At 38.7% G+C, this 144,179-nt stretch overlaps 1 long non-coding RNA gene and 1 pseudogene across 1 annotated transcript; both read left to right on the forward strand.

The window, feature by feature from the left end:
• The first annotated feature begins 20,328 nt into the window (after positions 1 to 20,328).
• On the forward strand, positions 20,329 to 76,669 carry LOC103549096 (oocyte-expressed protein homolog pseudogene; annotated as a pseudogene).
• Positions 76,670 to 139,603: 62,934 nt separating this feature from the next.
• LOC139082647 (uncharacterized) lies at positions 139,604 to 141,147 on the forward strand. Its single transcript, XR_011538854.1, has 2 exons — positions 139,604 to 139,730; positions 140,902 to 141,147. It is a non-coding gene; the product is annotated as an uncharacterized lncRNA (long non-coding RNA).
• The last annotated feature ends 3,032 nt before the right edge of the window (positions 141,148 to 144,179 follow it).

Below are 144,179 nucleotides of genomic sequence, written 5' to 3' on the forward strand. Positions count from 1 at the left end.
TGTGAGCTTGGCTGTGTGTAGGATATTTCACTGGTCAGACTTGATCTAAATCTGTGAGTCTATATTTTTGACATTTTAAGACCAATCCCTTTACCTAGGCTATGATCTCCAATAGCTCCCACCTTCTTGGGAATCTCATACTATCAATTAGCTTTTTCCCTTCTGTTTCTTTATCTGTTCTGGATGATCCTATGCACATTCGTTTAAACTTTCTCCAATCTCTCCCATTTGAAAAACAAAACAGTACTACTCCATTCAACTCCTCCATCACCGTCTCTTCTTTTCCAGCCTAACCTCTCAAAAGAGTTATTTGTGTGTCTTATCTCCATTTCTTGGCCTACCCTTTCTATTTAACCCACTCCACTAACTCTACTCTGATGGCTTTCACCACATTACCAGTGACCTTCACGTTACTAAATCCAGTAGAAATTTTGGGATTCAGCTAACAGCAGCATTTGACGCCATTGATCATTCATTTCTTTTTATAACACCCTCTTCCCTCTTCCAAGAGTTTATAATACATCTTCTCTGTTTTATACACTCTTCTAGTTTTCTTCTTAGATTTTTGGATACTCTTTCTCATTCCCTTGCTTATTTTTCTTTACCCAGACTTTAATGGTTGGATTTCCTCAGATCTGTGCTGAGCCTTCTTCTGGCTCAAATCTCTTCACTTTCTTCTGTTGTAGCCATTACTACTCTAGTCCAAATTCACATTATTTCTTTCCAGGACAGCACTATTTTGTTCTGTCCTCTATCCATTTCTTAAAGTGATGCTTTTAAAAACAGCTAAGATCATGATCCTTTTCTGGTCATGACTTTCAGTTACTCTTAAAGTATAAAGATTCTTAAAATAAATAGTATGACCCACAAGGTTCTTCATGATCTGGACCATACCCATCTCTCTGGCTTCATCTCTCACTCACTCCTCTTTGCTTCTTGAGCTTCTCATTTCTAGAATCCACCTTACTTCTTCACACCTCTGGACGCTTATCCTTCCTGACTTTTTTCTTTTAGTCTGGAATACTCCCTTCCTTCAAGGAGTTGATTCGTACTTATCTTCACATCTAAGCTCAAACATCACTTTCTTAGAGAAGATACTCTTGATCCTGAGACCAGATCACATGCTCCAGCTAAAATCAAAGTTTCTAGCTTTTTTTCTTCATGGCTTGTATCACAGTTTGTAATCATATATTTATCTGCATGACTATTTGATTGATACCAGGCTCTCCCACTAGAATGTAAGCCCCTTGAGAAGAGAAGACCATGTTTATTTTTTTCATTACTTTATCTCTAGTGCCTGGCCTGGTACAGGAATTAATGTATATTTGTAGGAATTAATATATATTTGTCAAATAAATATTGACACAGAATTGTGTTTGTACGTTGGCAAATTTTAATCAAACAAAAAAAGAACTTATTGATTTCTTACTATGTATCCAGCACTGTGACAACTACAAATAGAAAGAGTACTAGTGAATTTGAGAAGACAGGATTTGCTAACCCTTTCTAAGGGAAAACTCAAAGAAATGCCTTTTGAAACTTTCTGATACTTGTCCCTCGTCACCATCAAATTCTGCTGGCCATGTCATCTGGAAAATTGGGGCTATTTAGCTCAAGAACTATATAGTCACAGTCAGAGAGATAGATCATACAACTCCTCTGAACCTCTCATAGTCCTTGCCTTTGGGCAATCTCCATGAAACCCATTATGCCCAATTTCCACATCTTATAAATTCTCACTCTGCTCATACACTTCTGTCCTTTCCAAAGCTGGAATTGATCCTCTAGCTTTTTAACCAAACCAATTACATGTCAACATGACAGCTGCAGACATGGCTTTAAGGAGACATGAGCAAATAAAACTGAAATAAACTCTTTCTGCTCTTTTCTGCTTGAGATTAATGCCTGGATGTCAAAAGAAAAGTCGAAACTAGATGAATAAATGAGCCTAATCTAGACCCCTGTACCATCCATTCATTCCAACCATCATTTATTCTTTGTGCTGAAGGTTCACCTTATCCCTCCAGAGTACATGAAGTGTGATCTGTTAGCCAAAATAGCGCTAACTGGTTAGAGAGACCCTTGAAAGAAGAGAATGAGTAAGGGATCCATTTTAAATGTACCAGGTATGCATATGTTTCCTGCTTCAGCATTTACACTTTCTTTTTTTAAAATTAAACCTTTTATTTTGAGATTATTTAATTAAATTAATTAATTAATGATATTTTTTATTGAGGTAACATTGATTTATAACTTTATATAAATTTCAAGTTTACATCATTATATTTCGATTTCTTTGTAGACAACATCATGTTCACCACTGAAAGGCTAATTTCCATCCATCACTGTACACATCAACTTTGTTTTTATAGCTTGTTCTTTTCTTTAGTCAGACCAGCTTCATCTTTATGAATGGTGCTGAAGCTTCTGTAAGAGGTTTTTCAGGGGTGCATTGGGCAGCAGGGGATAGATTTGATTGTAGTATGAGGAATGGTCATACAAATTGGTAGTATTGGGGCCGCCTAGTTCCTACTCATTCAGTGGCCCTGAGATCTTCCTGTGCCCCTCCAGGTCCACTCACCCAGCTCTCCTTTCCAGAAGCTGAGCCCTCTGACTTCCTTCAGATTCAGCCAATGAGAGGAGTGGATAGGGGATTGGAAGGAGGCAGGGAAGTGGGGTCCAGGTATTTATGCCTCTGACACTCTCCCGTGCGGTCTCAGGGGCTGGCAGTGTCTTAGTTAGAAGGATGTGGCTGCTAGTAAGTTTGTCCTTTCTACAGGACTCTCTCTTCTTCCATGTCTGGTAACTTATTCCTGCTCTTGTTTCTCAGGGCCAGGGAGTGGGGGGGCTCTGTTGCTGCGGGTCTGTGAGTGTCTCAAGGACATAGACTAAAAGGTCTTCAGCTCTTCCACATTGCTGTCCAGTTCTGCTTATTCATCGGAATTAAGTCCAAGAACACATTTTCCTCATCTTTTCCTCAACATTCAAAGAGGTGGCATTCCTATCAAGGTCTCAAGATAAGTCCAGAAGCTTACCAGGAGCTCTACTTCATCAGAATGAAATATTCAGGGGCCACCCCCATGGCCGAGTGGTTAAGTTCATGTGCTCCACCTAGGGTTTCGTTGGTTCAAATCCTGGGCGCGGACATGGCACCACTCATCAAGCCATGCTGAGGTGGCATCCCACATAGAACAACCAGAAGGACCTACAACTAGAGTATACAACTATGTACTGGGGGGGCTTTGGGGAGAAGAAGAAGAAAAGAAAAAGAAGATTGGCAACAGATGTTAACCTAGGTGCCAATCTTTAAAAAAAAGAATGAAACATGCAGATGATGCAGGTGGGTACTGCTCCCAGCCCTGCTAGGCTTTCTCTCTTGTGCCGGTTTTGTGACCTGCATTCAGACAGTGTCATTCTTACCATCCCTCTCCCTGAGTGTCTGTAGCAGGAGTTCCCAAATGCCAGTTCCAGGATGAACAGTCTGAGAGTGGCTGCTTAAGTTATAGACACAGATTCCTGAGTCTGGGGTACTAGGTTGTAATCTGGCAGGTCTGGCAGGTCTGGGGTGAGGCCCTGAGACCAGTGCTTTTATAAGTTCCCCTAAGTCTAGTCAAGTTTGGGGGCCCCTGCTCTACATCCCACTTCTTCAACCTCTTCCAGTTTCCTCTTTTGTTTCTTAAAGAGATTTATATAGATTACACTATCTCCATCTATCAGGTTTGTGGATTTCTATCTCATCTTTATCATCATATACAGTATGATAGTATAGTCATCAGTATAGTTCATAGTCCCCTTTGAATTTTATCAGGTTAGTTTCTTTTGGGGAGAGTAAATCTTTCCAATAACATGATATGTCATTTCTCTAAAACCTCCAAGCCGTGAAAATGCCTATAAGACCACATATACAATTTAAATCAAAATATCAAGTTCACTTCTAAATATTTGTGTAAAATCTATCCTTGCCTACACAGTAGATGTATGTGTGTGAGAACACAAGAATTCTCACCAAATTTGTTTCTTAATATTGTCTTCTGTCCTCTTGTCACAGTTGTTCTCCTTCCTGTCATATCTGCTGTCTTCCAACTGTCCAGTTTTGTCTGATCTTTATTCTCAAATTCAGTTTAACCTCTTGACCAGGTCAGCACATTTTTTTCTCCAACCTATTTTTTTATTTTCAGAGAAAACAATCCATCACTCCATTCTAGTATTCCTAAATCTTCCATTCTCTTCCAAAGTCAACTTTCCACTAAGGGAAACACTACTGTTTTCCAAGCTGTTCAGAGCTTCTTAACAGGCTTTTTCAAAAGGCATCTTTCATTTCCACAATTCATCAAAATTAGATAGCAATGTAACAAATCTCATCAGGTTTCTGTTAAGTCTCTGAGGCTTGTCCCCACTAGATGGCACATCCAACCAGCCACTCTTTTATTCTCTAATTCGTGAGTCTTGGTTGCAACTGCTTAACTACCCTACAAGCTGCCTCCTTCCACCAGGCTCCTGTCAGGGGAACAGAGGGTGCTGCTCAAGAACCCTGCTTTGAAGTCTGAACCCTCTCAGTGTTTGAGCCCTCTTATCCTCTCATCTATTCAATTGTAAGCAATTACGCTTATCTCCCAAAACCCAGCCTCATCTTTTTCTATGGCAATAGAACCTCTTATTTTTAGACAAGTATATGACTTCCCAAAATAAAGACTCCATTTGCTCCTGGGTATAGCCAGGTGAGTAAATTCTAGTGGTCTGTGCAGCTTTGGAGATGGGGCATGTCTTTCTTCATTTCCTCCCTGCTCCCTGTGGGACTTTGCTGAGAGTGGCAGCTGCTTAGATTGTGAATTTGATGCCAGAGAGTCTATCTTGGACCATGAGGAGAGGGCAATATCCTGGGGAAAACATCGTGGTTGGTTGCAAAGGATCTGGGCCTCTAAGGGCTTAGGAACAAAGCCACTGTGCTAGCGTGGACTGCTTGGTCTCAGGAATTGTTTATATGCGAGAAAACCATACCATGTTATTTAACACAGGGTTATTTTGTGATTTCTGTCACTCTCAACTAAACCTAATCCTAACTGATTCGGAATTTGGTATCTAAAAGTGGGTATTACAAGTAAACATATCCAAAATGAGTCACTGGCTTAGTGGATTGGGTAGGATAGTATGGGTTAATGAAATGTTGCAAAACATTTGGTTAAATCATTTCTGGCAAAAAACCGTGTGCTGATTGGGGCAGCAGGAAAATTCAGGATGTTGGGCTGTGTTGGCCACTTTGTGCCACATTCAGCAAAGGCCCAAAAGAGAAAGATAAACTCGAGCCAGAACTAGCTCACCTGCAAATAGAAGTAGAAAGGAATATTCTTGACTTGTGGCCTGAAAATTACTGAGCGTCCGATAATTTGGGGTTTTGCAGGGATAAAAAGCCTAACTGCATTTTTATCCTAAATAAATTGGTAAGAAGCAAGCATTGCCTAACCATAGATAGGACTCTGCCCCAACATGGTTTTCAAGCACGTTCTGATAATTGTTCTCTGCAAGACAATGGAGGCCAGCTCAGAGGCACATATCCATTCAGGGAGCTTGTCTTCAGATGGCTGCAAGGTAGGCCCTCTTTAGGTGAAAGAGAAAGGAGTGATCACAGAGGAAAGTAAAGATCAAGAGCTTCTACACTTAAAAACTGTATCAAGACCAGATCTTTGGGCAGCATTACCCACACATGGAACAGACTGGGAACAAACGGATCAGAAGCTCACTAAGTTTCTGAGGGCATTATATCACCAAAGAAACCACAAACTTGGTCTGTAAAAGTCTGTCCAACCCTTGGAATAATAAGGATTATCTAAAACCTGTGCCAGTGGGAAGCAGGATACAAAAACTGTGAAACCCCCAAATAAGGCATAGCTCCAGTGCCCACCTCAGATGGGGTTATGGCGGAAAATGGAAGACAAGAAAGCCCCAGCATGCAGAACCAGGGACCACAGAAGTCAAAGGTCAGAGGAGAGCTTCCCAGGGACCAGAAGGAAAGGCAGCCAGGTGGGTTAACCAAATTCTTCATGATTCTTGCCCAGGGGAATTTCATTGTTGCTGTGGGCTAGTGACTGTTGTGTTTCCCATTCTCTCTTTTCTAAATGGCCGTTTTTCACTGCGGTGATTTTGTTTCGATTTCACGATTGTATATTGAATGTGTGCGTTGAGGGGCTGGGGGTAAAACACTGGCATAGGTGTGATTATATTAGGTCCTCAATTTTTTAAACTTCTGATATCTTTTCAAATGAGAAATTTATAATACCAAACATTCCCATTGTTCTATCGTAAAGCACCAGTACAATCCCTGGATTCTTTTTTTTTTTGCTCCTTCCATAGATGGCAAGTTAATTATGCATGATAGAGTAAACTTACTACTGTAAAATGCAAAACAAAAAGAGAAGAAAAGCAAAGAGGTTCATAAAGTTAAAAGTTGTGTATTACATTATACTTTCGATGACCTCCTGCTGGTCCTGAAGGAAAACAGCTAACTTTATTCTATTCTCCCTTGGTATTAGCTTCAATTTCCTTTTCAAGCTTCTCAAACATACAATAAGCTTTTGATTATCAAGATTTCAAGTGTTCTACTTGACAGCCAATGTGTATTTATGAAGGGAATGACTAAAGAAGCAACTTGACTCCACCTAGGGAACGGTTTCAGCCAGCCCTCAGTGAGTCTCTGTGACCGTAGAGGAAACTGAAAAGAACTCTTTGGCCTTATTTTCACAATTGTTTTGGTCCCTCCAGGGAAATGCACAAAAGTGTTGCTGAGAAGCATGTATTATACATTTCTTATTTGTTTATTTATACCCCACCTTATTCCAGAAAGGATTTAAGATGGCTTATGTAAATACATATGGTAACACAAATAAATTCACAAGAGGTGAGAAAGTTGAGGCAAAATAAAAAGTGTAAGAAAGTAAGATGTTACCAGCAATAAATTGAGTGTAGAAAAAGTATGTCATGAAATTCCATGTATTTGCCAAAAATGGGCCACCATTTTGTCTGTTTAAAGAAGAAGATGGCCTTAGTTATGCTTTTTATAGTCTTTGAAAGATAAAAAACAACCAGTAGCTCCAAAGAAGCATAACTATTTCGGAGAGACACATGTCTCATGGATACGTCCTAGGGACATAAAATGGGTAATGTCCTTAATCTGCTTTATAGCAAAGACTTTTTTCATAAGATTATCTCTGATAGCATCCTTCATTATAAACTGATGAAATCATTCCAAGACACATTTAAGTTAATTATATGTTGGGTGGCGTTGGTGAGGCAGTATCTAGGGATCCAGGTATACATATTCCTTATTAACTAACTTTATCCACAGATAGACCCTAAAATATCTAGAAGAATGGAAGAGCCGCATATTCTTATGGCAATCATTTTTTCCTTCACATTAATTAATATTTATTGTGTGCAAAGACAATGCTAAGTTTAGGGGATAAAGTCCTTAAAGTATAGTCTTAGTATCTGTCTTTGTTTGGGGAGGAAGAGGACATGTTTATCAAATAATCTCAAAAATAGAAATAAATTATTAACTATGATAAGTAGGCTAATGGAAACATCTAGAAAGTCAGTGACAATTAAACTGAGACAAGGTGAGTAGCATTTACCCAGCATGGGTGGAGGTTGTGGTGTCAAGGAGAAAAATAGGATAACGGGACGGGAGGGATAAAAAGGCAGTCTGCAGAACAAACAGCACAGATGAAGGCCTAAGGTGGAAGCATTTGGGTTCACTTGACGAGATAGAGAGAAGGCCAGCATGGCTGGAGGCTGGAGGGCAGAACAAGAGCATTGTGAGAAGACTGGAGAGACAGACAGAGGCCAGACTATGCTGGATCTTGTAGAATAGATGAGGGTTTTAGATTTTAACCTAAGACTAGGGGGAAGTCATTGAAGGCTTTTAAACATGGAGTGGCTCAGGCAGATTTGTATTTTTTAGATAGCTCAGGGTGAGGTGTGGAGTGTGGAAAGGTTAGAATAGGGATAACTGTGGAGAGAAAAGTTAGAAGGCTCTTGTGATGTGAAAGACCATGGTGGCTAAGATTACAGTGTTGTCATAGAAAGACAAAGAATGAATTTGAGAGATATCTTCAAGTTCAACTCAACCGGACCAATATTTTTGTCCTCAAGAGACTTAAATAGCTATTGATTGGCAGTGATTTTGAGAATATATTTCCTAACAAGTCCTTGGAGCGCAGTTATTTTATGTGGCAAGTTAAGTGCAGAGCTGTGTGCTTTGAAAGCCAGCGGTGCTGGGGATAGAAGGAATAAAAGCTGAGCGGCCTTGGATAGAGGCCATCTCATCTCCCCCTGAAGATGAGCAGTCAGGACTCAAGGCAGGGCCAAGGTTCTCTTCAGGAAGTAATTCTTTAAATCTACCTGAACGCACAGAACCAATAATGAAGACATCCATGTCCTCTGCCATCGAGTGTAGGTGGTGAGAATTTTAACTGGACGGTTTACATAGCAGGTGTTTCCACCATGACCACTAAAAATCTCACTGGAGCACTCATGCCACATGAATTTCTGTTACACTTTTTGTGTATCTTCTTGTGCCTTCAATAAAATGAGCAACACAACTTTGCCTCACTTTTTTAAATGAAGTGAATTGCTACAAAGGATGATCAGAATGAAGCTGAGGTGAGTCTGCCAACAACAATGACTGGTTTTGGAGAAGTTGATCTTTAGCCCTTCTTTCTACCAATCACTAGATAACGTGGTCAGTTGTCGATTAAGACTACGCGTAGTTTGTAATCCTAAAGTTGTGTCATCACAATTTGCAATTTTTCATCACATGAAAACTGCTTATCGCTATAGCTTCTAGTAAGTAGTCTCTAGTCTCTAGGGCATCCATTCAGATCTTCCAATAGTGGTTTAAAAGGAGGCTGGTAAGAGGTAAGCCCCATTTTAGCCCACCGGGAAGCTCCCTCTTCTCAGTGTTATCACAGAGCAGGGGTTATGAGAGTCAGTTGTTAGGAGTCTTCATGGAGCTCCTAGAGCTTAGAATACAGTTGGTTCCTGTTCATGGAATCAAAGGTCGTAGCCTCGACTACACCTCTAGCCGTACCTGTGGCGCACATGGGAGTAACAGCTAACACTTATTCAGCATTTATGTGTAGGGCACTGTTCTGAGAGCTTTATCTAGTTTCAAAACCAACTTATTCTACAAATGCCCAAACCAAGGCACCAGCCAGGATGTATCCAAGGTCACCGAGCCAGGCCTGAACTGGGCAGTCTTCTCTGCTATCTGTGCTCTTGAATGCTCTACTCGGCTGCCTGGATGGCGTGCTCAAGAAACGGTCAGTCAGTTTAGATGGAAATCTGTAGTAGCATTTCCTATTTGGTTTTCTTTCTCTCTTATTTGTTTTTCCCAGGAAAATCGATGTTCACTTTGTTTCGGCAAAAGAAAATGCAGTGGCGCTGTGCAGGCTTCGTGGCTCTGAGCACACATGGAGCTTTCACACCACAACTCAAGTTCAAGCCAAAAAGCCAAGAAAGATGCGCCCCAGAACATGACACATTCTTTGTTGTGACTTCTCTTCTGTCATTTAGTTTGCTGAAATTTAATATGACAGCACAGTGGCAGGGAGCTTAATGATGTTTCTCATCTGTTTCAAAATTTGCTTTATTTAAACACCAAAGCAAATCACTCAGATGCTGTCATAGAGAACTGTCTCTCTTGTTTTGTATTGAGCAACTATAGATCTTACGGCAGACTGTAAAGAAAGACAGAACTCCAGTGCTTGATGGATTTGTGTTCAGAGAGGAATCTGCACACTCCATGTGCTTCCTGAAGGTGCCCCCAGAAAGGTCTGCTTGTACTTAGAAGTCAGTTTTGTGTCTCTGACCTAGCTTCCTATTTCTCAGGGAAAATGGAGACTAGCAGGCAGGAACTGTCTCCATGTACTTTCTCCAATGCATGAATCTGTCGGCACTTCCTGGCCTTCCAGTGTTAGAGGTGGGCTCTGTCGGAGGGCCTCTACAGGGCAGGCTGAGGAAGGAGGACCTGCTGGTGCAAGAATAAACAGATAAATGGGGCCGGAACAAAATCCACAAATATTCCTTAGAGAATAAAAAAATACTGCCATCTCATGCCTGTTAGAATGGCCGTCATCAAAAAACAAGAGATGACAAATGCTAGTATGGAGAAAAGGGTACCCTTGCACACTATTGGTGGGGCTGTAAATTGGTACAGCCACTATTGAAAACAGTATGAAGGTTCCTCAAAAAATTAAAAATAGCACCACCATATGATCCAGCAATTCCACTTCTGGGAATATATCCAAATGTAATGAAAACACTAACTGCAAAAGATATCTGCACCCCCATGTTCACAGCAGCATTGTTTACAATACCCAAGACATGGAAACAACCTACGTGACCACCGATGAATGAATAGATAAAGAAGCTGTGGTATATATACACAAAGGGAGATTATTAAGCCATAAAAAAATGAGGAAATCCTACAATTTGCAACAACATGAATAGAGCTCGAAGGCATTATGTTGTGTATGATCTCACCTATATAAGGAATCTTAAAAACAAATCCCAACTCATAGAAAAAAGAGATCAAATTTGTGATTACCAGAGGCAAGGCGGAGAAAGGGGCAGTTGGAGGAAGGTTATTGAAAGCTACAAACTTCCTGTTATCAGATAAATAAGTGCTAGGGATGTAATGCACAGCATGATGTCTATAGCTAACACTGCTGTATGATATGTAGGAAAGTTGTGAAGAGAGTAAATCCTAATCCTTTTCATCACAAGGAGAAATTATTTTTCTTTTCTTCTTTCTTTTCTTTTTATTGTATCTATAAGAGAAGATGGATGTTAGCTGACCCTATCGTGGTGATCATTTCACAATATATGTAAATCAAACCATCATGCTGTATGCCTTAAACTTATTTAGTGATATATGTCAATTATTTCTCAATAAAACTGGAAAAAAATAGTATACTATAAAGGTGGCATTTAAAATTAATAGGATAAATAGATATATTAAAATAAATGTTGCTAGATCTATCGGCTAACAACTTGTCATTTATGAGTAAATAAATAAAACATACATACATATAGCTAGGTCACTGTTGTACCAAACCCTGTTCTTGGTTCCTCATAATGGAAACTGACTCTGTGTAGCTTAAGCTGAAAAGAAATTTATTGGAAGGATTTTAGGTAGATCACACAATTCATGAGAACCTCATGAAACCATCCTGGGAAATAAGGCCACCCATTATGGTTAAGTAGTTCATTCACTGCCTAAATGCATTTGGCTGAGGGGATAATTAGGGGCTGAAATCCAGTCCACCTTCTGCTCACCAAGCCATGTGTCCTGGTGTGTGCCGCATCAACCCAAAGGAAAAGATGTTTCATGTCTCACGTGAAAGCTCCAGCTATTTGCCAGGCTGTGCATCCAAGGGCCTGTGTCCACCTGGAGGGATGCCTTTCTCTGATCTGTACAATGGCACTGTCTACACTAGCCATGGCCTGGTCTCAGAACTAACCTGGCTGGCCTCTAGCCTCTGACCTGAAATACTGAATGCCACAGCTGACACCCAAGGACCCAAGATAAAGGCACAACCACTGAACTGAATTTGAAGCTGCTCCTGTTTTTGACCTCACTAGTTCCAGGATCCGGGATGGGAGAGGCCAACTGGCCGAGCTTCGGCCTTATACTCATAACCTAATTGTTCGCAATATTGGAAAGCAAGTGCCTGGCTTTTTGACTTCCCAAAACACACAGTAGCATATTGCATCTTACAGAAAGCCAAAATTTAATACCAATTAGTTAAATGTTATATGGTAAAAAAAATCTATTTATTGGCTCTTAGAATAATGAAGGACTTTAGAAAGATCCAAGAAGAAACCACCAAGGCACAAATTGATACGTGCAGCATGGAATTAAAAATTTTATGTCAAAAAACACCAAAATTATAAGGTAAATGAGAAATTGGGAGAGAAAGGGAATAACATATAAGATAAATAAAGCTCTGATAAGCTGATCACATAAAAATTTCTCAAAAATCAATATGAAAAATATTCTGTTAAAAAAATGGCGCAAGGACACAAGTGGGTTGTTCACAGGAGAAATAAAGAAAGAATGTGAGAAATTCTGGGCCTTTCTAGTTGTCTGTCCCATCTCATGGGTGAGAACTTGCTGGGGCTGTAGAGCCAGGCCTGTGACTGGCAGTCTGTGAGCCCAGCCTGCTGCAAGATGAGGATGGTTCTGAAAAAACGGGGGAATTTGGAAGACAAACCCAAGAGAAATGACACTGAGCAAGTTTGAGATCTCTACTGAAAAATTAGCTAAGGAGAACAGTCCACACAAAGTTCAAGTGTTCAAGAGGCTCTCTCTTTGTATTATCTCATTTAAATCTCAGACAACAAATGTAGATTTTTTATAATTCCTCTTGTACAGCTGAGGAAATGAAAGCTCAGAAAGCTGAAGGTGATGCGGGGTCGGTGAGCCGAGGAGTCGAAAGAAAGATTTCTTAGACTCTCAAGATCTGGCAGTAGTGCTCTTTTATTTAGAAAATAGTGTGGAATAGCATGGGGACAGGACCCATGGGCAGTCAGAGCTTCTGCTGCCGCCGCTTCTGCTGCCCCCGCTGGCATGGGGACAGAGCCCATGGGCAGGCAGAGCCGCTGCTGCTGCCCCCGCTGGCATGGGGACAGGACCCATGGGCAGGCAGAGCTGGTGCGTGGGGACAGGACCCACGGGAGTCAGAGCTCCTGCTGCTGCTGCCCCGAGTTGAGGGTTAGGACTAAATTTAAGGCATAGGTATGTGAGTTATCTCTTTACAAGACAAAGAATATGTAAAAAAGTTAAAATGGTAGATAAGAATCAAACCGGATTGAGTAAATGGCAGAAGTCACTGCTTGAATTTTATCCTTGGCTAAAGACAAAGGAGGATCTGTGGGGGGGAGGGTCAGTTACATGAGGTTGCCAGACAGCAACCAACTTAAGTTCTTGCCTCTGGCATTGACCAAGAGCCTCTAGAGATAAGACCATCCCCCCCTCTTCCTGGCACAGAGAGGGAGGCATCTTCACAGATAGAGGTTTCCCTTAGAAATGTAAATGTTTCCCAACAAAGGGGCAAACAAATTCCATTCCTTGGAGCCTGAATCTCATCTGTAGTTTTAAAACTAACCAGCCTAAAAATCCTCATCATAAGCCATTTTAAAATTAAGCAGCCTAAAAATCCTCATCAAAGGGACTTGCCCAAGGTACAACAAGCACGTGGATGAGCCAGGATCTGAACCCATGGGTGTTCATTGTTTATTGCTGTTTTAGTTGCCAAAAATATTTATGATGTTTACACTGCCATCGAACAAATAGAACTGTGACTTATGATTCAGAGTCATCATAGCTGATTTCATGTACTATCACGTTTCAGACAATTACGCTTAATTTCGTCCTGGAACTTTGGAGAATGACATTGTCGCTTGGGTGGGGCCCTAGGAACCCTGGAGGTGGCTCTGTGGGTGTTATGATTTACTGCGCCCCTTGTTACATTCCCTGCTTCTGTCCTGCCAGCCTCACACTTGGCTCAACCTTTTTTCCTAAGGAACAACGGTGTAGACAAAAAGACTCCTCCCTGGGCAGAAGTGCTTCCATAGAGATGCTAAGTGAATTCATTGAGCTTCCTGCTCTTGCAGTCCCTCCCCTCAGGCCACCCGCCCCTCTTCCTCACTCTTTGCAGCTGCAGAATCACCACGACATCCCTGCTCATTGTAAGGGACCAGACTAGGCAAATAGGAAGACGGATGGTTAGTCAGGGAAATTTGGGCCACCGTGATGGGAAAGGTGCAGAGGAAAACATTATGGCCCGGGTCCCTTTGAAACCTGCTGACAGTTGACAGATGAGCATCCATAAAATGACAAAGGCCTCCCTGTGTAAAGCCCTTTGCCATCAGCGCTTCTCCCTGGGAAACTAACTGCCCTCAACTGTCAGTGAAAATATTATGATTTTTTTCTGGTAATTATTCTCCTCCCTGTTTCTCTAACCACAGACCGAGCCTGCACTTTGCATGTGTCGGTTTTCTCCGTCCTGGTGCCTGCAGCAACCCCTGCCCATCAATTTCTCAATAAGACATGAGGAGTTATCCTGCTGATTAAATGATTGTAGCTGGGACAGTAAACTGGAATGTGTAACTGTATGAGCTACTTATGGTTACAAGGGACACATATTGGGAGAATTCTAAAGAATTTTTAAAGTAGCGTTAGTAGTCCCTAAGGACCCATGAAAAAGATCTGCACGTATTTACAAAGCTTTGAGACTGCAGCAAACAATGAATCCTAAAATGATGCTTATCTCCTCGAAGAAGCCCTGCTGCCGGGCCTGTGCAGCTTCTCGTTCTGTCTATTTTGTCTGTCCCGTTGCTTTCTGCAACAGAGGCTACTAAAAGGGTGGGAGAGGAAAGAAGATGGAGGGAACCTGAGGGGGTCAGATGTTGTGACAACCTGTGGCAACGCTAAGAGAGAGGGAGGGATCTTCTTTCCTGCAGGATTCCTTTACCTTGGGCATCCTCCCAGAAATCCACAGGAGGCATTTTCCCCTCTCAGATGATAACTTTGGATTGGGGGCTTCTCTTGATCTCTTTTTCTCCAGAGCAGTCCTGTCCAATAGGATTTTCTGTGGTGTCCGATGGGTGATCTCGTGCGGCTGTTGAGCACTTGAAATATGGCTAGCAGGACTGAGAAACTGGATTTTAAGTTTTATTTGATTTAATTAATTTAAATTTGGATTTAAGTGAGCCTGAGGGACCAGCAGCATTGGGCAGTGCCACTCCAGAGGCCCCTTCGTGTGCACCTCAGTGCCATATGTGAAGTATTCAACCACTGTGAATGCTGGCTTTTGAGGAGGAATTAAAAATTAGACGTGCATCTCAAGTATGGTCTCCTACAAGATTCAGGCCATGTAACACAGGGTAAAGCAGCAATGGAGCCCTTCCAGGAATTCCCTGTAGTCACTTCCTGTTTCTGTCACAAGCCTTTCCTTTAGAGCCCAACTCTGGAATGTTCTACTTCTGTCCCAAGCTTGGGCTGGACTCTACTTTATGCCTTTGTCTTTGAAAAAGAGAGTGAATCCTTTGCCTTTTTGGACTTTAAGGCCATTTCCATTGGTTTCAAATGAGAAATTCTTCCGTGTCAGCCACCTGATCCACCAATTTGGTCAGTGTCTCCTGGGCTCTGAGCTCAGGAAATACCTGACCAGCTTTTCCTAGCTTCTCAGCTCAGCTTCCATCTTGATCAGCGATGCCTGCTGAGTTCCAGTCCCCTCAGCTCTGATCTTCCTGTGTTTTTTTCTCTCGGTCCTTCTTATCCTTGCTCTTCCAGTTTTGAACTTTCTTCTGCATCCTCTCTTCCTTATTCTACCATCTTTAGCTCGGCTCTTTGCATGCTCTGGAATCCCTGAGTCGTGCCCTTAGTGGGATCCGTCTCTTGAGTAGCTTTAGAGTTCAAGTACACATTTGGTTTGTGAAGGAAAACTTCCACATCACTTTCCAAATTCCTAGCATTGTTTACCCACAAATCTTTACAATTTCTAAGCTCTATAATTTACGTTTTACCGCATTTGCTTTCATTCATCAAGTTTGCTTTTCAGTCTGCTTCCCTTTCTGGGAAGATATCAGACATGTTTTTCTTTGTCTCTATTGCTGTTGCTTCAACTCCCCTCACATTCACACACATACACACACACACACACACACACACAGATATGTATTAGAATAATCCATTAAACCATAAGATAAACTCAATAGAGAGAGGCTGCTGTTTTAAATATGTGTACCAGTATTTAATTAGAGATATTTATGAATGTATATTATACTCTCCCCTCCCCCAGAAATGTTTTTTTCCATTATTATTAAACTAGCCTGACAAGGTATACAAAGGCATTTCACAGCTTCTACAACATCACGTGAGTGTGAATTTTTGTTGTTACTGTTTCAGCAGCACTCTTGCAGGGCCGACTTCAGGTTGACTGCTTCAGAGTCGGGTAATGGCTGTCTGCTTGCTGGAAATTGCCTGCTTGGCCTACAAGGATTGTCCTCAGCTGCCATTATCTGTACCTCACTCTGTCCCCGTTACTGACTGGGCCAGAGGTGGGGACTTGATCCATGTTAGAAAAATGACATTCTCCTTCCTAGGTATTTGGTTTGTGATGAAAAGACAGGCAGTCAGCTTGAGCTCATTACATTGGAGGAAAAGTAAATGTGGGAGCTTTGCAGGGAAAATCTTCTACCCTCCAGGTGGACTGAGAACATGCAAAAATAGGTCTGCAGGGAGAGACAGAGAGAAAGAGAGTATTGGACTCACAGAGAGAAGCAGAAATGGAGCATAAAGACCAAGTTTTGATGGCCCTTCTTGGCATCTGGTTGCTTTCTTACTCTTTATACCTCTGTATATTTATATGAATGCTTGTTTCTGTTCCTTACAACCAAAGAATTCAAAGGAATATAAGCATGGTGCTGAGAAAGTAAAAATCCTGGGAATAATCTAGTTAACTACATGTTCTTCTGTGTCGTAAGCTATAACCCTTGGTCGGCTTGGCCATTGTATAAAACCATGCTAGTCATCACAAAGGTGAGAAGTGCTGGAGAATCAATCTAAACTCATCATTACCTTTGGAATCACAATGCACCAAATATTCCATTGATGATTCAAGATTGGTAACTAGTGGGGAGAACATAAGTTGTGTGTGGCCGTGGCCATGGCCCTGTGACGTGCCTGTGCAGATTGCCTACTTTTGTAATGTCAGGGTCCAGGGAACCCTGGGGGCACCGCCATGAAATCCATTGCCAAGTTCCCTTTGTCAGGCACTATGGCTCTCATACGTGATAAAGAGCCACAGCAGCGCCGATCAAGTCATCTCAGCAAATTTTATTTGGGAGGCAGGTACATAGCTCCTACAGCATCTACCTCCAGTTCTTATCAAGTCTGTAGGCAGCTCCTCAGCCAACACACACCCCCAGTATGCATGAAATTGTGTGTTGTGGTGCATGAGGGTTGAGGGGAGGAAGGAATGAGTCGCAGAAGCCTAGAAGAGAGAATGCTTGTGATGACAGAGTTCTAGTTTTTTCAACCAATGTGACCATATCTTTGATGTCTCTAGCTTGAAGTGACAGCTATCTCCTGGTTATTGTTTTCATATTTCAGCTAGAAGACATTATCTTCTCTAATATATATTTTCACATTATCTATTAGGACCAAAATCTCTGCTTCTTTGTCTAATTTAGGCTACACAAATGTATACTGAGGTGATTTTTCGCCTGTTACTACTCATGAAAAAGACTTTTATTTCCTCTTCTAGAGCCTGATTCAATGAGGAGAAGTGAAAAGGCAAGAACAGATATCTGTCTTTTTCTAATGCAAGTCATGCTGCAAAGCCCAATTCGCCTTATGTAAGGGGCATCCACTGGCGCTTTAAAGAAAGGAGACGAGAGGTCTACTCATCTTTGAAAGGGGAATTGCCACTCACACAACAGGGAATGGTGGATACCATGGACAGGGCTGCAGAGAGGCAGTCATAGAACCTGAGTGTGGTTCTGATTTAACTACTCACTATAAGTCCCATTAATCATACTTCGGGCATTTCTCTTAGCTAACCACGAGAGTCCTCTTTTTTCATCTATTTAAAAAAATGGATCTAATAATACCCATCCTACATTTCTTACAGAGTTACTATAAAGGTCAAATAAGATAAGATATGAAAGTACAGTCAAATGTCACATTACAGCATTTTGGTCAATGATAGACTGTGTATATGATGGTGGTCCCATAAGCTGATAATGATTGAAACTGAAAAATTCCTGTCACCTAGTGACATCATAGCCATTGTAATGTCATACGTAATCCATTACTCACATGATTGTGGTAATGCTAGTATAAATAAACTTACTGCGCTGCCAGTCATATAAAAGTGTAACACATAAAATTATGTGCAGTACATAATACTTGATAATGATAGTAAATGACTATGTTACCAGTTTATGTATTCACTATACTATGCTTTTTATCATTATTTTAGAGTGTACTCTTTCTATCTTTCTATTAATAAAAAAATTGTTTACCGTAAAACTGTATGCCATGTTATGCTGACAGCAGCCTCATACATCTCACATTTACTGTGTCTCCTGATTGCATTGTTTTCTGTTGTGCTTGATTTAATCTTGTGTTGTTTTGATCATCATGGGCTTTAAGTGTACAAAATCCACTGCTAATATTGCCAGTAAGAGGCCACATGGAGCGACTGACCTGGAAACAAAATTAAAAGTGGTTAAAGTCTAAGAAGGTGGAAAATTAGTGATGGTTATTGCTCACCACTCAGGCATGTCCCATTCCACCACAGCTGTGACCTTGAAGAACAAGAACGGTGACAGAGCTGTTAAACAATCTGCTTCATTGAAGGCAATGAGACTAACGAAAATTCAAGAAGGGCCTCTATCAGACATGGAGAAACTTCTATGACCTGGATTGAAGACCAGACACAGAAGCATATCTCTCTTAGCACCGTGACAATCATGGCCAAAGCAAAAACTTTGTGATGTTGAAAGAAAAGGCTGGACCAGACTGCAATATTGAATTTACTGCTAGCTCTGAATGGTTTAAAGAATTCAAGAATCGTTATTCATTACATAATGTGAAAGTGAGTGGTCAGTCTGTGAGTGCTGATGTGAAGGCAGCTGAAGAATTTTTGGAAACTCTAGATAAGCTGATTGTGGAGGAAAATTTCCTGCCAGAGCAAATATTCCAAATGGATGGAATCTCCCTATTCTGGAAATGGATGCCTAAAAGGACTTTCATCCATAAGAAGGCCAAGTCAATGCCAGATGTCAAGGTTTTTAAGGACAGGATAACAGTCTTGCCTGGGGGCAATGTTTCAGGCTACAAATTGAAACCCATTGTGATCTGGCACAGCAAGAACTCCAGGGCCTTCAATAAGCACATGCTGCCAGTGTACCACAGAAGCAATAAGAAGTCATGAATGACCTAGCCCCTCTTCCAAGATGCCCACCTGAATGGCTGTGCCAGCAAAATGGAGAAGTACTGTTTAGAGAACAGTGTACCTTTCAAGATTTTGCTCATTGTTGATAATGCTCCCGGACATCCGCCTTTTACTGGTGATCTTCATCCCAATATCAAAGTGGTGTTTCTCCCTCCAACACCTCTTTGATCCAACCAATGGATCAAGGAGATATAGCAGCTTTTAAGGTCTGCTGCCTAGGTAGAACCTTTGCCCAGGCCATTGCTGTAGCTGAGGAAGACCCTGAGAAGACACTGATGCAATTCTGGAAGGATTACAACATCTATGACTGCATCAAGAACTTTGCTTGGGCTTGGGATGATGTCACCAACGAGCATATGAATGGCATCTGGAAGAAGACACCCAAGAGGTTCGACTATGACTTCAAGGGATTCGCCAAAGGTCAAGATGATGCAAAAATCAACAAGGCTGTGGTTGAGACGTCAAACAACTTTAACCTGGGAGTAGATGAGGACGACATTGGGGAGCTCCTAGAGGCGATTCCTGAAGAATTGACTAATGAGGAATTGTTGGAACTGGAAAAATAACACAGTTAAAGAAGAGGCAGGAGAAAAGGAAACTGCAGGAGAAGAAGACAAAGAAGAACCCCCAACAAAATTCACAGTGAAGGGTTTAGCAGAAGCTTTTGCAAACCTCAACAAGCTCCTTAAAAAATTTGAAAACATGGACTCCAACACAGAAAGGTTTTCATTAATAGGGAGGAATGTTCATGGTGCATTATCTGCTTACAAGCAAATCTATGATGAAAAAAGAAGCAAACCACCATGGACATATTTCTGACAAGAGTGAGACCTCCTCAAGAAGAGCCTCAGGCAGGTCCTTCAGGAGGCGTTCCAGAAGAAGGCATTGTTATCATAGGAGCTGACAGCTCCATGTGTTGTTGCCTCTGAAGACCTTCCAGTGGGACAAGATATGGAAGTGGAAGACAGTGATATTGGTGATCTTGACCCTCTGTAGGCCTCGGCTAATGCGTGCGTTTTCAACAAAAAAGTTTAAAAGGTAAAAAAATTTAAAAATAGAAAAAAGCTTACAGAATAAGGATATAAAGAAAAAGGAATGTTTTTGTACAGCTGTACAATGCGTTTGTGTTTTAAGCTAAGTGTTATTACAAAAGAGTCAAAAAGTTCAAAAAGTTTAAAAGTTTATAAAGTAAAAAGCTTACAGTAAGCTCAGGTTAATTTACTGCTGAAGAAAGAAAGATATTTTTTGATAAATTTAGTGTAGTCTAAGAGTACAGTGTGGATAAAGTCCACGATAGTGTCCAGGAATGTCCTCGGCCTTCACGTGTGCCCACCACACACTCACTGACTCGCCCAGAGCAACTTCCAGTCCTGCGAGCTCCATTCATGGTAAGTGCCCTATGGGGGTCTACCTTTTTTATCTTTTATATTGTATTTTTACTGTAACTTTTCTATGTTTAGGTACGTAAATACTTACAACTGCCCACAGTATTCAGTACAGTAACATGCCGTACAGGTTTGTAGCCTAGGAGCGATGGGCTGCACCATATATCCTAGGTGTGTAGTAGGCTGTGCCATCTAGGTTTGTGTAAGTGTTCTCTATGATGTTTGTATAATGACAAAATCATCTAGCGACACATTTCACAGAACATATCCGCATAGTTAAGTGATGCCTGACTGTATTTAGAAAGAACAAAGCTTGACAACAATGTAAGACATTTTTCTTTCTTAGTAACAAGTTTATATATATATATATCACATTTATGTGTGTGTGTTTCTTCAAGTCCGTTCAATGGTTTCTTTGACCTCACATTTAACTTTTAACCTCACATCTTCTTTCATAAAATACACTTCCAGTCATTTTATCTTTACAAAAAGAGAATATTTTACCGCAAGTTCAAGATAAAAAAGAAATTTGCAGCTAAAGGTCTACAGGGGAAGAAAATCTAAATGAGTCCATTAACGTAACTAAAAAGTCAGTCCATCACAAATGGAAAAGGCAAGTAAACAGTCACATTTAATGAAATGTAGTTAAGGAAATAAATCACTCTCTATTTCTCTTTTCCCCAATGCCAATGTTTCATGACTAGGTTTCTGAAACCAAGTGTTTGGAGATAAACTTAATTCTAAATGTGGTTTCTCAACTATTTAAATAGCAAGTCTTTCTCCCGTGTTTACTTAAATGCACACACAGAGCTTCATGAATCCAAACACTGAGTGCTTTATATACTAAGACTATGCAGTATCTGTGCAAATGAGAATGTACGTGATAAGAAACACCATGCTTATTCCCATTCTTTTCTGTCCGGAACAGACTTTTTAGAGATAAAAATGCTTGAAATTAAAGATTCAAAAAAGTTAACTTTTTAATATCACAATTAAAACAAAAGTTGACAATTAACCTTTTACACTACACATTGTGTGGTAGACATTCCTATTTAGGCCATCAGGAAGTCACTGTTTTTTTTTTTTGAGGAAGATCAGCACTGAGCTAACATCTGCTGCCAATCCTCCTCTTTTTGCTGAGGAAGACTGGCCCTGAGGTAACATCCATGCCCATCTTCCTCTACTTTTTCATATGTGGGACACCTAGCACAGCATGGCTTGCCAAGCAGTGCCATGTCCGCACCCGGGATCTGAACTGGTGAACCCCGGGCCACCGAAGTGGAACGTGTGCACTTAACTGCTGTGCCACCAGGCCAGTCCCAGGAAATCACTTTTTAAAAAATGTTTAACAAATATTCCACATTTTTGTTAAATAAATAAACATATAGAGAGCTTGTTATATGCCAGTTGATATTCTAGGCACTTGGAATACCTCTATAAGAAAAAAGAAATATATTAAACTTTGGAAGGGAACAGAAGGTGATAAATTGTTTTCTAATGAAGTAAAATTGAATGCATTTCTCTTGACTTATCTAAGTAGTACTGCCCTAAAAGTAGTTAAAATAGATAATAATACTAATTTCTCTGTTCCCTAATCTATAAAAGTAATAGTTATATTTCATAAACCAATGTTCTACTTCAACATATGAGCAGGAAGAAAGGATATTTTTTCTTTCCAAATTCTTTCAATCTCGCAAAGTACAGATAGTGATGCTATATTAACAAAAGAGTTTTTGTTCAAGAACGTCTCTATTGAATGAGAGCTCCACCCATGTAGGGACTTTCATCTGATTCATTTTTTGATGTATCTCTAGCATCTGGCACATAGAGGATGCTCAATAAATATTTGTTGAATGAAAATTGTTTTTAAAAAACCCTAAACTAAAGCATATAGTCTGCCAATAAGTAAGTTTAAAAGACTATCTCAGATCATCCACTATTCTGATGATGGAAAAAGTTGAGGAGAGGCCAAAATGGCATAAAACGGCAAAGGGTAGGGATGAAAAAAGGAAGAACCAGCATTGTCTAGTGATGTGAGTATCTGTGTCACATACGCCACTGTACTTCTGAGTTACAGTGGGCTCATCTTCACTCAGGTGAGTATGAATAAAACTCTTCACTGACTCTACAAAATCAAAACTATGAGTAAGGCCAGTGTATTAGTCTGCTAGGGGCTGCAGTAACAAAATATTACAGACTGGATGGCTTGAACAAGAGAAATTTACTTTCTCCCAGTTATGGAGGCTGGAGTCCAAGGTCAAGTTGCTGGCAGGTTTGATTTCCTCTGAGGCCTCTCTCCTAGGCTTGCAGACAGCCAACCGTTTGTTGCCTCTTCATGTGGTATTTGCTCAGTGCACGTGCATCCCTAGTATCTCTCTGTACGTCCTAATCTCCTCTTTGCAAAAGAACACCAGTCGGATTGGGTTAGGATCCACCCTAACAGCCTCATTTTAATTTAATCACCTCTTTAAAGGCTCTGTTTCCAAACACAGTCACGTTCTGAGGTACCAGGGGTTATAGCTTCAACATATGAATTTTGGAGGGACTCAATTCAGCCCGTAACAGCCACTGCGCTCAGTTTTGGCGGCCAACGCGCTCTGCTTCACAGGCGTGTAAAGCTAGTTCAGCGAGCTTTCTTAACCTCAGAGGGAGTCATGTGATTTTGTCCTCAGGAGTCTCTTTCACAGAGGAATTACTGTTGGGTGGTCAATGACTTGTGGTGATATGTGATCTTAAAATAAGCTATATCCCAAGGAGTGTAAATTTCTCTAAATCTCTTACAAATCTGATTCGAAACATTATGTTAAGTATGCAATGGAATCCAGAATGTTACAAAGTCACTGGCTATCACAAGAATGTAGGGATGTTAGGTCGTGTACAGCTAGATTGCTCTGAAAGTTTCTGAGACACAGACACGTAAACATATTTTATATGAAGATGATTAGAGGTATTTCTACCAGATCCTGTCTTACTTCTTCAAAAATAGACAGTAGAAATAAGGTAAAAGTATTTAATGAAAATAAATTGCACAGAGTGAAACTCTTACAGATGAAAGACATATGGGTTCTGCAACCAAGGATGGTATGTAAAAGAATGTAACACGTGTGGGCTAGAAGGAAATTAAATATCATTTTGCCAAGCACTTTTATTTTGTATATGGGGGAATTAATTCTTGAGAAAGACAATTGTCTTCTCCATGTGACAGAATGTAAATAGAATCCAGACCCACCTACTCCTCTTCATTCAGTGCCCTGGTTCCCATTTCCACACTCACTCTGATGAGTATATATGAGATCCAAGGTGAATGTCTTTCCCCAAGTTGTTTCTAATCTTGGTAGGATGTGATTCACAACTTAAGGAATAAGTGCCACCAACAAAATTTAGGTAGGAAATAAGAACCTAGTGGAAAGAGTGTAGAATCCAGAATCAAGAGACATGGGAACACAATTCACCATCTCTGTGACCTTACGCAAGACACTTCACTTCATTAAACCTAATTGTGTCATTTGCACACTGGGAATAACAATTCTTGCCCTATAAGCTTCACTAGGCTATTGATGAACAAAAAGGATAAAGGACCTGCAAATTCTTTGTAAATATTAAAGTGGTATTCAAACACTGTGATAATCATCGTTATATGCGAAGCATTAGTGTGCCAATGAGACCTAGCTTTTAGGCAGAGAGCTGATTTGGAAATGTAATACTAAGAATGAAAATGTCAGTTTTATTTACTTTCCTTTTAAAAGAAAATAGTGCCAGCTACGTGAACCAACTCAGAGTTCAAGTTTAAAGAACACTAGCTCCATTTTAATCAAAGGAGATAAACTATGGCCTGTAATGACAGCTACAACCAAGAGGACCTGGTATTAAAACCAGTGATTACTTAGCACCATTCCATCAGAACTAGGCTGTTTGGTAGAGAATTGTTCCAAAGCTCTAGAACTGAGTACTCTTCTTAGAATAGAACTCCCTGCTGGCAGGTCTCTGAAAATCCAATTAGCAACAACCATTAGGAATTAGTTATTGAAGATAACATCTACTTAAAACCTAAATGCACCTGTCCTTGCTAGTCTTTGCATACAAAATAAATTGATACTCATTTTCTCCTGGAGCCCGTACTTGTCTAATCTCCAGAAAATAGCCCCCGCTCTTTCTGAGTTTCCTGGAAGGCTATCTCAGGAACTGGTCCTTCATATTCTTCTGTTTCTGCCTCCCACACCTTCAGTGGCTGCCTCTGTTATTGATGAGCATCATGGGACCCTGATGTACTGTTCTCTGCTGGTGATAATCGCTGACATTCCATGGCATAATCTTTTGCTTGGCCCCTGGTCTTCCCCTACGTGGACACTCCAACTCACTTCCAGGACTGAGCATGCTCCAACCTTCTCCTGGCCTGAGAGTCCAGCCTCCTCTGATCTCCCATCCTCTCATCTCTGAGAAAAGAGAAAGACCTTCTTGCAGTCCTTCCCTCTGTAAGTCCAAGCCACTTCTTATGTCTTGCCCCAGGGCTGGCCTATTCACAACATGATTGACACTTTGCAGATACATTCCTTTCGGGAGAAAACCTCTATTTCCAGTCTGGGGTCTGGCTTCAGAGTAACACAATTAAAAGGGAATAACTTTCCCAAAGACTGGCTTGTTGAGTCTTAAAATTTTGACGTTTGGAATATGCAAAGTCTGGTTTAGTTTGTACTATTTTATGCTCAGTCCACACCTTTTTGCGTTATTTCGTTATTTCTTTTGTCGTGATGTAAAAAACTCAGGCCTGCCCCAGATTTCCCTGATGGTTTGTGCTTGGACTCTAGCTCTTGAAAACAAATAAACAAACAAATAAGAAAATACCCTGAGAAGAGAATTAAAAGACTCCTATAACCAGAAAGTCCTGGGATGGAGCTCCCTAAGGATGCCACATACTTGCCCCTTGTCACATCAGGATTCCCTCTTTCTCTACCTCTACCTTATACTTCTCTCTTCCTTGAGAAAGAATTCCTCCATGTAGCAGGTAGAAGGTTGAGGATTTCATGGCTGCAGACAAGTCTAGGCCAGTTGTCATCCTGCCCCATCTTAGCAACCCCAAAGGGAAGAACAGGAAGGATTCTGATCCACTATTGGTCACTTGCACATCCCTGGCCAATCATTACAGTCTAGAGGATATAGGTAGCTCCACTAGAACCAAATGGAGTGATGGATGAGGCCAAAGGAAAGCAGATGCCATTCCAAGAAGGAAAAGGTGAGCATGATGGACAAACAGAAGCAAGGGACTTGGATTGTCTAAATAAAACTTCAGAGACCTGAAAATGAATTTTCTGCCTCTTTAAAAATGGTTTACTAAAACCCTCAATATACATTACTAAACAAGACTCTTAATATCTTAGCCTGATAAACTGCAGTTAGGCACCTTCACTGAGTTAAAGACCATTTTGCTAGGTATTTGCCTCGTACCCCAAGTTCTGAAGTCCCCACCAAAGTGCTGCTTATTAAAGCAAAAGGCGTATCTGCTGCAAGCCCAGTGTCAGTCTCTTGCCTAGAAGGCAGAAATTGCTTGCGACCCTCTAAACTGGAGATTTTCCAGGTTTGAAATTAGTCCCACTGGAAAGACTGTTACATACGTAGTATTACTTAGTGATTATCCATCCAAAGCATGGATTTTAAAATCAGACAGATCTGGATTTGAACCTACCTACCACCTACTATATACACGACTTTGAACAAATTCTCAGTCTCAGCTTTCATGTGAATAAAATGGAGATAATAATCTCTACTCTACTGGGTTGTTCTGAGGATTAAGTTAAATAATGCTCTATAAGTGGTAGCTGTTATTACTGGTAGTAGTACAGTGGTTTTAGAACCAATTCAACTTTTACTTTCATTCGAATAGATTCTATATACTTTATTAAGAAGTGAGAGATCTTTCCAACTAAGTGACCATGCGGATCATCAATTCTAATCATTCAAGTGACTTAAAAAAGAAAATTGACAGCGACATCAGTTTTCAGACCCATCTCATCATTTTTTGCAGACAATGTGTTCACAATGGGATTTTGGAATGTATGCACTAAAAAGCAACAGAAGGAAAGAGAGTGAAAAGAGTGAGAAAGAATGAGCGGATGCTAGAGACAGTGAAATATGTGCTGGAGTCCTAATTCTAAAGGCAGGGGGTTCTCATACTAATTCCTAACTTAGAAACTCAGACTAAAGACCTCACAGTATTTGGAAATTTCAGTTCCACGGTCTGGGAGATTTGGGACTCAGATAACATTCATTATGCCTAAAGATATGCATGACCCTAAAGATATGCATGAGTCTGGGTCATATCCAATGTAAGTAGAAGGACCCCACTGAGAGAGATTCTTCCTAACTAAAACAAAACCATTGAAAATGTAAGACTCTTAAGGAAGCTTAATATCCCTGAGAAGGAGCGACCTGAATTCAGCATAATAAGGTCCCAGTCCTAGAAGAGTTTCATGTTTCAAAGAATTAAAGTTTGGAGAATTAAGAGTGTGGTGCATTAAGAACGTTGAGAGAATACATTAAAATCCAAAAGTTGGGACAAAGTCTGAAGAATCTTCAAAAATAACATCACTGAGGTTCAGTAGATTCTTTCCATGAAAATCTAAGATTCCACACTGAGATATGAGCAGGATATTCTGGAGAAAGGCAGATAGGGAGAGGAGAGAGAAGAAGGAAAGACAGAGGGGAAGGCGAGAGAGAGAGAAAAGAATGACCAGATGAGAAATGAGAATGTACTATATTGGGAACAGGAAATAAGAAAATGGTACCTGCCACAGATTTACCCATGAATCCAATAAAGTTTAAATTTTAGGGCCCCTCATTTGCTTAAGTCCCCTTTCAAGACCCAAAGGAGAAGCCTGAGATGTCTGTTCTCGAGGTATGTTCTATTAAATTTGCAAACCTAGGATCTTTTAACCCCCGACAGTCAAGACCACTGCTCTTTCCACTCCACCTTTCTCTCCAGTCAGGTGGCACTGGAGGGACTATGCATATTTTGGGATCAGACTAAGCGGAAGTGAAGTTAAGGATATCTTCAGTTTGAATTCAGTGGGATATATTTATGAAGTTCACAGTCACAGGGTCAGAGTTCATACTGCCATATGGCTATGTCCCATGGTACCAGTACCAGAAAGATGTGGCTGGTGGAGGAGAAAGAATGTTTAACATGGACAGAGCTAGAAGCTATCTTTGGAGAAATTCTTCAAAATGTTAGAACTTATATATGAGAGAAACTTGATACAGTTTTCCCTAAATTTGACAATTCTAAATTTTTGCATAAAATTACCAGTAACAAGCTAAGAGGCTCCATAAATTCTTCCAAACTGCCAGTAAATTAAAAATTCCTTGACTAACTATCTCAGAGGGTAGACTAAATCATTTTTCTATTCTTTTGTAGAAAATGATATTACTAGTGTCACCAGATAAAATACAAGATGCCTGCTTAAATTTGAATTTCAGATAAAGAACAAATAATCTTTAGCATAAGTATTCCCCATGTTTTATGGAATCTAAATTTAACTAAACATCCTAGATTTTTATTTGTTAAGTCTGGCAACCTTATAAATTTAAAAAAATCATTAGTATATGAAGAGATAACCAGAGAGTATACAACCAAAGAATGCAGGAAAGAAAGCATTATAGAGGTATGTCATGCAATTAATTAAGGAAGTCAATGCTATTTTTTATGATTTTGTGATATTTATAGTACTTGCCAGCTTTATCCTACAATAAATACATTTAAACTTAAATTTATAATTCTTCTTATAAGGCCGCCCACAGACCTGGATCTGCCCAAACCCCCACCTTTCCCCCATAAGACACAAAAATCTATCAGGACTCCCAGGAATGGAACGGGAAGGACAGCCAAAAGGAATAATGAGCTAATGCTGGCCAAATACATTAAAGGAGTAAGAAGGTGTTTTACAACTGTACCAGGGAAAAGAAATATTTGAGCATATGTAGAGCCATTAACAAATAAGGAAAGGAGTGAAATTAATAATGACTCTAAAACAGCTGAGATAATGAACTCCTTTTTCAACTCTGTCTTTGGCAAGATAAATAAGGAAATGGAATTTGCAGAATTAGGAAGTAATGAAGACCTTGTAAAAATATCTATTAATATAAGGTAGGTAAAAAATGCTTAGAAAACCTGAATAAATCAGAGTGACTTGGAAATATGCACCCTGGAGTCCAGAGGTGAGCACATAATGAAGTTACTAAACTACGACCATTGTTTTCAAGAATCGTGAGGTCTAAGAGAGGAAAGTGAGAGCAGAGAGAGGGAAATGGGAGGCTGCAAATATAAATGGACTCAAGGAAAGAATTTGAAAAGTTTAAAAAATTATTCTAGCCACTATAATGTACATCTGAATTATTTAATAACCCAAAGAAAACAGAACACTTTTTAAGGAAATCCAATAAAAACATTTATTAAAAGTGATAAGATTGCAAAATCAGAGAGGAGTCAATAATTTGTATGTAAACTAAGAAGGCTGCCAGATAATGAAATAAGCATGTATACTATTATGTTTCATGAACATTTGTTCTCCAAATTATTCTTTATTGGTTGGATGAAGAATATAGTTATGTAATTAAAATCAAGTAAAAAGTCATAAATAGCACTAAAATGTAATGCTGGGCAAAAAGTAATGGGAGACCACGGGAGTGGACTGAGCAGGAGCTATGCTCATTGCCAGTCAGACTCTTAAACTTGCTTTTAGAGATTCTTAAAAAAGAGATAAACCAAGTCTGTAACTGATAACAGTTTCTCACTAGGAAGATACTTCAACAGAGACCCCTTAAAAGCACAAGGTCAAAAACTGGAGTTCCTAACATAAGGCAGGCAAAACCAATTTTCACAAGACGAAAAATAAAATCCACAGAACTACAAATCAATGAAGAATTGGTTGAAGAATTAGCCAATTCATTCATTTTATAGATGGAAAAATTGAGGCCCAGAGAGACTAAAGAACTTGCTCAAGGGCAGCTAGAAGCAAAGCCAGAATTGGAAACCAGATCTTTCTGATTCTGTGTTTACTGGTCACACTTTACGTTTTGTTGTAAGCTCCATGAGGGCAGAGACCAAGTTTGTTTTAAATTGCTATACCTCAGCGCTTCATCCATGCCTGGCACACACTCAGTATTTGCTAAATTATTTAATAAGCGTGATACTATCATTCTCCATTTTTACTTTTAACTTAATAAAGAATTTCCCTCCATCCTCTCCTTTGGTTTCTAATGTCCTATAAGCAAAGGATTTTGGTACAGTTACTACTGAGGTGCCACAAGCAAATAAGTACTTATTCATTCTTGAAAATAGTGCTAGGGCCATTAAGGCCAACAGTGGCATTAAACCCCACACAAAGACATTAGAGTTAGCTCAACATTTTTGCACTTAAAGAAAATATTTGTGGATTCATCTTTGTGACAACTCTTTCAGGAATGCATGGGGTTGCATTCATTCAAAAAGAAAGTGATCTCTAGAGAACTGAGATTATGTATGTAAAGAACCTAGCCAACAACAAGCTTCATATATAGTGGAATAGTGGATGTTCAGCAAATGTTTGATTTCCTCTCTCATCTTTGAAACAGCAGGGGCATTCACAACCACGTCAGTCAGATCACTTCTTATGCATCCTGGAGACAATCCAGAATGCCAGTAGATGTTAATGTGAATGAAGAACAGTTTAGGAAAGGTGATGGAGGAGAGCCAAGAAGTCTCAATGAAGTACGTGGTCTCAATCTACTCTTAAGTGAGCCCTCCAACTATATCAATACCTGATTATATTGTCAACTAACCTTGTGACATTAGTGAAAGTGCCCTGTGTATCTGCAAATGAACCAGAAACCTCTGCTCAGTGAGGACTCCAGAATTTCTACAGAGGAAGGGTTAGGGGCAGCAGTGTTTCTAGATGCTAGGAAAATTGCGTACCAAACACAATATTTTAATTTAGATTGTGTATTTACTTATGGCGGCTGAAGGGGGTTGGTCTGGTCATAGAGATTATCAGTATTTCAATGTCCATCTCCCTCCCCAAGGAGGCCACATTTCGGCCTCTCACTGCCTCTGCCCTTAAAAATAATAAAGAAGCTAATCTTGGGCCCCTTGATGTGATGTAGGGAAGCGCTAAGCCTGGAAAGGATCTATCTACGATGTGATTAACAAATAATTTGTCTCTAGGAGAGGCTGCACATGGAGAAAAATACAGCAGCAGAAGACATGGGAATGACTTGTGCTGACTGCACCACCAGCCTGGGAGGCACATTAGAGGTGATCTTAAATCCTGAACAGCTAAGAAAGAGGCTCAACTCTAGAAGTAGGACAGATCACAAACCACATTTGTCTGTTGTGTTCCTAAGTGCTTGTCAGTTCTCAGAGACCAAGCTCACCACAGTTAAGGATGTTTGGAATGGAGTCCTTTGTTAAAACATTGGGTTAGCGGGCCTATTGTGATCTTTTTAACATGGAGATGCTAGATTTCTTGACTACAGATAACCACAAGGTTGTGTACCTCATTTGTCATTTAGGTGCAAGTGGACAGTTAAATTCATATCTAAATATTTTCAAATTACTCAGACATGTTTCCTTCCCTTGAGTATTTTCCCCCCAAATTATTATGGCATGCGAGTTCCTCTTGTATGTCTCCTTTTGGAAAACCAGAACTGGGTCACTTTGCATTGTTGCTCAGAAAGAGACTTACTAGGAAAACAGATGAGAGGAGCATTCTCTCAGCTGACTTAGAAACTAATTATAGAAAAATGCAAAGACAGGATTCTTAGAGACTCAGAGAGATCAAAGCTGAGTTCAGACATGTTTCTGAAAAAGCAGACGCATAAATTCCATTCTGTCATGGAGAAAATTCAGTCTTCTTTTCACTTTGTTTTTAACTCAAATTTAAATGTTCGACTCTTCTCTTAGCAGAACATTGTTTTAATAAATCCCTTTTTGATAATAATTCAAACAGACAAAAAAGTTCATTACTTAATAAAAGAGACAAAATTGTGTCATTGTTTTGGCTGTGGCTTTTTAAGGAAACAGACTTCAGAAAATCACCCCAAGCAACATTAGTTTGAAGGTACAGCATTTATTAAGCTCAACTACATGAAAGGTACTGTGTAGAGCAAAGAAATTACAGAGATAAATAACACATGTCTAAAGACATAATTAGGAGAAGGGAGAGACACGTTTACAAATAACCATGATCCAAAGCAACTATAATAAGTAATTGATTGTGAACTCAACATGTCAATAGATAAGGGCCAAGATAATACCTATAAAATCTTACACTATATTTGAAGTAGTAAAAAATATATTCAGAACCATGAGGGGCATAGTTTTTCTCTATTTGGTGGTAGTTGGATCATATGTGTATTATTGGGTTGAGCTCTGAGTTTTATACTTTAAGAGGGATATAGATAAACTGTGTACCTTGAAATGAGAGTGAAAGGCTGGTGAGGAAATGGACAAAGCATGCTCTAAAGAGGAGCTTTAGGAACCGGGGATGTTCAGCCCTGGGAAGGGCAGTAAAGTGGTAAATGATAAATGTCTTTAAAGAACTGAAGGGCTCTCATATGAAGAGGGAGTGGACTTCAGTGGGCAAAGCAAGTATCAGTGGACGGAAGTTAAAATAGACAGCTCTGGATATAAGGAGAATTTTCTAGCAATTGCAACTGCCTTTAATTGGAATGTGTTGCCTCTGAAAAGCATGAACTGCTTGCTTGTAAAATTGTTAAAGGAAAGGTTGCAAGATTACCTGTGGGGGTTGTTGAAGGAGGGGTTTGTACCACAATGAGGCTTGGGCTAAATGACTCTTCAAGACCCTCCGAGGTCTCTAGGATTCTAAGTGCTATATGAGAGGAGTAAAAACATACAATGGAAGAATGGACAGGCAGGATTAATGCTGACTACAACAGTCGGGAGGACCCTGTACAGAATGGAGGACTTGGACTGACGTTTGAAGAGCAGCTGGGATCTCAGAACACAGTGATGAAGAGAAAGTGCATTCCAAGTCTAAGAAACAGCACAAACAATTGTAAACGATGTTACCCTGGGAAATGGGAATATGGGTCATGGAAAGAGTGTGGGCTCTGGAGTTAGATCAACCTGCATTCAAGTTCTGGCTAACTTTCTTTCAGTGACAGCATCTTCACCCCTGATTTCGCCTGAAACGTACTCTCCCAGGTACCACATCCTTCTCCTAGCTCCAAACCAGTTCAAGAGACATCTTAATGGGTCTCACACGCTTCTTAAACCCAATGTGTTTCCAACTAAGCTGGCTGCCTTCCATTTGAAATCTGCTCCTATTTCAAATTCCCTATTTCAGTGAAAGCATCACTGCGTACCCTAGTTGTCTGGCCAAAAGATAGGAGTTGGCTTAGATTCATCCTTTTCCACGCTGCTCATACCCACTGCCAACCCCCACATCCGGCCACTTCATCTCCTAAGGAGGTTTAGATATATCCTCCTCCTTTCCAAGCCCACTACCTCCGCCTTTGTTCAGAGGTCTGTTGTTTCTAACTCTATCTATCCAACTCTATTCCCACCACAGTTTTGCTTTCAGCACATCCGCCAATGCAGGGTAAAAATGCCATATTAATTGCCAATTTTACCCCATATCTCTGCTGCTTAAAAGTGTCACCAAATTCTTATCATCTTCATGATAAAATTCAATTTATTTAGTGTGGCATGCAAGGCCCTTCACAGTAGAACCCCCGTTGAGTTGAACTCAACACAACCCTATTCTACTCTCAACTCCAGCCCTAGTGAATTTCTTGCAGCTACCCATTATACCACATTTCTCTAGGCCTCTAGTCCTTTTCTCATGGGAACTCTTGGGCTAGAAGCCCTCTCAGTTATCCTCTTGGTTCACCCATTGGTGAACCAAGCTCTGGTATGATCACCCTTGGAAGCCTTTCCTAAGCACATTTTCCTCCTCCCTCCTCGACTTTGTTACGAGCTCCCATAGCACCCTGTACACACCTTTATCGAGGCATTACCTGCACTCCACTGAGATTGTCTGCTTATTCCTCCATCTTCCACACCAGTTGGTGAGCTTCTTGAGGGCAAGAATTGAGTCCTCTGCCACTGGATCCCTGGCACCTGGTAGGTACACAGCAGGTACTCGTGGAATGGATGACAATTCTCCTTACTGATTGTATTATCTTGAACTTAACTTCTATGACTCTCAATTTAATAATCTGAAGTATAAATTATATTGCTGATTTCTCTGGGGTTTTGTGGGAATATGCGAGAAAATAAATTATTATTATTATTAGGACTATTTTGCGGCTGGAGCACAGATTGTTTGGAAAGATGTAGCACATAATGAAGTCGAAGCTAGTGAAGGAAAGGTGTTAGATGTCAGGCTGAAGATGCTTGGTTGAAATGCAGAGAGATGGAAATAGTCCTCATTGTTATTCTTGAAGTTCGACACCTACACCAGGAACACAACAGTTTCAATAAGAATTGGAGCTATGGTCTGATGACAGCATATCATGGGGGTTAAGTGTCAAAAAAACCTAGGTTCAAATCCTAACTATGCCACTTATTAGCTGTGAAATCCTAGACCAATTATTTACATGCGAGAAAACTGAGGAACAGAGAAGCTGAGGATGTTGACCAAGATCACAGAGCTCGTAAATGACAGCAATAAATGCTCCTTAGGAAATACTGAACAGGTGGTGACTATTATTAATCGTTTCTCATTACTCTTTACAGCCCATTTTCAGTGCTGTTGGTGAATGAGTATCTTGACAGATGCCACACTGCTTCTTTAAAGCATACATTTTCCAGTCAGGTGATCACTGGGGGAGCTTGACAAATCAAGAGGATGGCTCATTGTTTAGTCTCTGGGAAGGAGAAGAACATCTCAATTTTGAGGATACATTATTATCAACAAAGAGCTTGTTATCATAAGTAATATTGAGTGGTATCAGGATATGATCCAAAAGTAATAAACGACTTTACTCTTTTCATCTCTTTTCTTATCTTTCTTGTTTAATAATTTTTGTGTCGTTAGAATAAATTCATTTGTGTTCACCTCAAATTCTTTCTGAAACAAAGTAACACATTTAATCTGAATCTAAGTGTTTAAAATATCGCTTGAACTTACAATAACAACAAATGTAAATATAAAAAATTTGCAAAGCAGACTACATGCTAAAGGCCCGAGCTATAATGAAATTATGATGTTTCTGTTTCTGATCCTATTATGCTAGTGCTTTCCTTAGTCTGATGAAAAATGTAGTGATGAACCCAGCTCATAGCAAGCAAATCAAGTAGTGACACGACATGGTACTCAGGGCTCAGGCATTCTACACAATTAGCTAAACTCAAAGCACACTTAGAAGTAAGATGATTGTGAGTCCAAGGAACAGGCTAAAGCTTTGTTTTCGTCCCCACCCTCTCCCCTAAACTCCAGCACCCAGAGGGTCACTAATGCCTCCTCTGCAAGATTCAGTCCCCCTTGATAACACTGAGGGCTGCTATTGGGAAATGAAACCCTTGTGATTCATTTATTGGATTTCTTAGAATACCTGTTTCATTTTGTAACATACTTGCCAAAGTCAACCGATGGCAAATTCTAAGGTCCTCTTCATTTAGCTGCCATTTATTGAACACTCACTAAGTGCTGAACACTGTTTGAGAGGTGGGGATGCAAAGGAAAGAGGCACAGCTCACAGGCACCAGGAAGTTCGAGTTGAGGAGAGGAACTCTATGTAAAAGCAGAACTGCAAAATAATATGAAATGTGCTAAATGGTGACACACAGGATCTGCAGAGGATGTACAGATAAGTGATAACTTGGGAGGTCTGGGCTTCTTATGGTGACAAGGATGGGGTTAAAGGGCAAGGTGAAAAGTTAATCTTGACTCCAATAGGGGCTCAATAAATATTTGTTGAGTGAAGCAGCCAACAGGGATCTTAAAATTCACAAGCCAAGGGTTGTGAATTACAGATGATATCTACTGTATTTAATCACTTGACATCTACAGTTACTGCACTTGGCCAGCTTTGGGCATGAAGGAGAAACAGGAGATACTGGGGATGACCTGCCCAGGTATGGATACGGAGGGGAGCCCCATGGCTCTTATCCTCCACCCTAAGGATAGATACAAAATTTCACTACCAGCTGAGTGGGTCCTGTTGGGGACAGTGAAGACTCCAGCCCAGCTGCAATTTTCACACAAGTCAGTTTCTTCCTACTGTCTATCTACACTGTCTTCACAAGGGCTTCCTCCGCCTCTGTCTGTCTTTTTGTTTACTTTGCTTTTAAACATCAACTGTACTGTTTAGGACCCTGTTTCTATTTCACTAGAAATGTATTAGCTTCATTTCCGAAGTCCTCTTGTCTCATAAATAAAAGCTGGAAAAAAGATGGACCAGGGGAATACCTGAGGCCAGGAATATCACCCACTTCCCTTCAGGATGCCACTCCACCCCCATTCATTCTCTCATCCTCTCAAAGAGTCCAAAGAAGCTGCTTGCAGATAGCTTGAGAAAGTTGTTGTTTGCTGTCAGTGTGGAAACAAGATGGTGACAGCTCAAGAACCAACTAAGGCACTTAGCCACATGGAGCTCAGATGGTGCATAAAATCATTCAGTGTGAAGGACTCGGTGGCTGGGCCTCTGTTCATGCCAAAGTTTAACCACGGAGAACAACCAAAGAGAAGAGAGATGGCTGAGACCTGCCGAGTCAGACGTCTGACCTTTTTATGATAAGCTCACCCCTACACAGTTTGAGTGAGTGACATACTACATTCAAATGCAATATTCTCATTTTAACCTTTCAAAGGGGAAAACTACTGACAGAGTCAGAGATTGGAGGAATTCTAAACCACTGCCCAAGTAAGTCTACTGTGCCAGGAGAGGTGGTAGTTTTCTCTCTTGTGACCAAAAAGCTAAAGAGGTCAACCCTGTCAAAAAGAACATAAATAACCTGTCTTGAATTGATAGTGTATGTTTGGTGTGTGGGGGAGGGAGTCATAAAAATATCCATTTCTCCTTAAGGAGTGTCACTGATCCTAATTGTAATAATGATAAACAAAGGTTACCATATTGTTCCGGGAAGCCTTCTAGGCACTTTCCATGTTTTAACACACTTAACCCTCACCAATATCTTATGGGATTGACACTGTTATTATTCTTATTCTACAAATGAGGAAATTGAGGCACAGAGAGGTCATACAATTTTGCAAAGACACACAGCTGGCAAGAAATGGAACAGTGTTTATACTTATGCAGTCTGGCTCCAGGATATAGTCTTTTAATGACTACAATAGTTTAGTTTAGCAAGATATCCAGCTATCTAAAAAGATTCTGTGTTTACATAAATATGTTATTAATAAAATCCAAGTTCCAAAATTAGGCCAGAAATGAAGATAAAAGAGAAGATTAATGTGAAGTTTATAGGCATAGTGAAGAGAACATTGGAATAAGAATTTGTTACAAATGACGAAATTTATACTGATGATTTTCATTCAACCCTACGATTTACTACCTGAGGGTATTTTCATTCCCTCATCTGTAATATAAAGATAATGACACCTGCCTCACAGCATTATAAAATTAAATAAAACTTTGCAGGTAAATATCTAGTGCACAAGTGTAAATAAATGGTATCATGGGACACGTTCAGCATCTGTTGGGAATTTATCCATTTTGTCTCATTCTACACTTACTTCTTTGACCTCATAATTGCATTGGGGGCACCAAGATAATCCAAGATAACCTTCCAAACAAAACATCCTAAACTTGGGGCCAGCCCAGTGGCATTGTGGTTAAAGTTTGGCACGCACCACTTTGACGGCCCTGGGTTCATGGCTTTGGATCCCAGGCATAGACCTACACCACTCATCAAGTCATGCTGTGGCAGTCAACCCACATACAAAATAGAGGAAGACTGGCACAGATGTTAGCTTGGGGCCAATCTTCCTCAAGCAAAAAGAGGAGGATTGACAACAGATGTTAGCTCAGGTCCAATCTTCCTCAGCAAAAAAATCCTAAGCTTAATCACATCTGCAAAGTCCTTTTTGCCATGTAAGGTAACATAGTCACAGGTTGTGGACATCAGGATGCGGATACCTTTGTGGTGGGGAGCATTATTCTGTTTGCAGAGACCATGGTCAGATTCTGACTGAAGTGATCACTAGTGGAAAATGCAAGAGTATTTGATCAGAAGAAATGCAAGAAGAAAAGATTAATAAAGATCAATAAATCCTAGGTTTCTCTTTTTATAGGATCATGAGCAATGCATATCATATGCTTATGATGACAATATTAACCTCAGTCTTGCCATTAAGTTAAATCTCTAACTTTTCTACTTTGTGACAATAGACCATCAATCGGTGATCACATAAGACAGGGATTGCCAACTCAAATGCCCACAGAGACTAGGTGGATAACGTAAATGAATGAAGTGTTTCGGGTATTGGATTAGGCAGAGATGGCTTATGTGACTTGTCTAGAAGGGGCAGCTTCTACTCAGTTGCAGCCAATTGTTGCCATACAAATGCCAACAATTATTCAACAGAATTTAGGAATCTGGATTTTTATGTGAAGACCCTTTCTTTTTAATAATTACTCAGATTTTAAAAAATCCTTCTGCTGGTCAAACAAAACACTTTGGCCTTTGGTAATCTGCTTGCCAATCATCAATTTGTCACCTCTGGAGTCAGAGAGACCTGAGTTCAAATTTTGATCTTGACACCTACTAGCTACCTGATCAACTTAGGCATGTTGCTTTCCCTTTCTGAATCTCAATTTTCCCAAATACATACCTCACATTGGTCGAAATAAAGGATGTAACATGTAAAGTTTTTAGCATAATGCTCAGAGCACTCCATGTGTGCACACACACTTGGGTTTACTTTGAAGTTTCCAAAAACTTCTTTTATATGCATAACATTCCTAAACAACTTTATGAGAGAAACTTGTAAGCAGATCTTCCTTCAACCAAGCAGGAAGATTGGAAAATTCCAGCAGAATTCCATGAACGTTCCTAGGAATCATGAAGGATCCTTTTTCAGGAGATTCTTATGCTTTCTCCACCCAAGTCTTCCTTTCGGTCATTATCATGTTACCTAAGAGAACCAAAACCAAAAAAATGGAGACACAAAGAGAGATCAAGTATGTTGATAATCTCATTAGACCCATTTCCCTGAAATCTTTCTGTCCAGCCTGTACTTGTTTTCCTATTGACAACAGCAAAGGTCAGTTCCTGGACTGTATGGAATATTTCAAGGAGATGCGTGATTCTGACCTCTGAATGAAGGCTGACTCCCATAACTCATAGGCTAGCTTCGGGAAAGCCGCCTTTGATCATCTCAGCTGGGGGGGATTCTATTAGGAGTGCTTACTGAAGACCGTGCACACACTGCCATTTTTGCCCACCCACTGTCTACCCACGACAAGGTAGTGGTACATGGTTTCTTCTGACTCCCACAAGTGGTACTTAAGGTTTAGTTTATTTCTTTTAAAGTTCAGCTCCCTTCATAATGACTTGTCAGGGGCCAGTCCCCATCACTTAATTGTCAAAGGAGCACCATACCAAGATCAAAGTAGCTGTGGAGATGGAAGGGAAATATTAGGATAACAGAAAAGAAGAAAAAGAAAGAAAAGGAAAGAAGGAAGAAGGGAGGGAAGAGTGTAGAGTCAGATGGGATGCTAGCATCACTCCTGGGCATCCCCTTCTGCTTGTTTGTGTCTATTAAGGCTTCACAGACATGCGTCTTATGCTATACCTAGGATCTACAGGCAATCTGGGGCTCTGGGGCAAGCTAAGCTGCACATTCCTAAAAAGAGGCCAGTAAACTTTCAGGGACTCAGCCATGACCACCATCTCTGAGCTTTGAATACACATTTCACACTGGGTTCTGTTTGGCCTCTGCCTGGCTTCACAGCTGTGCTGATTGCTCAGTGGGGAACACCATGTCTGTTCTCCAAAGGAATTTAACAAATTAACTATGAACAAAGTTGCTTGGACATAACATAGATTCACACATGCTGTGTGATGCCAGAGAGAAGCTGGTCAGCTTGCTGTTTTCACAGATATGAAAAGAAAATTCCCAGGACCCACCAAATGGATGGAAGTACAACAATGTTTAGAAAAGAAGGCAGGAGACGAGGTGAGGGCACAGGGCAGCACCACAGGCCAAGATGAAAATCCCTAGAAATACCCACATTAACAGGATCACAAAGGCAGTTAATTAGTAATCAAAAAAAATCTCATCTTAAGCAAATCCTCACAAATTAGTACAATATCTATACACATGCAGAGATATATGCAATGATTTAAAACTAACAGTCAAAGAGAAACAACTTGATAGCCTGCATGGCTCCAGGGTTTGTGTGTGGTATTTTATGTACATGATCTCATTTTAGTTCACACGATGACCCAGTAAGGTGCATGTTAAGTCTGGAAGACAGTGGGGGAGACCAAAGCTCAGAAAGAAGTTAAATGGGCAGAGAAGGTCACAGATGGTATGATTCCATTTACATGAAGTATCTAGAATCGGTAAATCCATTGAGACAGGAAGCAGATTAGTGGTTTCCAAGGGCTGGGAGGAAGGGGGAATGAGGGGTGATAGCTTAATGGGTGTAGATTTCCTTTTGGGGTGGTGAAAATGTTTGGGAACTAGACAGAGGAAATGGTTGCACAACATTGTGAATGTTCTAAATGTCACTGAATTGTACATTTTAATATGGGTAATTTTATGTTATGTAAACTTTACCCCAATTTAAAAAAGAAGTTAAATAAATTTGTCTAGAGTTACACAGCTAGTGAGTGGTAGAGCCTAGATTGGAACCCATGTTTGGCTAACTCAGGTCCATAACAAAAGATGACCAGTCAGTAAATTCATTAGTGGTTCGTATATAGAACTAACTGTATTTGCAAACGTACAGTGTTCTCGTTTTAACTCTGGCCCTTGGTACACTCTACTTCTTCATATCCTTTTTCCTCAGTTCACCTGCCCTAGACTTTTGCCTGACTAACTTCTGGCTCTTTAGGATTCCTTCTCCCTCGCTATGACCATACCAGATGCTTGAATACATTATTTATTATGCTGTATTTTAGCCCTGATTTATTTATGAGACAGAGAAGTTTTGTCATGATGATTAGATACAAGAATAGTGTTGGTGAGGCACTTTTATCAAAGAAAGGCAAAATTAATTGTATTGATTAGTTTAAATCAAGAACCAAGGCAGAGGGGTTCATAATGAATCTCTCCGACTGGTAGAAGATCATTTTTATATGCTTTGGTATGTTTATCTTTATTTTTTCTCTATACCAAATATGAATAAATAAGCATTAGATTCAGAAAAAAAGTCTTTCTTACACCCTGCTATCAACTTCAATAAATTTATAGTGTACAGAAATATTATTTAATTTTTTCATTAACCTCTATCCTCATTGCCTTTTCGTTGTTATTCTAAACATCATCACCAAAAACACAACAGGACAAAACCTATCACGTTTTAGTGCATTTTTCTTTAAGTTAATATCTAGTACTTCAACAATATTTCTGGATATTTTTTACCTTAAAGGTAAAAATACTTAATTCATTAATCTTGAGTTCATAGAAAAATATCTTCTTTTTATCTGATTTACGGGTTTAAAAAGCTCTGTGAACTGGATTGAAATCCAACCACCACTTAGAAATTCCTTGTGTGGATGGCTATATCCCCAAATCCCAATCCACGTGGAAAGAAAATCTCTGAATACAAACCCTCTCGAGCTGGGAACTGCCTGTCCTGCTCTTCTCTCAAAGAGCCACCGATGCTAATTCACTCATCCACGCCAAGTCCTTGACAGCCAGTGGCAGGCACTATTTCCTCCATGTTCTGGATGGGGAAACCAAGGTCAGAGGGGTTAAATGATGTAGGGAAGACTCACAGTTAATCATTGACAAGTTTAACTCTCAATCAGTCAGAAGTGCTGATTTCTAATCAAAAATTTAAAACACAGCCAATGTTGAGAAGCGACATTTCTTTTGTTTTCAAGAAGAACCAGAGCATCTTCCACACACTAATATCCCAGAAGCCTTGTCCCCTGGAACTGTTGACAGTCTGCCACTTTCTAGTCATCATATTTAAGTTGGGCCCAGTCAGCTTCACTGATACTACAGAACGCTGATAGCCTAAAAGCCAGGAATGATTTTCCATGAAGCATACAATGGGGGTAAATTACAGATAAACTGGTGAGAGACCATAGATGGCATTGGATTGTTCGTGGAGAAACTGCACAGCCACAGTTAATCTGCTACATAAATCCCTTGATTCGGCACAAATAAAATTTTGATTTATGACATTAAACTTTTAAATGAAAAAGCAGTATGTTTTTGTTTGACTTAATGTGAAGCATACTGAAATTGTACTCTATTTCTACAAGGAGTGGAGAGCAAGAATGTTCAAGGGGCTCAGCTTATTTTTTAAGCTGTCATTAGAAATGATTAATATTTAAGAGAAATCAATAAAAATTGAATTTGAAAAAATCAATATTTAAGCAAAAGCATTACAAATCACATGACTAACATTGACACCCTTCATATATTAAAAAGGTTTGTTTTCCTATGGCATGTGGGTAATGCTACAGCTGTATGAAGCAAAATTTTAAAGTGGTGATGTATTAGTATGAGCCATAGGGATAAATCATTTTGAAAATCAACCTCAGTCCTTTAAGACAAAGAAAAACATCGGAGTAAATGCCAGCAAATATTAAATCTCACTGTCAAATATATATTAAATGTAAGTACGTATGGATTTGTATATATATCTATTTCTAGCAATCTTTCTTCTACTCCTTCTTGCTTGTACAGTAGCTGTATGTCAAAAAAGAAGACATGGATATTTAAAATGGTAAATATAATTGTGCGTCATTTAAGTTGTGACAGAGGTAAAGAATAACAGTATCCTTAACTTCAGAAGCATGTTATAATCCCAATCCCAAGGGATTTTCCAAACACATAGACACTCTTTGTAGCTAGTTATACCCTTATCCCCAATTCTCTGTAGGATTTTCTATCCTGGTGACCAAAACCAGACTACGCATGAGCTTCACAGGCTCTTCTTGTCCCTTCAAGCACTAGTGTCCCCAAAACTGAGCCCCTCTCTAGTTTCTGCTTGGCTTTTCAAGGACAGCCTAGTCTCATTCCAAGAGAGATGCTCCCTTAACCATGTCACACTGTGCTGCGTGTGACCCAAGAAAAACAATGGAAGAGAACATTCATCTAAGTCTTCTTCTATTTAGAATTGTTTTACTACACCCCCAAATTTATAAATCATTCCTATCCTTTCATTCGGATACTCTTTCAACCTCTCGTCCTTCCACACTTCTCCATGTTCACTTTGTTTTAGCTAAACTGGCCTTGACATACAAAGAAACGGTGCCCTGTAGCTTGTTCAAAGGATGATCAGTCTACCTCCTTTGTTGTACTTGGTCCCAGCTCTGAGGTCTACTAAGAGGATTAGAAACCCAAATCCCTCAAGCACTAGTAGTACATACAGTTTCTACTGTTCCGATCCATGGGTGTTTCTGCTAATTAAATGTTATCTCTACTAGCAAGTAGGCTAGATCTTGACCAAAAACAAGTACTGAAATATTCACTCAATTTAAAGAACATAAAAAGATACCTCCAACATCATAGAGATTTTACTATAAATGAATAGTTATACAGGAAGAATTTTAAAAGATTCAAGCCAATTTTATTATGATGATTAAAATCATAAATTGTTTCACATTTCTTTAAGGTGCTTTCTAGAACGGGAATTTATAACTTGTTAAATTTTTTTTAAATTCTGAAGCTAGTTAACTTCCTGCCAAGTATTAAACACAATTGGGTTAACTCAATTTCCTTTTAGTCAGAAATTAATCTTTGAGCCACTCAAATGGTTCATTCAAATTGACTAATTTTCTAAGAACTTGTATAATTTGTCTAACGTATAATGTGACAAAATGTAAAGTTGGTTGAATGATTTCCTTTGTCAGGAATAATATGATCAATGTCTATCTCCTAAAATATTGTTAAATCAATGCTGCTTACAGTCGACTGAGAACAATTGTAAACTGGAATTTTTTTCCCTCAAGACAAAGGCCACCATCTCGAAGTCTCCATATGTATAGGTGTGGGAGGCAGAGATACCTATTCAGCCAGCAAAATCAGGTGAATCAAATATTTTGGATAGCAGAGGTTCTAGAGGTTCTTTCCAGCTCGTCTCATATCCAGAGTTAAATAAAATTTATTTCTATTATGTCCCTGTTCCATGCACTGTTAGTGCACTCATTAATACATTAATTAATTCACACATTCATTAAACATATTTATTAAGGGCCTACTATGTGTCTTAATAAGAAGACATATTTAATCAGATTAGTAAAACAATATGATGAGCAAAATGGGAGAAAAATCATGAGATATTTTCGGAGCAGAGGGCAGAGGTAATTAATTCACCCTGGAGAGTGATGTCAGGCAAGCCTTTTAAAAGGGGAGGCACCTGATACTAGTTTTAAAGGCTGACGAGGAAGAAGAGGCGGAGGAAGTATTAGCGAAGGCATGACGCTCAGCATACTGTGTGCTAGAGCAGTTTTGTGTCAGCAGAACACCAATTTGAAGGCACAGAACTGCAGCAGATGAGGTGGGAGTGCTAAGCCAGGACCAAGCACCAGGGGCTTGGCCACCCTGAGGAACGTGGATTATATCCCGTAGTGAGGCAAAGTCATTGAAAGGCTTTAAATAAGGGAGCATCATAGTCAGATTTGAAACGTAGGTTATCCCCTATGGTGCCTGCATGGAGGAAAGCAATTTGAGGCGGACAAAACTGGAGCACTAAAGTGATTCGAAAGTTATGGTAGTAACCCAAGTAGAGACATAGGAGGAGTCAGAAACTGGACAGAGGCAATAGGCTTGAAGGACACGGTGCGGATTCAACAAATGTTTAAGTTCTAAAATTTGCAAGACTTAGTGAGTAATGAAAAATGGGTGTTGCGTTGGAGGGTGAGGAGAAGGGCCATCGAGACTGACAGATTTGTAACCTTGGTGACTGCTTATGTTACTCAAATAGAGAATCCACAAGGGGAGACAGGTTTAGGGAGAAGGTGCTCTTCTCCATCAGTTTGAAATCTGAACAGTATGAATTACATATGGAGTCTCTCACTACCAGAAAGATAGCAGAGTATCTCACATGTTGACTACTGGAAATTAAAACAGAATGTCTGGGCTAGAGATAAAATTGTGGAATCAATCCACATTATATAACAGTTTAAAATACAAAAGCAGATGAGATCTGATCTTTTACCTCACTTTGACAATGAGAATATAGTTTTGGTACCATAAACATGGCCACTTGTGGTTGTTATTTTAGCTGATCTTGTAGAAAACTCCTTGTGCTCTAGAAATTATCAGGGACATTTCTCCTCCCTTCAGATGAGAATATTTTAGTGAGTGACTGTTTTCTAAACTGTGTATCATAACCTCTTAGTAGATTGTGAAGTCAATTTCGTTGATTCAATAAATATTCATTCTGAACTAAATAAAAGGGAACAAAATAGACCAGGATAGAAGAGGCAAGAAAACAGAATGCATCTCGTATAGTAAGTGTATGTACTGTTTGTGTGTGTGTCTGTACTGGGTTGCAGTGTTTGGATTGTGGTAAACAACCATTTGAAATCTCTTCCCCAGACTGAGAGAAATTCAAAGTGGTCTCTTTTAGATAGGAGAGAAAAGAGAAAATAAAGAGAACTCTAAAAATAGCAAGTTAATATTTAACAGTCGGTTCACACTTGTATTTAGGGGAACAGCTAGAATTAGGCAGAGGCCAACAAATCATGGGTTAAGAGAAGATCCAGGAACTTTACAGGAAGGTAAAATAAAGAATGATATGCCAACTTGTGTAGAACTTGGCTTTAAATAAATTGTTTATTGTAATTAAAAAAAAAGTAGATGAGATCGATTAAAAATATGGTATAAAAGGAAAAGAGTATTGGATTAACGATAAAGCACTGAGGCACATAAAAATAAATACTGGTGAAGCAAGGCTGGCCCAGTGGCGTAGTGATTAAGTTCGCAGACTCAGCCTCAGCAGCCCAGTGGTCACCATTTCAGATCCTGGGCGCAGACCTATACACCGCTGATCGAGCCACGCTGCGGCAGCATCCCACACAGAAGAACTAGGAGGACTTACAACTAGGATAGACAACTATGCACAGGGCTTTGGGGAGAAAAAAAAGTGCATAACAAAAATATTGGTGAAGCAAGAAGTGTCCACAAAGGAATTTGAGAAGGAATAACTTGAGAGTTACAAGGAGAGTGGGCTGTCATTGAAGACTAGGATGGCAAAAAGTTTCAAAACTTCCCCAAACTCTACAAAACACCCACCTCCAAAATCTCATGGAAGAGGTTGCTACAAAAACACCAAAAAAGTGAATGCCTGTTTGATTTCCTCTGCCTTTGTGAAATCTCCCTTTGACTTGTGTTTTACACTTTAAACTAAAGTAAATTAAAATTAACTTTAAATTTAGAACTTTGCAACTCTGGGGACAAAAAAAATTGCGAAACTAAGACGAAGAATCATGGTCTCAGGTCTGGGTTTTCCTCTGTCCGTGACAGAGTTGAGAAAATCATCTCTCTTGTTAAAATTTGTTACTACCTTATCAGAGAATTTGATTCAGCTCTGGGTAACAGGAAAACCTCAAATAACACAGCTTTACAAATACAGAAATTTAGTTCTCTCTCTCAATCCATAAGTACAGAGGTCAACAACCCAGGGCTAATATAGCACTCCACAGTGAGAATGACATGGGTCCCACTGGATATAACTTTCCTCCCCAAGATCATCTCATTATCCAATATGGTGGCACCTGTCACCAGGGAAAGGAGAAATGGGGCTCATCCCTTCCCTTTAAAGACACTTCCCAGAAGTTCCATTTGTTACTTACACTCGTGTACCATTGTCCAGTCCTTAGTCACATGACCACACCTAGATGGAAAGTAGGCTAAAAGATATAATCTTTATTCTGGGCTGTTATGTGCCAAGCTATAAATTCTATATACCTTAATAGAGCCAAGAGATTCTAAGATCACCATTATCCAAATAAAAATAGTCCCCTTTCTAGGGCGGTCTATCTTTTCAGTTTTCCTGGGACTGAGAGGTTCCCTAGGATGCAAGACTTTCAGTACTAAAAATGAGAATGTTCTGGGTAAACCAGGGTTACATATCACCCTACCTTTGACATAGCCAAAAAGATTATACACTTATTTTCAACAATACTGCCAATCCTAAAATCATGTTTGGAATGTCTTGTTAAAATATAACCTTTAGAACCTGAAGTTGATTTACGAAAATGTACTCTGTAGTAGAAAATCTTCATCTCTGAGGGAGGATTTCATTTCTGCAAATAATTAAGACTCTTTTGGAGACAAGTCTGATAAAGAAGGTCAAGTAGGAAAACACTCTGACAATAAACCCAAAATATATGTCAGGAAATATTTTAAGCATTAATGACATTGTTGAAACAAGACTTGAATCCTCTCATAGGACTACTTTGAAAGGAAATAACTGTAAAGGAAAACGACTTGCTAATTTACAAGCAAAACCCGATATATTTTCAAAAGACAATATAGGTTAATTAACGTTAATTAACAAAAGGCCCCAAATATTAATAAAATTATATTTAATTCCTTTGAAAGTAAGATTGTCTCAAGCATATCTGTATTTGATGTTTTTCAGTCACTTAAATTTCCAGTAAACCTGCATTATTTTTTAATTGTGATTCAGAACCAACATTGTCCAAGAGATCATTTCCCATTACAGTGTTTGGAATTGACCTTACCTGTTTTCATAACAAGTGATACAATCCAGAGAGAGCTCCCCAGGTGGGGATATCATTCTGATGGCTTCTCTAATAACCACACCTGCACGACCTGCAGTGCTGCAGGCTTTTCGTCAGCCAGGAAGGGAGGGGATGCCAAGGACCCACTCCAACTTAATGTTTACTTGTCAAATCTGGACTATATTTTATTTCACAGAATCAGAAGTAATGTCTCAAAACACTTGCTGTGGGGGAGGACTTCTAGATTTGAGCAGTATAGGGCAATTTCATTGGACATTTCAATCAGGTGGCGGATTTGTGTACTATTAATGGAGAAAGTTAATGAAAACAAGTCTCCAGAAAAAAGAAGCAGCTGCAAGTCAGCATTTTAGACCTTTTGGCACCAAAGAGTTTGTTCTCATTGACAGGTAGGCACAGAAAAATCATTCTACTATTGAGAAAAAAAATGCGTTTTATCACCCTCATCATATGTGAATACAAATTTCTTGTAGAATGAAAACACAGGAAACTAATAAGCCACTATTTGGCAAAGGAAGAGGAGGCAACATTTAGGCCTTGAAAGATTTTGCTCCCAAATTATTATTATTATTTTTATTGCAGTAACATTGGATTATAACATTATGCAGCTTTCAGATGCACACTGGAATATATTTCGAATTCTGTGTAGATTACATCATGTGCACCACCAAAAATCTAATTATAGTCCATTCCCTCACATGTGAACCAAATCATCCCTTTTGCCCTCCCCCACCTTCCACTATGGTAACCATCAATCCAATCTCCAATGCTATTTGTTTGTTTGTCATTGTTTTTGTCTTCTACTTATGAGTGAGATCATATGGTATTTGACTTTCTCCCTCTGACTAATTTCACTCAGCATAATACCCTCAAGGTCCATCCACGTTGTCACAAATGGCCTGATTTCATCATTTCTTATGGCCCAGTAGTATTCCACTGTGTATATAGCTCATCTTCTTTATGCATTCGTCCCTTGATGGGCACCTAGGTTGCTTCCAAGTCTTGACTATTGCAAATAATGCTGCAGTGAACAAAGGGGTGCATGTATCTTTATGCTTTTGTCTTTTCAAGTTCTTTGGATAAATACCCAGCAGTGGAATAGCTGGATCACATGGTAGAACTATTCTTAATTTTCTGAGGATACTCTATACTGCTTTCCATAGTGGCTGCACCAGTTTGCACTCCCACCAGCAGTGTACAAGGGTTCCCTTCTCTCCACATCCTCTCCAACACTTGTTGATTCCTGTCTTGTTAATTATAGCCATTCTGACCGGAGTGAGGTGATATTTCATTGTAGTTTTGATTTGCATTTCCCTGATAGCTAATGATGTTGAGCATCTTTTCATATGCCTGTTGGCCATCTGTATATCTTCTTTGGAGAAATCTCTGTTCAGATCTTTTGCCCATTTTTTAATTGGGTTGTTGGGTTTTTTGTTGTTGAGATGCATGAATTCTTTGTATATTTTGGATATTAACCCCTTATCTGATATATGGTTTGCAAATATCTTCTCCCAATTTTTAGGTTGTCTTTTCGTTTTGTTGATGGTTTCCTTTGCTGTGCAGAAGTTTTTAGTTTGATGTAGTCCTATTTCTTCATTTTTTCTTTTGTTTCCCTTGCCCAGTCAGACATGGGACTTGAAAATATGCTGCTAAGACTGATGTCAAAGAGCATACTGCCTATGTTTCCTTCTAGAAGTTTCATGGTTTCAGGTCTTACATTCAAGTCTTTAATCCATTTTGAGTTGATTTTTGTGCATGATGTAAGGGAATGGTCTACTTTCATTCTTTTGCATGTGGCTGTCCAGTTTTCCCAACACTATTTATTGAAGAGACCCTCCTTTCTCCATCATATGCTCTTGGTTCCCTTGTCGAATATTAGCTGTCCATAAATGTGTGGGTTTATTTCTGGGCTCTCAATTCTGTTCCATTGATCTGTGTGTCTGCTTTTGTGGCAGTACCATGCTGTTTTGGTTACTATGGCTTTGCAGTATAATTTGAAATCGGGGAGTGTGATACCTCCAGCTTTGTTCTTCTTTCTCAAGAATCCTTTGGCTATTCGGGGTCTTTTGTTGTTCCATATAAATTTTAGGATTCTTTGTTCTATTTCTGTGAAAAATGTTGTTGGAACTTTCATAGGGATTGCATTGAATGTATAGTTTGCTTTATGAAGTATGGACATTTTAACGATGTTAATTCTTCCAATCCAAGAGCATGGGATATCTTTCCATTTCTTAGTGTCTTCTTCGATTTCTTTCAACAATGTTTTATAGTTTTCGGTGTACAGATATTTCACCTTTTTGGTTAAGTTTATTACTAGGTATTTTATTCTTTTTGTTGCAATTGTAGATGGGATTGTATTCTTAATTTCTCTTTATGCTACTTCGTTGTTAGTGTATAGAAACACAACCAATTTTTGTATGTTGATTTTGTTTCCTGCAACTTGACTGTATTCCTTTATTATTTCTAAAAGCTTTTTAGTGGATTCTTTAGGATTTTCTATATATAAAATTATGTTGTCTGCAAAGAGTGGCAGTTTCACTTCTTCTTTTCCAATATGGATCCTTTTTATTTCTTTTTCTTGCTTTATTGCTCTGGCTAGGACTTCCAATAATATTTTAAATAAGAGTGATGACAGTGGGCATCCTTGTCTGGTTCCTGTTCTTCAAGGGATAGCTTTCAGTTTTTATCCATTGAGAATGATATTTGTTGTGGGTTTGTCATATATGGCCTTTATTATGTTGAGGTATTTTCCTTCTATATGCATTTTATTTAGAGTTTTTATCATAAATGGATGCTGTATCTTGTCAAATGCTTTCTCTGCATCTATGGAGATGATCATGTGATTTTTATTCTTCATTTTGTTAATGTGGTGTATCACATTGATAGATTTGTGGATGTTGAACTATCCCTGCATCCCTGGAATGAAACCCACTTGATCATGATGTGTGATCTTTTTAATGTATTGTATTCGATTTGCTAGTATTTTGTTGAGGATTTTTGCATCGATGTTCATCAGTGATATTGACCTGTAATTTTCTTTTTTTGTGTTGTACTTGTCTGGCTTGGGTATCAAGATAATGTTGGCTTCATAGAATGAGTTAGGAAGTCTCCCCGCCTCTTCAATTTTTTGGAAGAGTATGAGAAGGATAGGTATTAAGTCTTCTTTGAGAGTTTGGTAGAATTCACCAGGGAAGCCATCTGGTCCTGGATTTTTATTTTTTGAGAGGTTTTTGATTGCTGTTTCGATCTCCTTCCTGGTGATTTGTCTATTCAAATTGTCTACTTCTTCTTGGTCCACTTTTGGAAGGTTGTAATGTTTCTAAGAATTTATCCATTTCTTCTAGATTATCCAGTTTGTTGGCGTATAGCTTTTCATAGTATTCTCTTACTATCTTTTGTATTTCTGAGGTGTCCATTGTAATTTCTCCTTTCATTTCTGACTTTATTTATTTGAGCCTTCTCTTTTTTTTTTCTTGGTGAGTCTAGCTAAGAGTTTGTCCATTTTGTTTATCTTTTCAAAGAACCAGCTCTTGGTTTCATTAATTTTTTTCTATTTTTCTTTTTTTTAAAAGATTTTATTTTTCCTTTTTCTCCTCACAGCCCCCTGGTACATAGTTGTATATTCTTAGTTCTGGGTCCTTCTAGCTGTGGCATGTGGGATGCCGCCTCAGCAAGGCTTGATGAGTGATGCCATGTATGCACCCAGGATCCAAACCAGCAAAACCTGGGCCACCGAAGCAGAGCACGTGAACTTAACCACTCGGCCATGGGGCCAGCCCCTTCTCTTCTTTTTTAGTCTCTATTTCATTTATTTCTGCTCTGATTTTTATTATTTCCTTCCTTCTGCTGACTTTGGGCTTTGTTTGTTCTTCTTTTTCCAATACCTTTAGATACGCTGTTAGATTGTTTATTTGGGATTTTTTCTTGTTCATTGAAGTAGGCCTGAATTGCTATAAACTTCCCTCTTAGAACTGCTTTTTCTGTATCCCATAAGTTTTGTCATGTTGTATTTTCATTTTCATTTGTCTCCAGGAATTTTTTGATTTGTTCTTTGATTTCTTCATTGACCCAATCGTTGTTCAGTATTATTTTGCTTAATCTCCACATTTTTGTGGCTTTTCTAATTTTCTTTCTGTAGTTGATTTCTAGTTTCGTACCTTTGTGGTCAAAAAAGATGCATGGTATTATTTTGATCTTCTTAAATTTATTGGGACATTTTTTTCTGCCTAATATGTGACCAATCCTGAAGAATGTTCCATGTGCATTTGAAAAGAATGTGTATTCTGTGGTTTTTGGGTGGAATGCTCTATATATATCTATTAACTCTATCTGGTCAAATGTGTCATTTAAGGCAAGTGTTTCATTCTTGATCTTCTGTTTGGATGATCTATCTATTGGCGTAAGTGGAGTGTTAAAGTCCCCTACTATTATTGTGTTACTATTTCTCCTTTTATGTCTGTTAATAATTGCTTTATATATTTAGGTGCTCCTATGTTGGGTGCATAGATATTTATAAGTGTTATATCTTCTTGTTGGATTGTTCCCTTTATCATTATGTAGTGCCCTTCTTTGTCTCTTGTTACAGTTTTTGTTTTAAAGTCTATTTTGTCTGACATAAGTATTGCTACCCCCACTTTCTTTTCTTTGCCATTTGAATGGAACATCTTTTTCCATCCTTTCACTTTCAGTTTGTGAGTGTCTTTAGGTCTGAAGTATGTCTCTTTTATGCAGCACCTATATGGGTCTTGTTTTTTTTATCCACTTGGCCACCCTATACCTTTTGGTTGGAGCATTTAGTCCATTGACATTTATAGTAGCTATTAATAAATATATATTTATTGCCATTTTGTTACTTTTTTCTGGGTGTTTTATTAGTTCTTCTCTGTTCCTTTCTTTTTCTCTTGCTCTCTTCCCTTGTGGTTTGATGACTTTCTTTAGTAATATTTTGATTTCTCTTGTCTTACTTATTTGCATACTTATTATAGGTTTCTGATTTGTGATTACCATGAGGATTACTACATAATATTCTATGTATAGCAGTCTATACTGAGTTAATAGACTCTTTAACTTGACCTCTTTCTAAAAGCTCTACTTTTTCACACCTCTCCTCCCACAGTTTATGTTTTTGAAGTAATATCTAACCTCTTGTTTTATGTATCTATCCATTACACTTTTATCATTGAAATAAGTAATTTTATTACCTTTATCTTTTAACCTTCATATTATCTTCACAGGTGATTGATCTGCTACCTTTACTATATTTTTACCTTTACCAGTGATATTATTGCCTGGTTTTGGGGGGAGCAGGTGATAATTTTCTTATCCCTATTTGTGGTCATCATTTTCCCACTTAAATGAGTCCCTTCAGCATTTCTTGTAGAACTGGTTTCTTGGTGATAAACTCCTTTAATTTTTGCTTGTCTGGGAAGCTCTTTATCTCTCCTTCCATTCTGAATGATAACCTTGATGGATAGAGTATTCTTGGCTGTAGGTTTTTTCCTTTTAGCACTTTAAATACATCATGCTGTTCTCTTCTCGCCTGTAGGTTTCATTTGAGAAGTCTGCTGATAGCCTTATGGGCTTTCCTTTGTATGTCACTTGTTGCCTTTCTCTTGCTGCTTTTAGGATTCTCTCTTTATCTTTAATTTTGGACATTGTAATTATGAATGTGTCTTGGTGTGGGCCTGTTTGGGCTTACCTTGTTTGGAGCTCTCTGTGCTTCCTGTACTTGGATGTCTGTTTCCATCCTTATGTTAGGAAAATTTTCAGCTATTATTTCTTCAAATAAATTTTCTGCCCCTTTATCTCTCTCTTCTCCTTCTGGGACACCTATAATACGAATGTTAGTGTGCTTGATATTGTCCCAGAGTTCCCTTAGACTGTTCTCACTCTAATTCTTTTTTCTCTTTTCTGTTCGGTTTGGGTGATTTCCTCTAGTCTTTTGTCTAGCTTGCTGATCTGTTCTTCTACATCCTCTACTCTGCTATTGAGTCCCTCTAGTGAATTTTTCATTTCCAGTATTCTATTCTTCATTTCTGATTTTTATATTTTCCAGTTCTTTGTTGATGAGCTCACTGTGTTCATCCGGTCTTCTCCCAATATCTGTGAGCATCCTTATGAGTTTTTGTTTGAACTCTTTGTCTGGTAGGTCGTTTATTTCTGTTTCATTTAGTCCTTTTTCTGGGGGTTTGTCCTGTCCCCTTGCTTGGAATGTATTCTATTATCTCCTGATTATGCCTCTTTCTCTGTGCTTATTTCTATTTGTTAGCTGAGTCAGTTATGTCTCCTGATCTTGGAGAAGTAGCCTTATGTAAGAGATGGCTTTTGAGGCCCAGTAGTGTGCTTCCCTCTCATCAGCAGTCTAAATGATCCAGGAGTGACCCCTTTGTGGGCTACTGTGTCCTTCTGCTGTGGCAGGGTTGCTGTTAATGCAGGTACCCTGGGGTCTAGTCTTTACTTTCCTGGCTAGCTGTTTGTAAATCCAGTTTGAGTAGCCTCAGCACCATTGGCTACAAGGTCTAACAGCACACTCCTGTTGCAGTTTTCCTGTTAATTGGGTAGGTACCTAGTGTAGCTGGTTGCTAGGCTCAGCGACTCACAGTTGCTGTAGGCCTCAGGCCTACAAGGCTGTTGTCAGTTCTCTTAGGAGTACAGTTGAGACGGGCTTGCCCTGGGCATGGATCACTCAATTGTTTCAGGTTTTGGAAGGTGGGACTGATCCTTTTTATGGCTATTTGTGAAGCACAAGTCTTCTACCACTGATAAGCCTACTCCCCCACAGGACCACACACACCATCAACACAGTCCTGGTCCATGCACACTTCCCAACCCCTTGGAGTGTACCCCTACACCCCACTGCAGAGGCCCCCACCTCTCCATCAATACCCCCCACAGTTCACCTGGTCCTCACATGGCCCTGCCCAACAGAGGTGGACACACTCGCCTGCCTGTAGAGGAACAAGGTGCCAAGTCAATGCAGACCAACAAGTAGCCTTGAGGGCTTGCTGTTCTGCGGGACTAGGCCCTAGGGAAGGCTGCCTGCCTTGGCTGAACTGGATTAAATCTGCACTCTAGCTAGTGTGGCAGACCCCTGGGCTAATAGGCCAGTGGAAGAATTTCAATGGTGTCTACCAGGGTCATGCCTACGCTAGATCACAATGTCCACCACCAATGTCTCAGTCTCTGGAGAGGTCTCTCCTCTCACTGAAATGCACCCAGAGCCCACCAGGTGAGTCTCTTTTCACCAAAGGACTGTCAGCCTTCTCTCTGGTGATTTTAGGTTGCTGAGACCGGTGAGTTTGTGTGTGGGCCCTTTAAACCCCGGGTCTTTTTGGCTTTCATCTGATAGCTTTTCTGGGGGTATCCCCTACTGCAGTTAATAGCTAGCAAACCCAGGTAGTAAGACTCTAGTCTCAGTTATGCTGAGTCTGAAGGATGCTTAAAGCAGTATCAGCCCCCACTCCAGACCTCACTCCTCCAGGGAGGACTGCATACCTTAGGGTGACTCCTGCCTGGCCAGCTGAGAAACTCTGCTGCTACTGAAGGTGGGTTTTTTTTCTCTCCAGAAGGAATTTCTGCCTCTTCTGCCTTCGTCAGGACTGTCCCTTGTTGTGGGGGTTCCTTTTATATCCAGTTTCCAGTTTTCTATTCAAGGTAATTTTTCCAAAAATAGTTGTAACCTGGTTGTGTTCATGGGAGGAGATGAGTTCAGAGTCTGCTTACACTGCCATCTTGATGAGATCTCTTTTGCTCCCAAATTAAATTTCACCTTATACTTTGTTTGCATAGAATGTATTTGATTCTGTTTAGATTGTTCTATTTACCAAAAAATAAATGAAGACTTTTGACCTGACTTTATAGTTTTTATGACGTGCTCTCATCCAGCTCATAAATGGAAAGAGTTTTGTTTTGTTTGTTCCTACTGGAGTCAGTGTGGTGAACAGCAGCAGGATGGAAAGCTCTGCCAACCACTTTCCTTGACACATAAGGAAAGTGCTTTCCACTTTTGTCTACCATCTTGTATCTACCACAACACTAATTAAAATATTCTCTCCCTTTTTCACATCTCTTCACATAATGTCTCTATAATAAAGAATGATTATCATTTTATAGCAGTTCATAATTTGTGAAGTACTTTCTAAATCAACATTTCATTCTACCCTTCCAATAACACTTCTGGATTAATATTATTTTGCCTATTTTTCAGACAAAGAAATTGAAGTATAGAATGTTTAAGCATCTTACCAGGGATCTCACAGCTGGGAAGCAACTAAGAATTCAGTTCTTCTGAGCTTAAATTCAACATCCTTTCCCCAATGCCAAAGATTCTACTTGAAAAGTTGTCATAATTCTTTCATGCTGCTCATCAGAGGACAAAAATAAAACCAGTTCATGCCCTGTTAATGTGAGAAAGGTACACTAAATACCAATGTTCTTCAGCAAAGATCTGGCAGAAACAGGACCTAAAAACTCACATAGACATGCCCACACCTGTACGCGTGCACACACACACACACACACACACACACACACCAAGCAAGAGGAAGCAGGCAGTTGACCTTCTTGGAGTCTATATAATGAAATCCATAAATCCTTTCCACAGAAAAAGGCATGTGCCTGCATACAAACTTTATGGACAATTTCTAGGAGTTGACCGAGCCCCCTTAGCTCCTCTGTGGACAACTGTAGATAGAATCTCTACTGCACTGGAATTTTTTAGTTGCCAGACTCTCCTAACCTTATCTGTTTACCAACACATCAAATAGGCATTTTCTAGTTCTCCTCTTACTGGGCCCCTCAATAGCATCAGACTCTGGTCGCCATCCTTTCATTCTTGAAACATTTTCCTTGTTTAATTGGTTTGATATCACAAGGGTTTTGTCCTACTTATCTGGCTGTTCTTTCTTAGTCTCCTTCTCTAGCTCATCTCTTTCTACTGGTCTCTGAATGTTGGGAATTTCTCCGGGCTTGGCCATAAGTGCTTGTCAATCTTTAATCTCTCCCTAGATGACATCATCAACGCCTGAGACTTTATCAGCATAAGTAGATAACGTCCAAATTTCCAGTAAATATATTTCCAGCTAGTGGTCTAGCGGTTAAGATTCAGGACCCTCACCACCATAGCCCAAGTTCATTTCCCAGTCAGGGAACCACACCACCCATCTGTCAGTTGTTGTATTGTGGTGGCTTTGTGTTGCTGTGATGCTGAAATGTGTTGTGTGTTGCTGTGATGCTACACCACTGGGATTTCAAATACCAGCAGGCTCACCCATAGTGGATGATTTCAGCAGAACTTCCAGACTAAGACAGACTAGGAAGAAGGACCTGGCAACCCATTTCCAAAAAAATTGGCCATGAAGAACCTATAAACAGCAGCAGAGCATTTTCTGGTACAGTGCTGGAAGGTGAGAGGATGGTACAAAAAGACCAGGCAGGGTTCTGCTCTGCTGTACACAAGGTCTCTAGGAGTCAGGATCAACTCCACAGCACTAACGACAAGTATTTATTCAGCTGAGACCATTTTTGTGCATTCCAACTGCTTAATCAATATCCACTTAGATGTCTCAAAACCATATCAATTTGTATCTGTCCAAAAGTCAACTTCTGTGTTGTCTCTAGAACTTAGTTCCTCACATGTATTCTGTCTCAGTGGCTATCTAACTATCTAGTAGTTATGAGTGGAACAATTTCTCACCATCATCTTCAATCTAATCCAACAAGAAATTCTGCCAGATTGACCCCCTGAATATCTCTATCACTATCTTCACTATCCCAGCCCAAGTGGGCATAATGACTCATGGGCTACAGCAATAGCCTCCTAATTGATTTCCCCATATCCATTCATGGCCACTTCACATTCATTCTTCATGTTACAAAAGAGAACTTTTTAAAATGAAACTGATCCTTCAAGCTTCCTGTGTAAAACCCTTGAGTCGTTTACTATTGTCCTTAGGCTAAAACAATATCCTTTATATGACCTTAAATGTGCTAAGCACAATTAGCCTTTATGGCCACATTTCTTACTACCTTTTACCCCTCAATGTCCTGTTAAATGACTCTCTTTCTGAATTTATAGTGTGCCTTCCTCTCTCATCACAGCTAATTGGTCCCTTCTGCCTGGATACTCCCGCCTCACACCTATCACACTGTCCTGGTTACCATCTATTCAACCTTCAGCTCTCCATTCAAATGTGATTCCCTCTGAAAAACCTTCCTTGATCCCTCAGATTAGTCACCCCTTAACCCTTAACACCTTGTCTTCCTCCTTCCTAATATTCATCATAATTTCTAACCGTGTGTTTATGTAATTGTTTGATGATATTCTTTCTTCCACACTAATATGAAAGGTCCATGAGGATAGAGATTAAGTCTTCTTTACATTGAGGAGTAATTAACATACAAAAAACTCACAGATTCCTAGGTGTACAGTTTGAGATGCTTTAAAAATGTAGCCACCCGTGGAACACCTCCATCAGGATACAGAGTGTTTCCACCACCCAGACAGTTCTCCACACGCCTTGTTAACCAACCCTCCAAACCCAGTGTCAACCCCCACTCTGATTTCTATCATCACATATCAGCTTTGCCTGTTCTTCAACTTCATATAAATGGAATCACATGGTATTCCTCTTGGTCTGGCTTTCTTCATTCGCACATGTCTGTGAGATTCATTCACATTGTGTGTATCAGTAGTTTGTTCTTTTTATTGCTGAATCCATTTTATGAATCTATCACCATTTGTTTATTCATTCTTCTGCTAATGTACATTTAAGCTGTTTCCAGTTTTTTACTGTTATGACTAAAGCTTCTATAAACACTTATGCAAGTCTTTTAGTGGGTATAAGTTTTTATTTCTAATGGGTAAATGCTTAGGAATGGACTTGCTGCGTTCTAAGGTAGAGGTATGTTTAACTTTACAAGAAGCTGTCACATAGTTTCCAAACTGTTTGTAGTATTGTCCATTCTCACTAGCAATGTATAAGTTCCTTTTGCCAGTATTTGCTTTTGTCAGTTTTCAATTTGACCTAGGTTAGTGGGTGTAAAATTGTCTCTCATTGTGCTTCTAATTTGCCCTTTCCTGTGATTAGTGATCTTAAGCAAAGTTTGATGTGCTTATTGGCCATTTAAATATGTTCATTTGTAAAGTGCATATTCAAATATTTTCCCTTTATTTGGGGAATAGGAGTTCCTTGTTCTTCTTATTATTGAGTTGTAGAAGTTCTTCACAATTTCCAGACACAAGTCCTATGTCAGATATACGTATTGCAAATATTTTCTTCCAGGTGTCTATTTATTTTCTAAGAGTATCTTTTGATAAGTAAATGATTCTTTTTTTATTGAGGTAATGTTGGTTTATAACATTGTATAAGTTTCAATTGTACATCATTATATTTTGACTTCTGTAGAAGTCGAAACATGGTGTTTTGACTGCGACGTGTTCGCCACCAAAAGTCTAGTTACCATCCATCACTGTACATGTTTTCCTTTACTCCTTTCATCCTCCTTCCCCTCTGTAACCACCAACTTGTTCTCTGTATCTACGTGTTTGTTGTTATTTGAAATCTTCCACATATGAATGAAATCATACAGTATTTATCTTTCTCCATCTGACTTATTTCACCTAGCATAATACCCTCAAGATACATCCATGTTGTTGCAAATGGCAAGATTTCACCTTTTTTATGGCCTAGTAGTATTCCGTTGTGTGTATATATGTATACCACATCTTCCTTATTCATTCATACATCAGTGGGTGCTTAGGTTGTTTCCAAGTCTTGGTTGTTGTGAATAATGTTGCAATGAACATAGGGGTACATATATTTTTTTGAATTAGTATTTTTGTGTTCTTTGGATAACTAACCAGGAGTGAAATAGCTGGATCATATGGTAGTTCTATTTTCAGTTTTTTGAAGAATTTCCATACTGTTTTCCGTAGTGGCTGCACCAGCTTACATTCCCCCAGTGTAGCAGGGTTCTCTTTTCTCTGCATCCTCTTCGACACTTGTTATTTCTTGTTTTTGAAGTGATGTCTCATTATGGTTTTGATTTGCATTTTTCTAAAAGTTAGTGTTGTTGAACATCTTTTCATGTGCCTGTTGGCCATCTGTATATCTTCCTTGGAAATATGTCTGTTCAGATGCTCTGCTCGTTTTTTAAGTGCGTTGTTTGGCTTTTTGTTTTTGAGTTGTATGAGCTCTTTATATATTTTGGATATTAACCCCTTGTTGAATATATGATTTTTAAATATATTCTCCTAATTGGTGGATTGTCTTTTCATTTTATTAATAGTTTCTTTTGCCATGCAGAAGCTTTTTAGTTTGGTATAGACTTATTTATTTATATTTTCTTTTTCCCTGGCCTGAGGAGACGTATTCAAAAAGATACTGCTAAGACCAATGTCAAAGAGTGTACTGCTTATATTTTTTCTAGGAGCGTTGTGGTTTCACATCTTACATTCAAGTCTCTAATCCATTTTGAGTTAATTTTTGTGTGGTGTAAGATAATGGTCTACTTCTGTTATTTTACAAATGGCTGTCTAATTTTCCAAACAGCATTTGTTGAAGAGACTTTCTTTTCTCTGTTGTATGTTCTTGGCTCCTTTGCTAAAAATTAGCCGTCTACAAATCTGTGGGTTTATTTCTGGGCTCTCAGTTCTGTTCCATTGATCTGTGTGTCTGTTTTTCTGCCAGTCTCATGCTGTTTTGATTACTTTGTAGAATAGTTTGAAATAAGGGAGTGTGAGACCTCCAACTTTGCTCTTTTTTCTCAGGATTCCTTTAGCTTTTCAGGGTCTTTTGTTGTTCCACATAAATTTTAGGATTCTTTATTCTACTTCCATGAAAACTGTCATTGGGATTGCATTGAATCTGTAGATTGCTTTAGGTGATATGGCCATTTTAACTATGTTAATTCTTCCAATCCATGACCCGGAAATATCTTTCCATTTCTTTGTGTCTTTGATTTCTTTCAACAATGTTTTATAGTTTTCAGTGTACAGGTCTCTCACATCCTTGGTTAAAGTTATTCCTAGGTATTTTATTCTTTTTGTTGTGATTGTAAATGGCATTATATTCTTGATTTCTCTTTTTGTTATTTCTTTGTTAGTGTATAAAATTGCAACTAATTTTTGTGTGTTGATTTTGTACCCTGCGACTTTACTGTATTTGTTTATTTTTTCTAACAATTTTTTTGGGAATTCTTCAGGTTTTTCTATATATATAAAATCATGCTCTCTGAAAATAGTGATAATTTTACTTCTTCCTTTCCAATTTGGATCCCTTTTATTTCTTTTTCTTGCCTAATTTCTCTGGCTAGGACTTCCAACACTATGTTGAATAAGAGTGGCAAAAGTGATCATCCTTGTCTTCCTCCTGTTTTTAGAAGGATAGCTTTCATTTTTTTCACCATTGAGTATGATGTTAGCTGTGAGTTTGACATATATGGCCTTTATTATGTTGAGGTACTTTCCTCCTTATCCGTTTTATTCAGAGTTTTTATAATAAATGGATGCTTAATCTTGTCAAATGCTTTCCCTGTGTATATTGAGATGATTGTGCAATTCTTATTCTTCATTTTGTTAATATGATGTATCACATTGATTGATTTATGGATATTGAACCATCCTTGCATCCCTGAAATAAATCCCACTTGAGTGGTGTATGATCCTTTTAATGTATTGTTGTATTTGATTTGCCAATATTTTGTTGAGGATTTTTACATCTGTGTTCATCTGCAATATTGGCCTGCAATTTTTCTTTTTCATGTTGTCCTTGTCTGGTTTTGGCATCAAGATAATGTTGGTCTTGTAAAATGAGTTAGGAAGTTCCCTTTCTCTTCAATTTTTTGGAAATTTTGAGACAGATAGATATTAATTCTTCTTTGAATGTTTGGTAGAATTCACCAGGAAAGCCATTTGGTCCTGAACTTTCATTTTTTAGAGGTTTGTGATTACTCTTTTGGTTTCTTTGCTAGTGATCAATCTATTCATATTCTCTATTTTTCCTTCACTCAGTTTGGAAGCTTGCATAATTCTAAGAATTTATCTATTTCTTCTAGGTTATCCAATTTGTTGGTGTATAGCTTTTAATACTATTCTCTTCCAATCGTTTGTATTTCTGTGGTATCCCTTGTAATTTATCCTCTTTTGTTCCTGATTTTATTTATTTGAGCCTTCTTTTTTTCTCAGTGAGTCTAGCTAAAAGCTTGTCAATTATGTTTATCTTTTTCAAAGAACCAGTTCTTGGTTTCATTGATCTTTTCTATTGTCTTTTTGGTCTCTCATTTATTTCTGCTCTGACCTTTATCATTTCCTTCCTTCTACTAATTTTGAGCTTCGTTTATTGTTCTTTTTCTAGTTCCTTTAGGTGTAATGTTAGATTGTTTATTTGAGATTCTTCTTGATTTTTAAGGTAGGTCTGTTTCGCTATACACTTCCCTCTTAGTACTGCTTTTGCTGTATCACATAGATTTTGTATGTCACAAGTAAATGATTTTAATTCCAATGAAGTCTAATATATCTTTTATTTTCTTTTATGTTAGTGTCTTTTGTGTACTAAGACATCTTTGTCTAATCCAAGGTCACAAAGATATTCTCTGTATTCTTCTAGAAGTTTTATAGTTTTAACTTTTTGCTTAAAGTCTATGATCAATTCCAAATTAAGCTTGTGTATGGTGTGAGGTCATGATTTATTTTTTCCGCCAACTTTCCAGATTTTCCAGCACCACTTATTAAAACGATTTTCTTTTTTTCATTAAATTTCTTTAATGCCTTTGTGGAAAATTAATTAGCCATACAAGTGTAGAACTATTTTTGGAATCTCTATTCCAGTCAGTTAATATATTTGTCTATCCTGACACCATTATCATCCTACGTTTACTTTAACTTTAGTTAAATTAAAAGATAAATTACTTAACTTTAGAGTAAATCTTGAAATTAGACACTATAAATTTTCCAAATTTGTTCTTTTTCTTTCAAGATCATTTTGGATCTTTTGTACTTTCAAGTTCCAGGTATGACTTGCCAAATTTTTCAAAAAGACCTGTTGGGGTTTTAACTGAAATTGGGTTGAGTCTATAGCTCAAACTGTGAAAAACTGACATCTTAACAATGATTAGTCTTTTAATCTGTGAACATGATATTTCTATTTAGTTAGGACTTTTAAAATTCTCTCAGCAAACTTTTGTAATTCTTCTTATAGTAGTCTTGTGCATCTCCTATTAAATTTATTCCTTAATATTTTATGTTTTTTGATGATACTGTAAATGGTGCTGTTTTTAATTTCATTTTCAAAATGTGGGTTATTATATAAAGATACAATTGATTTTGCATGAACACATATCCTGTAAACTTACTAAATTATTTAGTATTTTTGGAGATTCTTTAGTAGTTTTCATTCACACAGTCATAACATCTTAGGATAAAGAAAGTTTTACTTCTTTTTTCCTGATCTTTATGCTTTTGTTCCTTCTCAATGCGCTAAGACCTGAATGGAAGTGAGGAAAGTGAAATCCTTGCCTTGTGACTGATCTAAGGAAGAAAGCATTCAATATTTCACCTTTATGTATGATGTTAGCCGTAGGGGTTTTTTTAGATGACTTTTTCAAGTTAAGAGAATTCCCTTCTATCCTTAGTTGCTGAGAATTTTTATCATGAGTGTTGACTTTTACCAAATGCTTTTTTCATATTTACTGAGATGATAATTTCATTTTTCTTCTTTATCTAATTAATGTGGTGAATTATATTGATGTTTTAAAAGGTTAGCCAATATTTAAATACAACAATTTGCATTTCTGGAATTAAAGTTACTTGGTCAATATGTAGTAACTTTTTTATATATTGCTAAATTTTGATTTTCTAATATTTTCTAAAGGATTTTGTATTGGTGTTCATGAGGAAAATTAGTCTATATTTTCTTTTCTTGAATCATCTTTTTCTAATTTGGTTATCAAGGTTCTGCTGCCTCATAAAGTAGGCTGAGAAATGATCGCCTCTCTTCTGTTTTCTGAAAGAATTTGCACAAAATTGGCATTATTTCCCCTGAAATGTTAGACAGAATTCACCAGTTAAGCCATCTCTTATGGACTTAATTGTGCCCCCCACACCCCAAATTAATATGTTGAAGGCCTAATTCCAATGTGACTGTATTTGGAAATATGGCCTTTAAGAAGGTAGTTAAGGTTAAATGAAGTCATAAGGGTGGGGCCCTAATCCAATAAGACTGGTATCTTTAAAAGAAGAGAGGGAGACACCAGAAGCACACGAACACAGAGGAAAGGCCATGCGAAGACACAACGAGAAGGCAGCCATCTGCAAGCCAGGAAGAGAGGTTCACCTAAATCCAGCCGTGCTGGCACCTTGATCTTGGACATCCAACCTCCAGAATTGCGAGAAATAAATTTCTGTTGTTTAAGCCACCCAGTCTATGGTATTTTGTTATGATAGTCCAAGCAAACTAATACACCATCTAAGCGTGAAGCTCTGTGTGTGTACCCGTGTGTGTGTGTGTGGTATGAATTCATTATGGATTCATTTTCTTTAGCAGATATAAGGCTATTCAGATTTTCTATTTCTTCTTGCGTCCATTTTGAAAAATTGTGCATTTCAAGGAATTTGTTCTCATCTAAGTTATCAAAATAATTGGAGAATGAGTTGTTCATAATATTCCCTCATTACTGTTTCAATGTTTACAGAATATTTGTCCCCTCATTAAAGATTAATATTGGTAATTTGAGTATTCTTGATTTTTTCTTGATCAATCTTGATTGTTTCAATTTTATTAATATTTTTAAAGAACTAACTTCTAATTTTATTGATTTTTCTCAGTTGTCATCTGATTTCCATTTCATTGAGATGGACTCTTTAGTATCTTCTTCCACCTAGTTAATTTGGGTTTCACTTTTTTCTTCTTTGTCTACCTTCTTAAGGTAAAAGATTGGATGATTTGACTCAAGACCTTCCTTCTTTTATATAATTAGCATTTTAAGACTATTTTTCCCTCTAAATAGCATTTTAGCTGTATCCCACAAATTTTGAAATGTTGTGCTTTTATTTTCATTCAGTTTGAAATATTTTCTAGTTTTCCTTGTAATTTCTTCTTTAACTTTCAATTATTCAGAAGAATATTTTAATTTCTAAATATTTATGGATTTTAGAAATTTCTTACTAATTTTTAATTTAATTTCATTGTGATCAGAGAAATACACTCTCTGTATTTAAGTCTTTTTAAATTTGTTGAAATATCTTTTAGACTCCTGCATATGGTCCATGTGCACGTAAAAGAATGTGTATTATTCTGCTATTGTTGGATAGAGTGTTCTATAAATGTCCATTAGGTCAAGTTGGTTGATAGTATTGTTCATGTCTTGTGTCCTAATGGATATTTTTTGTCTGTTCTGTCAATGTCTGAAAAAATATTTACCTATTTTTCCATCCAGTTATTTCAAATATTTTTTCACATATTTTGAAACTCTGTTATTAGCTGTATATATATTTAAGACGTTTATTTCTTCTTAACACATTAAACCTTTTATTATTATGAAATGCCCTTCTTTATCTCCGTTAATGCTCCTTTTCTGTTTTGAATGATATTAATGCAGCTATCTTCTAATTAGTGTGGGTGTGGTACATCTTTTTCCATCCTTTTAACTTATCTGTGTTTTTATATTAAGTGAACACGTTATAAACAGCTTATATTTGCTTCTTACCTTCTTGTTCAGACTGATAATGTCTGCCTTTTAATTGGCCCTTTTCTAGAGCAAAATGAGGTAAATGGAGCAGTATTATTCTAAGCTTCTTACATTATAATGGGAAGTGGTATAACATTAATTTAAATTAAGTTGTGAGAGGTTAAGAATACATGTTTTAATCCCCAGAGGAGAGACAAAGGAGCATAGCTAGAAATATAGCTAGAAAACATAAAATGGAACACTAAAAATATATGTCATTAGTCCAAAGAAAAGAATAATAAAAAGCAGGAAACAAATAACAAGATGGTAGACCTAAACTCAACTCTATCAAAAAATTATATTAAATGTAAAGACTTTTTATTTCTACATATATTATGAACACCACAATATGTTTTTACTATTGCCTTAAATCGTTAATTGTTTAAAGAAATTTAAAAATAAGAAATAAAAGAGATATTTTAAAATATTTAATGGCATATTTACCATTTCTGGCATTCTTTATTTTTTTCAGAGGATCCAAATTTCTTTCTAGTTACATATCCCTTCAGCCTGAAGACTTCATTAAGCATTTCTTATAGTTCTGATCTACTGGCGTTGAATTTTCATTTTCATCTATCAGAAATACGTGTCTTTGTTTTTGGCTTTCATTTCTGGAAGGTATTTTCACCAGACACAGATTGGCATTTTTTTCTTTCAGCACTCTGAAGATGCTACTTCACTGTTTTCTGCCTTGCATTGCTTCTGAGGCAAAGCGAGCTAGCATTGATGTGGTTGCTGCCCTCTATATAATCTGTCTTTCTTCTCCAGCTGCTTTGAAATTTTTCTCTTCATTTTAGTTTCTCGATAATTTGGTTATGATGTGTCTCAGTATAATTTTCTTGATATTTATCTTGCTTGAGGTTTGTTGAGTCAATGAATCTAAGTATTATTACCTTTCATCATATTTGGAAAATTTTCAGCCGCTATTTCTTCAAGTAATTTTTTGTCCCATTTTCTCTTTTCTCTCTTTCTGAGACTTCATAGACTGTTTATATTATCGCTGATGATTTGCTTGCATATGTTTGTTTACAATTTTTTTCTTTCTGTTTCGACTGGATACTTTTTATTGATCTATCCTAAACTTCACTCGCCAATGCTTTTTTCCTCTCTTGTCCAACTTAATGTAAATTCCATCTAATAAAATGTTGATTTCAGTTGTTTTATTTTTCACTTCTAGCATTTCCATTTATTTCTTTTTGAGAATTTTCATTCCATATCTTCACCATGACATCTCCCTTTTTCTGTAAACCCTTTAACATTTTTATAATAGCTGTGTTCAGGTCTTGTCTGCTAATTCACAGAAGTGGGTCATCTGCAGCTCTTCTGTTGACCGTATTTGCTTGTGATTACGGGCCACGTTTTCCTGGTTTTTCATATGCCTTGTAATTTTTAGAAGATAGAACAGTGAAGATGGAGATGTAATATCTTTTATTTTATTTTGCTTATTTTGCAGAGATTATAAACTACTTTCTCTATAACTAGAATCAAGTTGATCTGGGATAGGATTTTAGCTTTCATTAGATTGAGTTGATCTATGGTTTGCTCAACTTCCAATCTCCCATGTCAAAATTAACTTTTTGATCTTTTCAATATTTTAGCTGGGATGAAGTTGGGCTCTAGTTGCAGATACTTTTGTTTTTCCTTTAATTCAACTTAAGCAAGGCCCTAGAATTCAGACCCCTAGAAGGTGCAGAGGTCTGCGATTTCCCTCCATTTTCTAGATCTTCACTCACTGCCACTTTCTCAGCAAAATTTGTGATGGGGGGTAAATTCCCAGGCCAAGTAATTTGGTTTTTGTATCTGTGACTCTTTCAGATTTCAATCTGTTCACCTGGCCCACTTTTTTGTCTAAAGCTCAGATGATTTTTCTTCATCCCTGCAGAGTCTCTCTATCTGTGTCAGGCTGCTTCTTCCATTCACCCCACCCAGGCCAGGAAACTGTCCCCCTGGTATAGAAGCTGCCATGGTTTTCTGCCCACCAGTGTAAGTCCCATTTCCTTTTGGAATTCAGTTTATCAAGGCTCCCTACGTCCACTGCACTTGGTTTTCATCTCTCTGTGAGTTTCTTCTTGTTATTATGAGAGTGAAGGCCCTTTGTCTCTTTCTATATCCTAACTAACAGTGGAACACCAAGATTATGTCTTTTTTGCTCATCATTAAACCTCCAGTGCCTAATACAGTGATAGAAACACATAAAGCTCTCTAAAATATCTGCAGATCATAAATAAAAAAGGAATGAAGATGATTCAGATACGTGGAGCCAATAAAATATGATATTTAGTTTATGGGATAAAATAATAGATGGTAGTTCAGGACCGAAATATTTTTAATGATGTTTTAAACAAGGATGTCATTGTCCTTGAAAAGTCAAGTGATGCTTGGTGATAACATCCATGACCTGGAACTATTCTTAGATCAGAACAAATAGATTGTTGGAGGAATCCTCTCAGGCAACAACCTTGGATACAGAGATAAAAATCCAGGTCTTGAGAAAAATGGTAGTTACTTTTCAAATCCAGCAGCCTAAGGGATGAAAATCATGAGGGAGACACTCCTAATGGAGCATTGACCTCCCCCAAAGCTCCACGCTGTCCACGAACATGCCCTTTGCTGACAGAACAAGGTTGTAATATCTACAGCTGGGTTGGTGCTTCGTCTCTGGTCTTACTTAAGTCCCAGCACCGCCGTATCTATCCCATTTTCTTGGAAATCTGAAAACTTTTAGGATTCGATCTAAAGTTTGAGAGGAGGCTGAGATTGCAAGTGAAGATCAAGTGTCCCCGTGCTGCATGGAAAGAAAGTTTGTAAAGTCTGGAAATCAGGACAACCCTGGCGTCTCACTATATGCACGTGGGAAAGGAGTTAACCTACTGGTAGCAATGCATGGAATTATATTCCTTATTCCAAAACTTCTCAGGTCTCTGAATCTAGAAAGTACACGTAGATTAAAATAACAAAAGAAATCCAGTCTTTCCATTACACGTTTTCCCATATTATTGTATTAAAGTGATAATAAGTACATTTTAAAATACCCATTAGCAAGAAATGGTGTAGAATATGATGTCATCAAATAACGTTCAGGTGCCCATTTATCTCCCACTTACAGATTGCACCCCATGTCCTGATTTCCAGAAGGTAAATTATGAGTGACTCTGAGCCAGCAAGGGGTCTAACAGCCTATATTAGGTCCATTCTCCACTAATGCTGATGATATTACTTTAATACTAAAATGCTGATGTCAATAGTGTTGTGTTGGAGTTGATGTTATGCTGACATTGGCATCATTTTGTTGGCATTAAGCCTATTGGCCTAGCTCCTCCATAGGCTATCATTATTGCATCTAAGGGGTTTATTCAGTGCCTCTTTCAGTGTATTTCTCTGCTGGATCTGTTCTTTAAGATCTGATAATATGTGGTAAACAACAGTGACAGCCAAACACCCAGATAGCGAAATAAACGTTCATTAAGCGTCTATGTACGTGGAGAGGGAAATATGTTTATTGCAAAGGGGTGGTTGAATAGAAAACTGTGGAAGGAATGAGGTCAAAGGAAATTTTCTACTCTTCTAATGGGCCCAGAAAGTTTTCTCTGAAGTAGGAAGATATTAGGAACTCTAAAGAAAGAAAGGACAGTCTATGAAGTATATGATGACTCCTAAGCAGCTTAGAAGTTTGATGATTAAAAGGTTATATTTAACAAAACGTGTTCAAGAGGTGTAAAAGGGAGATTACATGATCTACAGAGAATGGGGAACAACTACTCCATTCTGTAAATGATCACTCCTGCTGATGATGAGATCCCAAGTATATTTCAATCAGACATATAAGGTCCTCACTATTTTATCAAGACCTTAAATGATATGATGCTAGCTGACTGATGAGGCTAGCTGTAAGTTAATTTTGGACATAAAATGACACAATTGGATCAATTTCCATATAGTTACCTTCTTTGCCTCCACCTCTTCAGCCCTTACTACACATCATGCCCTCAAGTTAGGAATTGAGGACACTCCCTTAGGTCAATTATTAGGTCAAGAATTAGGTCAATTCTTTCCTTTATGCAAACTTTGCCCTCCTTAATTCATTGACAAGAATACAACATTTAGTCAATTACTTTGTCCAAGGCCCTGGTTTAATTTAAAGTATGTGTAAACTTAACAAAATATGAAGAAATTAGGGATAAATCTAACAAAATGTGTAAAGGATCTATATGGGGAAAACTATAAAACTCTGATGAAAGAAATTATAGATTATCTTAATAAATGGTGATATGGCCCATGTTTATGGATTGGAAGACCCAGTATTGTCAAAATATTAGTTTTTTCCTCACTTGATCTACAGAATCAATGAAATCTCAATCAAAATTTCAGCAAATTATTTTGTGGATATTGACAAATTGCTTCTAAATTGTGTATATAGAAAGCCAAAAGACCCACAATAGTCAACACAATACTGAAGAGGAAGATGAAAGTTTGCAGGACTAACATTACCAGACTCCAAGACTTACTATAAAACTACAGTAATCAGGACAGCATGGTATGGATCAGCAGAGTCAGAAAGACACTCACACATATAGTTAGCTGATCTTTGACAAAGGAGCAAAGTGAATTCAGTGAAGAAAGGATAGGTCTTTCAACAAACAATGATGGAACAATTGAATGTCTGTACGAAAAATAAGAAATCTAGACACAGATCTTACACTTTTAACAAAAATTAACTCAAAATGGATCAGAGATCTAAATTTAAAACACAAAACTACAAACCTTCTAGAAGATAGCACAGGAGAAAATCTAGATGATCTTGGGTTTGATCAAGAACTTTTTACTTATCAAAGAAAATATGATATCTTGAAAGAAAAAGTTTCACTTTATTAAGATTAAAAATTTCTGCTCTGCAAAAGACACTGTTAAGAGAATCAAAAAACTAGTCACAGACCAGGAAAAAATACTAACAGAACACATATTTGATAAAAGACTTGTTTCCAAAATATACAAACAATTCTTAAAACTAAACAATAAGAAAACAAACAACCCAATTAAAAAATGGGCAAAAGATATGCACAGACAGATCTCCAAAGAACATACACATACAGAAAACAAAGATATTAAAAGATGCTCAATATCACGTCATCAAGGAATTGCAAATTAAAAAAAGATAATATTACACACCTATTAAAATGGTCAAGATCCAAAAAACTAACAATGCCAAATGCAGGCAAGGATATGGAGCTACAGAAATTCTCATTCATTGCTGATGAAAATGCAAAATAGTACAGCCACTTTGTAAGACATTTTGGCATTTTCTTACAAAGCTAAACATAGTCTTACCATATAATCCAGCAATCACGCTCCTAATTATTTACCCAAATAAGCTGAAAACTTATGTCCATACAAAAACCTGTATGTAAACATTTATAGCAGCTTTGTTCATGGTTACCAACAAAATATCCTTCAATGGGTGAATGGATAAACAAACTGTGGCACATCCATACAATGGAATATTATTCAGCAATAAGAAGAAATAAGCTACCAAGCCACAGATAAGTCATGAAGGAACCTTCAATGTATGTGGCTAATTGAAAGAAGTTAGTCTGAAAAGGCTACATACTTTATGACTCCAATTACATGACATGCTGGAAAGCCAGAACTATAGAGACAGTAAAAATATCAGTAGTTGTTAAGGGAGAGGGGAAACAGGAGGGATGAATATCTGAAGTACAGGGATTTTTAGGTAGTGAAATTATTCTGTAGGCACTGTAATGATGGATACATGATGTTATACCTTTGTCAAAACCTATAGTATGCTAAAACACAAAGAGTTAACTTTAATGTGTATAAATTTTTAAAAATCATTTAGGAGGTCAGGGGATCCCAGGAAAGAATAAAGATTGTGACAAGAAAATCTGACTGTATGAAACCACGTTGGAGGACAAGGCACAGACTTAAGTAACTTTGGAAATGAATGGAGTCTGTAAGACTAAAGGCACATGGAACTGCACACAAATGTAACCTAGTTGATAAAGTTGTTTCCCACGTAGGAATGGTTAGCAATTCTGATACTGCTATACATATACACTGGAACTGAATGAAATGGATAGAATATGGTGAAAGCTGGGTTTTTCGCAGATGGAGCGAGAATTTACAGATAAGCAAGGGGAAGAGGCTAGAATGATCCATGTGCTCATGGATTAGAGAGTTGGAGACATCAGTAAGAACTCGTGTTTAATTTAATATGCAGACTTCTACATATAGAAATATTTACATATGTGTGTATACATACAAGTTAATATATTCATATATACATATATTTAATTGCAGTAACATTGGATTATAACAATATATAGCTTTCAGATGTACATCGTAATATATTTGGAATTCTGTGTAGATTACATCATGTGCACCACCCAAAAACTAATTATAGTCTATCACCACACATGTGAGCCTAATCACCCCTTTTGCCCTTCCTCCTCCTGCCCCATCCCCCTATGGTAACCACCAATCCAATCTCCATTGCTATGTGTTTGTTTGTTGTTGTTTTTATCTTCTACTTATGAGTGAGATCATATGGCATTTGACTTTCTCCCTTTGACTAATCTCACTCAGCATAATACCCTCAAGGACCATCCATGTTGTCACAAATGACCAGATTTCATCATTTCTTATGGCTGAGTAGTATTCCATTGTGTATATATACCACATCTTCTTTATCCATTCATCCTTTGATGGGCACCTAGGTTGCTTGAATGTAAGACCCGAAACCATGAAAATTCTAGAAGAAAACATAGGCAGTACACTCTTTGACATCAGTCTTAGCAGCATATTTTCAAGTACCATGTCTGACTGGGCAATGGAAACGAGAAAAAATGAACAAATGGGACTACATCAAACTAAAAAGCTTCTGCACAGCAAAGGAAATCATCAAAAAAATGAAAAAACAACCTAACAATTGGGAGAAGATGTTTGCAAACCACATGTCAGATAAGGGGTTAATATCCAAAATATACAAAGAACTCATACATCTCAACAAAAAAACCCCAACAACCCAATTAAAAAATGGACAAAAGATCTGAACAGAGATTTCTCCAAAGAAGATATACGGATGGCCAACAGGCATAAGAAAAGATGCTCAGCATCATTAGCTATCAGGGAAATGCAAATCAAAACTGCAACGAAATATCACCTCACTCCGGTCAGAATGGCTATAATTAACAAGACAGGAAACAACAAGTGTTGGAGAGGATGTGGAGAGAAGGGAACCCTTGTACACTGCTGGTGGGAGTGCAGACTGGTGCAGCCACTGTGGAAAGCAGTATAGAGTATCCTCAGAAAATTAAGAATAGACCTACCATATGATCCAGCTATCCCACTGCCGGGTATTTATCCAAAGAACTTGAAAACGCAAAGGCATAAAGATACCTGCACCCCTATGTTCATTGCAGCATTATACACAATAGCCAAGACTTGGATACACATATATTTTTTGCTACATTAACTGTAAGGGTCAAAAATAAACAACATGGCAGTAGCATCAAGCACACTTAGCACCCAGATCAAGAACCCATGCTCCTTGGTGAAATTGCTCACTCTAGAACCGGGAAAGGAAATGTACAAGATGAGCCTTGAACATCTTGTAGCACCAGAAAGTAAGGAAGTATTAAAAAAAACAAGAAAATTGATGGGTGTATCTGAAAGGGGCACAGGAACCAACCAAAAGAGCTCCCAAGGGCCAAAGTTGGAACAATTTCAGCAATAAAATAAAGTAGTATTGGATTACACCTCAAGGTTAAAATAAATACCCTTGTGTCTACAGTGACATAAATAAATGATTGAATAAATTAGTAAGCGAGGAAAAAGGGACAAATGTCCCACCCAGAGGCATTCCAAATAAATAATGCAGGGACTCCACCCTAAAGTGGAGGAACCACATCTCCCCACTCCTTAAGTATGTGCTGTGCATAGTGACCGCCTTCTGAAGCGTACAGTATAGAAAGGGGGTAAAAAGGAGTAATTTTACAGTGGAGAAAAATGATAAACACTGCTTCAGCCAGGTGATCAAGGTCAACATGAACAGTCATAAATCAAGTTCACAGTATGTACCCTCGATATGATGTGATGAAAATGACACTTTACCACTGTGATCTTCCTCTCTAAAACCCATAACCCCAGTCTAACCATGACAAAAGCCATCAGACACTTTCTAATAGATGGACATCCTATGATATACTCAACCAGTACTCCTCAAAACTGTCAAGGTCATCAAACTCAAGGGAAGTCTGAGAAACTGTCACCACCAAAGGGAGCCTAAGGAGACACGACAAGTAAATGCAATGTGGTAACCTGGATAGATCCCAGAACAGAGAAAAGAATATGTAAAAACGAAGGACCTCTAAATAAACTGTGGATTTTAGTTAATAATAATGTATCAATATTGATTCATTAATTGTAACAAATGTACCATATGAATAGAAGATGTTAATAACAGGGGAAACTGTTGGGGGAGGGGTGGGGTTATATATAGGATCTCTTTGAACTATCTGCCCAGTTTTTCTGTAAGTCTACAACTATTCTAAAAAATAAAGTCTTAATAAAAAAATTTTGTCAGTTATATTTTACATATTAACAAGAATTGGACATTAAAATTAAAAATACAATATCATTTAAATAGCCCCCAAAACATGAAATACTTAGGGATAAAATTAACAAAATACATGAATGATGTATACACTGAAAACCATAAAACATTACTGAGAGAGACTAAAGAAGTCCTAGATAAATGGTGATATATTTTGTTCATAGACAGAAGTCCAAATACTGTTAACATGTCCATTCTCCCCAAATCAATCTAGAAATTCAATGGAATACAAGTAAAAATTTCAGCAGAGTTTTCTTTTAGAAATTGACAAGTTGACTCTAATGAATATATGGAAATGTAAAGTACCTAGAAAAGTTAAAACAATTTTGAAAAAGAAAAACAAAGTTGGAGAACTAATTTTAAGATTTATTTTAAAACAACATTATTGGAGTAAGAATTGATATAAAGATTAATGGAATGGAATGAGTCCAAAATTGAACCCACATGTGTACATGATCAATTGATTTTTAGCAAAATGGCCAATATAATTGAATTGGAAAAGGACACTCATGAATGAACGGTGCTGGAACAATTGGATAGCCATACACACAAAAAAAGCATGATCTTTCACTCACACCTTGCACCATATACAAAAGTTGCTTCAAAATGGATCATATCCCTGAATGTTGGACATAAAACAATTCAATTCCTAGAAAAGAAAAGCATTTATGATCTTAGTTTAGATAAAGATTTCCTAAGATACAAAAAGCTCAAACTATATGAAAAAATTAATCAGTTGAGGGCCAGCCCTGGTGGCCCAGTGGGTAAGTTCAGCAAGCTCCACTTTGGTGGTCCAGCTCATTTCTGGGGGGAGGGCAGCCCACACCACTCACCTGTCAGTAGTCATGCCATGATGGCAGCTCATATACAAAAAGAGGAAGATTGGCAACAGATGTTAGTTCAGGGCAAATCTTCCTCAGGAAAAAAAAAATTAGTCTATTGAATTTCATCCAAAATAAATTTTTCTCCATCAGCCCTGATTGCCTAGTGGTTAAAGTTTGGTGCTCACCACTTCAGCAGCCCAAATTCGCTTTTTGGCTCACAAAGAAGAACTAGAAGGACTTACAACTAGGACATACAACTATGTACTGAAGCTTTGGGGAATAAAAAAAAAAAGAGGAACATTGGCAACAGATGTTAGCTCAGGCCAAATCTTTCCCTGCAAAAAAAAGAAAAGAAAAGAAACCCTCCTTAAAAAAAAAAGAAGAAGAAATAAACAAATCTTTATCTCTAAAAGGCACTGTTAACAATGAAAAGGCAAGCCACCGACTGTGAAACAATATTAGCAAAACATATATTTGATAAAGGCTATCTTCTTGTATCCAGAATATGCAAGAAACTATTAAAAGTCTAAAATAAGAAGACAAACAACCTGACTTTTAAAAATGAGCAAAGGATTTGAACAGACATTTCACCAAGAAGATATGTAAATTGCAAATAAGTGCATGCAAATATACTCAACATCATTAGTCATTAGGGAAATTCAAGTTAAAACCACAATGACACACCAGTACACAGCATCTAGAATGGCTAACATTAGACAGACTGACAACACCAAGTGTTGGTGAGGATGTGGGGCAACTGGAATTCTCATACACTGCTGATAAGAATGTAAAACTGTAGATCCGCTTTGGAAAACAATTAGGCTGTTTCTTATAAAGTTAGACATACACTTACAGCATAACCCAGTAATTCTACTCTTCAGTATTTACCCAAGTGAAAAGAAAACATAAATCCACACAGACTTGTACACAAATGTCCATAGGAGACATATTCATAATAGCCCCAAACTGGAAACAGCCCAAATATCTACGGACAGGTAAATAGACAAACAATTATTACATGTACAAAAAAGTGAATACTATCCAATACTTATGAAGAATGAACTTCTGATACAATATCTCAAAATCCTTATGCTGAACAAAAAGAAAATGAGATGCAAGTATATATAATGTAGGGTTCTGTTTTTATGAGATGCTACAAAATATAAATTTAATCTGCAGTGACAGCAGATCAGTGGTTACCTGGGGCTGGGGCTTGGGGTTAGGGCTCGCCTAGGGTGGGGCACAAGGGAACTTTTCACATGATGGAAATACTCTGTATAATAATGTGGTGGTGGTTACATGGATGGGTCATTTGTGAAAACTCCTCAAACGTACATTTAATGGTACATTAAATGGGTGCATTTTATTGTATGTAAACTATATCTTTTAAATTTGATTAAAAAAAAAAAACTGGGAGTCGAGGGGAGCTGGTGGGCCTCGCTCCTGGCCAGCTGTCCTAGAGTGGTGGACGACACAGGGCTGCTGAGGCCCTGGAGACGCCTACTCAGTCCCTGGCTGGTTGCTGAGGTTATTGCATCCGCTACCGCGGGCTCGCACCCGGCCGCCGGGGTTTCCTGCGCGAGAACTGAGCGATCCGTTGGTGTTTTACCTGGAGGCTTCGCTGGCTGCCTCCATCTTCGGCCCAGACCATGCCAGAATTCCAGAAACGGAGTGGATGAGCCAGGCCCTGCTGACAGTGGACACAGTCAACCCCGGCAACTTAGTCGAAATCACCATCTTTGGACAGCCCATTGTACAAAATTGGGTGAAGAGCCTGCTCCTGAGCCTGGCATCCTGTCACCCGGAACATCGTGGCCCGAGTTGCGAAGATGGAACAACCCGAGGAGTTCTTGAAGGCCCTTGCATCACGTCCAGGCTCCCCAGCATCCTGTTGCATAAGTATTGTCAGGAGCATTATGAGAACAGTCGTGCTCCAACATCTAAAGTTCAAGAGCAGCAAGTATTCACAACCTCTACATTCTTTTTTCCTGATTCTCGATGGGTAGTGGTTTGATTATTTTGATACAACCTGAGTTTGTAATGCCGTTCTAGTAAAGAAATGAATTTCCTTTTTGTTCAGTGGCATAAAGGTCTTTGCTCACTTAAAATAAATAAATAAACAAACCAGCAAACAAAGCCCTTTCTGTATGTTCCTTTTGCAGTTAAAATAAAAAGGGAGGGAGGTAAAAACAAGGAAAAGCTAAGAGATGAGCCCGTACTCCCAACCCAACATGCCTCCACCAAAAAGCAGGACATTTTTTAAGAATCAGAGAAACTATTTTTAATTGGTTACACTTGTCCCATATGGTTCACAGGAAACTTTTACAATTAAAGTGAGAGAATTCGTAAATGTAACCCAGGCCCAGAAAAGAGGCAAATTGTTACTTAGTTTAATAAGGTCAAGGTTTTTATTTTGGGAGGAATAACTTACAAACTTCGGTATTCTTGAGCCTCAGTGATCTTAAGAAGAAAATCATTTTTTTTTGTGGTAGCAAAATATGTTCGCTCTTAGACTATTAAACAGCAAAACGAGTGACAGCCGTTGCTGAGGGCAACTTGGAGCTGGATTTGAAGTGTCTATTCCCTCTCTGCATCCTCCGGTACTGGTGGTCCAGAGCACTTTGCCCTTCCCTCCGGAGCCAGAGGAGCTTGGGCACTGACCACACTTTGATATCCACATGCAGTTTTCAGTGTGCAAAAGGAAGGAGTAGACCGGGTTGGAGACTTTGTTTTAGGAAGAGCCTGAAGTGACAATGTCTCAATAAATCATGCAGCCAAACCCAGCAGGAAGGAGCCCTGCCCACGGAGAGAGGACGCTGCAAAATGTCATTGTGAACAGGGTGTGGATCCAGGGAGGGGTGAAGAACTGGGGCCATTAATGAAATAAATACATTGCACTCAGCTTTCGTGGATGCATCTGTTCGTGTCCCTCCCACACGTAAAATCTGCTCAGACCCATTCCAGAACTCACAAGTGTTTTTCAGTAATGGCCTTAGGCTCAAAGTCTTGACACAAGTCACGTCAGTTCCCTGAGCAAAAACGTCTGGTGGCTCCCCAATGCATTTAGAAATGTATGTAGCGCTCCCCACAATCTCATTTCAACTTCCCTTTCCAACATCAATCTCTACACTCAGGCTCTTCTCCTAGGCAGCCAATATCTAGCCTTCCTTTGTTACTTACTATCCACTAACACATCATACTCCTAGTGCATTCATGCCTCAGACTGCTCTTTCCCCTTCCTTTATTCTCCTAGGCAAACAACAGTTCACTTCTATCACTATACTGTGAGCTCCACAAGGGGAAGAAATATAACTGATTCATATTTTTATCCTTAGCGCCTGAAACAGAGTAAGTACTCAATGAATGTCTGTTGAATTAACTAAAGCATTCAATTATAAAAAATGGCAGCCTTTGTTTGTAGAGAATTTAACTGAGTCAAACAAACTTCATAACTTTTCCTCCTGAGGTCAATCTGGAAATCTGGGACTGGAAATAGAACTCTAACCTAGGCGTTGCTTGGTAAGTGATGGCATTCAATTCATAATTTATGCAATTAGATACAGGTATCACTTTGGCTGGAATATCATATCTATATGCTGCACATAGTTTCTATTCATTGTCTGTTTATCCAAGAAGACTGAGAATCAATTTATTAGAAGCCCCACTCTTTTTGGTTTGTGCTTCAGTGTACAAGTTTGGGGAAAGAAATGGGGGAGGCTCGAAACACAGTTATAACATGACAGAGGAAGAAAGGCAACAAAAGAAAGCGTAGGGGATGATTAAGTGCTTCTGAATTTACACAGTGAAATATGGACAGTTTAAATGTCTTTGCTATTTGCTTCTTTTCAAACTGTGAGCAGTTTCAAACACCCCATGCTGCTCCAAGATTAATTGAGTTCTGCATGCTTTTGGCTTGCGCCGGGTACCAAGGAGAAAGGATTTCCACAGAACCTGTATTTGCCAGAGCAAAGAGAATATCTCATTAACGTATGATTAATAGTCATTTGTGAAGTGATAAATTAGTCATTTTGACAATAAACTGAGCCTATGTACATGTCTTTGCTGGACTCCAAGTTTCACACATAGAATAAAAAGAGAGAACGCCTTGCTTCTCCTTGCTTCCTTCCTGCACCAAGACTGGAAAAATCCAAAGGCCTTTGCATATTCTGGTCTTGTCTGATTTCATCTGGTTTGTCTTTAAGAACAACGGCCCTGAAATGGAAGCTCTCCAGCATGATTGATGGCTTCTCTTTCTATCTGCAAGTTAGAAATACAGAAAAGGATTTTTTCCCCGTAGGTCTTACTGCTTATTGGTACAAGAGTTATTTCCACTTTGCCGCAGAATTGATTTGCAACATTGGTGTATGAGTTTGTATATTTTTCTCACTGGTCCGTCACAAAGCATAAGTCAGCAAGTCTTCTGCGGTATGATGGATTATGTAGCCAGGAGCCTCCTAGTAATGTTTCCATTAAAAGGATGAGCATATTGTCATTTACTTTTGGGGACTGAAATATCCAAATTCTGTACCTTGACATTTCACAAACTATATTATTTAGTAGCATTCATTTTCCCCACATCTAATACTATCTGCTGGACGTCAGCAAGATTCCTACATCTCTGGCTGCCCACTCTGTAAAATAAAGACATTAGGAAAACGCTAAAGGATTGATAGCAATGCGTCTAAGTTTACATTCTGCTTTTTTCCAAATAAAACCATTTATTTAATCCAAAAAAGGAAAAGAACAAAGAGAATGGGGAAGAATACTTGCTTATCTAAACTATTACAAAGAATCGTTTATTTTGGGATATACTCAAGCATATTGAGAACTGAATTATCCAAAATGAAAACAGGAGCAGAAAAATGAATCCTAAAACTCCTGATTTCTAGTTTATTGTTAAAACCCACTGAGTGGCATGGAAGTGCTCATCTCCCCTCTCCTTGTCCCTTTCCTCTCCCTCAGTTCTGTATAATTTTGTGCAGGCTGTATGTGTGTTTGGGGGGTGTACTACAGAAAGGCTTTTTCGGAATAAGTTTGAGTAAAACTAAATAAAACAACATAATAAAATAAATATGATGTGTCTGGGAGAGGCACCACAGTGGTTAAAAATAAAATGGGTTTGTTTTATGACAGAGCTGGGTTTGAATCTTAGTTTCATCAGTTTCTAATTGCATGGCATGAACAAGTAACAATCCTCACTAAGTCTCAGTTTTATTTGTAAAACAGACATACTAGAGTCTATCTCACAATGTTGTTAATATTATAAGATTAAGATTAAATGTCTACAAAATGTATAAACAATGCCTGACACATAACTAAGGCTCACTAAATAGACATTGGATATAGAGCTCGTGTGTGTGTGTGTGTGTGTGTGTGTGTGTGTGTATGCAACACTGTTAATACCATTATTTCACTTTATTTAGAAATGCAACATGTGTACATAGATCAGCTTCTTGTACAACCATGTGCATAGAGTTAAATGCAAGGGTCCTGGGGCTCTGGGGCCATAGAAGGCCTCCCAAAAAGAGATCTACCACCTCTGAACAACCAAGGTCTAAACTAATCAAAGATGGAGAAAAGGTCTACTCTTCAGAGCATCTTGTTACATAGGCCTAACTTTAGTTAACACATGTCTGGAGAATGTTCAGACTGAAAATTGTAGCTTTTAATAACTCACAGGCTATCTTTTCCTTGTTAACAGTTAACACAAAGAAAAGCACACTTTGCATCACCAGTTATCCTCAATGGACACAGCCATCTTACCGTTTTCCAAAACTTTATGACTCAGGTGGGGACGTAAGAGGACTCTGGAGGGCAGAGCTTAAAGAATACAGCTGATACCTTTTCTCATCATTCTAAGACATATTTTCTTTTCACATTTTAACATTTCTGATTGCAATCAGAAATGTCTTATAATAATTGGTGGGTCAGTTTAATTGGCAGCATTTTGTATTTTTTAATGGAATGTAAAATGTTAGTTTGACTTATAATTGAAGATGTCTTAGAATTGATGAAATATATTAAGAGGCTTTCATGAATCAAGAGCAAGTGTTGCCACAGAATTCTCACATGTTCCATTAGGTGGCCTCTGGAGGGACAGCAGAGCCTATGTCTGGCCACTGCAAACTACTTACCATTTTGTGGTCAATATTTTGTAAGGGAAAGAACCGTTATGGATTTTGGTGGCAGAATAGGCCTCAATTTAGTAACAATTCCATTGGGAAGAGTGTTAGATAGGATAGCAACTTTTTCAAGGATGTAATCATAATTTCTACCTAGATTCCCAAGGAATATGTATTATAAAGTATATAATAAGAGCCATCTTCTGAAATAAGCATAGTAAACTTAATAGGAATTAATAGACTGCTTTATTGTCACTTGACAACTTCCATTACCAAATTCACCATAAAACTAAATTATATATCTCCAAGAAAACTCAATCAATATCATATCCAAGTCATGCTGTTATTTTATGTAACTTCTAGCCAGCAATAAATATCTTTTGATTTTTTGATTTGCTCTAAGTGTTTGAAATCAAGTGAAATATTGCCAGTAAAGCGAGTAGTTGACATTTTCCATTTTATTCTTAAGATTTCTTAAGCCTTTGAATTCAGTCTCCCCAGGAATTTTTTAGCTTAAGAAATGTCTAGCTATATTCTTACTTTTTTCCACTAATGCAAGTGACATAATGACAGGAGCACATGTATTATTTATAAGTGGATAAGAAAATGAGCTTTATCTTTGGCATGAATGATTCCTGCCTTAATATAAGAAAGAATTTTATAGCAGTAAAGATTTTATAATAATGAGACAAGTTCCTGAGGAAGGTTTTGAATAATCCTTTCTTTCAAATAGAATTTACTTTTCATATCTGTTACTTACGATTTATCTACCTATAGGTAAGGGAAAAAAGTGGGTTCTGTATCTCCAGCTAAATCTTACTATGTTTTAATTCAATGATAGACATCCATTTACCAAAATCTCTAATAAGTGGGACTCTCAGAAAACGGAGAATAAAGTTTGTCTTCCCTGAATCAGGTAACTTAAATCAAAATTGGGCAGATCAGACAGATTCCAAATTAACAGTATACTACACTCTTCCTTAAATATATTCAGAGATGGGGAGTAAAGAGGGATTCTTCTGTTAAGCTAAAAATCAACGATAAAACACAATAAGCCAATTCCAGTCTCATATTTAAAAGGCTTTCCTTAATAATGATTAAAGTAACAGGATGAGTGGAATGAAATTGTACTCAATAACAAGAGATTGCCACGATCTGAAACCAAGATCAAATTCAGGAAAATGGGAATTCCAGATTCATTTAATTTGGATGATTATCAAGAATGAACTTGAGTTCTGTTATCGTTCTACGGATCATCCTAATCTCCACTTACCAAGGTGTTCATTGAGAATATTTAATATTCAAAGTCACTGGAGCAGCATTTCTGGTATTTGCCATGCCCTTTCTCTTCAGCAGGTGTATTTTCAGGATGTGTGTGAGTGTGTGTGTGTGTTTTCAGCTACATTAACTATGTGAAGATAACAAAACTCTATCTGCCACTCAAAACCCACTTTATTTCCCACCTTGCCATTGAGAGTCAGTGACAAATGATGAAATCCAGTTCAATTATGATTTTTTGATGTTGGTTTTATGTTGGTACTCTTCTCTTGGCTCAATATGGTTTTCTCTGTGCATTCTTATCCAAATTAGTTAGTTTTAACCTATTTAGGTTCATACCCCTTTTTGGAATTATGATGACAACTTGAGGACATGTTCCTTTCACAAATGCTCATAAATTCACACAGACCAAACCTTCACACAGTCTCACTGGGCATGTGGCATTTAACACGATGGAACAGACAGGTGAGATGAGAGTGCTGAGTCTATGGCACATGGACAGCGTAAGTTCAACTGATTTTTTGAGATGTGAGAATGTGCCATAATAGTCCTTTTGCTCTAAAAGAAGGTAGAAATTGAGATATTTGTGTGACATCTCCAGATTTTTTAATGTTGATAACTATTTTCTTAGAATATTGTGTAGGCCAAACAAATGTATTTTAGAACTCCGTGTAACTAGTGAGCCTTCGGTGATGCAACCCTGCCCAGGGACCCAGCTCAAGACACCTTGTTTAAGCAATAGAATTGCTGCAATCATTCCAAGAAGAGCCATTCCCACCTGCCTTAAGGAGAAAGAGGAACTGACAACAGCAGGTATCAATTCAGTAATTTGTGGGTGATATGTAGGGGTCTCTCTAATCAGATGGAGTCTCTCGTAATCTCTAACACACAATCCAACGTTTCTGACGTGTTCTGTTCCCACAGGTTCTCACGTGCTACTTCAAATATCGTCCAAAGTCCCAGAGTATTACACAAACAATACGTTTTTGTTCAGAACTTATCATTTCCAGGCTCTGTGCTAGGCACTGGACATACAATGACAATAAATACAGCCCTTCCCATGTAGGCGGCCATAGCCTAATAAGATTCGGGACACATAAAGAATTCATTGTAAGATGTAAGTGATGTAATAGATTATATACCAAGGTACACTAGAAATACCAAAAAGAGAGAGGGCAACTCTAGATGGAGATTCATGAAAGATTTCACAGAAGGAAAAATGCTTGGGCAGAAGTCACCAAGCAGAGAAGGAGAGGAAGTATGTTCCAGACTGCGGCGGGGGGAGGGCAACGTGCAATGGCAAAGAGGAGGGAAACGGTATAGAGTGCTAGAGTGCTTTGGAAAGCAGCAAGGAGCTTTACATGGCTAGAGTGAAGACTCAGGATTGCAACTACAGAGACAGGTGGGGGCCTTGAATGCTCTGCATGCCATCTTAAGGAGTTGAGCTTTTCCTGTTCAAGATGGTTGGAAGTAGGATGGTGAAATGATGACTTCAAGATATGCAAATAGGACTTTGTATGTCCCATTTCTTCCTGGCAGGTAGGCACACAGAATCTCCTCAAAGGCCATCCCTCCTCAGGTGGCTCATCTGTGCACACAGAAATGTGTACAAGCGGCTTGGCCCCACACCCCATGAGGTTTTATTTCCTTGAGCCTGCTTTCAAGCTGGTGGAACCAAAAGAGCAGCAAACTGAGTTTTCAGATTAAACAAAATTAAGGGAGGAGAAAGAAAAGTTAAAACAGGTGTATTTGCTGTCAGTGAGAGAAGAAAGAAATAAGTTAAGCTAGTCCACATGGAGAGACATTTGAAATGAAACTCAAGAACGAGCCTCATATAGAGAGAGACACAAGAACCTGAACTCTTTCGCTCTGTCTGATTACTTCTGCAATAACTTGCTAGTTTTATTTAGGAATCCCTCTAGCTGGGGATGGAGTCTCTTATATCAAGAGTACCAGCACTATATAAATGAAATAGCATTCTAAAACAACAGACAGATATCTGCACCTACGCATATTAATGATGTACTAACATCTCACTGTGGTTCAGAATTCACAACGAGCTTTCTCTCCCCCAAGTGCACAGTGGCACAGTACAGGTAACGTGTGTGCAATCACACCTTTAAAATAAATGCAGTCCATTAATCAAAGATGACCCAGGGTAGCAGGGAAAAGAAATCTTGAAAATGTGATTTTTATTTTATTGCTTGCCCCTCCATGCAAGTTTTGGCTCCCTGCCAGCCACTGATGGAGAGCTATTCCCTGTAAAAAGGGGCCTGATGCTGATTATAAGGGAACCCGCTGCGTTTCTTCAGTTCCTTTAAAAAAAAGTGAACAGAGCATTTTAAAAGTCAACTGAGTTCAGACTCTTTCTTCCATGCACTTAGCTGCGTAGTAATAGAGCCCAAATCTTTGTCAGAGAGGCTGTGTTGCAGAATAAAGGGGACAAGAGATCACTGAAGAGCCAAGACCATTCCTGGAGTCCCATTCACGTCTGAAAACCCAAGGGTTGCCCCATCCCTGCCAGGTCACACTTTTCGGCTGCCTCTCCAGCAGCATGGGTCTTCTCCATGATTTTTTTACCTCTGTGTAAGGGAAGGAGCCACTTCAGAGACCCCCAAGCTTTCCGACCGTTGCCCGCAAGATCATATCTGGCTGATATCTAGGCTGGAATTGACAATAAACCTTATTCTATTAGGGAGGGTAACTATAGCCTCACTAAAATTTTTCTTGAAATTTGTATTTAACAGAGACTGCACAGATCTAAGAAGAAAAATGCATGATGATGTAAACTTAATCTTCCCACCTCTTTGCTTTCGGTTTTAATCTAAGAAGTGGAATTTCAGCCAAAAAATATCATAGTTAAACACTGATGTTATATAATATAGTCATATAATAATATATATCATATGTAATATATTATAATATATATTTATATGTAATGATATATTACATAATTATATTGGGATACACACTAGTGTACACCACACAGTAACTGATAGAATAAGCAGACAAAAACCAGTAAGGATTTGGAAGATAAGACAACAAGATTGATAAACCTAAACTAATTGGGATGAGGGTACCGTGTCCAACAAATGCAATTTACACAGCCTTTTCCAAACTTACATAGAGTATTTTTATAAAATCTGACCATACGGTTGGCCATGAAGTAGACCTCAATACATTTCAAAGAATTTTAATCATTCAGAATCTATTCTTTAAATACAATAGAATTACAATAGAAACAGTTAATAAAAGAATAACTTTTAAAACCCAAATATTTAGAAAGTAAACCAGGCACGTCTTAGTAGCTGATGGGTCAAGGACAAAATTGCAGTGAAAATTAGAAAATATTTTTGACTGATAAAGAAATATTTGATATCTTAAAATGTGTAGAAATATAGCTACTACAGTGTATAGAGAACAACTTATAGTCTTATTTACACTTACTAGAAAAGTAAAACTTAATCTAAATATCAATCTCAAAAAGTTAAAAGAGCAACAAATTATGTATGAAGCAAGTAAAAGGATGGAAATAATAAAGACAATAGCTGAAGTTAACTAAATAAAAATTAAATTTGCAATAACACAAATCAACATCCAAAAATTAGTCTTTGAAGACAGCATTATATGCCCTATAGAAAGTAAAGATACATAAGAGGATATTAAAAACATATGTATGCCAACATGTAATAATTTAGATGAAATGCATAAAATCGTAGAAAACCATACTTTACCAAAACTGACACAAGAAGAAATATAAAATCTGAATAGTCGTATTCCATAATATGTATAATATGTGTGTGTGTGTATACATATGTATATAATTTAAAGTCTTCCCATATAAAGAAACCTTCAGGCTCAGATGGCTAAGCAGTGAATTCTTCTTACCATTTAAAGAAAAAAATAGCACCAATCTTAACTCTTCCAAAATAAAAAAAAGAGAAAATACTTTGCAATGCATTTTTTCAGGCAGTCATAAACCTGACATGAAAAAATATCAAGGACATTACAAATAAAGGGCAAGAGCATCTTTCTCATAAACATACATCCCAAACAAGTATTAGCAAATTCAATCAAGGTGATATACGTTTTTTAAAGTTAATACGTTGTCATCAAGTTGAGTTTATTGCAGGAATGAAAAGTTGATTTAACATTTGACAATCAATCAACATAATTCATCATATTTACAAAATAAAGGGGAAAACATATGGTCATCAATAGTTTTTTAAAAACATCTCATACTTATTTAAACTACCGTAAATAAAGCCAAGCGTCTAATAAGTACTCAACATTATACTAGTTTGTTTTCTTTCCTCTCTACATCCTTGATTGGCTTCTTCCAGTGCCACTCACAGATCATTAATAGATTAAACTCTACAAGAGATCAGTTATGATCATTTTACTCCTTTGTCAAACTCCACATTTTCCCCTTGACTATGAAATAAATTCCAAAGTTCTTATCCTATCATCTAAATTGCTCCACAGTATGTCTCAACTTATCTTTTCCGCGTTTACTCTCAAGATTCCACCAGGCATTTCATATACTTTAATGTGCTCTTAGTTGAAAAAAGCGCTGGAACCAATGGTAAATTCACTGTAGAGAATTTGATAGGGACATCATCCTTTACATCTTCCATTGTTCTCCATATAAATATTCACATAAATAAATTCTCTCGAGGAACCGGCACATTTTCTCCAAATGGGAAATGAGACCCATATAATTAACCAGTTTTCCTTTTCATTTTGATCATCAGAAATTTGAAAGTCATATTCAAATCTTGTGACTGTGTAAGATTTTAGAACGTTTAGTCTGTATCTATTTCACTTCTCTTCAAATTCCTTGTGTAGGTGTTGAACTTTTGTTATAATTTACATACATTTATCTCACATGCATCTGATTATTTTCCTTTTTAAAACTATTTTTAATATCTCTCTTATAAATGGTCTATATCCCTTACAGAATTAAGTCAAGCACACATGAAAATTTTAAATTCCAGTCCAGATGAACATATTTTAAACCTTCAAATTTATGTGCCTTTCTTTTTTATTTTTTCTTAGCCTAAATTATTCCCGCCTCATTTACACCACTCCATCACCTAAAATATTTTACTGTCTGTACTCCAATGATCAAAATTGTATCTTTCCTTCAGTGCTCATCTTGAATGTTTTCTCATAAAACATAAATATTTTTATGCTTTCTCATAAAATTTTCCTCACTCACACTGAATGAATTCAACTTGTGTAAAGTTCACCTTCAAGCAACAGAAAATCTGACTCAAACTTTTTGAACTTCTCTTACCCTGTCCTCCTGCATGTACTGGCTTTTTCCTCAGGCTGGTGTTAAGATGACTGCAGCAACACCAGGCATCTCTTCCAGTCATGGCAGCAGGAAAAGGAAAAAAGGGCCCATTCTCTCTCTTGCTAGAGGGTAAGAAAACGTTTCCCAGAAATCATCCCACACAATCATTATCAGCCAGAGCTGGGTGCATAGCCATTCCTAAACTACGCACAGGAGACAATAATCGGATCCCCATGGTTGGCTTAGAGTAATCAGCTTAAATTCTCTGAAACTGGGCATGGGGTCAGCTGCCCTGGAACCCATGATTGTAGGGAGAACAGTGGATCCCAAACAAAATAAAAAATCTGTTAGGAAGGAAAATAGAAGGGAATGAATATTGGGTAGACCAATTGGGTGGGTTCTGTAATTGTGATCTCTCCCTCCCAGAATTCCCACAGTATTTTATTTGCACCCTTCATAACTCCCCTTATGCTTTCTTGTGTTATAGTTATCTGTGCACTTATTTCATTTCTACTTCCTATCAGCTTTAAGTTCTTTGAGAATAGAGACTCATCTGAGTTCCTCACTCAGCAACCTAAAGAGTGACTGGCCATATTAGGCACTCAATAAGTATACGTTCAATTAAATTCCTTATTTTCCTCCTGGACAACATGGGTATAAAAACTGTGCCGCTCTGGGTTTGTGTCCGTAGCAGATACTTTTATGTAGCTTCATGTTTTGATTTGGAGTGTCTGCCTCCCACTAATTACCACCCACTGGCCCACACCTACAAAGATGTTGCCATAACCTTGGGTGCAGTAAGTCCTGTGCTTTTATTTTCCTATAGCAAAATGAATCCCTCATTCATCACCGTACTCACTCACCTGGTTCCCTTTCTGATCCATTTGTAGACTGGCTGGCAGGGGCTAGGTGCAAACTAAGGCTAAAGGACAAAGCTTTTCTCTGTGCAAAGGTGACTGGCTCACACCTGGATCAAGCTTGTGGCCCAGGCCTCATTAGCACCATATTCTAATCATTCAGAGAGCTCTCAGTCAGACCTCTAAGAGCAGTAAGAACAGCAGACAGTGCCCTGCAGTGACCAGGCCCAGCCAGGAGGAGCTGGGCAACATCTGGTAGACCAGAGGGCGGCTGCAAAATATTCAATGTTTGAAGAAAGGAATCGCCCTGACCTGGCCAGGCCCCAGAGATACAGCATTTGAAGAAAGATATCTCCTCACTCAAAGCTGCTCTCTTTCCCCCAACGCTGGCAGCAACAGCAAAACTTCAAATAATCCCAGTGGTTCTTTTCCTCCCACAGCGTGAATACAATCTCAGTATAAGCAGGCTGTTGTTTCCAGAATCCAGTGGAATATTTTATTTATTTCAATTAGAAATCATCCCAATCAACTCTTTTGAAAAGACATACCCTGGAATGCACAAACACTGCTTTATTCCCTATCATGGAAGAAAAGATAGATTGTCACGTGGAAGAGAGGCGAAACAAATAAAAATATTCCTAGCTACATTCCTGAGAGGCAAACCTGACCAAATTTCCAGGAGCTTCTCTGACTAAAAATACCACCGATTCCATGTTAATGAGATTAGGGTGCTTTTAAGCATTAATGTCTGACTAGTTAGTGGAGGGAGAGTAATCACTGTGGGTTCCCCAAAAGTGTTCAGGGACTCACAAAAGGCAGAAAAATCCTCTGGGATGACCACCCAAAAAGGCAGTTTCTGGGAATGCCGGACTAGGGTCAAGGTCATAAAATTGGTTTAGGAGTTTGGAATTTAGATCTACACTACGCCCTTCAGCACATCTCTGTGAAGTTGAAGGTGCCCGTTATCTTTGATCCAATGCAATGCAGGAAACCAAAGTCCTGGCATGGTAAATTGTTTTGAGGGGGCACCATCCAACAGGATTGGGGGTGCATCACCAGTTTGCTTTCTTACTTTGGCTTCTTTGTATTGTGTAAGTATTTTAGTTTTACTTCTGGATGAGCAAAGTTCAGATAAAAGACTTACAGCAAAAAATTAGAAAAATGAGGGGGCCTAGGGGAAAGGGAAGCTTTACATGTGATGAATATTTGTGCTTCTTTGAAAACAGTGTGTTTCCTCTGCTAGAGGTGAAAATAGGGGATCTAGGTACCAGTATTCAAATGAATAATGAACGAATGAGAAAATGAATATAGTGTAGGCTCTTATTGACACTATGACAAGTTACTCAGCCTCTGTGAATGTCAGTTTCCTCATTCATAATTTGGGAAGAGCAATAGTTTCTCATTGGTGATGGAAGGAGGATTAGGAATGATAACCTATGTACTGTGCTTTGTGCAATGCTTAATACATTGAAATAATCCAAGAAATGTCCATCACTATGATTATTATAATGGCTTGGCTTCCTTTTTCCATGATAATAGAGCTCTGTGTCTAGAAAATGAGTGAAAGGATAGGATACAGCAACTTTTAAGCTACTGACCACAAAGGTATGTCTTGAGGACTGGATCATTCTAGGCAAAAAGTTATTCCATACCAGGTAGACAGTATTAACTGGGTCATGGCAAAAAAGAAAGCCTCCAGCCACAGGGAAACCCAGATAGCTACTGTTGACAGCAAGCAGCCAGTCAGCTGCCCATGATGTTGATAGAGTGACTTAACTGAAAGCTGGATTTACTGGCTGGAGATCAGAACTGCCTCTTGATGAAAAGCAAGGGACAGTAGCCTGACTGAGGGGAAAAAAATCACCAGAATCAGACATAAGCTCAATGTCACCGTGCTTGACCTTGGGGAGAGGGGCATTCAGCTGACTGTGAAGCCCCATCTAGAGAACTGGACCAAGGACTGTTAAAAGGATATTTGACTTTCAATTGTCCAAAGCCAACATTTGGGGAAGTATCTTAGTCCGCCTCTTTTCCCTCATGCTCCCCTCTCCTTCTAATACCTCTTTGCTTTCTTCACTCTTGTCCCAAACCCTCCCACACACCGTAGAGCAGACACACACAAGTTCTAGAAATAGCTGACATTGCATGCTGCTTACCATGTGCTAGGCACAGTCCTAAATGTTGTGTGACCATTATTCATTTAATTATCAGACTAACCCTTCGAGATAGGTGCCTTTTATACCCCATTTTTACATAATAAAACTGAGGTACAGCGAGATTAATTAACTTGCCTCGGGTCACAGAGGTAATAAGGCTCAGAGCCACTATTTAAAGGCAGAAAGTCTGGCTCCAGAGCCTGCGATCTTACTGTTGCCACTCTGTTACATTAAATATGAAGAAAGCATTACAAATATTCATAGCTCATTCAACAATATTCATTAAGACCTGCAAAGGTAAGGGACAAAGAAGTCTTTGACCTCAAATACCTTAGAGTCTGGTAGATGTGGTAACTGCGTACATGACAAACTGCAGCGCTTAGTAATGGTGACATGGGGCTGCAGGAGAGAGGAAATTACTCCTGTATTGGATATGTTTTCATGGAAAAGTCAGGATTTAAGTTGAGGCCTGAAGGATGGGTAAAATTCAAATATTGAGAGATGTCACGAAAAGACAATGTGGACAGTCATTTTCATCCATAGCTGACACTAGAATCATCTGAGGAGGCTTGCTAAAATACTGATGCTTCAATTAATATTGATCAAAAGTACTGATGCCTGAAATATCACTACATACTCACTAGAATGGCTAAAGTTAAGAAGTCCCCAAACACCAAGTGTTTGTGAGGATGGGGAGCAACCGGACCTCTCACATGTTGCTGGTGGGAATGTAAACGGTATAGCCTCTTTGAGAAACAATATGGTGGTCTCTATAAACATACACATGCACTTACCATATGACCCAGCAATCCCACTCCTGGGAAAATGAAAACGGATGTCCATACAAAGACTGGTACGCAAATATCCATGGGAACATTATTCATAATAGCCAAATAACTGGAAACAGTTCAGCTCTCCAACAACTGGTAAAAATATAAGCAAATTGTAGCTTATCCCATATTATGGAATCCTATTCAGCGATAAAAAGGGACAAAATGGACAAGTCTCAAAAACATCTATGTGTGCTAAGTAGAAATAGTCAAACCTAAATGACTACATGCTCTATGATTTCATTTATATGAAGTTCTAGGAAAGGCACAACTACAGTGATGGAAAGCAGGTCAGTGGTTGCCTGGAGTCCGCTGTCAGTGGAGGGGATCGACCACAGGCAGGAACCAGAATACTTCTCAGGGAGGTCGCACTGTTCTGTCTTGATTGCGGTGGTGGTTACGTGACTGTGTACAGTTAACACATTTCATCAGGATGTACAGTTAAATGGATGAATTTTATTGTACGTAAATTACACTTCAGTTAGCTGATGCCGTTACACAGACCAGTTAAATCAGAGCCTCTGAGAGGTCTGGGCGTCGATGTTTTTTAAAGCTCCCTGCAAACTTCTAATATGCAGCCACAGTGAAGATCTGGGGCTCTAGGGAAAAAGAAACATTGTGTGCAAATGTATCTAAAAAACAAATAAATATAATTTTATAAATAAATTTTTTAAATTTTTTAAAAGAGTAAAACTAGGCATCTTCAGAGAACAATGTGGCTAGCGTACAGAGTCTACAAATACAAATAGTGCAAATTAGTCTAGATATATAACTTGGGAAAGATCATGGAAGGTCATTTTTTTCATAGTGAATGAATGTTCCAGACCATCCATCAGGAAAGCAAATTTTTTCCCCTGAAAATCTATAGAGAAAATATTCTCAATACTTAACAGTAACAATATTATTGATATTCCTCTCTCTGCAAATTGATAATAAATATTCACTTGGACTATATTGTGTTTATGCTAATGATCATAATCAAGAAGGGAATGATTATTATATCACTATGTGATCTTGAACAAGTTTTCTATTTTCAACCTCAATAAACTGTTTACTAATCTATAAAATCAGGTGTCAAACTGAAGAATTTCTTAGACTCCTTCCCACTTCTACCCATCTGTTCACTTGCAAAGGAATTATACCAAGGAAACAACGCCATGTGGAAAACGATGACTGCGGAGCAGGCTCTCCAGGGACCTGGATCTGGAGCTCAGTCAAGACACATGACTGATATTCTTTTCTCCTTTTCTCTTCAGGGGCCATCCGGTGCCTTGCCTTGTCTCTGCTTGCTTCTCCTCCTTCTACAGACTCCTTTCTTCTACTAACTTATCTTGTACGTGCTCCAAAATGGCAGCTTCAGCTCCCATGTCTACAAAATCTATCAGCTTGGTTTCCTGAATTTGGGAAAGAATTTTATCACTGCTTCCAACCTAAAGATGGCCCCTACTCCTTTGAGTCTGGTATCAATTCCATAAGCGTTCACCTCTGGTGGGTTGTTCGTTTCCAGGGTTGGCGGGGTGGGGAGCCGGGGAGTGTAATACATAGGACTGCTCCTTCCTGTGCAGCCATCTAGCACACTAGCAATCTAGTCATTTATTTTCCACTTTGCAGTATTAATCATGGACCCTGCTATCCTTTGGGGTTCTTTACTTTTATTATCTGAATATAACTTCTGGAGAGGTTTTTGTGTGTGCACGCTTCAGGTAACATCCTTCTACAGTTTATTACAATTTCTTCTGAAAACAATTATCAAATTATTAAAGATTTTAGGGATATCAAATTTTACCAATTATTAGGTTTATATTTCCTTAAAAAAGGTGCTATTTTTGCACCTATTTCTATCTAAAAAGAAAGGAAGTCTTTTCGCTTGGGTGTATCAGCAACTCTTTTTGATTTGTGTGGCAATATGCCAAGAAAGCAGTAATTACATGGTCCTAAACATAGCTGATAATGTTGTAGATGACATCTGATAGTTTGTTACTTAAAATAGCCATAGCCTGAAATTATGAGAAATGGAGACAGATTTCCTAGGCGACAATAAGCCAAGATGAAGGTTTGTTCTTTTTCAACCAAAAGTCAACCATCAGCGATGGAACAAACAACAAACCAACAAAGAAAATCTTCTCTTTGCTGCAACAGAGGTGTTTTAAAAAGTCTAGTCCGGCAGATATTTTTGTAAGTCATGCATTGGATTAGAATTTCAATTCACGCAAGTCTTATAAATACATAGGTTGATATAGTAGTAAATAGGAACATAGAAGTCTAGCATTATGGAAATGCAGTTGCTTTAAGCAACTGAACAGAAAAACTGAGAATTTCCTGAAATTAGTTATGATACGTGGATGTGAACATAGAACCAGGACTAAGAGGAGGATATAGGCAAGACAAAGAGGAGACACAGCCCTCGCTTGACTATTACCTACTCCACAGGGAATAAGGATTCATAGTTAAAAAATCAGAATCACATCATAGTTCTACTACGTTATGTGTCACATGCATGGAATTGTGTATGCATATCACATACACATAGGTACACGGGTATGGTTAGTAACCATGTAATAGTCCATGTAGATCATTCCAGAGTATATGCTTGGTCTCTGATAGCTAACCTTTTTTGCTGTCTTCATACAGTTAGAGAACTCCTTCCAGCACCAGAAAGAGAATGGAGTGTGCTACCTGCCTACTGTGTGCCTCTATCAGCCTATGTCCACTTCCCTGTATTTGTCTGTCTCCTTCTCTTTCTGTTTGTTTTGAGGAATAACTCAAAAATACTCCCTGGCATTTCCATGCTAAAGTAATTTTCCATGTCAGCAGTTAAGCTTTCCTTGAGGGTAGATTATACTCCCATGTGAAACTCATACGAAATCTTTTAGGTCATTAACCCTTCTTCAGGCTGTGATGCAGTACTGCCAGTATGAAATATAAAATTGCTCATTAGAAGCCAGGAAGGAAAAAAAAGTCCCCAGTAGACAGAAGTAAAAGCCTGGCATCTCTAGATTGCATGCATCATCACAGCATCAGCAGCTGCTTCCTTAGGCACTGGCAGAACAGTAAATCTGAGAGCGTAGCTATTTATCTACAGTATGGTTAGGAGGAGGCCAGAAAAGAACAGAATGACATTGGGTGACAAATGGGTTGCTGATCAGCTAAGGTTACTGTTCAGCTCCAAAGGTTATGGCAATATAATCATCCTTTCTTGCCCTACAAGGGGGACTCAGTATTATCTTAATTACTTTGCTCTTGTTATCCAGTGTATTCCCAATCGGACATTGCATCCAACAAATGAATGGGCAGACCATTCACTTAATATATACATAAATTTACGTTATCTAAAATGGCACATATACTTTGATCCTGTAAAGAGGATTATGGGAATTAACAGAAGTTTTTCAACGAGGTCTCCAAAGGCCTGGCCCAGGATGAAGGGGTCAGCCATTACTCTTAAAATCAGCTCTGACTTTTCCAGTGGGGGCAAAAGATATGAATTTTAAAAACTATTCTCAAAAATCTTCAGCCAGTAGAAAATTGATTCATGAGAGGGAGAATTGACTGACTCGACATTGAGGTAATACTTCTTCATTTAGGAAGAATCTTTCAAGAATGCCCAAAGCCTGGCCCTTAGAATTTCTCAGTGGGCGCTTTTTTGTCTTAGAAATTTATAGACTTTACCATATGGCCCCAAATGTTTTTGCTCATTTAGGTTCATAACAGTTGTCGAGCTTCAAATATTCTGCACTAGTCCACTTAGGAAGTATATTTTAACTGACATGAGTAATCACTGTATTTTTATTTGATAATAATGAAAGGAAAGGAAAAGAAGTAGTAGTCATTCTTTGACTTTGATGGAACCAGAGGAAGCCACCGGGTCAGTTAAAGACTGATGGATTAGAACTGGAACTGTTTCAAGAAAATAGTCCTTTCAGTATTTCTCTTCTTTTTTTTAATTTATTTTTTTAAAGGTTGGCACTTAACAACTGTTGCCAATCTCTCTTTTTTTTTTTTTCTTTTCTGCTTTATCTTCCCATACTCCCCGCCCCCCCCCCCCCCGCCCCGCCCCGCCCCGCCCCGGGTACATAGTTGTATATTTTTTTTTAGTTGCAAGTCCTTCTAGTTGTGGGATGTGGGACGCTGCCTCAACGTGGCCTGATGAATGGTGCCATGTCCGCGCCCAGGATCTGAACCCTGGGCCGCCGCAGCAGAGCACGCGAACTTAACCACTCGGCCACGGAGCCGGCCCCCAGTATTTCTCTTCTTAAAAATACCATTTTATCTTATTCATTGATGAACTCTTAGAGAATCAAAATAAAACAAAAACCTGCTATAATCCCAGAAAACAGACACAATATTATTAATACATTAGAATAGCCTTCCATAGATATGTAAATATAGACTATATATACATATTTCCCGGCTTCAAAAGTGTGAACTCTATCTTCCAAGTTTGGAGACTGAATACCTTTTCCGGCAAAAGTCATCACTGTGAAAAGCATAGAAGTAAAGAACAAATCCAAAACAAAACAAAAAGGGAAAGACAGGCTTAGGGGACAGTTTTCTTCATCTAAAACTATCAATCAAGATTTAAGCACTCATAACACATTTCTATCAAACTCATGTGAAACTTGGCACTTCCGAGCCCCGCTCCTCTCACAGTCATATGCTCCTGTTCCCTGTCAAACAGTCTTCAGCTTCGTGGGAGTGACATCTGTACCTCCAGATGTTCATGTTTTATCAGGTCCTTCTCAGCCATTTTGATTAGGGCACATGTATACAAACTATATCATAAATCTTCTCACACTTCATATACTATATCAAATAAGAAAACCCACCAAATTTACACTATATTAAGCCTAGGAATGTAACTTGAGATTTAACACACTATTCATAAGGACGTGCTATTATTCTTAATCCCTCGATTAATACGAGCTAGCACTACTGTACAGATTTATGAGGGACCATATGCTCTTTAATTATCATTGCCTCCCAAAGTTACCACTCGGCACATCTGCAGCCGCTGTGGGCTGCTGTTCCTCCCTCCCTGCCTCAGCAGGATCCGATAACCATTTTTCAGCTGGACACCTTGACGAAGAGTCAACCCCAAAAACGTCTCAGAAGAGTGATTAAAATAAAATAAAAGGAAAAGGAAACAAACAGTGTTTCGGGGAGGGTGCCAAGCGTGGGGGACATCCACCGTCAGTAACTCACGTCATCTGTTTGGGTTCACATTAGCTGAAATGTTTTACAATTGTAGATTGTTAATGTTTGTAAATTGTTAATGTCCAGCCTCCAAAATCCAGCTGTTGCAAATGGAATCAAGGACAGACAAGTCTTCCTCTCTTGAGGCAAAGGAGAATGCAGAGAGTGCAAATACCAACATTGTTCTCAGATCAAGATGTGCCTTGCTGATTTACAATCTTTTGGACTGCATAATCGGGGGAGACATAATTCATGGAGACTTGGATTAATTTTTTAAAGATTTACACTACAATTTTCAATGAAGTTCTAGTTAATTAAGCCTCTCTCTACATCACAATGGAACAGTTCTTATAAACTGTTTTCCCCTTTGTTGAAGCTTGACATTCTGAAGGTCACACATCCTTTTGCTCCAGTAGATGAAAGAAATGTGTATGAAGACAAATGCTTCCTGAGATATTGTAGTCTTGATTAAAAGATGGCAAGCTTTGGGGCCAGTCTGGTGGCATAGTGGTTAAGTGCACATGCTCTGGTTGGGTAGCCCAGGATTTGGGTGTTTGGATCCTGGGCACCGACCTACACACTGCTCATCAGACATGCTGTGGTGGCATCCCACATACAAAATAGAGGAAGATGGGCATGGATGTTAGCTCGGGGATAATCTTCCTCAAGCAAAAAAGAAGAAGGTTGGCAACAGATGTTAGCTCAGGGCCAATCTTCCTCACCAAAAAAGTAAAAAGATGGCAAGCTTTAGCAGAAATAAAATTGGCTTGTGAATCTGGAGGCAGATGTTGGACAAGTCACCTAACTTTACAATTTTTCATTTGTGTTATGAAGGGCTTGAGCTATATTATCCTCGAGGTTCCTCTCATTCCTAAATTAGTGACACAAATTCAAGAGATTTACAATCATTTGTGTTTTAGCCACACACAACCCAGAGAGGTTGGTGGATATTATTTAGTCCTATCCTATCTTGACAGAAATTAAGATCTCAAGAATCCACTCACTCACCAAATATCTTACAATCAGAACAAGTTTGAGAGTCAGTCTCTTGCTTTGAAAAATTTCCTATGGATTCCCAAAAAGTTCTTTAAAAATATTTCAAAAGTTAAGTTTTCAAATATCTTTTTGCGGAAATATGTACAGCCTAGGCTAGTCAGGAAATCTAGAAGATGGAAACTGACAGCGCTATAGGACTTGCTACCCGAGCCCAAGACCTATTATAAAGCAAAGATAGCTAAGACAGTGAAATTTCAGCCCCTGGATAGACAAGTAAACCAAACAGACAGGATGGAAAGCCAAGAAACAGACCCACACAGATACAGTCACCTGATTCATAATAAAGGTGCCACTGCAATCCACTGGGGACAGGATAGTCTTTTCAACAAGTGGAAAAAATGAACCTTGACTTCTACCTCACACTATGCACAAAAATTAATGTGAGATGGATCAGAGACTCAAATGTAAAAGGGATACAAGCAACTTGCTGGAAGAAAACATAGGAAAATATCTTTAAAATCTTGGGATAGGCAAATATTTCTTAAATTAGAAAGGGAACAAGAATCATAAGAGAAAGATAAATAAATTGCTCTGCATGAAATTTAAACCTCCTACTCTTTGAAAGACACCACTTAAAAAATGAAAAAGCCACAGATTGAAAAAAAGTTGCAACACATATATTCAACAAATGACTCATATTTAGAATGTAGAAAGAACCACAAATCATTCAGAAAAAGACAGCTCAAATTTTTTAAAAATAGGGAAAAGACTTGGTCAGTTCACAAAAGAGAAGGATATGGCCAATAAATGTATAAAAAGTTCAACAGGCTTGGTCAGTTGAGACATGCAAATTAAAACCACAATGAAACACCACCACACTCCATCCAAAATGGTGAGAAGTCAAAGGATCTTCACAGGTGATATCAAATGTTAGTGAAGATGTGGAACTCTCATACTGCTGGTGGAAGTGTAAACTGGAATAACCCCTTTGGGAAACTGTTAGCCTATCTACTAAATCTAAATATGTGTTTATCCTGTGACCCAGAAATCCTACTCCCGGTGCTGTGTCCACCATAAACATTTTCAATGTTCATAGCAGCAATGTTTATAATAGCTAAGAATTCGAAACAACCCAAATTTCCATCAACAATTGAATTAATAACTAAATTGTAATACAGTCATACAATGAAATAACTCACAGCAGTGAAAAAGAACAAACTATTGCCCCACATCACGACATGGTGAAAACCTCACTGAGAGAATTTGGGGCAGAAAAGAAGTCTGACACAAAGAGTATCTGTTGTCTGATTATACCTACACGAAGTTCAAACAGGCAAAACTAACCTATGCTGGTAAAGGACAAAATGGTGGTTACCTCTGGGTTTGGAGAGAGAGTGGGGGCTGAGAGGGGCTGGAAATCTCCTGGAAATCTGGGTGGTAGTTAGTTACACAGATAGACAATCACAAAATTGTCTTCTTGGGGTCTGTGCACTTTCTTGTTTGTAAGTTATACCTCAATAGAAAAGAAAATGTGTGTGTGTGTGTATCCATCTTCCAGAAAACAAAAGCGAGATTATATGCTGTTGATGTCATAATTTTCATGCTTTGTTTTCAGTAAATTAAAACCATTTCCCTGAATGTAAATTAGAAACCCTTAATTTGTAGGAAACATCATAAATTCAGTTTCCTCCATAGATGAACATATTCTTTCCTGGACAGATTTACCTTCTCAAATGAAATATTAATTCAAGCTTTCTTCTTATTTAAGCCACCTAAAAAGTCGTAAGGTGAAGGGAAAATTGTTTGAGTAAGAGAGTATAGTTAGGCATGTGTAGAGGTAGGAATGTGTATGATTATCCATCAAGTGAGTAGTACATTTGCAGAAATGGAAACATATGACTGATGAGAACAGTCAGTTTGAGATTAGTCATGTGACGCATAACATTTCAGTCAATGACAGACCACATATATGACAGTAGCGACATAAAATTAGTCCCATATACCCTGGGTGTGCAGGAGGCTGGACCAGCTAGGTTTGTGTAGGTACACTCTACAACGTTCACATGACAGAATTCTTGTAACATAGCCCCGTTAAGTGACACATGATTGTATTCTTTTTTCCTGTGAACTGAAACAAATATGGAGCTGAATTATAACAAAGCCTAGACTAAATCCCTCCCTCACGCACTCCAAAACAGAAGTGAGATCCACCAAAGACCAGAAGGCATAATTAGCTCAATAGTCCTGAAGATTTAGATTCAGAAGAAACTGATACCATTTACTACTTTTTTTGAAAAAGCAGACTTAAAAAAAATTTACACTTTGCTACTTTAATTTTCTCTTCTAAATGACTTGGTGCACACAAAAGATGGTAGGAAAATAGCCCCAAATCCCAGGCTTCCATTTCTAGATCTGACGTGCAAAGTTTCACGTAAGGAGTGAGATTTCTTCGTCTCTATCTAGAGCATCAGCTCTTGTCCACAGCATCCCCTCATACTCAGGTGTTGTGATCCAATACAAAATGAGTCACAAGAAATGTATTATTGTTTGTAAACAAAGAATCAACATTGCTTTTTAAGAAAGTAGAATAGATTTAAGTATCACAATTTCCATTTTAAAGTTGAAAAAAATGACAATTGAGAGGTTAATGACTTGACCTGGGACACAAAGCCAGAGGAAGTAAAGGGGCTTATATTTTTGTCATGAACTGCGTCTCTCTGAGATTGCATTTTGCAGGAGAACACATATGGGCCATGGGAGTGCTGGCTTATCTATGACACACGCCAGACAGAGAATTGTCAAGTTATCAAAGTCTCAAGATTTTATTTTATTCACCTCTGCGCCATTATATTCAATCAGCTATTTTTTAACTAAGAGATTACAATCACATATTAAAATGTTGTAGTCACACGCCCTACGTAGTACAAATTCTCAAGCATTGGAAGTTACCTGTCAAGACTTCTAGCTCAGAAAATTGATATTAAAAGTCTACAGAAGCAAAAATACCTACACATCTGTGATATATGAGCATTACGTTTTTTATAATCTTCTACAAGAAGCATGAAAATGAACACACAATCATTCTGATATTGCTGATGTTGCCTATGCCACTTTTTAGTGTTTTCTATTTTTCGTGATTTCTTGTTGGAACTTAGACTTTCCTTCTTAGGGAACTTACTTTGTGTCACAGTCAACAGATGAGAAATTGCAACCAAATTTTAAAATATGACAATTAACTCCTTGACTAAACAAAATAGCACCTGTTTCTGAGTAGAAACAAGTATTTTAAATAGGTAGGAAATACCATGTAATATATTTATTTATGCAATGTAAGCTAGTTGACTTAGCCAAGACTATGTATCATTAGAACAAAGATAACTGCTCATATAAAGTTGTCTTCTGTCTGAAGTTTTATGATTTCCCTCACTAAAACCTTTTCTTAAAAGTAAAATCTGGAACTTCATGAACCTAATTAACTCAAAGAGATATAAATCCACAAAGCTTAAGACTTAAAATGGACCCAGGAGATGACGACATCCAATTCCCTCATTTTACACATGAGAAACTTGAGGTCCAGAAAACTGATGTGGTCAGGTGTACAGAGCTCCCGGTCCCAAAATCTTTGATTATGAATATAATGTAACCAATGCAGACACCATCCCTGTTGGATTTGGAACTCTTTAGACTGATCCTGATGAACACTAGTTTTAGAAAATAAAGATTCTTTGTAAAGAGCAATGTTCAGATACAAACAAAAGAAGTTCTGTCATACTCATATCATTTCCCTTTAAAATCAAGGTCTGAGCTCCTTGACTTGTTTCTCAGTATCTGGAAATTGCTACTGACAACTTTGAGGAACCTGGGGAACCAAAATGAAAATGTCTTTACAATTCTAACATCTTAGTATGACTACTAGATGTTGTCAGGGACTTACTCGATTCCGACAGCAATGCCTGCATTTATGTCATTTCTGATATCAAAAACCTGGGCTCTGGAACTGAGCCTGACTGTCCTGACTACCTGTGTGACCTTAGGCAAGTTACATACCTTCTCTGTCCCTCAGTTTCCTCATCTTTTAAACGGAGATGATAATAGCAGCCACTCCACAGGTTATTATATACATGTAAGTACATGTAAAACACACAGGACTGTGCCTAGGGACATACATGTTGGCTATATCACTATGTAGATGATAGGATGATGGTAACATAATGATGCTTTGTTGCACATGTAAAAATGAAAGCGAATAAGATTTATTTACCCATCCTTAGTTAGTCTCTAATAAATTAATCTCATTTTTAAATTTTCTTCAGAATTATTTTAAAAGTCAATCTTGTCTTAAGTTCACCTAGGTATGTCATCTCCCCTTGTAAATCCTAAGCCCCATGCCTTAGATATCTTTGCATGTGTATGATAGTGCCTGGCTGCTCGCCTTATACATATCAGCTGCTCCACAGGCATTTGTTGAATTAATGAATGGAGGTTTAAATACACTGAGCTCAAAGGAAAAAGAGATTGCTACCCGCCCCCCGCCCTCCCCACATGCACATCAACCCTACCGAATTTATTGGAAGGCGCCCAAATCACTGATGAAACATTTGGCTCAAGTCTTCAAAATAGTACACAAATAGATAAATGGTCTTTTTTTTTCCTTATAGCTTTTAATATCCTGTTCTTTATAAATGACTTTCAGACTCATTTTATATTACGGTTATCTTCTGAAAATGTATTATATCCTAATAGCCAGGATTCTTTCCCTCCCTCCAATCCTAGCTTTTTGGTTTGGTGCTGATTTTTTACTTTGAGACATTAATTTAAGTATTCTGCTTGTCAGTGGATGAGTGAATGAATTATTCATTTTATTATGAAACATAAATTTTAAAGAACAGCATTATAACTTCTTTTTATATGCCAAAAATAATAGATCATTCCAGAAGCCATTATGGCACCCTTTATCTAACAGAGGGTGCACTTTTGAAAGCTGTGCCAAACTAATATGTTTTAGTATAACTACAACTATGAAACCTTAAAAGAAGCCAGCTCAATTTAGTATCTAAATAAAAATATAAAAGCTATACCTGAAGTCGGAAATTCAGTAATATTGGGATTCCTTGATTACTGTTAACATAAACCAGAAAAAATGATTAAGGCAAAACCAATACAGCATTCACTGCCTATTATCCATAATGATAAACCAAACTCTCACTTACCCTAGCAAAATGTCATCCCCAGGCATATGTGATAGATATAAACTAACAAACAGGATTCACATAAAAAAAGTTAATCTCAACATTAGTTACACTTTATTCTAACTATAGACCCTACCATACTCGCACATATGTATAAACATGCATGACTACTGAATTGCATTCAATATCTATTAATATAAAGCATTCCATCTAAAGTTTATGAGTTTTAAGGTGACTGTTAGACGTTAATATTTTAAAGATGTGTCTGCATAGCCAAGCATTTATAACACCTTATAGTAATTTTTGCTTTTTCCTTTATGCCATAGCCTTTGCTCAACAGAATGACAAGAACAATTTTTTTAATATGTTATTATAAATTCCTGTCTACATCCTTCCTTTCCCAAACTTATCTCTTTAGTTGTAAGTGCAATGAGGTTTAGCTGACTGGCATCCTGTTAGACTCAACAGATAATATGCATATTACTTTCTGGACCATCTTTATTTTTAAATATTAATAAAAAGGAACATGAAAGATAATCATTACAGACTAAGAAATGGTCATTATAATGGAGGAGATGGATTTACTCAATGACAGAGAAGTGAATGAACCCAGGCAGTTAGGACTACTCAGGAGCATGAAAAGCCATACTGATTATTTTAATTTCCTAAACTCTTTAGCCTTCTGAAAGGCTCTTTAAAACTTCATATTCTTTCACATTTGTCTGTCGCTATTATCTTGTCCAAAGCTCTCACTCACCTTCATGCTACCCAGAGAGACCGTTAGCATCAAACTGGCAAGATTTAATCAGAGTTTATTGCTTCAGATAAAAACACTGCCACGTTTTTTATCTTTTTATTAAATTTACAAACTTGGGAATCCACATTAGGGATCAAAAGGTGGTTGCCTGTTTCCTCTTCTGGAATGCAATGTTATACTTCTCATATCATAAAAAGCCCTTTCCTTTGATTTGGTAAAGAAAAATGAGACTTTCTCTTATTGAAGCAGGGCCCAAGAACTTTCCTTGAGATTATATTCAGGGATGGTAATCTCTTTAACAGAAAAAAGGTGAGTTTAAGCATCTGGTTGTCTTTCATGGTTATATTACAAAAGCAAAGTAATCACACCACGTTCCAGGAGCACAGCAACAACACTGCTGATTCAGAAGTCAGACATCAGGAAAATTATTGAGTGACCATGTATACACAGGCCCACGATAACAAAATTAGAGCTTTCCTTAACAAAGTTTCATTGTAGCCCCATTTTAGATCTCAAAGAAAAGTGTTAGATATACCTTCCCAAGAAAAACATTTTTCCCTTTATAATGGCTATCAACTGTCACTTTAGAGATAGATATCCATTGGTCTGATTTGTAAACTCATGGATTCCAAAACTACTGGGCACATCCATTGACTGTCCACCAGTACCAAGGTAGGCACTAATGAAAAGAAAGCTAGCTATGAATGGCATTAAAATTACAATAAATTTTTTCTTAATCATAAGGAAACTATGAAATGTAAAAAGTAATTGCTACTTTTCTATATCATCTCTTAATAATAACCACTACATGTTGAGCCCATTAGATGCCAGGCACATTACATACATTAGGCAAACAAGATGGGCCTTAGTATATGTACACAAATACACACACACACACACATACATTCATATACACATATATATGCATAAAAGGAAAACGAGGACAGAAAATCGTCTGAAGCCACAGATTATTAGTTACCTAATAATTAGTTCTGTTGTTTACTTCTAATGAATCAAATGTTAGTTCAGTCTGAGAAAGCTAGCCAAGGTTGGTGGAATAGCTCACTCAGTGTAATTCACTAGTGCCCTGCTCTATTTCCAAAACTTTTTATAAAACTCTGATACATTTTTTTAATAATAAAGTATTCTACATAGAAAATTTAAAAAAACGTTACCCGTAAGGACCTCAAGAGAATGTCACATATTTTAAAATTGAATCATAGCATGTTCTCAATCTGAAAGCAGCACATCTAGATAAGCTGTTTTTACACTGTAAATACAAAAGTCTAGAAAGAAATATACTTCATTGATTTTATAAGCTGCTGCACGTGCATAATACCACAGGGTACTACCAAAGAAACTATTAGACTATGCATACTTTGGGAGGTTTTAATTATTTTTGTTGTCTTACTGTCATTCCCTCTAGTAAGACAGATTTTTAGTAAACATAAGAAAACATATTCAAGTGATTGCTGTTCTTCAATACAATAATCGTAGAGGACTATTCTTGAGTATTCTTATATGCCACTTGTTTCTGGAGCTCCTTTTTAAAAATTATCTTCAGAGCTAGTTAACTGCAGCCTTACCCTTATGACTTTACAGCTAAAACTGCTTTGGGACAGCAACAATCTCATCCACTGAAATAGTAGTATTCTGTCTTATTCAATAGGCCTGGATGTTAAACACGTTTAGCTTATTAGAGGAGTAACTTTGTCCTCTACAAATGAAAATGCTCTACCACTCAGAATATTCAAGAGAATGTGTTATAGGCTTGGAAAGGAAATCTGAGACTGTGTTCACTGGAATAAGAGATCTTTCCAAGGCGACTACTTCCAAACGAACAATATTTAACAACAGTTTAAAAATAAATTCATATTATTTTATTTTTTTGCATCTCACAATACCCTAAAAGATTTTGGCTAATGAAATTTATATTTCTAAAGAGAAAAGACAGAAGAAAAAAAATCATCCCAAAGTGATTTTCAAATTAGATATGAAATGAATTATCATTAATTTGTAGATATTCTGCATCTAATAGCTTTAATAAACGAAAAGCAAATGCATATAGACTTTGTGAACCCTGGAACTGGTTGGAAGAAGGGTGACCCAAGAGATAAAGTACATGGGGCAAGGCAGCTTACAGTCAGAAATTGTGGCTAAGCAAGAGTTACCTGAGGTTGAGAACACAACCTTCATGTGTTCTAGTTTGTCCTATTCTAAAAATTCCACTGACCCTCAGTGTATGGCTTTGATAAATCTAAGTGCCAGGGAGGTTTAAAACCCCATGCTTATTCGTGGTTTCTCTGCTTTGAGCCCTCATGAACACATTAATCCTCTGTACCTAGTTTGCAATTTTATACTTTGGCATACTATTTTCTAGGACAGTAACAGAGAGACCCACGTAATATGCTCCCATAGCACACTGTATGTTGTAGGACCTCACACACTTCGGGTAAGTACTTATTTAACATTCCCAAATTCCAGAAGTGCAAAAACCAAGTCTGTCTGATTTTCCACTAAATCCCCAGTGCCTAGCAAGGTGCCCAGCAAGCAGTAGATGAATATTGGAAGGAATAAAGGAATGACGGAAAGTATGGCAGGAGTTAGTGATTTTGTTTCTTTGTAGAGTGGACCTTGATACATAGTGTAAGTGGATGTCTTTAAACTGCCAGCACAGTTTCTTTATCAATGAATATATTGATTAAGTTTTAAATATTTCACTAATAATTTATTAAATATGTATTTCACTACTTCCTTTTCTCTTAATCTGTCTTATCCTATCTCCTTCAAATAATGGAAAAAAGTCTCCGTCATAGTCCCTTTTGTTGATAAGAAACACATACACTTACACACACACACACTTTTACACAAAAGTCTTTTTTAAAAAAAAATCTGTCAGAGAAATCTCATAAACTCTGGGGAAATAGCACATTTCAACAAATCTTTTCACTTGATGAAGGATAGTTACTGTGAAAGAGACAGTTTGCCTTCTTAAATAGATCTTAACACTAACAAACCTGCAAGAAGGACCTAGGAATGCAAAGTACTTGAAAGAGATCAAGAGGAATATTGTCATATTGAGAAACCACATGAACAGCTTGTTAAATGGCCTGACTTAATATGCTATATGAACCCAAACAAAGGAGTATTTATAGTATGTCTTTCTGCTTTTTCACCTGCCAAGGTATCAGATAATACTATCAAGCATTCTCCTCTAAAGGAATAGATAGAAACCAGGTCTCCTTCACATGAGAGGGGCAGCCGTTACTTGGCTCCAGCTACGATTGCCAGAAAATTCAGGCCTACTCTTGCCAGAACTTCTCTTTATTTCAAGAGAAACCAGAATTAAGATTGGTGTGTAAATCTCTTAACATTGTTAGTGTTGGTAATTAATCAACATCTTTTGACACTGTGGAAGACTTCTGCTTCTGGTTAAGATATTAGAAATTCACAGGTCACCCTTGTTCCTGCTCTAATGACTAGAACAAGATGGCTAAGCTATGAAACCACAGGTTTAAAAAAAACATCAAGGAGTTGAGAGCACTAAGAAACTTAAATGAGGTGATGTTTGCTTCCTAGGACAAAAGAGATGCACAGGTACTTTCACCCCTGATGAAGTAGCAGGAAAAGGAAGTATCTGCCATAGACCATGGTAAGGAGAAACCAGCCAAGCTTTTCACAAACTCTTAAGAGCTGTATGTGGGTTGGGATTAAAGACTGGACTTCCAAGAAGCTCTAGCCACAGAACAAATCAGCATCCATCCCACTAGCTCTGTCTTCCCCAAGTATATGCAAGTAGTACAATGAAGGCCAGCAGGGAACGGGAGAAGTAAAAGAGGTCCTCTGAGGCATGCAGCCTTTCCCACGTGCAAGGCGGCAAACCACTGAGACTGGGGGCAGGAGAGGAATGCTAAGGAAAGTCCCTTCCAGGCCCTCACCCTTCCTGGTACTTGGAAGCAGATCTGCAAAGGTGGGTCAGATCAGCAGACGATTGTATCCCAAAGACACAAAAGCGGGAAGTGGGACCTGTGGGAAATATCATATGGCCTAATACACATGTGTATGGGATGGAGTCTCAAAAAAAAGGGAATGAGAAAAAATGTCCCCCAAACTTCCCAAATTTGATGAAAAAGTGAAGGCAAATAAGGGTATTTCCAGACAAACAAATAGACAAGCCAAAAAACCCCCTGTGGAGGCCAAATAAAATACCTGCAGATCAGTAATGATACCAGTTTTCAGAACTTTCTCTAAGCCAAATACTGCCCATATTCCCAAAATAGTTTATTACCAGTCCCATCACTAATCAGCAAACAGCATAAACTATTTAGCTCATATTTACCAGTCTCATCTTCAAATAAGATCATCTGGAGACAGGACAACCTTAGTGTCCAGAGATGAGAAGCAGTCATAAGAGCTTGATTAGACTGAGAGATCTTTGATGACAGGGTCCCTGTTTCTTTGATCTTTAAATCTCCAGTTCCTGGTGCACAGAAGTGTCAAACAAATGTTTGCTTACCGAAGAATGTAACATTTTCATGAGCATTCTAGAGTCCATAGCTTAACAAAATACCGCCCTATTAACTAGTTCAGTTGCTCTTGCTTCAGTCAAATTTGGATTGTTCTATAACTCTGTCATACACAGAGGAAACGACACACCAAGATAAAATGACATTGGTTACAATGTCAGTGGGACACGGTGTCATTTCTTACTGACTTAACAGCAGCATGTAGACCTAGGGTAAGCATACAGTGCTGAGGTTTCACTGCTCTAGGGAGTTAGGCAAAGCTTTCCTACATTTAGTCTATAACGTTTACAAGGATGATGTCTATTTGCAAAGTTGAAGTTGGAAGAATTGAAAATATCACCCATTCTTAGCTAGAAAGGGTCCAGAGTATCCAACCATCAGAAAGCAAAACTCCTAAAGAAGGGCACTAAGAGGAGAGCATCCTTCATTGAAGGTCTCTTTAAAGCAGCTGCCATCCTATGGCATATTTAAGCCAAGTAGAGGACAGCCCAGATGCATTGTGGGATGGTAAAATTTACCTCGGAGAGGGGCTGGCCCAGTGGCTCAGTGGTTAAGTTCACCTGGGGTTCACCAGTTCGGATCCCGGGTGTGGACCTATGCACCACTTGTCAAACCATGCTGTGGTAGGCACCCTACATATAAAGTAGAGGAAGATGGGGCACAGTTGTTAGCTCAAGGATGGTCTTCCTCAGCAAAAAGAGGAGGATTGACAGTAGATGTTAGCTGAGGGATAATCTTCCTCCAAAAATAAAAAAACTTACCTTGGAGAAGCATCATGGTTAATTGGCAGCACAAATACAGCTGTAAGTGCATTAATGAAATAAAATCTCGGTATTTCCTAAACGTTAGAGCCCCCATGTCAGAGTGAGTTTTAATTAATAGAATGCTATAAACGCTTCTCGGAAACAACTATAAAATGTAAGCAAATTGTGGTTTGTGTAAAACTTGGTGAAGATAATTTTTTGCCAATGTTGTTGAAAATTCAGCTTAATATTTATAGTGTTGATGACAATTATATCTGCTCTATCTGATTTAGCAAGAAATATTATAAAAGCTCTAGGGACACTCTGTTGCAAAGATGTTGTCATAAATAAGTCAAGATTTCAACATTTTTACACTAACTTTATAAAACCATGGGAATTAATTGAAGCAAAGAAAAATCAGCCTCAGATGTCTTTGTGAATGCAGTGTTTGTTAATCCTCCTATAAAATGAATCTTTCATAATCCTTAGGGAATATACGATGAAAAAAATCAACATCAAACTTGTTACTACAGAATTTCCAAGATTCTAAAAGTCCTTGTAAGAGGAAAAAAAGGGACATACTTTTGTATTACATAGAGTGTTTAATAGAAAACAGATCAAAATAAATAAAGCTGAACGTTGCGGACAGTGATGGAGGGAGAAGAGAGCAGCACTGTAAAGTAAAAGTCAGAATTACCGAATATATCACAGAGTTTTACCTCTTGGAATTGCTATAGCCTGGAAAATGTGGGCTCCATTGATTGCTTGAATAAGGCTGCAGAAGGGAAATTATGTCTGGCCCCTACAGGCGGCATTGGAAAATTACTAGCATATTTCTATCTGAAGCCCACAGAACTGGTTTCACTGAGAACATATTCTCTGAGCATGGCCGCTCCTGGGGGTTGCTCCAGACCCTATTGTAGGGCGATAGATGGGCTGTGCTTTGGAGGCTGTGTGCCTCCCTTCGCAGGGTAGTTACAGGAAGCATTCACGTGGACTGTCCCGAATCCTGTTCCTCCCTAGACAGTGGTCTGCTCTGAGAACAAACTGAAGCCCCAGTCAGCCCCATAACTGACTTGCTCCGTGTCTGGGCTAGGACTTCCTCCAAATATGATCCTAAAGTTATTGTAAAAAACAGCAATCCCAGGATTTTTACAAGGATTCTCTCTTTCCATTTACATTTTTATCTTTTTGTTGTTGTTGTTTCTAATTGAAATGATGGCCAAATGCCGGCTCTGACATTTACTCGCTGTAATTTTAGACAAGTATCTTAACTTCTCTGTGCCTCAGTTTGCCCAGCTATAGAGTGATAACAATAGTACTCATAGGGTTCTTGTGAGAATTAACAGTGTCTGGCACATAATGCTCGTGATACAAGCATTTGCTATTTTATTGGAAATTTCTCAATCAAATCTTCGTATTACTTCAATCCTTTCTGAGCCAGATGATAGAAAAAGAAGTCGCCACTAGAGATTTTTATCTAATGAGGAATATAAGAACAATTTCCAGGTAAAGATGTCTATGCGAGGAAATTGGTAAGAGGGCAAACAATAACTGACAGGTGAGCCCACTTGAACAAAACCACCTTTATAAATTCAATAGGTATAAACAAACACCTACGTAGTGGGATGTCTAAGACGTCAAGACGTGTTCTTCTCTCTACGTTTACTGCCCCCTCAACTTCAAAACATAGCTCTTCTCTCAAGGTCATTTACACTGTAAATGCCAATCGTTAGTGATATAACATTTGTACTAAAAAACACAACTGTTCGTGAGGGTGCTGGAGGGCAGGGCAGGGACAGCGACACGTCAAACATTACTAGTACTTTATTCCTTAGAGGAAATGAGTATCGCTATTTCCTGAGAACCAATGTTGATAAAACAAAGTGTGCAGAGAAAACTTCTGAGAAGGATAAAGAGCAGAAAGAGTAGATTAAAACCTCCATGACAAACTTAGTCTTCTCCGCACTCTTGCCCTGAGCTAGCTAAGGCATCTTGTAAATTGTGATGAGCTATAGAATGACATTCTGGAGAAGACTTCTTCCCCAAGCTCCACATAACAAAATCATCAGCTTAGCCAACACCCTCTCCTGCCGCTGTAGAGCAGACTGCCTGGAAAGCAGGGCGTGCTGATGCTGGAGGCTGGGGGGCTCCTCTCTGTTACTTCAGCTCCAACAAGTGCTGTGCATGTTTGCCAACGGCAGTTTGGTTTGTTCCCAAACCTGTTTATTCTGGTTGCACTTGTTATAAATATATAATAAAATCAAACTTTTGGTAAAATAATGTGAGCTTTGAAAAGAAAGGTGATTCTTCTATGTGTCTTAATTTGACTTGCCTTCCAGACACTAAGACAAGGGTTTACATGCAGGCAGTTAATGTGATCACAAGAATGGAAAACTGGAAAGAGCAGAAAGCCAATATAAGGGTGCGTTATCGAGCAGGTTATCTCTATTAGCAACTGGGGCTGAATTCCCCTGGAACGCTCTGAGAAGCCATGTAAAATGTATCTACGAGGTCCCATCCCCCACTGATCACAGGTTTCCCGTGGGGCGTAATGCCCTTGCACATGCGTGAGGTTGCTGCACTGTGTGTTCGGGGAATTTCCCTAAGACATACCAAAGGCACCCGATGCTGTGGTGTTAGAAAGCTAAGGTGAAAGGCGCAGCTGAGACTGAACACTACCAGTTTATACCTGCAAAATGCTTGTGGCTGCGACAACAGCTGGAACAAGAGGTGGACCAAGATGATGTGGGGTGACCAATACACTATAAAAAAAATGAGGTGATTGCTTTAGAAAACCATAAAGTAGCTAATAAAATATTGCTGTCAAATTTAATGTGGGCAAAACAACTGTAAAAGGTTGGAAAAACAATTATAAAAATTTTCAAATTGCTTCACAAGGGTCTGTAATTTCTCACTCTACTTGAACAAAACTGAATTTGGATATCATAAAAATGCATTATGTTTGTGATGTATGCAAAAAAGACTACAGATAGTTCCAGTGAGAAGATCCATGCTCAAAGACAGGCTTCTGGCCCTGGGTTGAAAGACTGGTAAATGAATATACTGATATTTTTAGGTTAGGTAAAACATTTAAGGCATGTACATGCCATTTTTAAATCATGCTCCACTTTATCAACTTTTCATAATGGTTGCAATTGTGTTAAATAAATGAGGTCTTACTGTATTTTCCTGAGATCTCTAATTTCGTAATATTGCCAGGTAGTATGGCAGAAACACTCCTGAGATTATCTGATATACATAGCACAAATTATTACCACTAATAGTTCAAGTTATATGAATTATTTTAAGTAATAGAAAACACTAAATATTGAATATTCCAAAGATTAACTGAGTAGCCACTACCTTTACTCAGGCTACCAGCGAAAGCCTCCGGACTGGCGTCCCCATCTCCAACTTGAGTCCATCCTCCACAGCGCAAATCTTTCTGAAGTGCAAATTTGATCTTGTCATCCAATGGATCTAGAAACCCATTGGCCTGGGATAAAATTCAAACTCCCCAGGTCATTCATTCATTCATTGTTTTGGTTTTTTCCTACTTTAATGAATTTTTATTGAGGTAACATTGGTCTATAACATATAAATTCCAGGTGTACATCATTATATTTTCACTTCTGTGTAGACTGCATCATGTTCACCAACATAAATCTAGTCATTTGTCACCATACAAATGTGTGCTTTTACCCCTTTTGCCCTCCCTCTCCTCACTTCCCCTCCGGTAACCACCAATCTATTCTCTGTGTCTATGTGTTTGTTTGTTTATAGTCCACATATGAGTGAAATCATATGGTAGTTGCTTTCTCTATCTGACTTACTTCGCTTAGCATAATACCCTCAAGGTCCACCCATGTTGTTGCAAATGGCAAGATTTCATCTTTTTTCTGGCTAAGTAGTATTCTGTTTTGTGTATTGTGTATATATATGGATATATGTACACATATACACACAGCACACCTTCCTTATCCATTTATCCATCAGTGAACACTTAGGTTGTTTCCAAGTCTTGGCTATTGTGAATAATGCTACAATGAACATGGAGGAACAGATATCTCTTCAAATTAGTGTTTTCACGTTCTTTGGATAAATACTCAGAAGTGGAATATCTGGATCATATAATAGTTCTATTTTTAATTTTTTGAGGACTCTCCATACTGCCTTCCATAGTGGCTGCACCAGGTTACATTCCCACCAGCAGTGTATGAGGGTTCCCTTTTCTCTACATCCATTCCAACACTTGTCATTGATTGTTAACTGAGCGTCTTCCATATACCAGACCCTGTTTAACTTGCTATCCTAATCACTTGCCCCTACCTCCTCACAATACAAACTCCAGCCATTGGAACATTTATCTTGTCCCCAGGGGTTAGCTAGGTGGTGGGATGAGCCTTCCAGCTCTGTTAAGGCTCTGGTGAACTTGGTACCTCTATGAAGTAGCCAGGCATTCCTGCTGAGTAATGCCTCACCAAATGGTCACCTCCTGCCCACTGGTTCTGACTTCATTTTCATGGAAGTCCCTTCCAACCTTCTCAAAAGCTGCATGCTGCATTTTAGCTATCCTGTTTATGGTCCATTTTTCTTTCCATTTGGGAAAAATACTTCTCTGAAACCCTCTCCAGTGCCAGTGGGATGAATGTGTTCAGAAGCCTCCGTTGTATTGCTTCTCTGCTTCACATAGTTGTTTCAGTTTAGACAGGAGCATCACTTGTCACTGGTTGTCCCAAGGATTGCCTGCCTCTAAGTATTCCAGCCCCATCTCTTTCTACAGCGCCTCAGTTTCACAGTCTTGTTACATTCATTATTGCACAAAAATTAAAATAGGTCTCTATCACATTAAAATGTATCATAAAAGTGAAAACATAGTAATAGGAAAATAAATGACTAGTAGATGAAGACAAGTTGATAGAATTCTTAACAGTAGATTTTTTCATTTTTTAAAGCTACTTATTTTAAACCAAATTGACATTACTTATGATGTAAGGGAAGAACTATTTTTAAAGTTTTTTTTTTTTTAAATCACTGAGTCTGAGTTACTTCTAAATTAGTAGAGTTAATTCTAAATTAAAAGAATCTGAGAATTAAAAGAATTTACCTTTTATCACAAGAATAGTCTCACCTTCTTCCCTAGGTAAAGCTGGCTCAATGACTAGAGCTAGTCAAGTTTAAGAACAGGTCATCTATCACTTATAGTGAATACAAAATCAACTCTCACCAAATGTTTAGGGGAATTATGTCCATAATTCAATTTTAGATCCTAAAATTACAGATGAAGTTTAAATAGAGTGTTGAGTACTGAGTACTATGGAAATGAACATGGTATTGAGGAAAAACAGTAGAAAAAGCCCTGGTTGTACTATCTCGAGCAAGTCATTTATTTTGGGGGGATCGGAATTTCCTCAACTGTAGAACGAGGGGATCAGACTGGACTATTTTATTTTTTTTTAGGAAGATTGGCCCTGAGCTAACATCTGTTGCCAATCTTCCTCTTTTTTTTTTCTCCCCAAAGCCCCAGTACATAGTTGTATATCCTAGCTGTAAGTCATTCTAGTTCTTCTATGTGGGATGCCACCACAGCATGGCTTGATGACTGGTGTGGAGTTTCACGCCCAAGATCCGAACCGGTGGACCCCAGGCCGCTGAAGGGGAGTGTGCAGACTTAACCACTCAGCCACAAGGCTGACCCCCTCAAAGGTTGTTTTTCAAAATCTGCTTCTTCTTCAGCACTAACTTGGACTCTGTTTTAAGTTGTCCTTCTCATGCTTGTTGACATGCAAAGTTGAGGTATCTTTTTTTTTCACATATTGCTGTGCAATTACTCATTTTCCACCTTGGGTTTTATCCTCTGCCACAGTCTTCTTTTTCTTCATTCCAAACATTTCTCCTACTCTCTAATGTGGGTGTTGACAAGCAATGGAGCAGATTCCCAACGTGTCAACCCCTGCTTGTCAAGGCTGCTCACCACCACCACCGTGAATTGGTGGCCTCCTTGGAAAGCTGTAGGATCTCCCTCCAAAAGTTAGGACAGACCCAACACTCTTCATAACGTCCAAGGCACCAAGGGAGAAGTGGCAGAAGCTCTGCACACTGCTGGTGAAAATCTCCAAGATCTGCTCCAGCAGCCTGACTTCAGTGCATTTCGTAGAGCTAAAGGGAGCAAAGATTGCTGCAAGTGGTGAATGCAGCGGAAAGGGTTTCAGTCTCCCTTCACATGGTGGGATGTATCCATTTTATTGGTACAGGCTATTTTCTAGCTTTGTAAATACTAGCATGAGTTTCAAAAAATTTCAAACTGTGGCCCTTTTCAACTGAAAGGGAGATTGAAAATATCTGACATTAAAAGTACAACTCCCCAGACACTCATTACAATAGGCTTTAGAAACAACATTCATGATCACCTCAATGTGTATTGTCCATTCATTTATCTATTCTACAAGTATTTTTTTGAATGTCTACCAGCTGTCAGGTCCTATACCAGGCACTGGGGATACACAGATAAAAGACGATCTCTGCCTTTGGGGGTTCACCATCCCGTGGGAAGCCAAGCGGTCAAAGAGACAAGGGATGCAGAGAGACATGCTCAAATAAATCTTGTCTATTAACTTGAAACTTGTCACCAGTTTTATGGGCTTACTAGTAAAAGGCCTCTGAACTGAAATGAACCAAGCAACAGTAAAAGATCATTACTGAATACACTGCTATGCTATTGATTAGCTCCTATTTGTCGTACACATTAATGATGAAAAGCAACATGTAAGTGCTAAGTATGAGTATTTTCACCATCCAGTTAATAACTTAATTGTGACATTTGGGTTATATGTCAAGCTTCAAGCAACATTCAAACTATCACTAAAACGCAACAGCATGGTGTCATCAAATATAGCAATGCAAAGATGATAAAATTTTATGTATGTTTTTATGCATTGCCTATGTAAGAGTCAGCAAATCTATAACAGTAATTTGTAATAGACATAAATTGATAGTAATATATAGTTGTATATTTAAGGTAACTGTCCATTTTGTCTCATAGTCCACAAAATGTGCAATAATCATGAGATATATAAAGTCTCCTATGGGAGCCATGGACCTGAGTCAAGAGAGGCAGCCCACCCATGGGATTTGAGCAGGGAGGGAGCTAGGAGAAAGAATACCCCACTTCACTCCTCTGCCTCCCTCCTATCTCCAGCTAGTACTCCAGGGGAAGAACCCAACTACAAGCCAGAGAGCTGGGGAGCCCATTGACACAGTTCATACAGGGAGGAAAGATAACCAGCACAGTAGTAGTAGTAGCAGTAGTAGTAGAATAGAGAAGTGTGTGTGGGCTGGATGCTGGTACAAGTAGGTGTTTAAGTTTATTCAACCCAATGCCCAAGGGCGTGGATTTTGAGATTAAAATCAGGACAGGTGTTAGTGTCATTGTGTGCCATGTGACTGAAGAACACTAAACTAGGAAAATAATTATATGCTTGATATAATCAATATCCAAAAGATGTCGATAAATTGGAATGATAGGCTGAAATCAACATAATTTATTGGGGAAAAAAATGTCACATTTTACGTGCTACAAAATAAGCAATCACGTAAGAGGAATAGAAGTAGATGTGCTAAGAGCTTGACAGTTTGAATTAACCAGAAGCACAATGGAATGCTTCACTTCAATCTATGAGTAAGAATACAGTATCAAAACCAAAAAAGGAGTCCCTTTTCTGATCTATTGTCAGAATGTAGGTCAGAAGATGGCGACTGATGAACATGGAGAAGATCAGAGACCACGGCACACCCAGAAACAATGCTGCTGAGCACACGGCCGCTGACCCCTACGGCAGGCCCTTGTCTCCACCAGCGAGGCTCTGAGTTGGTTTTGTGTTAATAATCAGTTACAGCTTTCGGGCATTCTGCTTTTAGATCCAGTTTGAATCATTTCTTTATGCAACTTCAATTTTTCCCAGCTGAGAAATTTGAGATACTTCAGAGGACTGGCAACTTCCCAGTAATTTTCTATTTAAATCATATGCACAAAAAATATCTGACACAACTCATTTGTCCTGAGACTTCTTTTCCTTTTCAATTTAACATTTTAAAGTGGAACATTTTAAGGTAGAGATTGACATGAAAAATGTTCTCACAGGTTCTTTGAACATGTGGGAGAAAAGTAAAGTGGAAGGCTAACAAGCATTGAGCACTTACTACACACTAAATACCTTACCTATATTACTGTATTTCTTTATTTATTTTGATGAGGAAGATTGGCCCTGCGCTAACATCTGTGCCAATCTTCCTCTATTTTGTATGTGGGATGCCGCCACAGCATGGCTGGATGAGTGGTGTAGGTCCACACTCAGGTCCTGTGAACCCAGACCACTGAAGCAGTGTGCCAAACTTAACCACTACGCCAGTGGGCCGGCCCCCATCTATTATTGTATTTAATCCACAAAACTATCCTATAATGCTTACGGTACTCACTTCCGTTTCATTGATGTGAAAAACCTTGGCTTAATGAGACAAATAAATTAACCTACCTGTAAATAGCAGGATTCAGACCCAGGATGAACAATTTCCTCTCGGTTTTGATCTGTGATATTTCAAACCCTATTTCTCTTTGTAAATTCCTATTATAATTTTGCTGTAATTAGCTTGCGTGAACTATAATTAGGAGACAAAACGGAAAATATTCAGAAATGTTCAGTTGAGTAATGATCAACAGTGGGGAATGGCAATGAAGTTCATAAGGCTTTAGGCTGACCGCACCTCTCAATCAGCTAGCATCTGTCAGTGCCAAGTTACTCCACTCGTATACATCCATATTTACAATCCAGGTGTTTACAGAACTAGTTAACAGATCATATTATGTCATCTCTAGTCAAATGTCTTTATTCATGCACATATGATATTTTAAGATGCCGAGTAATTCCTAAGAGCAAGATAGGATGATGCTAAGTGTAGGCCACATTAATGAGTTATTGTTTATGATCATATATAAGTCAGGCTGAATCTCTTTTGGGTCACTGGTAGAAAATACTGTCTTACATTACAATAGCTAAGATATATTTGAAAAATATACTGCTTTCATTTTTTTAAAGCATTTGGGAAACATTAAAGCAATTGATGAACCCATAACAAATCCTACACTTTAAAAAAATAATAACAAATTATTTCAGAAGCACAGCAGACAATGCTTGGCTAACTAAATTCAAACTGTGAGGAAGCAATCCAGCCCCATTTTAAAGGATGTAGGTCCACTGCTTGCATTATTTCAGTTGCTGTATTTTCTACTAGTTTGAATTTTGAGCCTCTTAGAGATACACACTGACTTACTGAGGTCCATTCAGATTTTTCCGAAGCCCTGGGCCAAGGCGTAAAAGCACTCTTGCTGCACCAGAGGTCAAATTCACTCCCTCAGGGCACCAAGCATTTTCCCCAAGGACAGCATTTGGCTCTGGCCCGACTGACTGGCTACACTGCTTGTTTTCAGTCATCAAGATACAACATTTAGTTACTCTATTGTCATGAACCTCTTGTGCCTTTGGGAGAGAATTATAGTCTGCCTTCCAACCATATGACCCAGAGCTTCAGTCACAAAGCTGCTAATGCTGATCATATGACAGATAACTAAACCACCCTTAAACGTCTTATAGGAGCCCATTCATAAGACAGAGCCAAAAAGGAAGACACATTAGCAGCGAGCGCTCCCACCTACTTCTCCCCCTTGCCACTCAGGGCTCCTCGAGCCTTGTGCGGGAGGCAGCCCTCAGTCACTTAAGACTGTCTTGATGAGAGAGATACTCATGGTGTTTGACTTTGTTACAGCCGAGCCCAATCAAATGCACAGGCACTGCTTCCTTAGATGTCTATATTTCACTTAAACTGGGATAAAGCAAAGAAACTGGAATATTGTCTCATCATGCATTCTAAATCAGCCAGGGTAGAAAATAATGGGGAGTTAATCAGATCACTGAAACTCTAATTCACTTGGTATTGATCGGGCAGATTCCTAATGGGACGGCAGACCAATTTCAAATTACAGTAAGCTGACTTGTCCTGGAATACCAATGACCAGGCTGGAGGATGAGCCAAGAGGACGGTGAGCTCTGCTCTCCTGATGCTCCTGCCTAGCTGGCAGGCATGAATGCATAATCCGATGCAGCATTTAGCTAATTAATAGGGGATTGATGAAAGGTTCGGCTTTGAAAGCAGCCGTCTCACTTGGATAAACGTGGGAGCAGAGCCCCATGGGGATGGGTACTCGGGTCCTTGGAAGGTAAGTATACAATGAAAGCTAATGGAAAGTAATGCAATTAACTCAGGCTTTTAATTATATTAATCAGTGACTTCATAGGAGCCCACTGCATACAGAATGCACTCCTTAACTCTTTGCTAGCCCGCATTTTTGCTTCATGTCTGAATGGAACTTATACAGCAATTTGAAGAAATAGATGCAGGCACATTTATATTAGCTCATTTTCTCCATGATCAGAAGTTTTTCTGGTATGGAAGAGTAAAGAGCAGAGAAAAGAGGAAGAAGAAAGAGGAGAGGGAGAGAGGCAATGGGTGATAATGAGCATTTTCTAAAGGAGAAGTGAGCTCAAAACTGGTTTTGTTAAGATTGGTTGTTACTTCATACTGCCTTCCATTTTAGATTATTCAGCCTGGGTATGTGAACAAAGGACCAGCGTATTTACATGTAGTGAGAGCAGCCTAAGGACCTCATTAATTTGTACATTTTAGAAACAACCTGCTGAACCATTAGGTAAAATACTCAGATGGATGAATTTGTTCTCACTGACAATAACTTCTTGGCTTAGCTCCTTTCTTTTGCCATCTTTCCTTCTGTGCTGTGTACGTCTGTGTGTAGAGTGTGTGTGTGTGTGTGTGTGTGTACATACTTGTCTGTCAGTTTCTCTTTCTCTTCCTAGTGTCACAGAAGCAGCTCCAGGCAGACATCAGAGAGAGGGGACCCATGGTGAACAGCTTGCCGTGAACCGGACTCTGAGCTTGACGCAGCTGGAGGGACCCCAGGGCTCTTCCTGCCTTATTTTTCAATCTCTCAATATATCCCTCAGGTAACCTACTTTAGGAGGCAAAACCTGACTTAAAAACCAGAGCTTTACTGCTTAACTAGAGCAGAAAACTCACTGTTTTAAGGATTTTTTCAAGAATTAACTGAATGTGTTATTATCCCCATTTTGAGGAAGAGAAAACTGAGACACAAGGAGGTTAATTTGCCCAAGTTCATGTATCTCGCAAGCCAAGCAGTCAGTACCCAAACCCATTCCAAAGTCTGGATCTGTTCCCACTCTAACCACCAGGATCTGGGCTGAGTTGCAGAGAGTGAAATGGAGAGAAAAGAAACATCCGGGACTGCTGGTAATGATAACCACTGAGACTTGGCCTCTTTGAGGTTAATCTGAGCATTAATCAGACAACAGTCCCCATGATAATATCACATTAGTCAAAGCCAGTCCTTAATTCTAAAATGGATGTCATGAATGATGTCTACATTTCTAAAATAAAACAGCATGAAATACTATCACCATTCCCTGAAGAATTCAATAAGCAAATCATAGCATATTAATATTATGTAATATCAATTGCTATTTAAATGATAAAATTATGGTCCACGTGATTATGTGAAATTAATGTAATATCCAAGAAGGCCGGGACTTCTGTCTCTCCTCAGGAGTTAGCCTGGCCCATGTGAGGCACTAATTAAGTATTTATTGAATAAACATGTTGATTGAATGAAATATTTAAATGCAATTATGTTACATGAAAAAAATAGAATAAAAAATTATGTATACCCATTGATTACAAGTTGGAAAGTTTTCTAGACAGAATGAAGAGTAAATGAAATAGAGACTGCCAAAAAGATTGTTTCAATGTGAATTCTTAACAAAATGTAATAAAAAGATTCAGTTGTCCAATTATTACCTTTGGCTTTTATTTTAAATGTACGGTTTTTAAATTACAAATGCACAAGACTTATAATATAACAATATCACATCTAGGTGATATAACTAAAGAAACTCTAGCACACCTGTGTACTTCAACAATATTTTTAATAGCTGAAAAAAATGATTACTGTCTAAATAATTGTCAATAATAAAATGATAAATTGTGGTCTTTCAAATGGAATACTACATAGAAGTTGAAGTCACATGGAGTAACATAAGCATGAAACCAATGTTGATTTTTAAAAATCTACAAAAGGGTGTATACAGTGTATACCATTTACGTAAAATTTAAAAGTACTTAAAGCAATACTCTTTATTGTTTACAGATTAGAACATATGCAGTAAGTGTTTTAAAACATAGACATTAAAGATTTTTAAAAACGTGGTTAAATGCTAGTGTTAATACAGAAGGTGAGTTCATATGTGTCTATTTTATATTATTCTCTGTATTTTTTGTGTATGTGAGTTACATATATAATTAAATAATTTTAATGAGTAGACATTCAATATTTTTTTTCCTTCTTTTCCCCAAAGCCCCCCAATACATAGTTGTATATTTTAGTTGTGGGTCCTTCTAGTTGTGGCATGTGGGACGCCGCCTCAGCATGGCCTGATGAGCGCTGCCATGTCTGTGCCCAGGATCCGAACCAGTGAAACCCTGGGCCGCCAAAGAGGAGCTCGCCAACTTAACCACTCAGCCATGGGGCTGGTCCCTCAATGTTTTAATATAAGTAAAATAAATATATGTTGACTTGAATAGTACCTTACAAATGATTTTAAAAAATTTATTTCATCTCCAGATATTTTACTCACCTTTTTGAGTATAAGTTAGAAAATATTTGTGAGAGGGAGGAGGGAAAGTCTTCTATTTCTTGCTGGAAATTATGCCTAGAGTAGTGTTTGCACATCTGCCCTGGCTTGTGTAATCCTGATACATCTAGTAGAACTGAACAGGGACATCAAAGGCAGTGATCAGTAGAGGCCCCAAGGCAGTGGACAGAGGTGAGAACCAGACCAAGAAGATCAAATCAGTTTCCTAAGAAGGTAGTCCTGTGTGACCTGTGTCAGAGTCACCAGGGATGATAGCTATAAACAAATTCCCCGGCCTCACTTCAGATCTATTTAATTACAATCACCAGCGTGGAGCCCAAGAATCTGTATTTTTAACAAGAACTCCCCAAATGATTCCCACACACATTAAAGTTTGAGAACCACTGGCTAAATCACTCTGTTGGTTCAGGGCATTTCTCTGAGGACCCTGTGAACTGCTCGTTTCCCTTGAATTGGGAACCAAAATTCATCGGAAAGTCCAAGAAAGTGTGTGAGTTCTTTGAATGAGGAAAGGGGCAAATCTGCCGGTATTCTGAGAATGGGAAACTAGGAGGCAGGCGTGGAGGCTATAAAACTGATTTTAGGATCACACAGCCACTCAAAGACGACCCTCAAATGTTTACTTGGAATAGTAAATGGGGAAATCTGCTTATACTAAGGGTACCATCAGCTTATCAACGAGCTACTGGATTTAAAGAAAACAAAATCAAAAGAACATTTATAACTGATGAAAAGTACCTGGCCCAGTGCTTGGTTATACTAGGGTCAATACAGTATGCTGCAGCAATGGTCAGTCAGAACTAGGCAAAAGAAAAGGACAGTGTGAGAGCTTAGCAAAAGAAACTTCTGGATCAGTGCAGGATAGTCTGAAACCCAGGAGAAGAATTCCTAAAGGTAAGACAGCCACGCAAAAGGACAAGGGCCTTCTTTGGCTGTCAGCTAGGGCAGTCTCCTAGAAGGGCACGGAGGCACTAGCAAGGCCACTGAGAAGGCTGAGATCTCTAGAAGGCAGCCCCCCAGAGCCTTCGTCACAGAGCAGCAAGAGCAGAGGAACTCAGTGAGTAGGAAAGCTTGGACACAGAGTCTGAAAAGGAGGGAGATGCTCAGGTGGCTCCGGAATGGTGCCAACTCACATCTCTTAAGAGGCACAACTGAGCAGCTTGATCTCACATTCAACCAAGATGAGCAGACTTTGTAGATGATCAAGAGACTTCCAGCACCAGATGCTTCTGTAATTGCATCAAGGAAATCAAGTATAGGACTATAGACCAGAACTAAGCTCTATGAAGCCTTTATAAGATTTGGAAATGATGTGTTTTGTTCACGTTTGTTATTTTTGTACCTCTATTTATTTCCTCATAGTGATAAAAAGTAAAACCCTAAAATGAAAATGTCCAGTATACTTTCTGTGGAGTATGGAGAGTAGAGGGAAGAGGATTCTCCTATTTTGTTGTCAACCTGAAACATGGGTGGTAGCAGTTTATAAGGGGGAAAGAATGTGGATTAAAAACCTGGGGCCACAGGAAGGAAGGAAGAAGTGGGTAAGAAGCTGCCTAAGAATTAGTTGACCAAAATAAGCTTAAGGAGAATCCCACATGGTTCTCTGACCCTAAACAACATTCTTCATCCCTTTCTTTAATTAGACAAAGAACAGGTCACTATTTTCCAGGCAGATTAAAATGAGGAATGAAGAAGCACAATATGTAAGAGATGCAATTAAAACTCTGCAGATGAGACTCAACAAAATATCCTGAAACTCAAAACATGTATTTTACTCTACAGATTTAGGAATAATAGTGTTTCTCCCCCAACACAAGGGTTAGGAGAAGCCTTTGTTGGAAGAATTTGGTTGGCCAAATTAAGACCTTAGAAAAATCAGACTTGGGAAATGAGGTAATAAATTGCTAAAAGATAAACTGAGGCGTGTTAAAAAATCTAAGAGTTTATTTGAGCAAAGTCAATTTGAATCAGACAGCGCCACACAGGAAGTGTTTTAGAAGCTCTCCACCAACAGGAGCTAGGGGCAAGACTTTTATAGAGAAGAGGCAGGAAGAGGCAAAGTAAGGAAAGTATTTGATTGGCTATAGCTTAAGCAATTGCCCATTTGGGAAAGCCTAGTTGGCTGTTTGTGATTGGTTGCCCTTAGGTTTTCATCTCTTATCTTTGAGGCATTTATAGGCTTAGGGTTAGGTTTGCTTACGTAGGCTGCTAAGGCGTTAGGGCCACCTCCGTCTGATGGCCTCCCTGTTTAATTAATTTAACAAAGTCAACCTAGAACTACCCTTTATAACTTTTTCTAAATGTACCTAACTAAAATAATAAAGATTGTATACTTTAAAAAACATCAATAGCTTTTTTTCAAGCTTAAGTTGCTATTTATATTTACCCTAAATCAGTTGTCTCTTACCCTGAAACTTTCTAGGATCTCACTCCCAAGTTACAACAAAATATTGAAAATTGGTTTTGGGGTTTGTTTGTTTGGTTGTTGTTGTTTGCTTCTTTATTTGCTGTAGCTGTAGTCTTCTTATGCCACTGGAGCGAGGCCCTCCAGCACCCCCTCTCCCACCTTCATCCCCGTGCCTGGTGCCCTCCCCGCCTCCCCAGCCCTCCCACCCCGCCTCCTCTGTTAAACATTATGGAAGATTTTTACCTCCTTTTCACAACATGGGCCTTAATGACTTTCACGTTGTTTTCTTTGTTGTATAAATTGTACATGCATTAACAAAAACCAAACTCTTGCCTTGACTTTGAGGAAGAACCTCCAGTGATCACCTGCTTTATTCTCCCAGCTGCTGCACAACACCCTCTCACCCCTGAGTTACTGTACTTTAGATCTGTCCAACTTTAGACTGATTTATTAGTACTTACAATTCATTAAATAGATGACTGGGTAGTATGTAATATTAGTAACGTGGTATTTAAGCATCAAGAGAGAGACTCTCACTCAGTGATTGTCATACGTGTGTTTCAGGGAGACTTAGCCTGAATGTGACCACTTGAGTAGGGAGTAATGCCAGAAGAAGAAGTTAAAACAAAAGATCAATGAACTCTAATGCATCCCAATTTCTTAGTTTAAAAGTTTCCGCAAGAAGAAGGAATACAGAAACAAATACACGTATGTTGGAATGTCCTGTATCCTCTGCAATAGGAGAGGGGTAGACAGTTCCTGCATTTAATCTTTCTCCTCTTCTAGCCAATGGCTTCAACTTTTCCAGCAAGATGAATTCTTCACTGCCATGGGCTTTCTTAATCACTAAGCAGTGTTCAGCGTCTCACGCAAAATGAAAAGGGATTCAGTGGAAAAGAAAAACGGTTTCTCCTCCTTCTCCTTTCCTGCTTCTCTTTGCGAGACAAAAACAACAGTTAGAGTCACATCGTGTGTTTTTCAACAGCATGAACCTACAAACTGTCTTTTTACCTATTAGAAAAGTAAAGTATTTTTCTCCACTTGACTGCCTCTGACTTTATCCTTTCTCATTTTTCTATTTCAGGGAAACTTTCTACGCACTTCTTCGCGTCCCTCTGATCAATACATACTTTCACTGGGTTTGCTGTGAGTTGCTAGTACTAGTGAATTGCTGAACTGGTTCTTTAGTTACATTCCAAAAAGGCCAGTGCCTCTTCCAGAATAAATTCTTTTAAAACATTTGAATATTTACTATTCAAATGTGGATTGAATAATGAGGGTTATGAATAGTGCTAAAGAGATTTCACCAGGTGACATGGTTAGAACTACGGGAGTAAAAGATGAGGCAATGATATCAACATTTCTTTAGCAAGAAACTGGACTTTATCTATTAAACGTAATGTAAAGTGGTAAAAGGTAGCAAAGTAGTGGTAGAGGTAAGATTTAGAGAATGCACAGACCACAAGAAAAGGACAGACAAGCAGGCTTCCACTTGTATCCTAGATCAGTCGATAAATTCTCTGGTCTGTCTTATATGCTCTGTGTTATTAGGGGAGCACTAGGCTCACAGTGATATATTTTAATCTGGAGTTCAAGGATCTTCAGGTGAAATCTGTCTGATGAAGGTATCAGTAGATAATCTCACAATATCTCACAGCACCCGGATGGTAAGAACATAACAGGAATGACTATTGAGGTTATTGTTGCCCAGTCTTTTTCTTCTCAAGTGTGTATCACCAGGTAGAAGGTCATCATCTGAATTCCTCTTTCATCAACCTTGCCTATGAGTAGTGCGTTTGTCAAAATCCAGACGCTCCAATGGGGCAAATTTTAACTGGACTCATGGTCATTAAACTCTGAGGCAACATTTTATATTAGTCAGCACAGGCTGTCACAGTAACTAAACTAAACCCCTAAATCTCAACAGATTAACACAACAAAGGTTCGTCTTTCGCTCGTGCTACATGTCCAGTGCAGTTTGGTAAAGGGATCCTGGTCTTAAATACTCACACAGTGTCCCTGGCTGAGAGTGGCTCCATCTTCTTGTGACACTGACAACTCAACCTGTGGCTTCCAGTATTGCTGAGGCAGAAAACAAGAGAGCTAGAGAATCAGACAGGCATTTTTTCCTGTGAACATGGCAATTCCACTAAAAGTATATCGGACCGAACCAGTTACAAGCCACAGCTACCTGTGCGCCCAGGGAGGATTAATAATTCTACCGTGTGTGTGGCGTCAATTTCACTTAAACAGTTTCATACAGAAAACTCTCATCTAGTTAAAGATTTTTGAAAAACGTCCCCTGTGGTAGTATTTTTTTAAGCACTCGATTTTCAAAAGTCTTCATTCTTGGATTCATTCTAGATATTGTAAATTCCAAACCGGAATTTGAATGTTTTGAATTTTTATGTTAACTTTTTAAGTAAGATATTAACACATAATAAAATCCTTCATGTTAAGTGTACAGGCAGATGAATGTTGTTGATTATGTATAATCGTACAATCACCACCACAGTCAAGATGCAGAACAGTTCCCTCACCCTCCCCGCTGCCCCTTTGCAGTCAATCTCAGCTCCCATGCACCTCTGACCCCAGGTAAACGTTAATCTGTTTTCAGTCAATGTAATTTTGAATGCTTTGAATTTAATTTGTAGAATTTGTTTTATTCTCCAAAAGAGAAAATTAGAAGTCTTTTGATCCTTTTTGAAATTCAGGCAGGTTATTTGATAAACAGGTAATGCTACTCATCATTCAGTGTCCCCTCGTATCATTCAATAGCAGTCCCTTGCATCCAAATCATAAAAGATGTACAGCCCAGCGTACTTTCAGAAGGCGACGTTCTGGTGATTTATCTATTTGGAATATGCCCACTGGTTTCCCCCATCACACACCAATGTCATCGTGTTGAATAGAAATGCTCCTTCCTCTTTGTGTCTAAAACACAATCAAAATTGACCTAAGAGAAATAAGTAGGGGAAATTAGGAAGAGGTTTTCCAAATTTGCTATAGGACTTATAGAAAAACGATTCTATATATTGATGACAATAGTTCAACACAAGCGAATGTGTGTGTCTGTGCCCGTGTACGCATGAGTGCGTGTGTTGGAGGGTCGCTACAGGGAGCTACTACAAGTATTCATTGCACTGATGAAAATTCCCTTCCCTCCTCCCTCATCGCAGAGCTGTGACAAGGGATCACAGTAAATCCAGGCTTGGGAAATGAGCTGTGTCAGCCCTCCAGTTAGTGGGCACTGCAACAGGAGACTGTCAAAGCTCCAGGGACAGGTAAGTTACCCATCTCTTTCAAACCCAATTGTAATTTGTTCTTCCCATCTTGTGGGGAGAGGAAAGGTTGTCAGGAAGGGACTCACCCCAGGGTTCTGGGCATGCACAGTAGTGCCTGGTGGCTTTGTATTAGGGCACTGTAATGGCAGTTGACAGGGAAATTGTTGAACCAGCACAAGTGCAAAGGGCACAAGTGACATAATGCCGCTCTATGCTTCCTTGAAAAAGAGAGAAGGCAACTGTTTGTGTTCCTGGAGAACCCAGTGACATGGGGCAGAGTGCAGATGGTGCTAGGAAAGGAGGAAAGTGTGAGAAGCAGGTGTCCTCATGCCTTAGCGAAGGTCAGTGTGTGCACATTTGCTAATACTTAAAGCTCTGTCTCCCAGAAATCTTCATTGAAATCACACCTTTCTGTCAGCAGCATTGTCAGACTCAACGACATTCCATCTTGACTGAAGACTGCATCTTCTCCTTCAACAGCTTAACAAATATTTAGTGAGTAACTGCTATCTGCAAGGCAAAATATCAGGATCAAGAGGTGAGACCCACATCCAGCATTTGGGTTGCCCCAGGCAACGCTATAATAATGTAAGTGCTTTGTCTTCATCTTCACCCCCTCCTTTTCAGTGTCCCATCTCCTGCTGCAACATTACTCCACACCCAGGCCTTTCTCTCATCTTCATCTTTCCTAAGAACCTCCCCCATAGCTCTTACTCATGATGTGTTCTAGACCAGCACTGTCCAAAAGAAATTTCTGCAAGGATAGAAACATCCATTAGAGTAGTCACTAGCTCAACATGTGGCTAGCAGACACTTGAGATGTAGCTGTGTGACTGAGATGCTGAATTTTTTATTTTATTTAATTTTAACTCATTCAAATTGAAATAGCCATAGGTGGCTAGTGGCTACTGCATGGAACATCACTATTCTAGACATTTTCTATATCCTCATCTTTGTCCCCCTCCCTCCCAATGCTTACCTTGTCTGTTTTCCTCTAAGCAGCAACAAGTTAATACATTAACTTGGTTCATCAAGGAATGTTTCAATGGAGGGCCACAATACCCTCTTAGATACTGTACAGGGTTGGATAGCATCTCCCCAAAATCCATGCCCTTCTTGGAACTTCAGATTGTGGTCTCATTTGGAAATAATGTCATGGAAAATGTAATTAGTTAAGATGAGGTTATACTGGAGTACGGTGAGTCCTTAATCCAATGTGACTGATGTCCTTATAAGAAGAAGAGAAGACAGACAGAGACACAGAGACAACACCATGTGATGCCGGAGACCGAGACTGGACTAATGCGTCTACAAGACAAGGAACACCAAGGATTGCCAGCAACACAAGAAGCTAAGAGAGAGGCACAGAACGTAGTCTCCCCAAGAGCCTTCAGATAGAACATAGCCCTGCTGACACCTTGATTTCAGACTCCTAGCCTGAAATGAAGAAGTGTGGAAGAATGCATTTTTATTGTTTTAAACCACCCCGGTTGCGATAATTTGTTATGGCGGCCCTAGGAAATTAACACAGGTACGTAGGTTGACTTCTTCTGTCTCTTCACCCTCATGTCATTTAATAAAAGCTTTATGATCTTAGATTCGACACCAAGATTATTAACGGTGGAAAGTGTAAGACCCATGGTGGAGTAGCCAGCAATAAGGATCCTTTAAGAATAACGGAGGACAAATGGTACCTTGATAAAGTGAGAGCTTCCCATTTCTTCCCATCTAGATTTTCTCCCCAACTAAACTTTGCCTCAGAAGCCTGCTTTGCAAAATCTGAAACCCCTTTTCAATCAAAGATGTGAAGTAAGTCTTAGAAGGAAGCCTGGCTTCTGTCTGCAACCTATTGCTGACCTAAGGCTGCGATGATCACATTAAGAAAATAAAGCATTATTCATCCAGAGAAAAAGCATGACAAGTAATGATGTATTATTCCTAAAATGTAACATTCCTGGAACATCTTTCCTAAAACTCATGGAAATACATACACACATATGTGTGTGGATATTGTGTGTTCCTATATAAGCACAAGTGTGTGTATAAATATGGATATGTGTGAGTGCATATTGTATGTGTAGGTCATGGAGGTGAGATCTATTTTGCCTGAATGACTGAGTGTTCTTTCAGGGAAGCTGGAATCCCACCAATGACTCCCCAGGAGCGAGCCACAGATGTGCCTCTCGGAGAGACACCTTTAGTAAGTGAAATATGTATTGATATCAATCTTGAGGACACCATCAAGATGAACCAGAATTGACCTGAAGGAGAGTCAAAGGCCCCAAGACCCACAATTCTATACCCCACCCCCACGCCTGTGGAGGAGGCCAAAAATTTAGAGCAAACCCAGATCCCACAAAACACAGTCTCCTTCTCTCTTACTGAGCCTTGGATTGTTTCCATAAACATGTTTTGCTGCCATAACATTCAGTCAGATATGCCCATTTTACAGGTGTTAAACATGCAGGGAATGTGAAATGTTTCATGGGCAAGTTTTTTACCTCAGAGAGAAGCCAGGAACTAGTGTCTGGCCCTTAAGCTTCACTTGATCAAATAGACCCAGTGAGGGAAACCACAGGGATTTACCAGAACCCAGATAGGTAGGTCGACAAAGCTGCTGGAGAAACTTTCTTCTCAGGGGGCCACACTTGGGATAAACAAACAGCTGCTTTTATTTATACAGTACACCCGAGAGAGGCAGTGGCCGAATGAAAGCCTATTCCTATGGCGGGAAAGACTTTATTAGACCATAATTGATGGGCTCCAAGAAAGGTTGCAGAGAATGCCACTGCATCTCAGAGGGTTTCATGGCATTCCCATAAATTTCACTGATGACATTGATCCCAGGCCTGGAACAAACCTTTGTGGGGGCTGCATTGTTAGGCTTCAGTGGATTCCTACTCTTTTCTAGAAAGCTATATATCAGCTATAAATTGTTATTGACAAATGTTGGAACCCAATTCTAGTTTTTTCAGAGCTTGTGCAGCCTGAAAACACCCCATGTGTGGTAAAGACTGGAAAAGGACAGACAACCTGATAGGTTTGTTTGCACCTACTGGGAGCTTGACAAGCGTACTTCAGCCTCCCGCAAGAGAGAGCATTCCCACAGCTGATACACATTTGTCCCAAGCAGCGCTTTCGGTTCAACCCTCTGAGAACCACCAGTGCGCTCTACAAGGGAGCCTGGGCTGTGTGACTTGTCTGCTTTTGGCCCATTTCAGAGGTTGGGGGTTTCAGAACCCATTCATTTTGCTCTCATCAAAGTCCTCTTGCTGACCTGCCTCCAACCTGGAAAGAGATTTTCAAGAGAGCAGTTGTAGTGTAGACTGAGAAATACCGACAATTTCAGTTGGAGGTGTGGGGAGTTGATGAAGAAAGATAAGAAGAAAGTGAATACAGTGTAGAAAATTTTATTTCCCAGAGGGCCCTGATTTTTATTCAGAAGACATTGTCTATTGATTCTGTACAAAGCCAAGGCGACTTTCTTTTATTGTGTGTGACGAAGATACATAAGGCTCTTTTAATACATGTTTTAAAACTACGATTGCGTAGTTCAAGGGAGAACTGAGGCACTCGCAGGAGGTAGAACTAAACGCCATGCAGAGGGCGGTGGAGGACCTGCATGTGTGATGTGTTTATTGAGCAGGACTCTGGCCAACATTCTGCTCTAATAGCTTTCTCTACCCACTGAGCATTCGACTGTGAATTGGGCATTTGGCCTATAAAGTCCTGTTTTCCAACAAATACACCCTTATCTCCCAAACTACAGAGGAATGGGTGCAAACTGGACTGTTGGATGGTCGGTGCTAAACTGAGGAGTGGTGTACCACACTCATGTTCCAAACTTTGGCCCATCAGTCCATTTTGATTTTAGTGGATTTTCAAACATTTTCAAAGTTCAGTGAAGGCATTTGTTGCCATTACCAAAACAAAGCATGTCAATGTTTCTTACTCAATTTCCTTACTCAATTACAACGCCACTGCCTCTCCCCAAAAAGTGCACTAACTTGGGGGGGATGTTGAAGAAAGTAGGATAAGAACTATCTTAGCTAAAAGTGTTGACTGAATTTCAAATAGGAGTCACTTTGATAAAGAAAGTCACAACTGCAGACGGTTGTCATTTTTTTAAGTGTACCCAAGCAATCTTACAGTTACTACCCAGCCTTAGAAAGGGTTAGTGCAACTCCCTCCTGAGGCCAACCCTGTGAACAGCTTTAATCCTGATCCTGCCTCACCTCGATGTGGCATTCAGCGCACACTATTTCTACAACACTGCTACTTGCTCCAACTCCGCCTTCTCAGTCTTCCTCTATGAGTCCCCTTATCCTTACTCTAGCTGTTATTTCTCAGGACTTTGTCCGCTGCCTGAATTTTTTTTTTTTTTTTAAAGATTTTATTTTTTCCTTTTTCTCCCCAAAGCCCCCCGGTACATAGTTGTGTATTCTTCGTTGTGGGTTCTTCTAGTTGTGGCATGTGGGACGCTGCCTCAGCGTGGTCTGATGAGCAGTGCCATGTCCGCGCCCAGGATTCGAACTAACGAAACACTGGGCCGCCTGCAGCGGAGCGCGCGAACTTAACCACTCGGCCACGGGGCCAGCCCCCGCTGCCTGAATTTTATTACTAGTACTCTCCCAGCGATATCTTAACCACACCAATCACTTTGACTTATATCTATATGCTGACAAGTCCTGAATACGTAATCCCTTTTCCTGAACTCCAAATACATATTCCTAATTTTCTTTGGACCTCTGTATCTAGCACACTGGCACTGTGTGAAATAAAGTCTTCTCCTGTTATTGTTAGTGATATGTTTATTGTCTAGTGTATCATTATGAAATTACCATACTTTGAGGAAAGAGGGTCAACAACCATTGTCCTAACAGTCAGCCATGAGGAAGGCAAGTCTCTCAGACAAGAAACCAGAACTCCAGGAGAAGAGTCAATTCAAAATTTTCTTTGGTCTTTAGACCAAAGAAAGGACAATATTACCAACAAGCAGTTCTGTGGTGGTGGAAATTACAGTGGGCCCACTAGATGAGAATAAATTAGCAGCGGGAGAGCTAAGATGTCAGGAAAAATTTATTCAAAGGTCCACCTGCCCTCTATGACTAGAAGTGGTTGTCTTAGAGGATGGGGTATATACTGAGGCAAAATCTAAGACTTGGGAACAAGTTAGCTATGATGGGGTCAAAACTCATTTTTTTTAAAATCAACTTTTTAAATTCTCTGTTTTCCTTTTGTCTCTATAGTAGTTAGTGACCCTAATTTTGAAAACCAAGACTTTCTCATCTTGGTTAGAGGTGACCGAGTATAAGGGTTTGTTCCTGCGTGGGTAGTAGATTTTACAGGGGCCCTTGGCCCAGAGGTCGCAGAGAGTTTCCACATGAGAACATTCCATGAGAAGGTCAAGGCAGATCTATGAGAGGTCAACTCCGTGAGAAGGCAAAACTCTGGGTCAAGTCAGGGCCATTTGGTAAGCAGCCACTCTGGGCCCGAAATTCTCCTCCCAGTTCTCATATCTGCTAAAGACATGGAGGGTTCTGGGTTTGAGTTTCATCAAGGAGCCTGTTCCTTTACATCTAACATTCATCAAGTCCAAAAGGGAGCTTGTTTATTGTGGCCAGTTATCAATTCCCACCCCCAAATCTATGTTTTATGTGTCTGCTAATACTGTCATGTGACCTCTCTGAATTTGTTTCCTCATTGGTAAAATCACAGAGCCAGTACTTGACCTAATGACTTCTCAGAATTTACCCAATACAGGTTGGGCCTCTTTTAACCATGTCACTAAAGTGTTTTCAAAACAACAATCTTGTTCCTCACTGAGTTTTTCAAGGGTCCCCAAAAGCACTCCAGCTTTGTCTGTCCGCTCTCTTCCACCATTATATAATATGGAGTAATCTTGTTATTTTCATTCTCTTTGCGTGCACTCTGTCGTTCTGGGTTTCTATCCAACTGTCATAAATTCACGAGACAGAAAACACATCCTTTCCTTTAAATATAATTTTCTGTTCACATTGTCTTGATAAATTCATGTTGATTGACTCTCTTCCTGTATTTTTTTGTGTGTATGTGAGGAAGATTGGCCCTGAGCTAACATCTGTTGCCAATCTTCCTCTTTTTGCCTAAGGAAGATTTTCACTGAGCTAACATCTGTGCCAATCTTCCTCTATTTTGTATGTGGGAGTCGCTACAGCACGGCTTGATAAGCAGCGCATAGGTCTGGGATCTGAACCCGCAAACCGTAGGTTGCCAAAGGGGAGCACATGAACTTAACCACTTCATCACAGGGCCAGCCCTATCTTGTTGTCTTTTTTGAAAAGTCCAAATGCTTAATTATAAAGTATTTAAAGATAGGGCCCGTCTTACCTTACTTACATCACCAACCATCCTCTTATTCACTCAAAATAAATTTGAAATTTTATAACTCCTCTGTATTTGTGCCTTCATCTATCACATGGACCTAAGATCTATTCTAATTTTCTAATAAATCACTGAGAGAGAGTTAGCTAGGATTAGTGAGAGTCACTTCATGGGCTCTAGAGAAGGAGAAGTAGTCTACAAATTTAAATACTATAAAGCATTGTCTTATTGCAATTATGGCTAAATTAGCCCTTGTATCTGTGCTTATAATGTCATGTAAAACATACAAAGAAAGAAAAACAACGCTCTTCTATGAGTGCATAACCTAATTTGTTTATTAAAAGAGAACTCAGTAAATAGAGGAGGTTTCCCTATCCCTTAAGAACCTTTAAATCTACACCGTGCCCAGAATACTCAGACACACACACACACAAACAGTATTGATTTCCAGAATTTCTCCATGGAATGCCAAAAATAATAAACAAAAAATAAATCAAAAGCAACAGCCTCCTTCCATTATGTATTAAATATCTTCCCCATGAAGTTAGGACAAATAGAGATGTATATAGAGAGCAATGGAAACATAAATCTACTGTCGTAGTAATCGATTTCTGCCTTGTTCCTTTATTTCTAGTAAATAATGATCTTCAGATCTTTCATGGTGGCACTATAGTAAAAGTCAGCTCCAAGATCCTTGAAAGTGTTTCATCTTTGATAGAGCCAATGATGCTGCTTCCTCTCCAAAATCATTACACTCACTCATTTCTTGTTGCAGAGCAGAAACAGCATTTAGTAGAATCAGAAGAAATTTACAAAGGATGTTCACTTTAAGAGCTTTCTGTCCGATCATGTATATGGTTAATAAAATGTTTTATATTGTTCTATGTCAAACCAAAAAGAGAATTTCTCTAGAAAATGTGGTCCCTGCATTATTACCATTAAGTTACTAAAAATGAAAATAAAACATTGATATTGATTACCATAAAAACAATGAAAAATCTTATATATTAATTAGATGTGATTAGACCTGAGGCTCAGCCCAAGCTCAAAACTCTTGGCTAATGAGATAAAAAAGGGAATAATTTAATCGGCTTAGATATGTGAATTCACTAAGCAAAGACCACTACTGCAATTTTATAAAGACCTCTGTGTTCCTTCCCATTGCTCATTTCTCAGAGAAATTCACAGGATGATGCATGATCAAGCTAGATCATTAGATTTTAGCGCACATAGAAAGACATCAATGTACTTATAAGATAAACAATTGAGGTTGAATTCTGAATATGGCACTTAATTATCTATATGCTTTGAAAAAAAATCATGTAACCTTTCTATATAACGAGGTAGCATAGAGATACAGATGGAAAGTGATAGGTAACTATCAAGCATCTATTTAAAGCATGTGGTTTGTATATCTTAGTTTGAAGCCAAGATGCTTCCTGAGACCTGAGAAAAGGGATTCTAAGAGGGAGGGAGAGAAAGTAACATGGGGCAAAGGTTAAGAGCTGATCCAGAGTAAAGCTTGATAGGGCAAAAATAAGTCCTGTAACTTGAGCTTTTTCTCTTTTATTATTATTATTATTATTATTATTATAAGTATTTGTTTTTGTTATTTCCAAAGGCAAAACTCTCATAAGGTTGGCATTCATGTCCTCAGTGTCCTAGTCACCAAAGCTCATACATATCTTAATAAGTCAATTACTACAGTATATTGTTCTAAGCAAGACATGCTTTGTTCCAGCCCCTCACTTCAGGATACACGCTGTATGTAAAGGGCTATGTTTCTCTGACACAGAGATGTAGGAACTGAGTTTTTGTGGGACCTTGTAGGTGGATGTCAAGAATAAAATAAATGCTGAATGAATCTCCGAGAGAAATCAATTGTGTCAACAACAGATTTTCTGGGTCAGTAGGTTGGATGTAATAGAAGGAGTGACGGATGCCTAGGATGATGACTCTTGTAGTCACCAATCAAGCTAGTCAAAGACACAATGTTTAAAAGAAACTGAAACCCTACAACCAAAGAGGTTAGAAGAAACTATATGTTTCATGTGATAAACTAAATCTGTGATGCCATTTAGGAAGAGCCCTCACCTTCCTCTCACATTCCTCTCCCTGCAAAATTCCACCCATCACCTTTGGGTAACGGTGCCATAAGGTCTACTAAAGCCCATGGACTCAATGATATATTAACACAACTTCACAGTTCTTAGGATATGGATTTTTTTTTTCTTTCACTGAAATCTTGATATCTGTGCCCCACATCCCCACAATGGTCATCATGTGAAAGAGGTGCCACCAATGATAATTCAGTTTACCTTTTCAAGAATTTGCAAATGTAGGCAAAGTCAACTGGGAATGATGCATCCTTTACACAACTTTTACATTAAGAAGAAGTGAGCTCTATTGGATTACTATCATAGAGGCAAGAACAGTAAAAACTAAAAATGACATGTTACCTAATCATTACTTTGACAATAATTGTCACGAACAGAATTTCTTTATAGATTTTGGATGTAGACTTTAGAGCAAAAAAGACTCGGATGCTGTGTCGGCTTGAGCTAAAAGGATTTTAAAAAATTTAATCTTTAGAGAAGCTCCTGAGATACAGGCTAAAAGAGTTTATAAAGGTCATAAAAAAATTAACTTATCTTGCTGACTGAAGCTTTTTTAATGCACTCTAAGTTACAAAGGAATCGCATCTGGAGCCTTTAGGCCAATGGTCTACTATATTTTTCTCTCATTAGTAAGGACAGCAAAAATCTGCATTGGGATTTTTACCACCGCAATCAGCTCTGATTCATTAGTCTTTGAGATTGAATATGAGGAGAGCATGGAGCCAGTGGTGTAGGAATATTTCGTACTTATCTCATTTGCTCACACTGCAGTTCAGGAAGCAGCCAGAATCATGAGTGGAAATGGCCTGCTACTGAGGCTAACCATGGTTAAGAGTCAGACCAACTTCTGTCAGCCTATCTGAAAGAAATAAATACAATAAAAGGTCTTTAAGATATGCACTAAGGGGCCAGCCCAGTGGCATAGTGGTTAAGTTCATGCACTCCACTTTGGTGGCCTGGGATTCACGGGTTTGCATCCTGGGTGCGGACCTACACACTGCTCATCAAGCCATGCTGTGATGGCATCCCACATACAAAATAGAGGAAGATGGGCACAGATGTTAGCTCAGGGATGATCTTCCTCAAGCAAAAAGAAGAAGATTGGCAATAGATGATAGCTCAGGGCCAATCTTCCTCACACACACAAAAAAGATATGGACTATTACTTATGTAAAGCAAAATTCATACCTCTTTTGATATGTAGCACCAAAAACAAAATGGGAGAGTCCTCAGCAGATGTTACCAGGATGGGCTGGAGCTCTTTGACGGGAGTTACATCCAGGACCCATGTGAAGGGAACTTCACATTGTGAATATCAGCTCCCTCAACCACGGATTAGGGATAATAAACTGGCCCTGCCTACCTCTTAGGTAAATGTAAGACAAAAATGAAATAACATATTTGAACACATTTTATTATGATCAAGCTCAATATAAATGTTGGATATTATCATTATATTAAAAATGAAGACCACGCTTATGCCAGAAAGATAGATCTATGAATAGTGTTGCATCTTAGTTTAAATTAACCCAGTAGACGTGCAGAGGAGTTTCTAAAGTCAGAGACCATATCTTATCCTTTATCTCCTTCACATCAACCGTGCCAAGCACATAGCAGGTGCTTAACAAATATTTTCAAATCAATGAATGATAGGTATTTTATAAACAGAATAACTTTAGGAATCGCTTCAGTAAAAAAAAAATCTCTTCCACAATTAAAACAAGATTCCATTTTTAAAATGTACATGATTTCCATTCAGGGAGGGATTATAACAAAGCACTGAGAGAACAACAATGAAATTCAGCCTGCCTGAGTGTGAGGCCCAAATCCACCACACATCAGCCCACACATGTTACTTAATCTTTTCCCTTTTCTGTAATACAAAGGTAGTGATAGCATCGACCTCGGTTGTTGATGTTAGGAGTAAAAGCAATTGTCCACGTGAAGTGTCTAACACAGTGCCTGGTCACGGTAGATTCTTCATAATAGCTGTGACTGATTTTGTTTTTAACTGCAATTGTCCTTGTTGTTTTTCAATTCATCATTATTTTAAAAATGGGCTTCAGAAGAGGCAGAGTTTCTCAGATGAATCACTGAGCACAGCTGGACTGGACGTTTGACAGCACACTGACGCTCCCTGAGGCTCCCAAGATGAGAGGCTGGCTTTAATTGCTGTCACTTGGCTCCTTGTTAGACGGACAAGCAAAGAGCCCATCAACACTTGTCAGGCCTCTTTTAAAAAAATGCTTATAAGGTTTTTTAACCTAGCTAACACTACTAGTTTAAGCATTTCCTCTCCTGCTGAAGTCTTCTCTTTGCTGGAATTTTGATTGCATTGCCTGCCTCAACTTAAATTATTTTGCAAATTAAAAAACTTCCAATAAGCCAACCTGTAACAAGGAGGTCATGTGGGGTGTTTCTCGGGAGTAAATTACATTCTTCTCATTTGTATTCATAACATGATCCCTTAACAATTGAGGATATTATGTAGCTGGACAACAGAAAGTAATTTTTGTTAATAAGAAAATCTAGCAGTATTTGCTTAGCAACATTTTTGGTTCTAAAGCTTGCTAGGTTCTTTTTTACTTTGGTTAAACTCTGAGATTGCATTAGAGGTTCATGGCATCCTTATTATTTATTACCACGTGTTCCACATGCTCTCTTCTACCCCTTTTAATCATGATGATGCCAGTTGAGAACTGACACCATGCACCATTGTGTACTGTCAAATGCATAACAAATACTTTAATCAGGCTTAAATAGCTCAAAAACCACAGCTATTTATTGCAGGTCAGAGGCAAATTTCTGGAGAGGGCAGTGGAGATGTGAGCACACTAATTTCAATATGTGCTGCTCCAAGTGATAGCGCCTAATTTGATCAAACACTTCCTTCATTTTATATGGAATCAAGTCTCATTTACAGTGGCAATAACCTAGATCAAATCATCTAGGTAGAGGCATTAACTAGAATTAATAACCAGATTATTCTAGCTACTTTATTGGTTTAATAAATTTACAAAATCAGAAACTTGACAGACAAATTAAATATAGCCCATTTTCTTAATAGGTTGGGGAATTTTCACAGAGAACAGGGGCCTTTGTAGCATTTGTTTGCTGATCAATAGACTCTGCAGTTGAGCATCTTTCTTCTTTCTCTGATTTCTAAGAGCAGAGAAGAAATTTTCAAAATGGAGTCTTCATCCCTTCCATAGTCCCCACTTCTCTAGTTCATATGCTATCTCTCAAACTAGAAGGAAACTCGTTAAAGCTGGTACATGTCAAATTTTAGAAAACGGGATCATAATCATCACTAAATAATTACTTTTGTTTCCCATTAAAATAGGCACTTCAAATTTAGAGGGCGCTGGTAACGGGCGATACATTCCACATTCCTGACAGGTAGGATTAACTACATTGAGACTCTATTTCAAAACTAAAAGGGTACTTGTTGCTCCTTAACACTTTTAAAGCAAATTCTTTGTGCCTGCTCTAAGCATGCCAATGTGGGAGGGCATTTATTTCCACAGCAGGAGTCCTGTGACAACATTCAATGACTCCAACTTCACATTTATTATGCTAAATGACCGGTGCACTGTGAATCACCTGGCCTGAGGGATGGCATGGGGGCATGCACTGGTTTTCTCTGTATGAGTATTGACAGGCTGGCTTAGAGATCAGCCTGCTTGGTGTTTCAGTCAATTAGAAAACACCTTATCCATGAAGTGGACTGACTGTACTTTCAAAATAAACTTGGATTGGGCTAGATGCTGTTCTATTTCAATACGAATCTTTAAATCACGATCAACAAGGTCACTGTACCTGAAATTATCCATTTGCTCTATTTGGGACATGCTGAACTCTGGCTCCCTGTAACAATTTCTGAAAATATTAGTGGAATAATCAGAATGATCAATGCCAAGAAATTCTGTGCTGATTTAATAACCACAGAAACCATTCAGAAACATTTTATTTCTCCTCTTTCTTGCAACTCAGAATAAGTCACTCAACTTTACCCAAATTACTGCGTGAAATGGGGAGCCTACATTAGCAGGTGCCTTTCAGTTACATTTTGAGCTCAGGTAATAGATACCAAGCAACTACGTTACATTCCGTTTTATAAAAGCATCGAGCTTTTCAAGACAAAGGGAAAAATAATGTAAAGGTTTTTGAGTTTTTATTGTTAACTTCTATGATTTTTCTGTTCACCCAATCAAAACGTCAGAACGTTTTCCTCAACCTTCTAGGATCCCTGACTTGGTCTGAAAAGGAAACACAACAAAGACAGATTAACAGTTTGAAAAGCATACAAATTTACTTAGTCTAAGTTTTATGTGATACAGGAAGCTTCATAAAGAAATTAAGACCTACAGAAACAGACGTGAGTATTTTGTGCTAGGTCTGAGGAAGTGCAGAGGAATATGACAGATTAAGGAGTATGAGGCAAGCTTAGTAACCCAGGGGTAACTGAGCAAGGCCTGTTTGTTAGGATTCTTCTCCGTGTCCCTTTGTCTTCAGAGGTTAAGGATGCTCCTTACCCCGCTTAGGGAGGGCACCTCCCACATGAGGGTGTCCTGGCTTGTTTCAGGAGAGTCGGGGGGCGGGGGGGGGGGGGGGAAGGTCAGCGTGACCTTCCTGCTTCTGCAATTTTCTCAAACTCCTTCAGCTTGAGTATTCAATATGCTAAGGTGCCATATTTAGGGGTAGCGTGTCTGAACCCCGTTGCCCTCTCCTCTTGCTCACCCATCTGTGGTCAAGTCCTGTGGATTCTACTTGTCTAATACTTGTCCCTTCTGTCTGTTCTCACTGCTCCTCTCCTGCTCTACACTTTCATTACTGCTCTCCAGGGCTAACCAGTCTCCTTACTACTAGTCTTTCTGCTCCTTAATCTACTCTATATGCTATGACCACATTAATCTTCCTAAAGCAAAGATTAGAAGATGTCATTTTCTCGCTCAAAAATCTTTAATGACTCTGTATTGCTTAATTTTAAAAGTCCAAACTTTCAGCAGCCATCCCCCATCCCATCTACCTTTCCAATCATATTTCCCTCGACTTGTCTTCGTTCTCTCACTAGTTCAGGAACGTGGAATTAGTCACTGTTTGTTGCTCAGGGTCTCTGCATGGGGTTTCCCCTTTCCAAGTGTTTGGCCATGCCCTCCTCCCACGTCCCCACTGGATTTCCCTTTCCTGCCCCAATTTATTTTGTGTGGCCAAATCCTGCCTGCTCAGCCTCCTCTAATTTCCTCCCATCGGAAATAATATGTCCTTCTTCTCATGCCACAGAAAACTGTATCTATATATATTTATGACTCTTTGACCTTGTGTAATTGTTCTATATATCCCATATGTCTTTTATATATATATATATATATAAATTCATTGAAAGTAGAATCTAGGTCTGATTCCTTTTTATATCCCCCCATAGTACCTATCACAGTGACTGGCACACTGTATTCATTTAATAAATATTTATTGACATATTCCATTCACAAATGAGTGGATGAATCCTAATTTACTATCCTTAAACCATTGTAAATTTATTTTTTCAGACACCTGCTTTCACCTATTCAGATCTTGAAGCATTCCAAATTCTAACAGATGTTTGTGGACAGCTGGGAGAAATTACACTGCAGACACCAAATCATCGGCACAGCTCTCAGGCTCGCATCTTCACCTGGTTATGTGTCCCAGACAGCTGTGCCTTCTTGGAGATGCACTTGGCTTCAGGAGCAGGCTCTGTTTGTAATACCTCTACAGCATTCCAGAATAAACATGACGGGCCTTGACATAGATTATGTGCAAGTCCCTGATCCATTACGTTCTTTGGGGACTAAGGGTGGACTGACTTTGCATTTGTCAAAATGTTTCTCATCTTAGGGCCTCACTCAATTTCAGATCACAGTGATTTCACTTTTATTTCAGATACCCTGTGATGGGGAAAATATGACTAAGGAAAATGTGTAACTCAGCATATGCTGGAGGCCAGAAACAAGACCAAATGATGCATATTTAGGCTCCCTTTTCCTGAACTGGATGCACGTTCTGCATCCAGATGTGCATTAACTCTGGCTATTGAGTCATTTTTTAAACTTGTCTGCTCCGAAACTGTTCTTAGCATTCTCTTGGGACTGTGGCCAGAGGTAGAACTTTAGTGAAAATCCATGCTTCCTAATCTCCCATGGTGTATTTCATTCCACGCCCTTTGTTTCGTTTCTTTCCACTTGATTACTCCTATGTACCCCTTCCTGTCCTCTATGTGGGGCAGGGGTAGATGGGAAAAGAAAATAAATAAGCCCATGGTTGTCACTAGTAGACACCAGTTTATAAATAGTACTGGTTTGACTGTGCGCTGGTTTTCCGAATACAGGAAGGTCAAGGAAAACATTTTCTTTTGAAATGAAAAAAGGAGGTTAAAACAAGAGTTTTAATAACAAGCTTGACACAGAGCAGTGTAATACCAGCATGAATTACACTTGGTACCAGACTTTTATTGGAAGTCCTAGATTGCTTTGTTCTTGTCCCTGACATAATATTCAGAGTTGGGTTTATATTTGTCCAGAAGGGAGCTGCTTGCTATAGTCCATGCAAATCAAATGCTTGATTTATGCACCATTCTCCTGGAGGGTGTAACATTAAATTTAATTTTGTGAGGAAAGCCTGAGGTGTTTCAGTGCCTGGGCCTGACATTGTGAACTAGGCAGAGAGGTGCACGAGAATTCATTACAGTTTCCAATATGCGAAATGCAGCATTTGAATGAAACATTTATCTCTTGTCAAAAAGGCGTAATGTCTGTTCTTGGTAAAATATTTCCACCCCCACCCCTCAGGACACACCAGCATGTTTTTGGCCTTCATCATGGGTCTTGATGAAAGATGAGTAACTATAGGCATTTGAGGAACTAGAGAGACATCAAAAATCATGTCTCCGTGAAAGGATCAATTATCAATAATATCAACCCAACTGTCTTCACCTTGATGTCGAGTGTTGCCACAGAAAGTCTGTATAACTGTGCTAATTGGCCGTGTGACAAATTTTGTGATTTTTTCATCTTTAGCTGCTTGCTATTTGCAATCCTCTTGCTCATTGCTGGTTGGCTCCCTTTTGCAGCCCCTACAGCAACTGTGCAACACTTGGCTACACTGTCCCCAAATCCCAACTTCAAGGCCAAACCCTGGGACTGCGCAGAAATCCTGCCATTTACTTCCGCAGGAGACTCATGGCCGTCGGGAATCAACACCATTACCATTCCTGCCATGTGCTTCACACTCTTCTATTAGCATTGTTTCTCCTCCACAGCTCGTGGAAGAGAGTCTACACTCTTTAACGTGCAAGTAAGGCCTCTAGCAGCCTGCCCTGCCCTTACCTTTCAGCCTCATCTCCTTCTCATCCTGCATATACTCTAAGCCTTCCAAGATGTCCCCTGGCTCACACTGGCCCTCTGCCTGGAACGACCTTCCCCTGCTTTCCCACTAGCAAAATCTGCTTCTCTGTAAAGCTCTTCTCTGTCAAGAGAAACTTACCTACTCCATTCACAATCCTCGTATTGAAACAATATTACATTTAGTTGTATTGGCTCTGTCTTGCCCACCAGTTTTAAGTGCATATTATTTAATTTGGAATAGTCCAGAGTACCTGGCACAGAATCTGGTACGTAGTAGGCACTATAAATGCTCCTGGAATTAACTTGAATTAAATGATTACGATGATAGCGGGAGGAAACTAAACGTGTGTGAGGCAAAGAGAATTTATATCCATATCATTTCAATGTTTCCTACAATTTGCCAAACTAATATAGGATGACCAATTCATAGACCCAAATGTTTGTCTATAGGAATTCTAGGTTTTGGGCCTAGAAGTGACATAAATCAGCTGTACCTTTGAACTTTTTCTTTAATTATTATATATCTGCATTCATTACAATCTATAAAATACAGATATACAAAGTCTTAAGCATGTTTTAATTTCCTGGTTTCTTGAAAATTTAAAAATAATCCTACAAAAATAGGATTTGTTGGGGCCGGCCAGGTGGCGCAGTGGTTCAGTGTGCATGTTCCACTTCGGTGGCCCGGGGTTCACTGGTTCGGATCCTAGGTGCAGACATGGCACCGCTTGGCAAAAGCCATGCTGTGGTAGGCGTCCCATATATAAAGTAGAGGAAGATGGGCATGGATGTTAGCTCAGGGCTGATTTTCCTCAGCAAAAAGAGGAGGATTGGCAGCAGTTAGCTCAGGGCTAATCTTCCTCAAAAAAAAAAAAAAAATAAGATTTGTTTTATGCAAGTTTCCTGAGAAAGCTTTCTTTACAGACACGTCTCCTAAAACATTCTTTTTGTCAAAATGGTCAGAAACCTTGATATTCATTTTTTAATGTTTAAATATTTAATCATAAATTTAAATAATTTAAGTATTTCAATAATAAAGATCCTTTAGACTCAACTACATCGATAAGAAAAGTTAGTTAAAAATTACTACATCTAATATGAACTGTATCTAAATACTATGCCTATCAAAATTCCATTGAAGGATATTTATTTACATTTTGTATTGCCTGTTACTGTGAAACCTGGGAAACAAATTTTTAATTTTGGACTTAAAACGGAAGTGAGAACCCATTAGCTTCCAATCCTTGCCTCTGTTCAACAAAAACAGGTGAGAGAGAGGACAAAACCCTTTTTCAAAATGTCAATCAGAAGCAATAAAATCACCATTACAAATTATGTGGCCACTGGCCAGAAGTGACGCAAGGGACATTGATGTGGTGTGCAAGTCTGTGGACTGAAGAAACCAGGTCAAAAGGGAAAATCTTCCTGAAATGTTACATCCTCAA

The sequence above is a fragment of the Equus przewalskii genome, chromosome 3, assembly GCF_037783145.1.
Source record: "Equus przewalskii isolate Varuska chromosome 3, EquPr2, whole genome shotgun sequence".
Lineage (NCBI taxonomy): Eukaryota > Metazoa > Chordata > Mammalia > Perissodactyla > Equidae > Equus > Equus przewalskii.